This window comes from Lepus europaeus, chromosome 9, assembly GCF_033115175.1.
Source record: "Lepus europaeus isolate LE1 chromosome 9, mLepTim1.pri, whole genome shotgun sequence".
In the NCBI taxonomy this organism is placed as follows: Eukaryota; Metazoa; Chordata; class Mammalia; order Lagomorpha; family Leporidae; genus Lepus; species Lepus europaeus.
This window is the reverse complement of record NC_084835.1, coordinates 72,771,894-72,916,072: the sequence shown is the minus strand read 5'-3', so window position 1 is coordinate 72,916,072 and position 144,179 is coordinate 72,771,894.

Genomic DNA, 144,179 nt, shown 5'->3' with positions numbered 1-144,179 from the left:
TCTCTGACCCAGGAGTCTCATGTCTTCTGCCCATATCTATGAAATTGAAAAAGGCTAATATGTTAGCTTGCATGTGAACAATATCTCAGACACTTCCCAGTTTCCCACAGTATTAAAATATGTTTTTGCAAATGATTTGTTTATTTATTTGGAAGCAGAGTTACAGGGGCCAGCACTGTGGTGCAGCAGGTTAACACCTTGGCATCTCATATGGGCGCCAGTTCAAGACCTGGCTGCTCCACTTCCAATCCAGCTCTCTGCTATGACCTGGGAAAGCAGTAGGAGATGTCCCAAGTCCTTGGGCCCCTGCAACCACGTGGGAGACCCAGAGGAGACTCTTGGTTCCTGGCTTCAGATTGGCACAGTTCCAGCTGTTGCGGCCAACTGGGGAGTGAACCATAGGATGGAAGACCTCTCTTTCTCTCTCTGCTTCTCCTCTCTCTGTGTAACTCTGACTTTCAAATAAATAAATATTTTTTAAAAAAAAAACAGCAGAGTTACAGAGACAAGTAGAGGGAAGAGAGACAGAGGGATCTTCGATCCACTGGTTCACTCCCCAAATGATCACAACTATCAGGGTTGGTCCAAGCTGAAGCCAGGAGCCTAAACTCCATCTGGATCTCCCACATGGATACAGGGGCCCAAGCACTTGGGCCACCTTCTGCTGCTTTCCCAGGCACATTAGCAGTGGGCCAGATCAGAAGTGAAGCAGCTGGGATTCAAACTGTGCCCATATAGGATGCTGGCACTGCAGGCTATGGGTTAATCCACTGTGCCACAGCACCAGCCCTGATAAAAGTACATTTTTGAAAAAACATTTCTCTCTGAAAAAAGTACATATATATATATATATATATATATATATATATATAGAGAGAGAGAGAGAGAGAGAGAGAGGGAGGGAGGAACTCTATTAAAATGTTTCTAAAATATATCTACAAAACCATTTCATCTGCCTTTTCCATTTTTATTAATTAGTTTATCCGTTCTCCAAATATTTGTCCAGCATTACTTAAAAGACCATAAATACAGCAAAATGAAAAACAGATTCCTACTTGTCAGGGCTTGCCTCCTGATGGCAAGGCAGACACCAGGCATGTGGTATTGGGATCATAGGACACATTCTGTGACCAGTGCCATCAAAGAAAGGCACAAGGTTCTAAGAGAAAAAATAAGCGAGTCTTCTTTGGATGAGGTATTCACCGCGGAAGCAGCAGTGAGCTGAGATGTGAAAGGTGCATGGCAGTGAACTGTGTGACAGGACAGAGAAGAGCCAACAGCCTGCGCCAAGGTCCCAGGAGAGGGAGTCATCCCAGTATGATAGAAGGCAAGAGGGCGAGGTACCAGATGATGCTGGGAATTCGGCAGAGGTCAGATAAGGCATGGTCTTGTTTTCTGCCATTTTGAGGTCAGTGGCTTTAATTTACACGCTATGGAGGCCAGTGACATGTAAGTCCCAGGAGGAGACAGAGGAGGGGCTTCATCTCTCATTCATTACCATACCCTCAGCACCTGAAACAGTGCCTGGCACAGAGTAGGTGCTCAAGACAAATTTTTTCAGTTAATTGCTGGAAAAAACATAACTTGTACTGTTGATCACTTTGGCTACTATGTGGAGAATAGATTGAAAGAGATGGAGTCCACACAGAAAGACCAATTTGACAGTGTGGTAGCTTGGACCAGGGTGGTAGCAGGAAAGGCAAAACATGTATCCACCCTCTGTCCCCTCCCCTACACACATTCTTTTCATTTAACTAATCCTTAAGGATCTATTCAACTTGAGAGATTGTGGAAGACCACCAAATTCAATATAAGCTAATAAAGATAGCAAGTTACATGATGGCTGAAGTCTTTGAGGGTAACAATTATTTGTATGTGGTTGCTGGCACCAGCAGCCTGAAAGGAAACTCAGTCCCAAAGACAAATCGAGAGCTAGTAACTGAGAACATATGCAGGAAAAGTTCTGGACTCAGCAGAATAAACCCCCAGAGCAACTCCTTCTCCAGGCTTCATCAAATGCAGTCCCCAGCCTCACTGCCCCTTGCTCCCTGCAGGTCCCAGCGAGTTGGAGCCTATCTTGTGGGGATCTGTTTTGTTCCTATCAGGATGGTAAACATTGAGAGAGAGAGAGAGAGTGAGAGAGAGAGGAGAGAGGGGGAGGAGGGGAAGAGAAGAAAGAGAGGGGGGAGAGGGGGAGGTGGAGAGAGGAAGAGAGAGGAGGGGAGAGGGAGGGAGAGGGAGGACTCAGCCCAGCTGGCATCCTGGTAAGAAAGCGCTTCTTCCATTCTGCTGGGATGATTGAATGCTAAGTGAGAGAGGAGGCAGAGGTCAGAGACTGGGGCGCTGTGGTGAGAGAACAGACAGCATCCCTCTGGGTCACACATGCTCCTGGTACCACATGCCGCACTGTTGGGCACAGCAATTCCTGAAGCAGAAGTCGCAAAAGAACTGGCCAAGGTTATCCTGGTGCCACAGTGGTCTCCGTCTCCCAGCCCAGATGGCCAGGAATGCTAGGAGGCAGAGAACGCTGCTCCCAGTGGAAGGCTGAGCACTTGGCATCACTTAAATCGTGAGCACTCATGCCCACCAGTCTTCGCTTTCAAAGGGCAGGGGTGGGCAGGGGCTCTGGAGAGGAAGTCCTTATTCAGACACGTGGCCTGGCCATTCTGGCTCTTGCTCAGCCCAGTGGGGCACACCCACAGCCTAGGAGGAGAACACCATTCGAAAGCAAACAGGGCAGGGATTTACAGATCTGCGTTAGATGACAGAATAACACTGATGGAAATCAGCCACCAAGGGCTTGTTCATTTTAAGTGATTTTTTTTAAAAAAGGAAGAAAAAGAAACTGTCAACAGTCACATTTAAACAGTCGTCAATAGAAAGAACTTCACTAACATATATTATTCTTCTGATGTTTCCGGGGGTAGACAGCCTTCTGTATGTGCCTGCCTCTGTTCAAGCTTTTGATGGAAAATAATTGCTTTAGCTGACAGATCCACTCCCAATTCGTTCACGGCGAGTGGAGTCCAGGCTTGTTTCCCGAGTGCTTAGATTTGCCTTTGAGCAAAAACTGCTTCCGCCACCTTTAGCGCACAGGCACAGGAACAATGTCCTGCCTGGGAGCCTCAGTAGTTTCAAGGACTGACTGCTCTGCTTTGTTCCATGTCATCTCCCCTGTAACATGAGCACCATCCAAGGAGCGTCAGCCAGTGTGGCTGATGATACGTCCCAAACAGGGGGGCCTCCGGCTTTCACCAGGGTTTCCGCGGACAGCTTCTGGGTGGTACTACACCCCCCACCCAGGCAGAGCTCTCACACCCTATTGACTTTTTATCCAGAGTCCCAGCCAGCAGAGCAGGACAAGCTCTGTATGACCACCCTCACTGTAGGGACCTGAAGATTTTGCAGGTATATGCAGACTTTGAGACCCGTTTAGTTAGTAGCTTATTTGTTACATCAAAAGTGAAGGTGCAAAAAGACTTTGAGACAGAGGCTGACAGTTGTTTTCTCTCTCTGGGACCTATCTGAAATGCCTCCCCTGGCCCTTGCACTTCCCCCTGGAAGCCTGTCCCTTGAGAGCCATTCCTGACTAAGTGAACCTGTCAGGGCTTCAGATAAACGCCATAGAGTTGAGCTGGCCTCTACTGTTCAGAGCTTAAAGGTTACTAGGTGTGTGCAATGGTTAATTTTATGGGTCTACTTGACTGGGCCATAGGGTGCCCAGATATTTGGTTAAATACTACCCTGGATATGACTGTGAGAGTATTTCTGCCTGAGTTTGACATTTGACTTGGTAGGCCTACAGAGTAACATGGATTTTCCTTCTCTTTGTGGGTGAGCCCCAGCTAATCCATTGAAGGCTTGAATAGAATGGAAGACTGTGTAAGAAAGATTTCTTTTTCTCTGTCTGGCTGTCATCGAGCTGGGACATCCATCTCCTGCCTTCAAACTTGGATGGCACTTACACTATCCGTTCTCCTGGGTCTTATCAACCTACGGAAATGCAAAGAAGCTAAAATCGAAGCAAAATCAAGTTTTATCCTCGAACAGTGTTGCAACAGCAGAGCATTGCAACAGGAGAATGTGTGCTGCTGTGAACTGTGAGTGTATTCATGGAGGGTGAGGTGGGGAAAGTTTCTAAAGGCAAAAAATGAGGATTACATAAGATATTTTGAAGCAACATCTTTGGCCGCAATGATTAATAACCAGGGTGGCATCAGTCCAAGGTGGAATAGACGGTTGTTGGGCAGATGTCCCTGCAGAAATCCTTTCTGTATAAGGTTGCAGTGGGCTTTGCTCAGCCTTGCAGTTCTGGAAGAGTCTTTTGTGATAGTTACTATCAGGCAATCAAATGTTAGACTCCTTCCTTCAGAGTCTCCCGGTTTTATTTATTTATTGTTAGGCTTGACACCAGTGACTCCATATTGATTCTGACCTCTTTCTCAGTCTCAGGCCTTCAGACCCAGATTGAAACTAAACCATTGGTTCTCCTGGCTCTGAATTTCTCAAGGTCCATACTCTGATGGACTAATTCCTTGCAATCAATCATTATGATACACATAAATTCATACCATAGAGCAAGTATTTATATGTTCTGTTTTCCTAAGACCTCCAACTAGCGCAATGTGCTACTCAGTCTCAGAAACACACTCAATAGCTTCCTGTAGACAAGTGGTGTAAGCTGCAATGCCTGTAAACAAACTTCAAGGCATGTAGCAGCCAGGGAGAGCGTGCCAAGCCTTCGAGTTCCAGCCAGTCTCCTCTCCAACTGACTTCTGCTGTGTTGGATTGAGGACACCATTATTGCCAGATTCTTCCATGTTCTAAGAGAAATAAAAATTCTGGATATTCTCGTCCATGTTGGCAACTACTTCAGAAATTCTTTAAAACTTCACATGGGCCAGCAAGCCCCATCTCTGGGCCAGAATGGCCCCCTAACTGCCAAAGGGCAGTCTCTGCTTTAGGGGAGTATGGGTGAGAGCTTTTGTGGATTGAAGGAAAAGAGCATAATCAGAAATGTTTGCCTATGTCTAGGCTTGGAGCCACTGCTACAACTACTGCGTGACAACATTAATTCTTCTATTGATTGTTTGTCCCTTGCTTCTATACAAAGCAGCTCCCTGCATGTTTACATTATCCCAGGAGACTCCTGAGAGAAGGAAAAGAGAACAAGCATTCTAATCTTCATTACTCTGTGTGTGTGTGTGTGTGTTTATAGAGTGAAAGATTCTTCACATGGCGTGCCCCATAGAATGGACGGAAAAAGTTGCACCACTTCAACTGAATGTCAGGCCTGCAGCCTCCCCCCAAGTAGGAAGTTCACATTCATCATTCCTGATGTGTGTTGTTTCTTCTGTTCTTTCACAAACACATTGGCATTCGGTTAAATATGCTACCAATGCTGGGTGAGAAACAGACATAAATATTAATTTCAGTCAACACCCCACAAGCAGTGCAAAACATACTTTTCCTATGAACTGCTCCATCAGTTTTTCCTGTTGGCCATTACCCATATAAGTTTTTAAACAATTAGTGCTACTCTTTCAAGATGTCTTCACTGCCCTTCAACCTCCAAAGAGTTTCCTCTCCCATCAAGGAGTTTAAGGTGTGAGGAACACCCAGATGGTCCAGGAGAGGGAGAGGGTAGGGCCCTCCATTGTATTCAAATTAATGGCACCACATTAGCATGGACTGCCCTTTGGTGCCCCTTCATTCTTGTGTTCCATGGGTTAAAGGCGCCACCTGCTCCCCAGATGTGCGGTAGCTCTTCTAAATGAAAGATTAGTGATTTTTTTTTTTTTGCTTCTGCTGCTCTTTCCTCTATTCCCTTTTAAAGCTGCTATTTTCTTTAGAAACTTACTTAGTGTCTGAGTCAGAAGAATCTCCTCTCTGAGGTATATCAATCAATAGCATGTGCAAGAATAGGGACAAAATGGGGAGGAGTGAGACAGGGTCTGGATTAATTTGCTGATGGCCATGGTCTCCCAGTGGCTGGTGTGTGCATCCTATAGTTGCCCTCTACCCGTTGAAATGCGGATCAAATACATGTGATATTTTTCTCAGTCTAGAAACTAAAAATAAGAAATCTTATTTTAGGGGGTGAGAGTATCTTCTGTTAGGGCTAGGATGGGAATAACAACTTCATTTTCAAATCTGGTCTATCTTTCCCCTAAGCAAGAGAAGTAAGTGTCTGAAATATGACTGCACCTAACTCAAAGATGCTACCAACAACATCTTCCCAGGAGAGAAATAAGAAAAGTACCCAGAATGGATTCCAATAAATGAATGCCAGTTTAACATCTACCATGCCCGCCTTTTGTAAACGGAGACACTCCCAGCTTCCTGCTGTGCTGAGAGCCGTTCAAGCATTGAATAAGTAGAGTTCCAATGAGATGAAACCTTCTGCCTCGGCTGGTGTCTAACAAGCTGTTTTCTTGCTACAGCTCAGTCAGGATTGCACTAGCCTTCACAGCAGTACCACTTTCCACATCTTCTCCTAAAACCTCCCCAGGCTTCCTTTGGCCAAAGAAAAGTAGAGAGACAGACTGACTGAAGCTGAAAAGGACAGCCAGATGAATGCCACTAGGCCTGTCCCCAGCTGTTTGACAATGAGAAGCCAGTACCTGACCGCTGTAGATGGAACTATTGGTCCTAAGGGCTGTGGTTTATCTCAGATGGAACCCTTGTTTCTTGAACTTCTGCAAAGTCACATTGAACATGATCCCATCTGAGGCGCAAATTCTATGTAAGAAGACTGGAGACGACAGTGACACCTCTTGCGTTCACAGAAACATAGACCAACCACCAGCATGGGAGTCCTAGCCACGTTCACGTGAAGTGAGGTTCTGAAAGAAGAGATAAAATATTTATGATAAACATGTAAGATTGAAAACGCCACTGATGCCAGGTCAGAATGGATTGCCCTGGCCACTATAGGTGAGGAAAAATCCTTTTCTTCCTATCCTTCCAGTTTCAATGGCTGGGGTCCAAGAATCAAAGTGACACAAGACAGATGAACAAGGGGGAAAGCAGTTTAATTAAGCAAGCAAACACAGGAGTTGCACAGAGAAATGAGATTCAAGGAGGAAGCCAGTTGATTGAAGCTTATGTATCATCCAAAGCTAAAAAAGGAAGAGGGGTTTGGGATAGAAGGCAAATCATGGAAAGGAGAAGGAAGGAAATATATAATAAATAAGGGTGAGCTTGTTGTGCAGCTAAGACTCTTCAGTGATAAGCATGGTTGGGGAGAAGCTCTCATCCTGATGTGGAGACATCTTTACAAATGGAAGTTTCCTTTAGGAAAGGGGAAACTGATGCTGTATTTCCCCCTCACTGCCTAAAAAAATAAAGAGCTTCCCTTGAGTCTTCAGGCTGTCCACTGCCTTTAGCTCAAAAGAAAGCTTATGCCAAAGTGAAGCATTTTGGGTGGCATTTTCTGACATTCTTCTAATGCCACCAGGAGGGGCAAGCTGTTGCCCAAGGGGAGCTTTCTGAGCTTGGTTGGGGGGAGCATGTGGTTTTCTCAGAGGCACACTTACTGCCAGCCAGTGCAAGACAAAAGTGAAGGCAGCAGTAGGCAACCAGGGTGGGGGAGAAACCCCTGAGGGGTAGGGAGTATGAGAGAAAGAACACCAGACCTTGGAGGAGAGATGGGGAACCCCCCTGGGGGACTCGACTTCTCTCTCCCCTACGCAGAGATTCTCTAGAGAAAGCTCATGGCAGGAGGCATTTCCTGCCAGAGCCCAGCTCTATCTGACGTGGTGGTGAAGGCTTGCAGCAAGTGTCTGACAAATCATTCAGCTGCATGACTCAGTGAAGTGGCTCATGGAGATTAAGCGGATGGAGAAAGATTTCAAGAGGACCCAAGAGGAAGTGCTGTGATGGAAACCAGAGAGGAAAAAGCAGTGGTCACAGATAGTCAGGAAGGTCAAAAACAAGCTCCCCACCCCACCTCCATAAAGATCTTAAAAAGAAAATAGCTTCTGATAGTTCACATGAGAACCAAGAGGCACAAACTCACCTTAAAGAAACAGGATCACACTGAGCTAGCAAAAGTGAACAAATATATTAACATAGACACAGTGAGTATGTACAGCAAAAGGAGGTCATTTGGCAAAAGAAGTTTCAAAAGAATTAAGTAAGTTGAGAAAGGAGTCTAAGCATTCACATGAGAACAAATCAGTACAAGAAGATCTACGAGACCCAAACCTAAATTTGCCAGCTACAGTAAGGAGCACGAACTATTTATTTATTTATGAGCAAATTATTTATTCATTTGCAAAATGTGAGAAGGTATAGAATCTGTCCAGACACCCAGGAACCTTCTCTCTGAACGACCTGCTCTGCATTAGGTCAGGAACCCTACTGTTCTTCCCCAAATTGTCATCAAGATGACCCCTACTTGGTACCAACTGCAGTTGGGGCTGCTACTGTCCCAAGGGCTCTCCTTGCCATCCAGGTGGAAAAGCACACACTGACGCCCTGCTTCTCTCTGTTTTCATTAGTGGAGAACATAGAAAAATGATAGTCAGAATTCAGGATTAGCCATTTCAAAGCCCTCTGCTAGGGGATGCTAGATTCCTTAAAGCAGTAGGTAAAACCTTCTGTTCAGTTCTCCACTTGAAAACCAAGCAGGTAACATCATTAGCAACTGACAAGCTTACTTACCTTTTTTCAAGCATTCTAAGCTCACGGAGCACTATCACCTTTGCCATCATAGTAGGAATTTAACCTGGCATTTATCATTTGCTTTGCTAATAAATTGGTATAAATAATCTGATAATAAGAATTTGTATTTTGCTTTTGCTTTGGTCCTAGAATTCTCATTCTCTGGTCTCCCAGTCAGGAAGTAGAGCAGTCCTTGGTTAGACTTCAGGTTTTAGAAGCCAACCTGTTTGAGCTTAAATATGCTAGTGGGTTGATTTCATTCTCCTCTTAGGTGTGGAAAAAAGCAATGGAAGGAGAAGGAGGGGACGAAGTGGTGAAATATCCAATTTGAGCTGGAATTGCAATTGCTCTAGACACAGCAAGCAGATACTCTAAAATGAGTCCATTTAGCTTACACTCCCTACTCCTGCATGGACAACTTTATCCACCAACCAGGCTCCAAAAACTATCACTTTCAGGGGATCACTTCTGTTCCAGGAAGGAATTGCCATAGCTAGATGACCAAATAGAGCACTATTTTCCACCCTCCATGAAGGTGGGAGACCTTTCCCATGGACAGCACCAAAGTTGTCAGGCACGCTGTGCCCCGAATACATGGTGAAGGCTCTATAGAAACAATTGAAGTGCTCAAAAATACAGGTTGCTGATTTCCTAGACAGCACATGCTACTTCTAATACTATGCACATCATAGATAAATGGGTTCTCACACTTGAAGATGAAGATGAAACAGAGCTTATAAAAAGAATAAGAAGGGGTGGTAGGTGTCCCTTCCCTACTGCGTAGCATTAGGGTTCAGAAAATGATACCCCAAAGTATAGCACCCTAGCACGCAGAGGCCTTTGAATGAAAGGAAGTTGGATGGCCTTAGAAGCTGCCTGGAAATCAAGGTATTTCTGACCTTCCCTTGTTTCCCTCCCAAGCACAGGGAGGGGCTCTCTCTGAAGTTCTCTCACCTGAAGGAGGGAAGTCCTTTCAAAGGCAAGGCAATTATCTTGAACCCTCTCTCTAGGAATCTCATCAAACAACCAGGGAAGATTAATCACCAGAGAGGAGATTAAAAGTCATCTTCACCCCAAGACAGGCTACCACCTCTTCTGTTGGCTGCTCCTGTGGCTGCTACCCAACCATCTGAGAGCCTTGATCTGCATAATTAGACTACCTTTGTTCACCAGGCAGTTCGTCCCCAGCTCTTCAATAACCTGTCTCCATCTCCCCCCTAAGTCTCAAGCCCCTATTCCTTTATGCTATAAAACCATTCAGCTCCTCCTTTGAGTCTCAAAATCATGCATGTAATGAAAATGGTTTTTTTCCTCCTGTTAATCTGTCTATTGCCAGTTGTTTTTGTTGTTGTTTTTCCAGAAGATGCAATTACTGAACCTTCAGATCAGGGAGGGTAGGCTCCTTCCATCTTTGGTCTTATGATGAAGTCAGTAATGTAGAAGGTGGAACAGAGAGAGAAAAAGATTAGGATTTAGGATTAGGTTTTCTGTATTAGACCATTGAAGATACCCTACTTATGGACCATGAAATTATAATAGCCAAAAATAATATAGTTTAACCCTGTGGGAATTGGGGTTTCCATCCCTTGGAACCAAGAGTAATCCTACTGACACTCAGGTGACAAGTTAGAACACTACACGAGTGGGTCTGATTTCAGGAGGAAATACTTTCATTCCCTTTACTGTCAGCTCCATCTTTGAAGACAGAAGGAGGCAATGATGGGGGGAATTGAAAGTCTTAAGGTTCACCCACCCATCAGTGCCTCTTCAGCCCCTCTCTTTTATTAAACTGGTAATCATTAAGGTGGGAATGGGCAGGGAGAGAGTGGGAAGTAGGACATGGAGCAGGGTTGCCAACTGAAATGTGCTAGCATCATCCGTGGCTGCCCTGGGACTTTCCATATGCACCTTAACCAATTACATGAAGCTCCAAGGAAATGCATTCACTATTCTGGGCCACATACTTAAAAGTATAAATATTAGCATATAAAACTGGGTTTAATGTGTTTTCATAAATAATTTGAAGTGCAATCAGCTTTGTTATTGACATAATCAGAAACTTCAAGCATTTGTTTCCCAAGAGAAATCTGTGTCGCGCCCATGTCCCATGAACAAACTGGCCCATTTTTATATCGTTGTTTTTGTTTGTTTGTTTGTTTGTTTTTGTCAGGCAGAGTGGACAGTGAGAGAGAGAGAGAGAGACAGAGAGAAAGGTCTTCCTTTTTCCATTGGTTCATCCTCCAATGGCGGCCGCGGCTGGCGCACTGCGGCCAGCGCATTGCACTGATCCGAAAGCAGGAGCCAGGTGCTTCTCCTGGTCTCCCATGTGGGTGCTGGGCCCAAGCACTTGGGCCATCCTCCACTGCACTCCCGGGCCACAGCAGAGAGCTGGACTGGAAGAGGAGCAACCAGGACAGAATCCGGCGCCCCGACCGGTACTAGAACCCGGTGTGCCGGTGCCGCAGGCGGAGGATTAGCCTATTGAGCCGCGGTGCCGGCCCCATTTTTATATCTTCCATGCTCAAATGCAGAGACACATGGAAGGGGCCATGAAACTCACTGCAACTGCTGGCTCATACTTCGTACGATCTGGATAAACAAACCTCCATCCAAGCAAGTGAAAAACTTAGCTCACTCTCTTTCTCTGCTTTCCCAAGTTACTGCAGTCAAGTCTCCAAGCCAAGACGTCTGTTGGATACCTTCTAAGGATTTCAACTCTTGGGCTTTTTCGTAGTGATCGCAAATGTAGTCATTTCACACTGTCTCCAACAGATAGTGTAACATTAGTTCCCCTGTGTTATGATCAACCCCTACATGCATCTATCTTCTAACAAATTAGTTGTGTTTGACAGCCAGGGAGTGGTAAATCCATCTGTCACTTAGCTCAAGCAGAAACTCGAGTGAAACTTATAAAACCGGATGGTCAGGGTACCATGTAGAGAAACTCGGGAGAAGATTGGAAGGCAGATACAGTTTGGAGACAAAGTCAGTCAAGACCATCTGTGTAGGCCAAGAGTCATCCCCAAAACTGGGAGACATGAAGAACAAAAGAGGGAGGAAAAAGAGCAGGAAGAAGAGGAAGAGGAAGAGAAAAGCCTAGAGAAGGCAGTGTGCTTTTAAGGGGAGATGGAGAAATTACCACATTTTTCCACACAAATGGCCCATCAGCTGGAAAGAGATGTGGACAGCTACAAAACATTCCTTTAATGCACTCACTTGAGCCATCTAAGGACTAAATACACAAGGTTTTTGCCCCAGGAGGAATCTTTGTCTTTTTCCCCCACCTTTTTTTTGCTACTACACAAAAAGTCCCAAGGAACCCTTATTGACACCAGAATTAAGTTACGATTTGGGAGAATTTTTAAATGGCCTAGGAGAATACTCAGCGTTGAAAGCCTTACTTTTCACTAATCCGCTGCCTGTGCCTCCTTTGTTGCCGTTTTTTTTTTTTTTTTTTTTTTTGGCTACTCCCACCTCTTCCTTCCCCTTTCTATTTCTTCTTTTTCTGTGTTAACCGAAGATCACTTCTGGATGGCCCTGACATCAAACCCTCCCACGGGAAACCACTTATGCTGAGTTTCAGCGAGAACGTCTCAATGAAGATGCACACACACACACAAGCACACATGTGCGCACGTGCACACACATGCTTCTGGCATCTCTCCTGCCCTCAACCAGAAGCTGCTTCAATAGACAAGGAGAGAAATCTCACTGTTGATGAAGTAGGGTCAGAGAGCCTGCAGCCTTGGCACCAGCTTGTCTACAACAGCAAGGACAGGTGCAGCTCAACGGTGCAAGCCCGGACTGTGCCCCTGGTGGTGGGCAACAGGGTTGCCTTGCCTTGTCCCATGTACCCGGAATTCATCCCATACCCCGAGAAGGGAGTTTTTGCCTTAGTGCCTTCCTGTGGTGGAGGAAAGTGAGACTCTACAAACAGTTAAAGAATCTGTGATGTTGGCATCCCATATCAAGTGCCAGTTCCAGTGCCAGCTGCTCTGAAGATCCAGCTGCCTACTATTGCAGCTTGGAAAGCAGCAGAAGATGGTCTAAGTACTTGGGCCCCTGCTACCCATGCGGGAGACCCAAATGGAGCTCCAGGCTTCTGCCTGGCCCAGCCCCAGCCATTGCAGCAATGTGGAAAGTAAACCAGCAGATGGAAGATCTCTCTCTCTTTTTCTCTCTCTTTTTCTCTCTTTTCCTTTCTCTCTCTCTCTCTCTCTCTGTCTCTCTCTCTCACACACACACACACACACACACATTATGCCTTTCAAATTTAAAAATATATATGTTTTGCATATGGTCACAGAGCTAGTAAGTGTGAGCTGGAAATGGGACCCAGGCCTTGTAGCTCCTGGGCAGGAAGCCTTATCCTCCACGTGGCCTTGCCTTCCTTTATTCCCTGAGCAGTGACCTTGGGGATGCACAGGACAGAGCCAAGGTCGGGGGTGGCTTCCTAACAGAAACAATGATTCTGGACGTCCCCATGAAGAAAGACCAAGCGGAGTCCCACCCCCACCTCCAACACCCATGGAGCACCAGCAGAGGTTCCACAGCCCAGACCTGGAATCCCCAAAGCCCCAGGCCCTGGCAGAGCAGAGCCAAGGGCACCAGAGGTCATGTGACAGCGTCTGGGTAGCTGACCAGCAGGATTGTTTTCTTCCCCAGCCTGCTCCTCCTCGTTCTACGTGATGTCAAAGTGGAGTTCAAGCCAGGCAGGTGTCTTTAAGTACCAGATTGTACTCTGCGTTCATCCACAGGGATGTCTTAGAGGCGAGGTGCATCTCTTTCCAGTCACTAATTTCTCACACTGTTCTCAGGGTTGTTACCGTGGTTCACGCAGCACTCGGATGCTAACAGTTAAATTGATCAAGCATAAAAACAGGGCAGTTTCTGTCCCAAGGATCTCTCCACCCCACCCCCAACGTCAGAGACAGCTGTTGAAAGGGAGCGGGGGGTGGGGGGGGTGGGCAGTGGTGCGGTCCGGTCCTCCTCTTTCTTTTGATCATTGTCCGAGGGAGGAGCCAAGGCCGGCTGGGCTCACCTTCCCCGGCAGACAAAACATCTTCTTTATCTCTAAAGGAGCCACTTAGATCGGCGAGACTGGCCACAGGATGTCACTGTTACTCCATACACACAACAGCAAGGCAGCATCTCCCGCAGGGTTGGATCTGGCAGGGACTTGGGCTCCCCTCAGCCTCCCTGGCACAGAATTGCTGTCCCCTCAGGTGGCAGCCACCAGCCAGGGCGCGCAGGCCCCATCAACGCCGGTGTGGCCTGACCCATTGTCTCAGTATCCGTATTGTTCCCTCTCAAAGGGGAAGGGAAGAGAAAGAGAACTGAAAAGAAAAAAGGGACCAGCGTGGTCTCTCACACCACAGGTTCCCCAAGAGATGGACTTTGAACATTTTATGACCTTGGATAAAACCAGTGTCCTTTTCATATGTTTTATAGTCTTCTCAAAGGATAAGAACATTGGTGGCTTGTCTTTATTTTCTGAAATTTCTGAAAAGGCTATGGAATATTTAAGCAATTCTTAAACTGTCTTACCTCTTCGTAGGGATGCTGCTTTGTATCTGAGCCTGAGACGAGGCCAACACTAGTAATACACCCTTGCTTTACTCCAACAAAGCACCTGGCCCTGCCACCACCACCACCACCACCACCCCCTCTCCGAATGTCACTTAGACTCACAGGCCAAGCCCGTGTCTGCTCCTCTGTGGGCAGGGGGACGTGGCATCAGGGGTGGGGTGGGGGGAAACACAGCAGTAGCCAGTGTGGGAGCAGGGGACTGCCTTCTATTCACAGCTGTCAGCTACGCTGCCTCCCCGTGACAGATCCTCAGAGAGATGGTTTTGACCCATGGCCCCCGCACAGCCCAATGCCCCTGCCATTCTCCACCATTCTCTTCCATGTATATTCTGCACAGTTGCTGGCACAAAATGCTTAAAGCTAAAATCTCAGACTAGCATGGCTGAAGGAAAGGGGTATTTGGGGTGGTCAGAGAGACACTGGGCAACGCAATGTCGAAAGTCATCACAGAACAGGAGCAGGTGCTTAGCTTAGCGTTTAGGATGCCCATGTCCCGTATTAGATACCGGAGTTCAGTGCTGGGCTCAGAATCATGATTCCAGGCCCCTGCTAATTTAGACCCTGGGAGGCAGTGATGATGGAGTCTCTGCCTCTCCAGGATGGCTGGCTCCTGGCTTTGGCCCTGGCCCAGGCCAAGCTGTTGTGGGCATCTGGGGAGTAACCAGCAGATGGGAGATCTCTCCCCAGCCCCTAGCCTCTCAAACAAAACAAAAAGTGGTCATAGAATAAAGTTTTTGAGCTATGAAGGGGTTGGGGAGGCTTTGGCCTTAAAAAAAAGTCACTACTGTATACGTTAGCCTGGAAGTAGCTTTCATTTCAATCCAAGCCGTGGCAGCTGAAACCCCTCTGCCATGGGTCACTGTGCCAGAGCAGCAGCAAGAATGAAATAAAGCAGTCAGTTTTAGCAGAGCAAGTGTTAAAGAGATACAGCTAATTGTTCCAGCACTTGCAAGGATCCGCAGTAGCTAAGAGCTGGGAGTACATAAATACCATGGAAAGAGAAGGAGACACTGACAGTCTTTCAGCACATGAATGTCAGTTGGAGGGAGCAGTTGCCTCTACTTGATCCGATTCACAGCAGTGTGAGACATGGGCCATGATGAGTTACAGGAGAGCATCAGCAGGGCTGAAGGGAACCAGACTACACATAGAGAAGCCAGTCTGGGAGATCTGCCTTACCTACACGTGCCTGTGGACTTGAGCCATCCCCTAACGCCAGAATAAAACCATCTCGGTGTCCTGTTATTATAGTGTGTTTCTCCCAAGTGGGCAACACATCTCTGAGGATGCTGCAAGTTTCAAATTGGGGAATTCGAAAGAGACTTTCCCCTAGGCGACTCGTTTTCAGGCTGGTGCTTTCAGTGAGTTCTGAGTCTTTCTAGTGGATTCTTGAACCTTAGGGATTCTGTGAGACCCCCTAACTTTTAACCCAGTTAGTCTGAAGTGGGTATGTTCTTAGGACCCCTCCCCCCCCCCCCAACAACCTGCAGCTGGTGTCCAAAGCCTTAAGCAGAATTGCAAGTCTGCAAGGCTCCCCCAGCCTGGGAAGTGTGGCCTGACTCTGGGTAGCTGCAAGAAAGCGGACTTGGGTGTGACAGGGACACAAAAGAGGAGCACTTGCTCCAGAGTCGGGGGGAAGGGACGAGAGGAGAGGTCCCAGGGAGCCCTTCCAGCACTGGAGCTCAGAGTAATTCTAGAATAAAGTAGTCCATTCTGTGGTGTATGTTTAGATGTTCAGCAAACCACCATCACTTTTTTTCAAAGCACCAGTTACAGAAACTCCTCTGGCTTTTGCTTATGGTATTTCTCTGATCATGGTGGACCAAGCCAATGACCGAAGCAGGAAGTGTGGCTCTCAGAGAAGACAGAGTGGCCAAGGGGCTGGTCCTACCTCACAACGCACCACACGTGACAGTGGGGTGGGGGGTGTGGTTGGGACGAGCTGTGAGCTACGCACCGGGACCACAGTGCAGATGGGCTCACCTCCTCATTCTCTGCCCTTTCCACTGGTGAAAGGAAGAGATTGAAAACCTTCCTTTGCAGAGAGAGGTTAGTAGGCTCTGAAAATCCGTATGATTAATGTAAAGCAACAAAAGTTTTAGTAAAGGGTTCAGGCTATCAAAATATTACCTGACAGTAGCATTCTCAGCACCCTTTTTTTTTTTTTTTTTTTTTTTTTTTTTTTTTTTTTGACAGGCAGAGTTAGACAGTGAGAGAGACAGAGAGAAAGGCCTTCCTTCCGTTGGTTCACCCCCCAAATGGCCGCTACAGCCAGCGTGCTGCACCAATCCGAAGCCAGGAGCCAGGTGCTTCCTCCTGGTCTCCCATGCGGGTGCCGGGCCCAAGCACTTGGGCCACCTCCACTGCCTTTCCAGGCCACAGCAGAGAGCTGGACTGGAAGAGGAGCAGCCGGGACAGAACCTGGCGCCCCAACCGGGACTAGAACCCGGGGTGCTGGCGCCACATGTGGAGGATTAGCCTAGTGAGCCGCGGCGCCGGCCCAGCAACCTTTTTTGAAGGCTCGTATTTATGTTGTGCTTCCTAAGTAAGTGCATTGAATTTCTCCTTTCAATCCTTGCCAATCCAAAAACTCTATCCCAGAGTCTGGTGAAAAATTCTAAGGTGCAGATGCCTGAAGACACCTAGATTGTTTGCTATAGGTGGCGTGCTTGAGCATGGCACTTACCCCACAAGGAAGTGGTCTATTTCTATGGAGTCACCTTAGTCTTATCAGACAGGAGAACATAGACCACATTTGTACCCTGTGCCCCCAGCACAATGGCAAGACTGGTGCTCAGTAGACATCTATTCAATAAAATGAAGTGAAGTAAGAACTCTAAACCGAAAAATAAGTCTCTGGAAATATAGTTTCTGTTATCAGAATGTGGCACTGTTTTGAGCAGGATACCCCAGTGCACCCTACCTATGCCATGTCCCCTTGCTGGTCCACCTTGCTGTTGGTTCAATGACTGGTTGCCTGCTGAGTGTCCATGATGCTCATGGGAGGGGGGATGCCCGCATCAGCCCTTTCTTCCTCCTCTGCTTCATGCATTCATTCAACAAATATGTATTGAGCACCTGGCTCTAATTGCTGGGGAGATGGCTGGGAACAAAATGGATAGGAATTCCCAACCTAATTTGGCCTTTATATGGAAGAACAGTGTAAATGAGTAGCAGATAGAGATATGTGGCAATAAGTGATAAAGACATAGAACGGAGATGGGGGTGAGGATCTGTGGGTTTGTTGGAGGGGGGATGCTATTTCACAAGAAGAATCAGAGAGGCTCTCCCATGTGAGCAAAGGCCTGCAGGGCATGGGCCCTGAGCCTCATGGCCTCTGGGGAAACAGCCTCCCCAGGTACTGAGGACAGCTTTGGAGGTGAGAATGCACCACAAATGTCAAGCTATGGTGGAGACCCAAGTGACAGGCACAGAAGGAAGTGACAGCAGACAAGAAACAAAGGCCACCAAGAGCTCCAGGTAGCATATTTTCCTCCAAGAGACATACACAGCCATTGGACTATTTAAAAGTACAGTGCCATAAATGGATGCATTTTAGCAAGATCATGGGGGCTGCTGGGCTGAGGATAGATTGGAGGGAACGAGGGTAGGCAGAGAGACCATGTGGGGCTATTGCAAAGTCCAGGCAAAAGACAAAGGCAATTAGAACGCAGAGAATAGCCATGAATGTGGGGGCAACAGTCCAAACTTAGATATGATTTGAAGGTTGAAGAGACTGGCCTTGCTGACAGATGAGACATAGGAGGTGAGAGAAAGACGAGTGAACAATGACTCCAAGTTTTGTCCCAAGATACTGGCAAGAGACCACTTCCTGAGATGGAAAAGTCTGGAAAAGAGCAGATTGACAGCCCTAGCTGGAGACGTGTGAACTCTGAGATACTGGTTGGGCACCCAAGTTCCCTCCTCCTGATGGGGAGACCATGCTTTTACGTATTTGGTGATGAATCTGAAACTTGCAGGAGAGGCCCCAGCTTGCAGAGGCCAGCTCTGGAGTTAGCACTCACAGATGGCACTTAATCCCAGAGGAGGAATGAACTCAACACAGGGAGGAGGAAGACCACAGGACACTTAGCATTTACCAAGTTTCTAGGAGTGTCATCAATACCGAATGCATCCCATTCATCACACTCCACTGCGACTCTTCTTGTTCCTGAAATCTGGGTTAGAGCCAATTCTGACACTTTCCCATGGTAGAGCAAGGTGAACTTGAACTTGGGATGAAGTTGTCATTGCATCTTACAAGGGTGGTGTTGAGGAACCAGGAAATGTTTCAAGGGCTGTGACAACCTAAAATAGCACTAAAATGTCCTAAATCTAAGGTGAGAGGCTGGTGAAGGGCGAGGCTACAGCTGGGCAAGGTCAAGTTGTGTCCGTCTCCCTGCATCCACTCTCGTCTTTTCAGAGCGGAGGCCATAAACGTACTGCCCTTTTAAAAGCCACCCCCAAGTGACTTCATGCTCCACAACTCTCATGGTGTCATTCTTCTCCCTAAAGCCAAAGTAGCAAAAACATATCCAGATGTGATTCCAAGTGAATAACTTTGGAACAAATTCACAGATGAAGAAGAAAATTTGTCAATCCATAGGTCCCAACTTTCAACTCCAGAAAAAAAAAAAAAAAATTCTAACCTGAGCCCATCCCATGCAAGACAACCTGAGAGGGGCCAAAGGTTTGCTCCTCACTGTGGCAGAGGCAAGAGGCGAGGGCAGTGGGAGAGGAGACTCTAAGGCAAATGCTCCATGCACTTGTTGTCTCTGGGGGAAAAAGTAACCGTTTCCAAGACAGGGAGAGTTAAGCAAGTTGCTCACTTCCAGTGACTGCTTCTTCCCACCAAGGTGAGCTTTGCCTTTTCTCAGAATCTGCGTTGGAATCACAAAAGCCAAGATGGGCAAACCAGAGCCTAGGGCAGGTTCCCACTCACAGGAGCAAAGCTTGAGAGACTCCAAGCCCAGTACAAAGCCCTGGGTTTCCATCACCAAGCCAGAGCACGCTGGACCAAGGCCAATTGGTTAAGAACTTAACAATAAAATATCATTTAGGTTTGAATCATCTGGAGTCCAATCCTCTGCTCTGTGTTTGGTAAGGAAATGCCCATTCTCCAAGTGTGAGGAGTTTGAGTTCTCCTAACTCCTGAAGCACTGGATCTCTAGTAAGGAGCACACCAATGTTCTGAAGCAAGAGAGGGGACAGACAAAAGCTCCCTTATTGACTACGTGGATCCTGGCGGTGGTGGCTTGTATCTGTGGCCAGCTGGGGTTTCCTAGCCCTGAGGCTCCAGACTGGACAGACAGGCAGCAGGGACATATACACAAGGGGGAGACAGACCAGAATCCAAGCTCCCTGCAGGCAGCCTTGCTCCCGGGAGGAGAGGGAGTAGGGCCAGGGCTACACAAACTGCATTCTCCTTCCAAAACCACCATCCGATTAAGTCATCCTCTCCCCTTTGATGAGGAGCAAGAGGGTCAGGGAGAGTGGTCAGAAGCCTCATCCACACAGCCACAGCATCAGAAGCCTGGAAGCAGTAGTGGGATAGGTTGGAGGGAGGAGCTCCCCACTCCCAAGCTGGTGCTCCACGTGCAGCCCCGGGCTCCTAACCCGCAGGACAGAATGGTAATATCTCAAATGGCAAATTACGTGCAAAGCGTCTGGCACGGTGCCTGGAACATGGTAGGTGCTCCAAAGTGATAGCTATTACGATGGAGTGGAATGGAAGGGGAGGGAGTGGAAGAGGGGAGAGGGAGGCAGGCGCAGACCTAACACCTGGCCAGAGAGCCTGCCAGTGCGAGATGGCGTGTGTGTGCAGGCGCAGGCGGCGCGGTGGGGACTCATGTGGGACCGGGGAGTCAGGATGCTATGGGGGAACAATATGCATCTGCAGTGTGCTGAAGCCAGACTCGCTGCAACTCAGTGCTGTGCTGAATGAAGTGGAAGAAATGCTATTAAATCCATGACTCCATGAGGTAATAATATTCCCAGCGAGCCCACGCCTACAGAAACACACCCAGCAAGCGGGCCTTCCAGGAGCCCCTCTAAGTTATAACAAGCTGCCTGTCTCCTGCTGCCAGGCTGCAGAGAAAAAATGAAAACCAGTTACCGGCGACATTATCAACGTAGTGACCTGCTTCACCTCCCCCGGTTTGGTGACGAGCTTGGCTGCCTTTTGGGCACGGAGGAAGAAACATAAGGCAGAGATTAAGTTTCCTGGCTTTTGAAGGCATCAAGAGTCAAAAATGCTTTCAGCTGGCATTTCTCTCTGTTATTCAGTCAGCTTTGATGGATTTATTTTCTTTGCCCTACTTCGTGGAAGTTACTGGGGCCAATTACCGCAAAGATGATTGCCAGGAAATTTTCTCTTAAATCTGAGCACGAGGTGGCGCTGTCTCCTCAGCTGTTTCAGTTCTCTTTTAGGGAGTTGAGAACTGGTTTCATTAAAATCCTCCTTGGAGCTTTCTAACGTGCAATAAGAGTGAGGAATTCAATGGTCAGAGAGGCACTCGCTTTCTCCAGTCTGTGGGTCTCAGAGCCCCGGGAGGGCGTTAGAATCCTTTACACACTTCACACTCCCACAATTTTATTTCTCTCTCTAGCAAGTAGAGCAATTAGAATGCAGCACCGCGTTCAGATATTCATAGTCAGCAGTAGGCGTTCTTGTTCATTTTGGACTCATGCATTTCAATTCATTTTACAAGCCTTTCTTTTCTTACGACAAGCTACCAGTGACAGTCCGATCTTTGAAATCCCATTACCTGTGTACCTCTTCTGAGGCCGTCACTATTTCTGCTAGAAGCCCAGGACCTCAGGTTTGGATAGGAGTCCACAGCCATGGCCAGCAAGGGGGAGTCATGTGGCTTGGGCACAGGCTGCGTGTCCTTTTTCTCAGGGATTTGTGGCAATAGCAGCAGAGGTGGGGACGGTGTGCGGTAAAGAGAAGGCACTGCCCACGTGCACTACGGCCCTTTGATAAAATCACACAAGGACACAATGAGACCCCGACCCTGGGCCTCTCTGCCTTGGGACCCCAAGCTTTTTCATTGACACATCACTGTCTCCTATGTCTGAAGATCTCTACATGCCTGGATTGATCTCCACATTCCAGGCATTTGCAAACTTTGGTAGGGCTCTCTGTGATTCTGAATGGAGATGCCTAGAAACCTAGTGGCTCCCAGCAGCACGGGTAGACTCGGGAGAAAAGCGATGCCCTAACTTCTGGCAAAACATCGAATATCAAGAGTATCACCCAGATCATTGTAAAACTTAACAGAGGGAATAGGAGGTGGAGAAAGAAGAGTGGGAGGGTGGGCAGGAGGGAGGGCAGGGTGGGAAGTACCACTATGTTATTAAATCTGTAGATATGAAATTTGTATATCTCAAAATTTTTTATAATAAAATAGACAGCATTATCATCATCAACAACAAAACGAGTATCACTTAGCAGAGCCGACAGTACCAGGATGCCACTGAGGGGCCGGCAAGCTGCCTCACGCCCAGCAGCTACCCTGGCTCCTCCAGGGAGCTGAGTGGCACAGTCCCAGAGTCTGCCCTCAGATCTTTTCTCTGAAGTGCTCCCAATCCCCACCACCACTCCCCCTCTCCCTCCCTATGCCTCCCTCTCCTGAGAGCCCAGCCTCCTGGAGCAGTTTTCACGGCACAGACTTAAGATCGCAACTTCTGTCCATAGCATGTGTAAGCCACGAGTGCAGGAACGAGTGGGAGCTTACATTTAAATCTTTATTTTCCTTGAGATTTACAGATCTCGCTGACTGGGCATGGAGCCCTGGCATTGGAGTTAGTCCGCATTAGATTGCTTTGTGTTTTGCACATTCTTTTGGTCCCAAACACGAAGGATTAAGCTGCTACCCAGGCAGAGGACCACTCTGGTTTACAATCTGACTCTCCCGGAGTCCTCAGGAATCTAGAAGCCTGCATCAGTTCTCTGTCGTAATCGCTGCCTGATGCCTCCATTAGGACTTGTCTTCCATTTAAGTCATCACCGTCTCAGCTCCAGTTACAGGCAAGATGTCTTAATATTTCAGGGGTTTTAAAAAACTCCTTATTCATCAACAAAGTGTGAAAATCTTTACTAATACCACTAGACATCAATTTTAAATCAATTAAAGTCGAAATTTGAGAATTCCCAGGAGGAGAACATCAAGGCACTAAGTTATCTCATTTTTCAAAAGAAATTAAATGATTTGTTCATTGATTCATAGAATATAAATGAATACTCAGTTTATTACTTATAGAACATTTACTCTGTTATGCTTATTTTTATCAGGAACCTTGGGTCATGGAGGAGATGATGAATCAGACCTACTCGATTCATAAACAGTATACAAATAACCGAACACATGAATGAATGGCATTTATAGCATTTCAATTATATTTTAACTGATGCCACTGATACTCTGCCTATGGAAAATCCTTCTTGACCCTGAGCCCAAATGATTTCTACTTGCTCCGAATTCTTTATGATAGATACGTGCAGCTAAACCTGCACTGGTTCCCAGCATGCCCCCCTCTGGGCAGTTGGGCCTTTGAGGAATTCACAGTCCCCAAAGTCATGAATTCAAGCATCTATGTGCTCAAGAGATCATATGGAAAGTGAACCAGGCAGGCAAAGGCCCAAACTAAGGCAAACTGAAGTGCAAAATTCAAGATTCTTCTAAAGAAGGCTCTGGCTGACGGTTGCTTTGGGGGAACTAGACAGTGTTGTGAGACGTTCAAATGAGATCTGGATTGCCATGTGAAATCTCTGATCTGTACATGCTAACAAGGGATTTTGCTAGAACACTATGCAGGCCAAATACAGCGTGTTTGTGGGCTGGATTCAGGCTGTCCATCTGAGACCTCTGATACAGCGTTTTAGATTGAACGCGCCTTTTATAGAGAGTAGTAAACTCAGTCCACTAAAATAGTTCAGAAATATTTGGCTTTCTTCATAGTTAAAAAATGTTAGTCCCTAAGTGGGAAGGTCAGATAATGGAGCACAGCACCATCCTGTTGACACAGTCCCTGCACATCCCTGACGTTTCCAACAAGCTTGTGCAGAAGCCTGAACTAGATGTGAATGAGAACCATTAAGGGAAAGTTACCGACATCATTCTCTTTGCTTATATCTTTTATTTAAATGAAAAAATCAGTCATTTTGACCCTCTTTAAAAGGTTTCTTCTCATGATTATAAAAGTCACATTTTTCTTAGCAGAATCTAATAAAATAAATCAAGACATGTATTATCAAAACAAAGCTGCAAAACAATATTCAGAATGCTGCTCCCCAATTTCTCTGTCTTATAAAGGCAAAGAAAAAATATTCACTCAGCAAACATTTATGGAACTCATAGAATTACCTGGCTTCCTGGAATGGCCTCTTCCTTTCTGAAGGCTTTTCAGCACAGAGTAGCCTTTCAATAAATGGTGCTCAACACATATTTACTAAATGCGGCTCTCTAACAAATTATTATAAAACAGTTTGATCTTCTGGGAATGGCAACATGCATGATTCTCTTTTAGAGAAAACCAGCAGAAAAGTGGACAAATTGTCTTTAGGAGAAAATTGTTGAAGCAGGTAGAAATATAGCAAGAGCAGAAAATAAATGAAAAAGCACTTTCATGAACACAAAACCCAACAAAGCTTTGGGAAAGCATGAGAGAAGTCTGTAGTCTGTTGGCCGGGCTATTCTAAAGCTCTTCTCCTCCTGCTCAGTTGGCAAGAATGATGGCCATACCCAACACAGGCAGGCTGTAATGAAAACGCAACGTTGCTGTCCAAGACAGAAGACTTGTCTGCAGGCATGGAGGAGGGGTAAACATCTATGGCGTCATGGCTAAAAATGACAGATTTGGTTTGGTTTAGATGATAAAAAAACATGCAACTTTTCTGGACGAAGTCTATGCTTCCTAGTTTCAGGAGGGCAATGCACCAGCCAGAAATTTAATGGAGTGATCTTGGAATTTAGAACATCATAAAAAGGGCAAGATAAGTTTGCCACACATGTAGGGGAGATCCAAAAGACCCTCAGGAAATGTGAAAACCAAGGGAGACTTGAGAAGTAGTGCCACATTGTATGCATTTCTCAATCTCTAACAACTGGATTGGCACAGCATGAAAGTCTAATGGGCTCAAGGCATTTGAACCCAAGTGTTAGTTGACAACCAAACTCTACCCACAAAGGAGGGTCTCTAGAAAGCCAAGTTTAAAAAACAAAATGAAAAACAGACATCAGCAGGTACACACTGTGAGGAATGTAAACTTCACAGTGTTATGTGTGTGTGTGTGTGTGTGTAAAAAAAACAGGAAAATATGACTCATACTCAAGGTGAGGACGAAGCAATCTTTAGAGGCAGACGCTGAGTGACCCTAGATGTTGGACTTTGCAGACTAGCCTTCAGACAGCTATGATAAGTAAACTCCAAGTATTAAAATGACATTCAAGGGGTTAAGGAAAAATATGCTAACAACTATTCCACCCATAACAGAGTCCCCATAGAGAAATAAACAATATAAAAGAACAAGATGGAAATCCCAGAGTTTAAACATAAAGCCGAAATGACAAATCCACTAGATAGGATCAACTGCAAGCTTGAAATGGGAAAGAAAGAAGAAACTTGCAGATAGCTCAAGAGAAATGATTTTATCTGGAGAAAAGGGGGAAACAAATGAGTAGGTCCCCAGGGGCTTGCTGAGTAACATCAAGCACCCAGCATGTGTGTCATGGGCTTCCCAGCAGAAGAGCTGGGGAAACGTGATGGATATCTCACAGAACTTGAAGAGAACTTTCACACAACAAACATAAAATAAAAAGAACTGAGAACCACATAGAAATACATTATTTTCAAACTCATAAAAAGAAAATCTTGGAAGCAGCAAGAGAAAATGATTCCTATACAGCAGAATAGTATGATCAGCAGCTGACTGTTCAACAGAAACAACACCATTCCACAGGCAGTGCAATAACTTATTTGAAATGCTGAGAAAGAAAAGTCCACCAGAATCCTATACACTAAAAGTACTGGTCAAAAAGAAAAGTGAAGACAGGTCCAGTTAAACAAAAACCAAGAAAATTCTTGGATAGCAAATCTGCTTTCAGAAATTTTAAATTCGACAATTCAAATTCCTCAAGATGAACAGAAACTGTATCAGTGGTAATTTGTATCCATGGAAAGAATTGTAGACAATTAGAGTAGTAAATATGTGAATAAATATTTAAAATGGATAATAGTACATATATTTTTCTTTTATTAATTTATTTATAAACATAAGATGTTTAAGGAAATATTTATAACACCACATCTTGGGTGTATAACATATATAACAATGACACTAAATGGAACAAGGGAATGGAGCTGTAATAGTTATTTTATCAATATTAACCTGAGATTATGATAATTTAAAGATTACACTAAAATTTTTTTCAAAGATATGATGAAAAAATCATTGTCTCCATGTTAATCTTTAGATTCCACACAATTCCTATCAAAATCCCAGCAGGTATGTTTTGCATAAATTGTCAAGTTGATCTAAAGCTAATCTAAACCAAGATGCAAAGGACAGTAATTAGTCAAAATAATTTTGAAATAAGTGAAGAACAAACTTGCAGGGATTTGTACTGATTCCAAAACTTATTGTAAAATTACAGTAATCAAAACAATGTGGTATTTGTGTAAGGACAGACATACAGATAAATGGAACAGAATAGAGAGTTCAGAAATAAGCCAAAATATATCTGGTCAATTGATTTTCAACCTAGATGCCAAGACAATTCAATGGAGAAAGAATAGACTTTTCCAAAAATTATGCATAACAATTGGAAACTCAAATACAGTAAATATCTAAAAAGATGACTGTTACCTCTCACCATATGGAAAATTTAACTAAAATAACTGCTAGACCTACATCCAAGAGTTAGCTAAAAAAAAAAAAAAAAAAAAAAAAAAAAAAAAAAAAAACTGTGATAAAATTTTATGTCACCTAGGTGAGGCAAATGTAAGATAGGACACCAAAATGCCATTGGAAAAGGACAAACGTGGATGACTTAAGAGGTCCAGGTACAGTGCAGTTGGAGCAGGGAAAGACCTGAGGACATCAGGTTGACAACCTGCACGTATAGTCAGCAGATACAAAATTCATTGATCATCGCAATAATAGAAAATAAGATTCAATATCTTAGCACCTTAAAGATACATGGGGTAAGTAGTTTCTCTGGAATCTCATCAAACTTCATTTTCAGACATTGCTTCACATTTGAAGATGATGTTTGAAGGCATATTCATCATTGGCTACACTTGCATTTTTGTCTGCTATAGCTCCTTGGAACTGATGCTTTGTATCTACATGAGATAAGCAAAGGAAAGCTGGGTACTGAGAAGTTCACCGACTAGCATTGTATGCAGTGTTTTATGCTTTGGTTGTTTCTAAATTTGGATATTTCCAATCCAGCCATATACTGCTCCACTCTCACCTAAAGGAAGGGTTTTACTCTGCTAGATTCTGCTGTTTCAAACAGAGGCAAAAGCAATTGTAACTCTTGTAGCCTTTTGGATGATGTTTGGAACACTCGGTGTTCTATGGCATTGTGCAGTATTTGAAAGGAAACTTGAGAAAACTATACACGAAAATTAACTAAAAAATGAATGGACGCCAACTAAACCAAATGTATTTCTTATGATGAGGATTCAGGCAGTGCTGAAAGAGTTGGAAGTAACTCCAGCCAAAGAATTTGCTTCTGGCCATCTTGCTTGATATATAGGAGATTAATTAATAGCCACTAATTCAGTACTTTTTATAAAAAAGTAGAAGAAAACATTGATAAACTGTACTTCATCATATGTAAGAATTTTGCTCTTCAAAAGACACCATCAGTAAGTCTGTCCTTATACTGTTTCCCTGCGTTGGTGACACTTTAATGACATAGTCTCACCTTTTTGCACTCACAATGAAGAATTTCCACAGCTTAGTTAACATGGTTCCAAGCACACGTAACTCTGTTTTGGAAGTTCTCCACTTGAGCCACACTCAGCCACTCCTGGCTCTCAGACCGGCCTTCTCAAAGACCCGACCTTTAACCCACGTCTTCATGCCTCCCAGGAACACGGAAAATGAGACAGACAAAAAACCAGATCGGGGACTACCTCCCTTTTGAATCCATTTCCTAAAGTAGCCTCTTAGTATCTGCTCTGAGAGAAGAAAATAGAAGGATAAAATCCTAAACCCATTTATCTCTTCAATTTCCACCTTTCCTTCAGCAATTCTGTCCCAGTTCTTTGAGGGGAAATTGCTGACACCCTTAGCCTTTGCTTTTGGTATTGGATTTATTATGTACTAGTAAACATATGCAAATGAGTATGAAGAGTTTCTTTTAGGTGTCTTTATTTTCTAGGGAGAGACACTCAGAGATCTTTCATCTACTGATTCACTCCCCAAATGCCTGCAACAGCCAGGGCTGAGCCAAGCTGAAGCCAGGAGTCTAACTCCATCCCAGTCTCCCAGGCACATTAATTAGCAGTAAGCTGGATAGGAAACACAGGGCTGCTAGGATTCAAACCAGGCACTCCAGTATGGGATGTGGGTGTCCCAAGTTGTGGCTTGACTGCTACCCACAACACCCGTGCTAGGCACATTAACTCACACCATCTGCATTTCTTTATGCTTTCACTATACTTACGCTTATCCTTCAACAATTTTAAGTATTGTGTTGCATGTTTTTGAAGTTTTTGATGTACTTTATGTAACATTCTGGAATTTATTTTTTACAGCAGCATGTTTGCAAAATGCATTCAATGTAAATAAAAAATGCTCTCAATGTAGCTAACATATAGCTGTAGTTTATATACTTTCTTTGTGGTTGTATAATACTCCTTTATCAAAACATGTGACTTTTGGTTATTCCCAAATTTGGCTATTACAAATAATGCTACTATAAAAAACACTTATTCATGTCTCCTTGGGTATAAAAATATTATTCTGAGGCACATATCAAGGAGTGAATTTGTTTAAGATATATATTTATATAGTTATTTTTAATTTTTAAATAATTAAAAGCTTTGTGCAGCTACAAATTTATCTCTTATTTTTACATGAATTTAAAATCTATATTTAGGCATTAGGGGGATGTAGACTGTTCATCTGTGCTTTAGAATGTAAATTAATTCTGACTCCAAAGCTATAAGGCAAAATTTTACGTGTGACTTATGAAATCTACAGCCCTATTTTGGCATTTTTTGATTATTAAACTGGTGATGATGGAGTAACAGGGATAAGACTAAACCTGTCCAGCTAGACCCTGCCAAGGTGAAGTTGTTTTGGTATTGGGTTCATAGACAATCATCTCTGTTCTAATATTGATAGGTCAAGGCCAAACCATTTCAAACCCCATCAGCCTTGTCACATGTGGAATAAACACAGGGGGCAACAATTCCATAGCTTAACCATTTAATCACTTACAAACCATTCCAGAACACAAGATATCTAAATACCTCACATATACCTCACCCCTTCTTCTCTTTAACTTCCCACCTAAACGATGAAGAATAGATTTTGTCCAGACTAGTACAAGCACTCAACTGCTAACAGGGAAATTTATTTTAAGTTTAATTTATAGTTACCAAGCTGGTGAGGATAATGACTGTGCTAATGATGAAAAATGCTTACTTGGAAACCAAAGAATACAAGACAAAATCCAGAAAGCATGTATGCACACACATGTATACACACACACACACACACTGGGGCTATCTTTTATATATGGAAAGCTCAACGTCCCTTCTATAGACATCTCCTTGGATAAAGCTAAACTTGGCTGAGGGCTGGTCATTCATCCTGTGGTGTCTTCATAGGGAGATGGCCCTGGGCTTTGTACCTACGAACTGAAGATGAAGAACCTCCTTCAGCAGTCTTAGCTGTTGGGGTGAAGTGGCTGCCGCTGGGAGTCAGCAACTCTCTCTTGCCACGTTCTACCGCTTGCAAGCTCCATCTCCTTTGGTTTGGAAGTTATACCATCCAAGGTCTAGAAAAGCAGCAGCAGATTTTGAGGAATATTAAAGGACAGTGATGTCAGTAACCACAACATAATTCCCATATGGTATCCATCAGAAACCCACAGCACGTTCATTAGACTCTAAACTCCCGAAGTCAACAAGCGTGGCTTCGTCCCTGCGTAAACCAAGCATGCTCTGCAGAGCAAGCACTCAACAAACATTGGAAATGGATGAGGCTGCTTACAGGGCCTGTTGCTGTCTACAGGCGAGGTGTTGGTCTGGAGTGCTGGCCCTCCCCGAGCATGCAGGGCTTTTTGCTATAAATGAGCTGCCTCCCCCTGCTTGCTGCGTGCCAGGTTTCTGTCCATCTGCTGCCATTGTTTGCCCACGTTTCACAGCTACGTTGTCTTGCACGCGGTTATTCTTTAGAGGGCCATTATGGCATCTGTCTGCCCACCTTGTGCAGGCTCCGTTTCAGTTCACCAGACAGCAGCTGCCTGCACATCCTGCCCCCTCCATCATCTGCCCAAGTCCAGCCCCGTCAAGCCTGGTTGCAGAAATCATCATTTCATTGCTTGGTGTTGGCAGCATTCCAGGATGTTGTTCCTGGGATCCTTGCTTGCCATTTAATATTCCTATGGATAATGTTTTTAAAAACCAGATGTGTTACCCACAAGAAATTTCAGTCTCATGGACGGGTGCAAGGATGCATACAACTATCACTACACAGATCTTTATTTGTAGAGTTTTATATATGAATGATTGTCTTTGGAAGATGTATATTCTGCTACTGACCTATGTGTCTATTTCTTTTTATTTTTATTTGAGAGGCAGACAGATCTCCTATCCACTGATTCATTTCCCAAATGCCCACAGTGGCTGGGATGGTGCCAGGTTCAAAATCAGGAGCCAAAAGCCAGGAGCTCAATCCAGCTCTCCCACATTGGTGGAAGAAACCCAATTATTTGAAACACTACTGCTGCCTCCCAAGGTCTGCACTGTTGGGAGGCTGCGGTCAGGAGTCAGAGCCAGGACTTGAACTTGGGTTCTCTGATGTCAGAAGTGGGTGTTTAACTGCTAGACTAAACAGCACTCTAGCTGCATTCTCAGGTAGGAAGAGATATTAGAAGCCACATGATAATAATGCTGGAAAGCTCTCATTATACAAACACCGGGCATCCAGACACCTTAACCATCACCCGGAACTCATTTTACAAGAAGAGATAACATTGTCGCAAATCCCCCACTTCATTCTGCTCCTAACATAGATGATTCCTGATGATCTGTAGTCATTCACATGAAGCTCAGTTTCAGGCAGTAGCCAGTGAATATTATAATCCAAAAGCCTGCATAGTAAACTGATTGTTTGCAACTTGGGTTTCTGTTTCCAATGGCAGAATTTAAGGCAGTAAAATTTTGGTTGTACCCACACTGATGCAGGCTATCTAAAACCTGATGACCTCCACATAGGAGGAAAGCTCACTACCTCTCTTACAGCTATGTGCCAAACTTTCTCAGCTTCTGTATAAACCGTATGATAAAAAGGGTTGATTTCTATGCCAATCATAAAAGTATGTTTAGCACACCTTGTATGTGTTCATGCATCCAAGTAACATTGGTATCATAGAACCTCACCAATAAGAACCTTGTTACCATGGGAGTTACCACAATTCCTTCCAAGTAAGACAGCACCCTACCTTTATCTGCAGGAGGTCATTCCAACACACCAGTGGATGTCTGAACCCAGATAGTACCAAACCTACATATACTGTTTTTATTTATACATACATACTTATGATAAAGTTGCATTTCTAAATTAGACACAGTAAGGGATTAATAATAATAATAACTAATAATAAAATAGAATAGCTATAACAATATAGTGTAGTAAGTTGCTTAAAATATTTTTAAAATTTTTATTTATTTGAAAGGCAGGAAGACATAGAAGGAGAGACAGAGATGGATAGAAGGATCTTCTTTCTGCTGATTGGCTCCCCAAGTGGGCCTGGCTGAAGCTAGGAGCCAAGAACTCCATCCAGGTCTCCCACGTGGGTGTCAGGGACCCAGGTACTGGAACCATCACTTGCTGCCTCCCAGGGTAGCATTAGCAAGAAGTAAAGCAGAGAAGCTGGACTTGGACTCAGGCACTCTGATGGCATGTGGGCATCCCAAGTGACAACCTAACCACTGTGCCAAAAGCAAACCCCCAGATGTATGAATTATTTGTTTCTGGAATTTTCCATCTAGTATTTTCAGACTGCTATTGACTGCGAGTAACTGAAATAGAAAATGAAAGCATGGATAAGGGTGATTGCTGTATCACAGAAGGAGGCAAGAATAGCCTTCTCTTCCCGCCCCCCCAGAGGTCATCAGAGAAGGTTCAGTGGGAGCAAGAAGAGAAAAGAACACAGGCTGAGCTGCCTCAGCAAAGGAGCAAAGGTGAGGCCGATGTGGAAGGAAGGAGGGAGACAGAATCTCACCATCTCCCGAGAGCCAGTCTGGGGCAGACACTGAGCCAAGCTATTTTGGATCCAGGGTCTCAGTAGTTCCCACCACAAGGGCGCAGTGAGTTTTCCTGTGTGCACCTCAGGTTCTCATTTGCAAAAATGCTACGAGGACAAAATGAAGTAGAATCTGAGGTGGGATCGGAGGGCAGATCCCTTCAGGTTTGCACAGGAGTGGGCACTTCCAGCACTGCTTTCTGGCCCCTGCACCGGAATTAGAGTCAACGCAAAGGACCAGATTCAACTCAGGACAAAACAGGAAATGCAGATCCAGGAGCTCCATCCCATACAACGTGTAGGGAGTGAAACAGCTGCAAGCTTGCGTGAGTACAAAGCAGGGAGGCGGCGGGCAGAGCCGGTACTGGAGTTCTAAACCTCCTTTGACTTCTTTAAATAGGCAGCATAAATTCCCTTCTGAAATCCAACACCGGAACACAAGGTGCGTTCCTATTACGCCCTGTTAAAACTGTTCCAAAGAAGCTTTTTAATTCTACATGTGGTTGCTTCACAAACTATGACAACCGGCCATTGTCTTATGGAATAGAGATATTGTTGCCTTTCTTCACAATTTTCCCAAATTCTCCACACTTTCTACTTCTGCTGCCACCATTCTTGAGACGCATTTCTGCCAAGCCCAGTCCTTTTTTAGCCCTGTAGAGATGACACTATTTCTCGGCTTGGAAGTTGTAGTTTTAGCCCAGGAGGGGGGAAAAAAGTACTCTACAAATAAATCTTTATTACTGTCAGCATTGTTAAAGAATTTCCTAGTTTGGGCAGCTCTTCATTTGAAATCACCACCTTACCAGGGCACAGCGGCTCCTGCTAGGCATTTTAAATTAGGGAAGACAGTTTTATTGTCAAGGCAGGTCAATCAAATTATAATTGGCTCTAATTTGCACTCCCACCAGCTGTTAAATTCTTCACCTACAGCACTCAGAATGGTGTGAAATGCTTGCTGCTTTTGTGAAAGCCTCAAAGAGAATCACTCTCAATCTGATCCCTGAAACCCAAAGTCCTTGTTCCTTTTCTTTAGCCAGGTGGGAAATGCACCTTTGACCCACAGTGGAAAGCAGGGCTTGGCGGTCAGCAGCTCACAGGCACGGTCAGCCACATCCTCCCTGCCCCACCGTCCAGGACAAGCCCTCATCTCTACCACAACCCAGCCAAGGGAGCCTTGGCTACAGCCATGAGTGTAGAGTGTTGAGCTGTTGTTTCTGTCCCATTGCTAACTGAATTCACAGCCCTTAGGGAAATCATAAATGTAGCACTTAAGTGGCGGACAAGGATGGAATGCCAAGATGGGCTGGATACACGCTGGTGACATGGGGAGGGTGCATTAAGCTGGGAGATATTGGTGGGTGCTGCCTCAGTTATCCTGGGGCTCTGGAAAACACCTAGGAGAAACTGCTGTGTAGCAGTGCCCCAAGACACACATACCTATAACACTCCTCCACGCGGCTGCATGTGTACACACACCCACGTGCCCCTCCAGGCAAGCGGAGAAAGTAGTAACCAGGTAGTACCTTGGTAAGCACTGTCTTGCAATTGTCCACAGTCACAGGTTCCTACTCCCATTACAAGTTTGCCAAAGGCAGCTTCAAGCAAAATAAACATGGAGGATCCTGTGATAGCCACCGGAATGGAAGATGATCGAATATATAAACAACATCAGAACCAAAGAATCAGCATAATTTTGGGTCTGCTGCAGCTAAGGCAACTCTGTCAATGAGAGTTTTTTGAATCTTGTTACAAGCAGTAGCTTTAAAATGAGGGCCTTTGGTGATGACTGATGGAGAGAAAATATAATGGAGAACTAAGAGCTCTTTGAAGAAACGGTTGTGGTTTCAGAGTTTAAGGAAATATAGGAAGAGCTTTTTTTAAAAAAAAAAAAAAAGACCTAAATGAAAGATCTCTGTGAGTGAGATCCCAGAGGAAAGAACCAGCCATCAAAGAAGGAGGTACCTTTCTCTGAAGGGAGGAGAGAACTTCCACTTTGACTATGACCTTGTCTAAATAAGATTGGAGTTGGCGAACTCAAAAGGCTTCCATAGCCTTGGCAGCTCATGACAAGAGCCTAGGGAGATTACTGACCCCATAAACAAGAGTGTCAATTTGTTAAGTCAACAACAGGAGTCACTGTGCACTTACTCCCCATGTAGGATCTCTGTCAATGTGTTGTACTATGTGAATTAATGCTATAACTAGTACTCAAAAAGTACTTTACACTTTGTGCTTTCTATGTGGGAGCAAACTGTTGAAATCTTTACTTAATATACACTCAATTGATCTTCTGTATATAAAGATAATTTAAAATGAATCTTGATGTGAATGGAATGGGAAAGGGAGCAGGAGATGGGAGGGTTGCAGGAAGTTATGGGAGGGAAAAAGCCACTGTAATCCAAAAGCTGTACTTTGGAAATTTGTACTTATTAAATAAAAGTTAAAAAATAAAATAAAATGAAATATTGCACTACAAATAGGAGCAGGAACAGCTTATAGGCAAACTTTCTCAGGAAATGAGACCAGAGCACAAATTTATCTGAGGAGAGTCATTATAGCATTACTTAACACAGCAAAGAATTGGACACAACCTCACTTCCAACTATAAAGGGTTGGTTTGATCATATAAGGTACTTCTTTAAAATAGACTAGCATGCAGCATTTAAGTGACTTTATGGAGAATGGTATTATATTGCATGACAAAGTACAAGTGTTAAATGAAAATAGGAGAGAGACTATTCACAGTTTAATCTCTTTGATGGAACTGTATCTATATTATATCTACAAAGTACAAACTCAGAAAAATATTAGATCAAGGTAGCTATTTCCAAGTGGTAAATTTACAGGGAAGTTGGATTTTAGGTTTTTCTCTACTTACCAAATTTCACAAACTGAGTTTTAAAAAAAATTATAGAAACAACAGCAATGCAAAAAAAAAAATCAATAAGAATTTGGGACACAATGTTCAAGTGCAAAAATGTCACATTTTCATCTCTTGAAATGAAATCAAATCCTGCAGTCCAGTGCCACAGGGCCAGAAAAATGCCCAATGGGGTGCCTCTCTGGGGCTCTCTTGTTCTACAATGGAAACAGGTATTGAAATGGAAGCAGAAGGGGCCGGCACTGTGGCATAGCAGGTAAAGCCATCGCCTGCGGTGCCAGCATCCCATATGGGCACCGGTTCATGTCCCAGCTGCTCCTCTTCCAATCTAGCTCTCTGCTATGGTTTGGAAGGCAGTATAGGATGGTCCAAATGTTTGGGGCCCTGCACCCACGTAGGAGACCTGGAGGAAGCTTCTGGCTCCTGGATCCTGGCTCCTGGCTTCCGATCGGCCCTGTTCAGGCTGTTGCAGCCATCTGAGAAGTGAACCAGCAGATAGAAGATCTCTCTCTACCTCTGCCTCTCTGTAATTCTGTCCTTAAAATAAATAAATAAATTTAAGAAGGAAGGCAGATAATCAGGGAAGGATCTATGCCTTGATATCCAGTTTCCCATCTTTCTTTCACCTCCCAAACGTGCAGCTGTAGCAGGTGCCACGCTCCAACACTAGGCCCGGGCCTGACCCTCTCTTTGTCTTCTCCAGAACCTCAGGCTCCTCACCTGCTGGCTGTGGTCCTCCTCTATGCCTCAGGAGCAAACCTGCCCTCCTCTGACTTGTGGCACTGCCTCCCCCACCCCAAAACATGTCTCCTAATCTGCCCCGACTCCAGCAACTGTGCCCCTTCATCCATTCCAACATTCATTGTGATTTTCCCCTAACCACAGACCTGGGCCTTCCAAACAAGTTATGCACTAGTCAGCCTTGTCCCCAAAAGCAATACTCAAGGAGTGATTTATACACATATGTATACACAGGAGGATGCTTTAATAAGTTTGGGGAGAGCTGGCGCTTGTGAACCAGCACTCAAGTCCTGGCTGTTCCACTTCCAATCCAACTCCCTGCTAACATGCCTGGGGAAGTAGTAGAAGATGGCTCAAGTCCTTGGGCCCCTGCTCCAACATGGGAGACCTGGTTGAATCTCCTGGCCTCTGGCTTTGGCCTGGCCCAGCCCTGGCCATTGTGGCCATTTGGAGAGTGAACCAACAGATGGAAGATTCTTTCTCTCTCTTGATCTGTCACCCTGCTTTCAAATAAATAATAAATGTTTAATTTTTTTAAAAGGTTGTGGAAAATGGGATTAAAATACAACGTTTATTGTGGTGTAAAGAGTTTTTGAAAGTCACATGTAGTTTCTTTATAACATGTATATTTCAGGAACTTCTTTGACCACTTGTGCGCGGATTTCCCCTCCCCGAAACTCTGCTGGCTTTTCGGCCTGCCTCAGTCTAGCTCATCCACCCTTCAAGTCCACACTGATGCCCTGACTGGGCCAGCCTCGCCTCACCCCCACCCGCTATGCTACACACGCTATCCCCAGAGGTGGATCCTACATTTGCCACACCCCATTGCCCCTGTTGCTGCCGGTATATGTCCATCCTTTGGCGTTAGCCTATGGGACGTCTTGATCTCCACTTATCTCTCGGGTCCAGTGACACACGGGGCACACCCCACGTGGCTGAACAGTCAGTACACACTGGGTGAACACACAGCATCCTCCCAAACCCTGATGTCAGACTATCATGGAACTTCCCACCTGTCCTGACGCCAGTTCAGGTCCTGCTCTCTCTAGTTCCCCAACAGGATCATGGTGTGTGTGCCTCGTTTTAACTTAATTGCCTCTTTAGAGACCCTATCTCCAAATACAGTCCCAGTGGGTTAGAATGCCAACACAGGAGTTTGGAAGGGTGGGGGCGGACAATTCAGTCTAACCAACATGTAATGTCATTTGGTCTCCCTGAGATGCGGTCTAGTTTCCCTTTAGAGATTCTCAGAAGCACCCATATGACACTCAAAATGGGCTGCTTCCCGGCTCCTGCCTTCACCCTAGTGCAGCCTGGGCCACTGCAGGCACTTGAGAATAGACCAGTGAATAATAGTGCGCTCTCTCTCCCCCCACCCCCCTCTCTAGCCCTCTTCCCCCCTCTCTCTCACCTCCCTCCCTGTCTTCCCCCTCTCTCCCTCCTCTCTCCCCATTTCCCCCTTTTCTCCCCCCTCCCTTTCTCTCTCCCTCTCTCTTCCTCTCTCTCTCCACCTCTCTCTTTCCTTCTCTGTGTGTTTGTCTCAAATAAATAAATATATTTAAAACCTTTTTTCGTAGCAGACATTTGGCACAACGGTTAATTCACCACTGGGGATGCCTGCACCCCACATTGGTGTGCCTGCTTTCAGTCCTGGCTTTTCTGCTTCTGACCCAGCGTCCTGCTAGTGTGTACCTGGCAGGCAGCAGATGATGGCTCCAGTGCCTGGGTACCTGCTTCTCTCATGGGAGACCCAGAATGAGTTCCAGGCTCCTGGCTTCAGCCTGGGCCAACCTTAGCTGTTGTGAGAATTTGGGAGTGAACCAGGAAGTGGAAAATCTCCTTACATCTGTCTCTCCCCCCACCACCTTTCATTAAAACAAGTATATAAAGCACATTTTTGGGGGGCCGGCGCCGTGGCTCACTTGGTTGATCCTCTGCCTGCGGCGCCAGCATCCCATATGGGTGCCGAGTTCTGGTCCCAGTTGCTCCTCTTCTAGTCCAGCTCTCTGCTGTGGCCCAGGAGGGCAGTGGAGGATGGCCCAAGTGCTTGGGCCCTGCCCGTTATAAAATAGGGACCCAGGATATTAGTTTGCAAAGTGAATCAAAGCTGTCCAATATTCGCAGGCATGAAGAGCTTCAAAGTGTGCTCTTCATGAGTTTTTGAAAATGATTTGTGCAGCGTGTCTTGCCCTTTTGTTTTGTCTCATTTTCACCTCCAACCACTTTACTGCAGTTATTTGAAACAGATGTAATAGAACAAACAGGGCTCTAGATAGGAGTTGGTGTGTTTCACGTTAAAAGGAGTCTCCCTGCACCTGCATGGGAGACCAGGAGGAAGCGCCTGGCTCCTGGCATCGGATTGGCGCAGTGCTGGCCGTGGTGGCCATTTGGGAGGTAAACCAGCGGAGGGAGGACCTTTCTCTCTGTCTCTCTATCTGTAACTCTACCTGTCAAAAAAAATTTTTTTTTAATTTTAAAATAAGAGTGCTTTTCAATCCAGGTCTATGGATTCTGGAGACCATCTCACAATCATGATAATACTCCGTTTCTCTGCAAGCTTTATTTTTTTTTTCAATTTTGTGTTTTCATTTGGATGATTATCCAAAAAAAATAAGTCATTTAAATTCTGGATCATTTAAATAAGTAACATAATTACTTATTACAATGAGATTCCGAAATCTCATTGGCATTCATTCTTGATGAATTAATTCTTCTTGAAGAGCTAATGAGAAAAGAACTGTGGTACTCTTGGTAAGTGTGTGTTACCCCAAAACCAACAGACATGCAATGAAGTTTATTCATGAGTTCAGCTAGAGAAAATGATGAGGGGGCAGAGTCCTCATCCAACACTCAGTAGCCAGTGCTTTCCAGATGCAATTCACTATGTCACAGCAGTCAGCACAGTGGCCTTACACAAGAGACTTCCTTCCAGGGGGGAAAAAATCACCAGACTCAATAAGATAAAGATGTATTTTGAAATTCATTTCTGGAAGGATATTCTGAAGAATGCATTATTTAAAGTTTTATAGCCTGTGCCTCTGCAAGGTTATAAGCATAAAATTTATATGAATTTTAACATTTTAAGATCATTTTCTTATGTATTTATGATATATAATTATCTTAAATGTTAAATTATTTTCTGGTAACCTCACATAAAAATTAAATTTAAAATGGGGGTTAGCACATTTCAAAACTTGGCTCTTGGAAATAAAAATGTTTCTAAAATTGATAAAAGTTTTCAAATTTGGTGACATAGAAGAATTGATTGAAGACATTTTGGAATTCTTTTTAACTTATTTAGTTTACAATATATTTGAGAGACAGAGAGAGGGAGGGAGAGACAGACAGATGGTGCCCATGTACTACTCTGGGAGCCAGGATCTCAATCCAGTTCTCCCACTTGGATGGTAGGGACTCAACTGTTTGAGGCACCACTGCTGCTTCCCACAGTCTGCATGAGCAGTAAGTTAAAACGAGGTGAAGCTGGGAATCAAACCCAGGCACTCTGACTTGGGACATGGACATCTTAACCACCAGGCTGAAAGCCTGCACCATGAAATCCTTTTTAAATGAGCAGTCTTTTTGTGTACAAGCCATTGCCAGGTGGTTTTGTCTGCTCCATATTTACACAGTCATATACCAGATTTTCCTTGTGTGGGATACTGACAGTGAAATGAATAAAAAGTTAATAAAGACATAGCCGACCTGCAGTAAAATGCCCATGACATACCGCACAAGTTCACTATATGCGATCAGCCCATGATTATATAAGCACAACTGCAATCCAATACCAAGACAAGCAAGAATGGAGAAGCTGGAGAGTGTTGCCAGGGTAACCGACTCCTGGCCAGGCCCTCTTCCTGATTTTGTCCACAACTCGGAAAAGGGATCTTGTGATTGCCCTGCCTCTGTCATTTTTCTTTTCTTCTCTCCTCTTTTTCTGCCTGTTATAAAATAGGGACCCAGGATATTAGTTTGTAAAGTGAATCAAAGCTGTCCAATATTCACAGGCATGAAGAGCTTCAAAGTGTGCTCTTCATGAGTATTTGAAAATGATTTGTGCAGCGTGTCTTGCCCTTTTGTTTTGTCTCATTTCCATCTCCAAGCACTTTACTGCAGTTATTTGAAACAGATGTAATAGAACAAACAGGGCTCTAGATAGGGGTTGGTGTGTTTCACGTTAAAAGGAGTCGTCTGGGGGCTGGTTCTGTGGCATAGCAGGTGAAACCACTGCCTGCAATGTGGGCATCCCAGATGGGTGCTGGTTCTGGCCTGGCTGCTGCACTCCCTGCTAATGGCCTGGGAAAAGCAGTGGAAGATGGCCCAAGTCCTTGGGCCCCTGCCTCCCATGTGGGAGACCCGGAAGAAGCTCCTGGTTCCTGGCCTTGGCCTGGCCCAGCCTTGGCCACTGCAGCCATCTGGAGAAGTGAACCAGTAGATGAAAGATCTCTCTCTCTTCCCCTCCTCTCTGTAACTCTGACTTTCAAATAAACAAATATTTTTTAAAGGAGTAGTCTTTTTTTTTTTTTTTTGACAGGCAGAGTGGACAGTGTGAGAGAGAGAGACAGAGAGAAAGGTCTTCCTTTTGCTGTTCGTTCACCCTCCAATGGCCACCGCGGCCAGCACACTGCGGCCGCCGCACCGCGCTGTTCCGAAGGCAGGAGCCAGGTGCTTCTCCTGGTCTCCCATGGGGTGCAGGGCCCAAGCACTTGGGCCATCCTCCACTGCACTCCCGGGCCACAGCAGAGAGCTGGCCTGAAAGAGGGGCAACCGGGACAGAATCTGGCACCCCGACCGGGACTAGAACCCGGTGTGCCGGCGCTGCAGGCAGAGGATTAGCCTAGTGAGCAACGGCGCCAGCCAAGGAGTAGTCTTTAAGGTCACCACAAGTCATTTCTTTTTGCCCCAAGATGAGATGCCGGCGGGAACGACATGTCAGCCGTGTTGTTTCAAAGTTGAGTCTGGAGAAAATAATTTTAGAAAGAGAAACTGAATAGGAAAAAATGAGTGAATTAGGATGACTCTCATAATCTAAGAACTTTGAAAGATGCTATTTTGGTTTAATAAAAATTGTCCACACTCTTAGAATTATTCTGTGGACAGGGTCCTCTATATTTTTTGTTTAGAAACACAAAGAGCTGAATTATTGGTGTGAAGTAAATTGGCTACTATGCATTTAGAGTCCTGCTGTAAGTCACACACACATCTGTATTAACAGCTCAATGGAGCTTTACTATAGATTAGTCCAAGGTTGGGATGGCATCTAAGGAGCCATTTAAAGGAACATGTTTGTCACAGAAACATATTTGAAGAAGCAGATGGTGTTACTGGACAGAGGAAAGTATAGTGTGAATCAAAGAAGAAAATGCACCTGTGAGGTCAGGGGTGCCATCCACAATAATGCCCTCACTCCCAAAACCCATGTGCAGCCTTTGGGGTTCCCAACATCACTCTAGGTTTGGATAATTCACTAGGAGAACTCACTGAAAGCTGTAATAACCACAGGTATGAGTGGTTAGAGTGAAAGGACACGGGTTAAAAGCAGCTAAGGGAAGAGACGTGGGGCAGCGTCCAGAGGGCTCCCAAACAGCCATCTTCTCCCCATAGGGTCATGCTGACTTTTCTGTAAGAATGTATGACATCATACCAGGAACACGGCCAGCCCGAGAAGCTCCCCCAAACCCTGGTATTATTCCATGTGCCTCGCTGCACACATGGTTGACCTTTAGTTTCTTTTCTTTTCTTTTCTTTTTTCTTTCTTTTTTTTTTTTTTTTTTTTTTTTTTTTTTTTTGACAGGCAGAGTAGATAGTGAGAGAGAGAGACAGAGAGAAAGGTCTTCCTTCACCATTGGTTCACCCTCCAATGGCCGCTGCGGTAGGCGCGCTGCGGCCGGTGCACCGCGCTGATCCGAAGCCAGGAGCCAGGTGCTTCTCCTGGTCTCCCATGTGGGTGCAGGACCCAAGCACTTGGGCCATCCTCCACTGCACTCCCGGGCCACAGCAGAGAGTTGGCCTGGAAGAGGGGCAACCGGGACAGAATCTGGCGCCCCAACCGGGACTAGAACCCGGTGTGCCGGCACTGCAGGCGGTGGCCTATTGAGCCACGGCGCCGGCCGACCTTTAGTTTCCAGCCCTTCCAGAGGTCACACTGATAACTTTGGCCTCCAGCCCCTTGGAGCCCTGCCAGTGGTAAAGCAGACACCATGTGGCCCTAAACCTGCATCACAAGTCACCCTATGAGACCGCCTGCTGCGGTGCCAAGCCTCACAATATAAATTCTATGGAAGTTTTAACTCGATCTCCCAATATGTTTGATTGTCAATATTGCTGTTATCATAAGACTCATTTACATGATGTATTGAATCTTCCCAACAATGTCCATGTTACACCATACCACAGTATAGACATGATACAATTCTGTTTCATTACAAAACGAATCACTAACAATTACATAGGTATACATTACGTCTTCACAACACAATCAGCATTTGCCCATGTAGCAGACGTTGCTATGGACCCACACCATTACACTTGGGCATGATTTGTTATTTGTAACACTCAACTCAGTGGAGGACTAAGACCAAAGTCCATGGTATGCTGTTATAGAACACAGTCCAACTCTCTCCCACAGGAAGACACTGGGTGGTATTCAGAGTGCTTCCCGTCTCTGATGATGGTACTGCGGTATATGGCTGACTGTGATCTACCCTAGGAGCATGGGCAGTATATTGACATAAATGCTAATTGTCCCTGGAGAACTTTCATAGTTTCAGAAGGCCATTCGAGGAAGAGGAGAGGGGGTGGGAGAGGGGAGTGTTGTGGGTGGGAGGGAAGTTATGGGGGGGGGGGGAGCTATTGTAATCCATAAGCTGTACTTTGGAAATTTATGTTCATTAAATAAAAATTTTAAAAAAAGAAGGCCAATCGACTCCCTTAGGCATGCTTCTTAAGGCTCAGCAGCAGGAACGATGGATTCTTTGGCACCCATCTGTACTTAGAAAGTCAGAGGACCATGTTGGGTCAGGGTACGAGCCTTTTCTCAACCCTGGGTCCTAGCACTACGCTGCATTATCTGTCAAGTCTGCCCCAATCACCTCACTAAAGCCTCGTCACCTTTCCAGGAGGACTCCCGCCCCCTGCCTTCCTCCTAGAAGACAATGACATCTGATCTGTTCATTCTAATTAACAAATCTTTTTCCTGTTCTCATTAAAAGCAAATTCAGCTTGTCCCCACAAGGACTACATCAGAACCTACCTCCCCTAACGCCCTTCTCTGTCGTGTAGGACAAGTTTGTTTATCACACCAAGTATGTTGCTGCCACTGGCTACTAATGGCCTGAGTACAGTTATAATACGTGTGTTGTAGTAAAAATGTTGGGTCTACCATACTAGCATTATATGAACTGGTAGTCACAGCAAGACACAATTCAGTGTGAGTATACCACAAGGCCTCCCACTGACTTTCTCATCTTAGTGGGGAAGAATTCATGATCGAGTACCAGAGGAATTCAGGTACACTATGTGTTGTCTACCGCTCTAAGCCTATCAGGAACTGTGCCTTCCTATTCTCATTAATAGCTTTCCATTCACAAACACAAGGTTGATGTGTATTTTTATATAGCACACTGTGGTATACTGGGCAAGCTACTAACATATTTTATCCATTATAATCAGGAATCCTTCTAAGCACCCAATCATTTAGTTATATATGTATACAGTGATATATCATCCAGGAGTTGTATACCTCATGGTCCATTGGCCCAGTCAGGAACATTTCCCAGAAATTCCTTCCCAAATGAAATTCTCTGCAGTAGATGTAACATGAAAAATAAAAATTGAAATATATTGGCACATTACTAAAGTTCTACTCACTCATTAAACCACCAGTCCGGCTCATCGTCATGTTGCATGAGTGGAATGTCTCCCTGAGGAGTGCTACTCAGGTTTGCAGGTTTCTAGTCAACCTTGTCAGATTTCACACACAGAGCGGCGCTGACAAACACAGTTTCAACTTCTGGACGTCTGGGATAATAGTGCTAAGAGAATATCATTCTCTTGCTGTGAGTCTCTTGCAAGGTGCCAGTGTAATGCAATCACATGCCACTCACTTACAAGGATATGTTCTTAGAAATGGGCCATTAGGCAATTTCATCATTGTAAGAACATCACTGAATGCCCTTACACAAACGTAGATGATACAGCCTACTACACACTGAGGCTATGTTATGCGTGTGTGGGTATATGTGTAATAGCCTATTGTTCTAGGGCCACACTAAACAAAACAATGTGAGATTGAGTCAGGCACAAGAGAAAATGACACAATCAAGAGATACAATATAGGATTATAGGGCTATTGCCAGTAGATCACGACATAATGTTTTACAGTAAATTGTCTTTACACGTAGAAAGAGTACACTGTAAAATAGCAATAAAGGAGATAGTATAGTAAATATATAAAGCAGTCCTATAAGTGTTCACTATCAAGTATTATATATTGTACAGAATTGTTCATGTTATATTTGTATCCTACTGGCATATCAGTAGGCTTGATCCACAAACACCACCATGGTCATGTGAATAAGGTGTCACCTGACAATGTTCCAATGTTACTAGGCAATAGGAATTTGTCAGTTCCACTATAATCTGATGGACCCAACATAGTATGTACACTCCATCACTGACTAAAATGTTACGTAGCACCTGGCTGTCTTGGATTTCCCTTTTGCAGTAACCTATTTATTCCTCTTCCCTCAGCTACTGTTTCCATTTTTTTGTCATTTATTTTTATTTAAGATTTGTGTCATTTATTTTTACCCAAACTTTCCCCCTCTGAAAGGGATATTTCAGAAAAGGAAACATAACCACTTCACATACTATAGTCTATTCAAGCATCTCAATTTTAATCCAAGTCTTCACCTTAATCCATCAAACACTGCATCCCCACATCCTGTCAGTGTAACTGATCCCATTAGGACTTCACCAACAGGTTATGGAATCACAGTGCACTGGAATCCCAGGTCAAGAAGCCCAGAAAATTCTCTTCTCCCTCAACCCCACAGGTGATTTTTCTTACACTCGTGTAGAAGTCCCCAGTTGGAAATTGATCCAGAAGATCCTGGCCCCTCCTGTCAATTTTTGTCTTGATTAATGTACCAGACCATTGCCCCAGGTGATTCAAGGTCAGGTTTCTGATCTTTGCTTAAAAGCTTTTCAAATTCCTTCACAGTGGAGAAGAGAAGATTTGTCTGGGGCGTTTTAATGCTGTGGGAGCAGCAGGGATTCCCACCGGTGCACCTAATCTCTAATAGCAATGCATTAAGACCTCTGTCTCAATCATTTAGTATCCATTTATTCATCCAATGTCTTAATAAGCATTAAAGATTTCCACCCACCTGAGTCTACTTCCTGGAGTCTCCCTTTGTCTTTTCCACTTTTTTGTGAATCTCGCTAAATTTTTAGTATCTATGAAATTCATAATAGACATTAAGACAACAAATAAGGCCTCTCAGATTGCAGTTGATACTGCAATTGTAATGTTATGGGGGTGCCAGTGTAACGGGCCCCCTTATTCAGAGCTTTTATCATGGCTTGGATGAGGGGCCTATTCAGTGGCCTAACCAGATCATCATAAAGCCAACCCAGCGTGGTTTGCTACCAGCTGCCTCATGTGGGGTATTCCACCTGGAGTCCCTAGAAAGAGCTGAGCAGTCCCCATTCTTGGGGTACGCTTCCAGTTACTTTTATGTAGTCCACCAGACTGCCTTCTTGGGAACAAACTGCTGTGTGTCCAGGTCACACACAGCCATGCGTGGTTGTTCAGTAGAAGGGGGGAGTCTTATACCACCCCACACATGCTCTTTCCCCAAAGACTGCTCTCACAACCAAAGACTGCTCTCAGTGTCATTCCCAATCCAGTTTCATAAAGGTTGGTCAGGAGGCTGATGATACCAAGGCACCAAATGACATAGCTCCTTCATTCTTTTCCCCTGGTTTCACCAGTTCCTTGGTTTTGACCTTCCCCAATGTGCTGCCTTCCTGTTGTCCTAGTGTAATTTTCCTTTTGGTAGCAGCCCTGAGACTAGTGGCTATTGCTCAGAGTAGCCAAAATCTGATCCTAGTGCAGATTCAGGATCTGCCCCAACACAGTTTTCTTTACATTTTAGATATTACAAGTGGCAATCACCAAGGTATATATTTAACAGATTTCTTATTTTACATTTCAAGATATATCTAATTAGTTAACTTCACAGGAGCTGGATCCATCCCCAAATTCCACTGGTTAATTTTACCTCTAGTAACCAATGGCCACACACCTATAGTTCCATATGACAGGTGATCAAGTAGTCATTCAGGGGTTAAAGCTTCATCAGCCCCAGAATTCTCATTCTTCTTTCCAAACAACATTTCAGGGAGTCAAAGTCGTGCTAGGAAATCCTACTCTGGCACCAAGTATGAAGTTAGGAGGCACAGTCTATAAGACCACCCTCATTTCTGAAACCAAATACAAACTCATGGGTTCTCAAGACTACCCTCGATTTCAATAAAACACTTATGTTCTTTGAGTAAGTGTAAATTACTATGTACCACTTAAAAGATTTTTTTGGGCTTTGGAGGGGCCAACACCCAGACCCATAACCTCAACCAAACTATAACAGCCGTGGCCAATATCACCATGAACATCAGCATTGTCCTCTACTGCAAACCTTGGGTCTGGCCTATTTGAGAACGGTGCAAATCCAGTGAAAAACCTCAGTGCTCCCAGCACCAGGGAGAAAAAAGTATGGTTGAGGTATTTGCTTTGGGGCCAGCATTGTGACACAGTTGTTTAGGCTGCTGCTTACAACACCAGCGTCCATATATGAGTGCCAGTTTGAGTCCTGGTTGCTCGCTTCCAATGCTGCTTCCTGCTAATGCGCCTGGGCAAGCAGTAGAGGACGGCCCAAGAAACTGGAGCCCTGCCACCCATGTGGGAGACCCAGATGGAGGTCCTGGATCCTGGTTTCAGCCTCGCCCAGACTTGCCTGTTATAGCCATTTGGGGCGTGAACAAGCAAATGGAAGATTCTTTCTTTCTCTCTCTCTCTCTCTCTCTCTCTCTGTCACAGCCTTTCAAATAAATATTTTTTTCCAGAGGGATATTTGCTTTCTTAGAATTTCTCAAAAGTTTGTTTTGCAGAATGGTGATTTCACCTCTGCCATCATAGCACAAAGGACAAGCTCATTCATGGAGAGAAATTCCCTGTGAGAATTATTTTTCAGCCCTGATACCCTTTGCCTGGCAAATACTGAAACAACACAGATGGCTCCCTGTTTTTCACCTGCACTGCTAAGGTAGACTGGTTTAAGCATGTGCTCTTTGTCAAAGTGAAAGACAGCACAAACACTGTGAAGGCTTTGGGCGTACAATGGCAAGATTAGCAAGAAGTTCATGATTTCTAACGGTGGCAGTTCTCATAAATGTGATTTGTACTTTGTCTTAATCAACAAACCATTACTTCTTTCCTGGAGAGAAGCCCCAGCCCAGTTTTGACTTCATACTCTGGATTCTTACTTGTTACAATCATTTGATCTCATATTTCTCTTATCCCTCTCCAAGTATAATGGGATTGAGAGTGAAATTTGTCCGATAAGGTAAAACCAGGTAAAAAAACACCTTACAAGAGTTTTCTGGCCAGTGCCGTGGCTCACTAGGCTAATCCTCCACCTGCGGCACCGGCACCCCAGGTTCTAGTCCCTTTTGGGACACTGGTTCTGTCCTGGTTGCTCCTCTTCCAGTCCAGCTCTCTGCTGTGGCCCAGGAAGACAGTGGAGGATGGCCTAAATGCTTGGGTCCCTGCACCCGCATGGGGTACTGGGAGGAAGCACCTGGCTCCTGGCTTCAGATCGGCGCAGCATGCTGGCCGTAGCGGCCATTTAGGGGATAAAGCAATGGAAGGAAGACCTTTCTCTCTGTCTCTCTCTCTCTCACTGTCTAACTCTGCCTGTCAAAAAAAAAAAAAAAAAAAAGCTTAAAAAAAAGAGTTTTCTAATGCTCTGTAATTATTCCACTGTTTTTCAAAATTTATTTTCACTGATATAAAAAATTGGACATGGGGCAAGCATTGCGTTATAGTGGGTAAAGCCTCCACCTATGATGCTGGCATCCTGTATGGGTGCCAGTTGATGTCCCAGCCATTCCACTTTCAATCCAGCTCCCTGTTAATGGCCTGAGGAAAGCAACAGAAGGTGGCCCAAGTGGTCGGACCCCTGCTACCCATGTGGGAGACCTGGCTGATGCTTTTGGCTCCTGGCTTTGGCCTGGCCATTGTGGCCATTTCAGGAGTGAACCAGTGGATAGATCAGTCTCTCTCCTCTTACTCTGTCAAATAAATATTTTTTAAAATGTACATATTTATATTGTACCATTTGACATTTCTATACATGTACACACTATATGCTCTGGATTTTCTGATCTTCTAATAGAGATAGGATTCACAAAGTAGATTTGGAATGAATGATATCTATACAAACCACATTTTTATTAAAACTAATAAATAAAATATATCTTTGGAGTCTCTAAAAGGGTGTCATGATATCTAAGACATATTTGATAGAAACAAAGAACTGGTATTTCAGAAGATTCCAAAATCAGATGGAGGAATATGAAAAGTAATAATATATTTATATATATAAAATCATTATTTTACACACACACACACACATATATATATATATATATATATACCAATTAGTTCATTTCACAGGATGGTGAATGTGTAGCCCATGGGCCGTATAAGGCCTGTGAAATCCTTTGGTCTTGCTCTGCCCAGGAAACCACAGGTGGTACTTGGAATTTAATACTTCTATAGCAGGATAATTTTTAAGTTGATAATTTTATGTGGCTCACAAATGTCCCTTTGCAGAAAAAAAGTTCCCTACCCCTGCATCAGAATGAATCTTCTGACTTTTGCTGGGGATATTGGAAGGAACGATTCTGCTGGCCACAATCAGTGGTATTTCAGAAGATTCCAAAATCAGATGGGGGAGTATGAAAAGTAATAATATATATTTATATATAAAATCATAATTTTATATATATATATACATACATACATATAAACCAATTAGTTCATTTCACAGGATGGTGAATGTGTAGCCCATGGGCCATATAAGGCCTGCAAAATCCTTTGGTCTGGCTCTGCCCAGGGACCACAGGTGGTACTTGGTGGTACACAATCAGTACACACGTCCCAGAGGGGCAGAAGCCAAGGCAGGTATTAGAACTCCTCCCTCAACTGTAATTCTCTCTTGAGATTAGAGTGGCCCGGTCAGTGGCCAGGGTCTAGGCTGTCTGGCCAGCAACTTTCTATCAGTCTTGACTGACAAAGACTGGATTTTAAAGACAATTTTTCTTCCTTGTGTTTGTATTCATGGAAAACTCCTTAATCTAGGTAATTTATTTAATGAGCAGCTCCAAATATTTGGTTTCCAACTACCAGAAATTTAATGCAAAAATTACAGGCTACCTTAATTGCACTTAACCAAGTAAGCCCTGTGAACAATTTTCTCTCATTATTTCTCACTGAAGCATGCACCCTTGGCACAGTTCTCCCTTTATTAATAAAATCATGGAGCAAGTGGTGAAAATCTTAATGCTCTTGATGTTTTAAAATCCTTATTTTAAAAATTCTGCCAATGAAATAAGGATATAATACTATATAGAATTATTCCAGAGAAAAGATTTCCCCCTGGAAACCTCTCAACTGGTTAGCAAAAATGGTATGAAACACTGAAATACATACCTAGTAAATTACTGTAACTCTCCCTGCAGTTGATACGCACAAATAGTACCTCAACAAATGCTCGTTGCATGAATTACTTTCATTCTCAAGTTACTTTACAGTTTGCATGGCACCTTACTATTTTTTGCTTCATTTAATCCTGTTGATTTATATCTTTGCAATAATCCTGGTAAGTAGGTGTTATTATCTCTATTTTAGAGACATTGAAACTGTAGCTAAGGAAAATTAATGAAACATTGCCCATAATCACAGATTCACTCATGCTGGAAGCAGGATTTAAATCCTGGACCCGTGATCATAATTTCTAGGTCTTTCTATTGCCTTTCACTGAATCTTTCTGCCCAGAAAGGCATTCCATTGGGCTGTGCACACCCACCCACAGCCCATTTCATTAAAACCACTTTATTTGCAAGAATTAGCTTACTATTTACTATTTACTGGAGTCATTTGTGTTCTACTAGGTAAATCTCAGTAGGCCAAATAATCTTCCATCATTTCCATCAGTCTCTCACTCTGTTATTAAGTTTGCTGTTTTCAGTGGACAGAGATGTGTTTGCCTTTAGGAATCTCCATTAAAATGCAAACATGAATTGTTTTTCTCTATTGGGGGGGGGATGCTGAGTATAGAGCTTCAGCTTCTAGCACACAGAAGGCAAGGTGGCACCTTCAACATGCTGCTCTTTGCATCTGTGACCAACCACAGCCATGGCCATGATGTAGGCAATCATGTGTGTGGTAGCAGAAGCCAGATTTGCAGAAAAAACCGGCCTGCTGTTCAGTCACACCTGAGTGCACTTCATGGAGAATATGTCCCCACTCTCTTTGTCTACCACTCTGCCAATGTTATGGTAGACGGAAAACCAGCAGATTTGGACTCATGGTTAAGAAGACCCAGACAGATTACACTGCCTATCCTGTCTGCAGACAGGTGCATTCTTAATTTGCCTTTCCCCTGGGAATCCTACATCATTGGAAAATGTCTGTGGGGTGTTATCCTGTTGTGCAACACCATTGTCCATCCATCTGTCATTGCAGCAGAGATTAGTGTGATTTTAGAGATGATAAAGGCACGATTGGGAAACCAAATGAGTAGAAACTGACTACGATCACCTATCCATAGGATTTCACTACAGCTAAGGAGACTGGTGCCTTAAAAGAATGAACCTAGAAGGCTGGTGCTGTGGCTCAATAGGCTAATCCTCCACCTATGGCGCCGGCACACCAGCTTCTAGTCCCGGTCGGGGCGCTGGATTCTGTCCTGGTTGCTCCTCTTCCTGTCCAGCTCTCTGCTGTGGCCAGGGAGTGCAGTGGGGGATGGCCCAAGTCCTTGGGCCCTGCACCCACATGGGAGACCAGGAGAAGTACCTGGCTCCTGGCTTCAGGTCAGCGCAGTGCGCTGGCTGCAGTGCGCCGGCCACAGCGGCCATTGGCGGGAGAGGAGGGGATGAACCAACGGAAAAGGAAGACCTTTCTCTCTCTCACTGTCCACACTGCCTGTCAAAAAAAAAAAAAAAAATGAATGAACCTAGAATGCCCAGCTCTTACCCAGTGAGGCTTCAATGCAATGTGTGGAAGAATTACTGACTGTCCTCTGCTCACAGTCCACCAGGGAGAAGTGGACGGGCTTCTCTTCGAAATGTCCAAGTTCCTCTTTCCTTGGAACCTTTCTATTCATCACTCAAAAATGGTAGAGTCTTTCTGTGTAATGGGTCTAAGATTCATTATAATTAAACTTCTCCATAAAACCATTGCGAATCAATCACTACTTTCAAGCGTTTTTATTGTTGTTTAAAGTCTAAGAGTTTGAACTTCGGCACTCTTTTCAAACTTAGTCTTAAAATAACAAGGCTCCCTAAGCCTTGCTTTCCTAAAGCCTCTGTTCTTGCTCAGATTAAGCCTTCTCAAAACACCCTCTGAGCTAAGTTGTACTGTCATGCTTTGAACTCTAAGCACGGAACTGTTTTTAAGAAAATCGTAGCAGAATTCTTCCTAACTAGGTTTCAGCAATGTAAAGCAGTACAGACTCTCTATGAAATGCTGCTGTTGGATGCATTCAATAATTGATCACCCCATGGTCATTGCCTTACATTGCACTGAGTATCATAATTAAAGGAGGAGAGCAGTTTAGCTCTTTGGGTCATTATTTTTTATTTCACAGTGAATATTTAAAAATTCGTTTATTTGTTTTTGCCAAGATTTTGAACAGAAACCACATTCACGTGCTCTTCTAATGAAGCATTCTACTCTCTGTCATGGGTGTGCCAGAATGGAGTGTGTGATACAGACCTGTCTCTTCCCAAATCAAGTTTCCATGTTAGTTTGTTAGTATAATAAATAAGCCAAGGGATATGGAGATGATAAGGAGAAAACTGCAGCAAGGTCTGAGATTGAGAAATGAGGTCATCAACAGAAATTTCTGCAATAGAGAGTGTACCAAGGAAGAGATGGAAAAATGCACTGAGAACAGACCTGTAACACCGCTTGCAGAGGTGGCATATGGCATCAGCAGTGCGGTGTCAGAGAGAGGACGCACAGTGCGGCTCGCATCTCACTAACACCCTAACTTAGCAGAATGACGTTAAGTCACAGGCATCATGCTTCTTTTTATTTATTTATTTATTTTTTGACAGGCAGAGTTAGACAGTGAGAGAGAGAAAGAATCAGAGAGAAAGGTCTTCCTTCCGTTGGTTCACCCCCCAAATGGCCTCTACAGCCGGCATACTGCGCCGATCCAAAGCCAGGAGCCAGGTGCTTCCTCCTGCAGGTGCAGGGCCCAAGCACTTGGGCCATCCTCCACTGCCTTCCCAGGCTACAGCAGAGAGCTGGACTGGAAGAGGAGCCACCGGGACAGAACCCGGAGTTCTGGCGCCACAGGCGGAGGATTAGCCTAGTGAGCTGCGGCGCCGGCGGGCACCATGCTTCTAACCCTTTCACTGCCACTGATCATCAATATCAAATGGAGACATGACTAAAATTATTCTAAAGTCCCCATGTTAAGAGAAATTTTTTAGTTTTTAAGGATTTTATTCAGTGAGAGAAATGCACAGGGAAGTAAAGGATTTCTTTAGGGGAGGAGAGGTCTAGAAGCTAAGTCGGATCCATACCAAGCAGAGAGCAGGCCAGGAGCGAGCCACATGGAGCAAGCATGTGGTTATGAGCAGCCACAGGTACTTAGCGTAGCAGCAAGTGAAGGCAGAGAGCAGGCCACGAGCCACGTGCAGCAAGCACGCAGGCAGGAAAGCAGGGAGCCCTTGGGGTGACAAGGGCAGCTAGGGAGGGCCCACTGTGTTCCAGGCCTTTTGTTCACTCCCAAAGGGGAGTGGTTACATAGTGTGATTGGCAGGTGGACCTACAGGTGGGGTCATGTAGGGGCATAAGATCACACAGGGGGCGTGGAGAGAAATTTTTTTTTTAAATGGATACATTTAGACTTGTTAAGCTATGTAGGCATAGTTAAATTTTCAGAGTTATGCTTGACAGAATACGACTAGAGGGTGAGCTTGGTGTTTGAAGGAACGGTGAGGACACCACTTGGGACACGTGCATTCCATACGGGAAAGCCTGAGTTTAAGTCCCAGCTCTGGCTCCGGAGTCCAGCTTCCCGCTAATGCACAGTCTGGGAGGCTCACGTAGCCACATCCCTGCCATCACAGGGGACACTTGGATTGAGTTCCCGTCTCCCAGCTTTAGTCTAAGCCCATGCCCAGCTGCTGTGGGCATCTGGGTCCTGAACCAGTGAGTGGGAGCTCTCCTAGCTGTCTCTCTGCCACATGAATAACTAAATATAAACAAGTATTTTTAACAACAACAACCAAAAAAACTAGAGTATACCCAAATCATTTTCCATGGGAGTGTAGTTTGTTTTTAACTCATTTTAGTTTTTTAAAAAATATTTATTTATTTGAAAGAGAGAGAGAGAGAGAAAGAAGGGGAGAGAGAGATCCTCCATCTGCTGATTCACTCCCCTAATGGCTGCAACATCCAGGGCTGGGCCAGGACAAGCCAGGAGCCAGGACCTGCTTCTTCTGGATCTCCCACGCAGGTGCAGGGGCCCAAGCATTTGGGTCATCTGCTGCTTTCCCAGGCCATTAGCAGGGAGCTGGATTGGAAGCAGAGCAGCCAGAACTTGAACCAGCACCCATATGGGATGCTGGCACTGCAGGCAACAGTTTTACCCACTATGCCAGAGCGCCAGCCCATTTTTTAAGTTTTAAACAGATTCAGTGTAGTCCATTGATACTATACTAAGGATAGAATGATATTGAATCAATTGTTAAAAATCAAGAAAGTAGGAATATCACGAAAATGCAATAAAAATAGAAAGTATAAAGTAGGCTGTAAGTATTTAAATTATCACAATAAATTTATATAGGAAAAACTTGCCAGTTAACACACTAGTATAACCAGTTTGGAAATGTTTAATCTAGATATATACATTTTAGAAGAAACATACATAAAATAGAAGGTACCAAAAAAGTTAAGATACAAGTTACATACAAGGAAAGCAAATGATATGATATAGGCTGGTGTTGCTGTGTAATAGGTTAGGCCACTGCTTGTGACACTAGCATTCCATCAGAGTGCCAGTTTAGTCCCAGTTTTTCTACTTCTAATCCAGCCCCCTGTAAATGAGCCTGAGAAGGCAGTGGAAGATGGGCCAACTACTGAGGCCCCTGCCACCCATGTGGGAGACCAAGATGGAGTTGCTGGCTCCTGGTTTCAGCTGGTCCAGACCTGGCTGTTGTAGCCATTTGGAAAGTGAACAAGCAGATGAAGACTGACTTCTCTCTCTCTCTCTGTCTTCCTCTCTCTGTCACTCTTTGTCATTCTTTCAAATAAGTAAATCCTTTTAAAAATGATAGGCAGGAAAATGCATAGAGCTATATTAAGTTTGAAAATATAGACTGAACATGGAAGAAGTTGGTTGATGTCCACCAAAAGTTTCTACTTTGTGCTGGATAAGTTACTAACCTATATTTCTGTCATCTTGAGAGGCAGTATGCCCTTGTGACTGAGTTCCAACCAATAGAATATGAGCAGAAATGACTCTGCCACTTCAGGCCCAGGGTTTGTTTGCTTTTCTTTGCTTTTCTTTTTTTTTTAAAGATATACTTATTTATTTGAAAGGCAGTTACAGAGAGAGAGAGAGAGTGTGTGTGTCTTCCATCCGCTGGTTCACTCCCTAGATGACCACAACAGCCGGAGCTGCGCTGATCCAGAGCCAGGAGCCAGGAGCTTCTTCAGGGGCTCCCACACAGGTGCAGTAGGCCAAGGACTTGGGCCATCTTCCATTGCTTTCCCAGGCCATAACAGAGAGCTGGATCAGAAGTGGAGCAGCCAGGACTTGAACCGGCACCCATGTGGGATGCTGGCACTGAAGGCAGCAGCTTTACCTGCTATGCCACAGTGCTGGCCCCAAGCCCAGGGTTTAAAAACCAAGTGTGCCTGATTCATTCTCAGCCCCCATCCACCAGGGAGTTGCAAACAGCACCAATGCCCAAGGAATGACAGAAAGATGGAGAAGAGTGAGTCTCTGAAGCTTAGAGAAGCTGCAACAGATCAGAACTACCCCTGCTAGACTCTTAAGTAAGCCAGAATTATTGCATTAAGCAGCTGAAATGACTTCCTTAATGAAGAAAGAATTTACCAAAAACCCAAAAAGTCAAAAGACTAGAAAATTCCAACAAGGAAATAACACTGTGGGAATTAATAGAGAACAAAATTAATGAAGAACAAAACAAAAATGTATACATTAGAACAATACTTAAAAAACAATTAAAGAACAAGTCCAAAAATTTAAGGGGGAGAGCCAAAATAAATAAAATTGAAAGTGTGGTAGTTGATCCACAAAGAAAAGTAGATTTTAAAATGAATGAAATCAAGAGTAAGGAAAGTTGTAACAGAAATATTAATTGCAACCAAATACTACAAACTCTTGGTGAAATGGCTGGTTATCGAGAAAATGCAAGCTGTTAAAATTCCCTTGGGAAGAAGCAGAAAACTTAAAAAGACAAATAATCATGAGAGAACAAAAAGAGGAGGAAAAGGCTGTCAAAAAATTCGCTTCAGGAAGGAGATCAGGCTCATAAGGCATCCCTACAAGCTGTGCGTGTACAGCCAATAAACAGATAATTCCTATGTTTGTACAAAATATTCTGTGACATAAATAAAAATTAAAAATCTCCACAAAGCATTTTACAAAATTAGCATAATCCTCATATGCGAACCCAAGAACAAGTTACAGACTTACCTGCTGAATAAGCAGCAGTCTAGATCTTTCCATCGGAGCTATCCACTGCACTTCCTTCCACACTGGCGAGGAAAACATCACTCATTTTGCACAGTGCTTGGTGCGGAGTAGGTCCTCTGTAAACAGGTGAATGGGTGATTTATCCTCCTAGGTAACCTATTCCATGGGACAGTGAAAGAGCCCAGGTTTTGAAGCTCATTTTCTAGTTTTTAGCACCTCTCCAAAATAAAACAGCCAGAGAAAGCCACCTGCTTGTCAATATTCCTACAGCAAACATTTAAATAAATGTAGCTTACTTAGGACCTCAGATAATTCTTCCTGGATAAACTCAGGTCAAAGGAGACACTTGTCAAGAAGCAATGCTTAAGTTGTTATTGAGAAAATATGTCATTTTAGAATTGCAGCTTTCCCCTACAATCAAAACCTTTCAGAGTGCCCTGGGAGCACTGTTTCTGCTCTGATCTCGGGGCCCAGGGAAAACATCTCTCCAAGGCTGCATTTCCTTGCTTTTGGTAAATATTACACTTTCTAATGGTTGTATCAACAAAAGGAATCTAAATATATCCCCCCTCACATTTTTTAATTATTTGACAGGCAGAGAGAGAGAGAGAGAGAGAGAGAGTTCACTTCCAGAGGCTCACTACAGCCAGTGGGGCCAAAGTCAGGAGCCAGAAACTCAATCCAGTGTCCTATGTGGGTGGCAGGGACCTAGTTACTTGGGTCATCACCCTTGCCTCCCAGCATCTGTTTATGTGGATGCTGGAGCCAGAAGCCAGAGCTGGGTACTGAATCCAGGTCCTCTGATTTAAGATGTGGGTGTCTTACCTGGCCTCTTAATCACTGGCCAAACAACTAGTTGTCCCATACTCCGAATTTGTAAAGCGAGAAGCTATTTCTCAGGTCTCCAAGCAGCCTTCCTGTAAGGTCATGCTATGAGTTATCCATCTATGTTTCCCTCACACACATTATCAGCATTATGTGACCAAAGGGTCCCAGTATACGATGGGACCAGAAAGAAGACCCAAGACCAACCATACATGAACATGGATGTGAACTCCTTTACCCTCAGCACCTCTCACACAACGCCACCTGCTTATCAACACTCATACCACCAAAATTTAAACAAATGCAGCTCACCTTTTATAAAAGGACAAATTTCTAACTCCTTTGCTAGGGAGTAAAGATCCAAAAATCCGTGTTTGCAGACCATGTGCTGCCTTTTCAATGTCATCGGCTCCAATTGTTGCTGTGTCCCAGCCTCACACTTGCAGGCCCCCAAGTTCATCAGACACATTCACTCACCCATTCCACTTGCTGTGGTTTAAATGTGTCCATTAAAGTGCACGTGTTGCAAATAGTGCCCAATACCACAGGCGGACCCTCTCAGAGCCGGTTCAGCCCTCACGGATGGATTCATGTTGTTATCTCAGGAGTGGGCTCATTATCTGGGGAGTATGTGTGTTAGAAAATGAGTTGACCTTCTCCTGTGTGATGCCTTCTGCCATGTTACAGGGGCAGCAGCAAAGCCTGTGTGAGATGGGTCCTTCTACCTTGGACTTTCCAGCCTCTGGAAATGTAAGAAATAAATATATATATTCTTTATAAATTACCCAACCTGAGTAGTCTGTTAGAGTAACATGAAACCAACTAAGACATCACTCTCTTTTAGAACAACTTTGACAAACTCCCTTTCCTGCAAAGTTCCTACTCACTTTCCTAGGCCAAGATCTAATGTCACTCTTCCTGTGATGTCTTCCATCAAGCCAGAAATTATTACTCCTGTGTCTCAGGCAACCATCAAAGTCAAAGACTGACTTATAACCATTTGAATAGGACTTTACTCTCCAAAACAAATTACAAGCTGTGTGAAGGCACAAGAACTTTGTCACATTTGCATGTTTGCACTTGCATCCAAGAACCTAGCACAGTGCATCCTGAAGCAAGGGCTCATAATACTTTTGTTGAGTGGCCTTGTTGAGGCTCAACTTGTGGCCCACTAGCTTGTTATCAATTGTAATTTGATGTGAAACTGAGAGTAATCAAAAGAACTGACAAGAGCATCTTATAACAATGAGGAAATGGTCAGGAAAAGATAGATTGAGGGCAATGCTTTCTCAGCCTGGATAGCCTCAAGGATATTTTCTCTGCCCCAATTCTCTTATTCCTCAGTCCATTTGGTTTCCCAAGTTAGCTTCCCTTCAGGGAAGACAGTGGGTGGTATGAGTCAATTGTTTAGATTGCCTATTGCTTGTAACAAATAACCCCCAATGCATAGAAGCTTTAAAAAAAAAAAAAAACCACTATTTTGAGGGCTGGTGATGTGGCATAGTGGGTAAAGCCACTGCCTACAATGCCTTTGAGTCCTGGCTGCTCCACTTCTGATCCAGCTCCCTGCTAATGCACTTGGGAAAGCAGAAGGTGGCCTAAGTGCCCAGACCTCTGCTGCCCACATGGGAGGCCCAGAAGAAGCTCCTGGCTCCTAGCTTCAGACCCATCCAGTCCTGGCTATTGTGGCTGTTTGGGGAGCGAATCAGCAGATGAAGATCTGTCTCTCCTCCTCTCTCTGTAATTCTGCCTTTCAAATAAATAAAATAAATCTTTTTTAAAAATCACTATTTTCCTTCTTCACAATTCTGTGGGTCAGGAACTCAGACAGGGATGGGCTGAATAGTTGGGTCCACACAGCACTGGTGGGGTTAAGTCACTCAGTTGCATTGAGCTGGTGGTCCAATGGAGCTGGAGGTTGCAAATAGACCCCATATTCCTATCTGGCCCTTGTGTCTGCTAGTGGCCAGTGTCCCCCACACTCCTCCTTACGTAGCTTCCTTGCAGCATGCTAGTCTCAGGGTAATAAACTAACGCTGGTTTCCAGGTGTGATGGCCTAAGAGGTAAGGGTAGATTCTACACATTTCTTGAGGCCTCAGGCTCAGAAGTTGTACAGCATGACTCCTGCCATATTCTATTGCTAAAAATAGGTCGCAGGGCATTTTGGATCTCAACGGGATGGAAGACAAGGAATTTATAATCACCTTTAATCCAACACACTTATTTTTTTCGAGGGCCTAATAAACTTTGGATAAACTAAACATCACTCCTGGCCTCCTGGGATGAGAACGTAAATCTTCCCACTCAGACCGTTGTTTGGGCTGAGTGCATTCCTCATCACTCTAGCGCACACTAAGCATGTTTTATTTGGCATTACCATAACGCATCTTCAAAAAGTTCACAGAAGACATGGATTATGAGAAAATTATGCATGGATTTCAAATTTTTTCACACCAAAAATAGATTTGGCTTTTAAATCCATTTCCCCTTAAACTTTCTGAAGTACCCGTATATCTATCCCTGAAATATGCCTATATTTCAGCATTTCAGAAATTGAGTCACATTTTAAATGCATCAAAGGAGTTGGCTAGTTAAAGGAAATCTCTCTCTCGTTTTTCTTATTTTTGTTGGCTCATTTCTAAGACAGTTCCCGCTCTGCTTATCATTATTTCATTAAAGAATTCAGTAAATTAATATATTCATAATTCTCATGAAATAAGACCCAGGGTTATAAATTGTAAGCATTTCACATAAACAAATTCACTCAAAGGAAAAGACTGTCAGAATCACCAGAGAGATACTAGTATTTTTGCTAAGACCTTACCAAAGTTGGGAATTTTTACAGTTGCATTTGGAAAAATCTGGTAAATCAGGGATGAACAAATGGCCAGGACATCTTTTGACCCAAGGCCTTAAGCATTTTATTCCAATAGAATTTTAGGTGATCATTTTGAAAGAGGTCACTTTGGAAATGATTGATAAGGATTGCCATTTAATCTTTGCTCTCTGGCCACATAACAGCTAAATACTCAATCTCAAACTGCCAAGGTTTGAGAGCTATGTAATACAAAGTTAATTAATCTAGATAGTTTGAGAAAAGGCTAGGGTTTCTAGGTCAAGTTTAATTTTCTCAAAAGGATCAACCCAATTTTTCCTGGTAGCAGTGAGTTCTATTTGTCTTAATAAATTTTTGTGAAGTTAATTAGTGGGTGAATGCATGAATGAATGTAACATTTGCCCCTTTCCTCAATGTATTCTCAAGAAACCCATAGGCACACTTGAAAGTCCATTTAAATGCACAAAGCAATGGCAGCAAGGATGAGAAAGAAGGAACAGGTTTTTAAAAAGTAGATATTTAGGGGACCTAATCAAGACGTGATCCATTGCACATGTAAAGAGGAAGAAAAAGCTCATAGGTCTCAAGTCTGGGAGGCTGGGCAGATGGTATTGGCATCAGGAGAGCTAAGAAGAACACAAAGGGGCCCTGCGTCGCACAGAGGAGGAATAGTTCAGGGGGAGGTTATAGTGTTGGATGGCACCAGAGGGGGAAGTCCAGCAGAAAGTGGGTATATCCACGTCTGACACTCTGGGAGGGTTTAGAGTAACAAGATGCAAGGTCAGGGAATCACCCCCTTTATGTGGTACCAATGTCTTTAAAGTATATGTGATTACCCAGAGAGCATGAAGAGAGAGACTTGGGCAGCGAGTGACCCTGCAGAAATAATATCAGCCCTGCCTCAGCAGGTAGAGGAGATAGTGAGAAAAACAATGAAAATTATACAAGAAATATGCAGAGTGAGGACCCACCGGATTCCAAGGGCCAGGGTCTTCCGAAGGAGAGGCCAGCCACCCCCCTCACACACACACACACACACACACACACGTATTAAATCCCCATGTGAGAGGAGCCTCAAAGGTTTCTCAGCAGTGTAATCCGGAAGAACATGCCAGGACCAAGCAGTTAGAAAGACCTAGATCCAGCCTCTCAGTCTGCCAGTGAAGGAGCTCCAGGCCCAAGGGCAGTTCTGCAGCTTTCCTGAGCCTTAGCTCTCTCTGAAGAACCAGGAGAACGGTCAGGAAGCTCCTTCTACCCACCTCACGGGGTTAAAGGATTTTGATGAGAAGATGCATGTGAAAGCCAGCCTGCTGGAAACTAGAAAGCATGTTTTGGTATAAAGTTCATTTTTACCTTTGATAGATTCATGATGCTTAATATACGCTTAAAACTGGTAGTATTTCAGAGGAGTATAAATAATCATGCATTGATACAGCACTTTAAACTTCAAAGACTGAATAATGCACAGTGCTATTTTTCCTGAGAATTCATGTGTCCTATTTAGCAGTAACAGTACTGAGGGAGGATTCAGGACCCCCCAGCCCAGACCTTGGCCCTGCCTTTTAACGGTTTCCACTTGTCAATGGGCCCTCATGGCTGTCTAATGCTGCCTCCCTTCCACCCTTGGAGCTCCTGGATGGCAGACCATGCCTTATCCATTGTCTTCTGTAGCTCCCAGAACAATACTTACAACATGAGAGGGGCTCCATAAATATTCACTGAAAGGGAGAATAAATTAACAGTGACCTCAGATATTGTTTAACCTTACCCTCATAATACGAGCAATATTAGATTGTACATTTGCTCTAACTCTGATGAGATTATTAGTTTCTTCAGACATACTAAGCAATACCAAGTATTTAGAATAGATAGATCATTATAAACACACATAGAAAGGAAAGCCATATGTTTTTGTAATCACTTTTAATGGGACCAAAACTCAACAAAGTATGTCATTAGAATTATGTGAGCTCAAGTACTTATCACAAGTAGAATGGCTGCTCCACACACAACCAAAGCTGACAGCAGCTTGGGCAGCATGTGAAGCTCCAGACTGGAGAAGACCCAAGACCCTTGCCTTTTTCCCTTCCTCTATCATACAGGTTGTCCTTGAGCCTAGCTGTGCATTACAACCACTACCTCGTCCCACCATGAACTAAAAGATGTGTGTTAGTTCTTACCCTAGCAAAAGCAAGCTATGAAACTTCAGCACAGAAATGAGAGTAGGGGAGGCTCTGACGCCTCAGGATGGCATGTCTATGACCTGGGGCAGCTGTGGCCTACAACTGACCGCTGGGTTGCTGGATATGTTACTGAGCCACAGAAGAACAAGTACTCTCCTCAGCTTTGTCTAATTAGTTGTGTAGCACAAACTACAATTAGTAGCCACAAAGCCCAGTTCTGATTCTCCAATTCACTGAGTCCTGTTCTAGTTCTACAACTCAGTCACAGAGCCTTGATCTGATTCTACAATTCACTGTCACAGAGTCTTGTTCTAATTCTGTAATTAGCAAGCACCGAGACATGTTCTACTTGTTGTGAAATGTGCCTGTACTCAATTTCCATGGCCTTATACTCATTAAGTATCCATATAAAATTTGCTGTTGAGATGTTTTCCCTAAATTCTATATTCCATTCTTGGAAACTTGAAAAGAGATGGCCTAACATTGAAAGTCAAATGTCATTTAAGGAATGAATGAAGTCAGTGAGTAGTAGGCAAGACTTCCAAATAGGCAACTGGATGAGTCATGAGTGTGGTTTAGTGGCCAAATCCTCATGCTCACTTTTTAAAAATTCCTTTCTTGTAAATGAGACATCAGATATATAAGATGGACCACCAGACAACCTCCCAAGAAATGTCCCTTGTCTAGGAAAGGCATCTCAAGAACAGCTGATATAGATCTCAGTGGCCTCAAACCCTTGCCTTCTCTGTGTAGGGGGCTCCCTTCTCCAACCTGCTTTGGCTCCAGAATGAGGGTGTTTCTGGTGTCTTGGAGGTGGAGTCATCCTTCAGTCAAGAGTCACACCCAACATCTCAGGACTTGCATTGTTCTGATCAGCTACCAGCATATGATGTCTGTCATCCCTTCATTACTGATTCTACCCAAGTGTTAATACTGTCACTTTAAACTCTCTGTTCCTAAGTGGTCCTTAAATTAAAAAAAAAACAACAACACAAATTTAATGATTCACTGAAAGCGTCCAATTTTCCTAAAATGGTCCAGCATCACAGAAAATAAAACCAAAAAAAAAAAAAAAAAAAAACCAACTAAAACAATGCATGAATGATGTCAATGCCTGGGAAACAACCATACAGGAAAACCCAAGTCCTCAGAGCAGTTTAAACCAAAAAGAAAGCTGCAGAAAGGATAAAGGACATGCTTGGTTCCTGCATTGCTGCTTGTAACACACTTGGAGTGTTTGTCTGAAAAGGTCTCCCATTTAACATTTAAATGTGCATCACATTTGCAAGCTTCCCAGTCAATCTCAAGACACCAACAAGCAAAAGGACACTAACTCTTCAATAATGTTGCAATTAAATCTTTTTAAAAAAAGATTTGCTTTATTAATAAGAGTGGGAATAAGAGAGAGAGGAGATATACAGTTTAGCGCATACTCCCTAGACTTGCCCCTAAGGGTAAAGCTAAAAACTTGCCATGGGACTCCAAATCCCATTAAGTTGGCAGGTACCAATGCCACCTTACTAGTTAAAATTATCAGTTTGTTTATAACTGATCATAAAGATAGGATTAAGTATCAAAGTGATCACATAAATAAGACCAGTGTCTGCTAATAATAATTTATAGAATTAAAAAGGAGAAGAACAGTCCAATATGGGAAGCAGGATACACAGCAGACTCATAGAATGACAAATGCCCTGAACAGCACTCTGATCTCAGAATCAGCCCTTAAGACATTTGGATCTGGCTAAAAAGCCCATGAGAGTATTTCAAGCAAGGAAAGCCAAGACATTGTGGAAAAAATGACCTAAATGAAAGATCTCTGTGAGTGAGATCCCGGTGGAAAGAAGGGGCCATCAAAGAAGGAGGTACCTTTCTCTGGAGGGAGGAGAGAACTTCTACTTGTCCTAAATAAGATTGGAGTTTATGAACTCAGGAGGCTTCCATAGCCTTGGCAGCTCATGACAAGAGCCTCAGGTGGATTGCCGATACCATAAATAAGAGTGTCAACTGTTAAATCAACAACAGGAGTCACTGTGCACTTGCTCCCCATGTAGACCTTTGTCCTTAATGTGTTGTACTATGAGAATTAATGGACTGTACTCTATTTGTTGTGTGTGTGCATGGGTGCAAATTATTGAAGTCTATGCTTAGCATGGAGTTGGTCCTCTGTATATAAAGTCAAACTAAAAATGAACCATAATGAAGAAGGAGATGGGAGAGGGAGAGGGAGGTGGGATGGGAGTTGGGGGGTTAGGGGAGAAAGAACCACTATATTCCTAAAGTTTTATCTATGAAAAAATGTATTCATTAAATAAAAACTTAAAAGAGAATTAACAGTAAAACTAGTCTTCAAACAGTACTTTATATTTTGTGTGTCTGTGTGGGTGCAAACTGCTGAAATCTTTACTTAGTATAGAGTTGATCTTCTGTATATAAAGATAATTAAAAATGAATCTTAATGAAGAATGGTATGAGAGTGGGAGTAGGAGATGGGATGGTCTGCAGGTGGGAGGGTGGTTATGGGGGGAAGAACCATTATAATCCAAAAGTTGTACTTTCAAAATGTACATTTATTAAATAAAAGTTTTCTATAAAAAAAGATTTGTTTTATTTATATGAAAGGCAGAATTACAGAGAGTGAGAGAGAGAAAGAGAGAGAAAGAGGTCTTCCATCTACTAGTTACCTCCCCACATGGCCTCAATGACCAGGCTGGGCCAGGCCAAAGCCAGGAGCTTCTTCCTGGTCTTCCACATGGGTGCAGGAGCCCAAGCACCTGGGCCATCCTCTGCTGCCTTTCCAAGTGCATCATCAGGGAGCTGGATCAGAAGTCAAGCAGCCAGGACTCCAGCCAGTGTCCATGTGGGATGCAAGTGATGCAGGTCAGGGCTTCGACCTGCTGCACCAAGCACTGGCCCCACCATTAAGTCTTAAACAGGGCTTAAAACACCATCCTCCCAAGAACTTAATCAATGGAACTTCCTAATTCAGAGCACATCACAAAAGTGAAAGTTTCATCTCTGGGAATGGCAATTAGATCCTTGGATTTGCTGAGCTCCTGTGATTCATTTTATTATCTAATAGGTTTCAGGTGACATTTTATCAGCACACAGCTCTTGCTCTCCTTTATGTCTCTTTGAAGGCACACTACCCTGTCACTTGTAGATCACCAGGGAGCATGTTCCTTGACTCATTGCCCTGATTTCCTTGCCAGGAGTTACTGAAGACTATGAACTGTGCACTGTGCTGACTCCTCCCTTGCATGCTTCAACCCTGCTGCTCAAGGGCATCATGAGATTTCAACAAGGTTCATGTTCAAGGTCACACAACAAGTATCAGATTTATATTCAAAGATAAGTCTGGCTGCTGCTGAAACCATTCTTACTCTGAGCATCCCTCCCTAAAGTGAAGCATCATCTTCCCAATGCGAAATGTCTCCCCTTGGGGCCAGCATTGTAGCATAGCAGGTCAAGCTGCTGCCTGCAACATCAGCATCCCATATGGGTGCCACTTCAAGTCCCAGTTGTTTCACTTCCAATCCAGCTCCCTGATAATCAGATTAATTAGTCCTTGAGAAAGCACTAATGTTTGAGACCCTGACACCCACCTGGAAGACCCAGATGGCGTTCCTGGCTTCTGGCTTCATCCTGGCGCAGCCTTAACCAGCAAATAGTAGAGTTCTCTCTGTGTGTCTCTCTCACTCTCTGTAACTCTACCTTTCAAATAAACAAGTCTGAAAGGAAAGAAGATCTCCCCTCCTACCAATCTCCTCTACCAATATTCAAGAAGGAAGTGAGAATCTACTCCCGTATAATTTTTTGGGCCATATTTTAAGTTACCTGCTCCAAGAACTCCATGAAGACTTACAAGGACACTTCAAAAACTTCATAGGAAAATGGAATTTAAAAAATAAATTTATTTGGATTCCAAGAACTTTTGAAATCCATGGATAGTTTTTTCATAATATACTTTCCATGAACTTTTTGAGGGTCCTTTGTTTGCATGGATTTCAAAGTTAAGGTTAGCTTTTAATTCCATCTCCCATGATCTTGAAGTCCTCTTGTAGAAGGTGAAGAGTAATATAACTGAGAAAAAAAGAAAGGAGATCATTATCATCATCCCTTGGGAGTGAGTGGAGAAGCCCAGGGGAGACCCCTCTGGGTTCCAGATCCAGGGGCTCCAGCCCAGTGCCCCCATATCCATGTCTTGCTCCTGTTCACCTCCACACACAGCCTGAGTACTTGCTACAGGGGCAGGATCATGCAACTTTGTGCTCTAGCAAATCTTATGTCCCAACCCAGAAATCCATATAACTTGTTCTCACAATAAAACAGAATGTTTAAAATAGAAACAGGCTTGGAAAATCAAAGTTCCCCTACAATTATATTGCTTTCTGTGATCTGCTTATTATTTGTGGTCAATATATCTTAAATTAAACATGTATTTGATTTTAATCCTTCCTAAATTTCATTTTATTACTAAAATATATTCATATATATAGCTAGAATATATTATTTGTTCACCCTTATTGAAGTTGCCAATGTTAAAGTAAATTAAAGAGGACATTGTCTAAATATCTCATAAAGTATACTCTTGTATTACAACTCTAGGTGAAATGTCTACAAAAAATCCCTACTTATCAATATTAAGCAAAAACCACATTGTCAGCTCCACTTATATGGCACATGACACAATTGCATAGCATGGCTCATAATGATATTTAGGTGAATATTCTGAAAATAAAATGTAAAAACTCAACATCAGCAATTGGAAAAAAATTACAGTTCCCATTGTCAGTTATAATTATTGGTTTGCTTAAGTAGAGAACTCAATCTACAAGGGTACTTCAAAAATTCATGGGAAAAATTGAATTAATGTGTGAGTTTATTTTGACACAAAAGCCGTTTTGAAATCCACGCTTGGGCTCTGGCATAGTAGGCTAAACCTCCACCTGTGGTGCTAGAACCCCATATGGGCACCAGTTCACATCCTGGCTACTCTTTTTCCAATCCAGATCTCTGCATATGGCCTGGGAAAGCAGTGAAAGATGGCCCAAGAGCTTGGGCCCCTGCACCCATGTAGGAGACCCAGAAGAAGCTCCCAACTCTGGACTTCAGCCTGGTCCAGCTTCAGCCACTGTGGCCATTTGGGGAGTGAGCCAGCAGATGGAACATCTCTCTCTGTCTCTCCCTCTCTCTGTCTGTAACTGCCTCTCAAATAAATAAATAAAATGTTTTTTAAAAATCCATGCAAGTTTTTTTATAATATGCATTTTTCATGCATTATGGAAAATTTTTTACACCAAAATAAGCTCATACTTTTAATTCCAATCTCCACAAATGTTTTGAAGCACTCTCATATTTCAGTCTTCACTTTATAAAATAAGAAATACAAGTCTAAAATTTCTAAGTGTGTGTTCTGCAAATATAGATTTCGCTCATACTGCCCAAGGTTTGCTCAGGAGTTTAGTCCCAAAGTTTTTGTGAACTTTTTTTTCCCTGTCTTCATTTCTTCTATAACAGAAAAATCCAAGGATTAGATCATGGCATGTCCAAACTAATTGGGATCTCTAAGAACTTCACATTTTATCTACTTGCCTTAGCAGTTCCTTTTTTCCTGGTTGTGTTGCTTGTTTGAAGACATTTTTTTGTTGGGTACTTTTCCAAACAGCGGCTGCAACAGTCTTGATGCTTTCAACTGCAAGTAACAAAAAACTCTACTGAAAGTGGATTGACAATGAGAAAAAATGTGTTACCTGATGCAGCAGGAAGTCCAGAGGTGGACGGTTCCCAGTAGCTGGGAACTTTTGATTCTGCCCAGCACGTTGACGGAGCCCTCCTTTATGTTTACAACGTGTCTGTAGCAACTGCACGTGGTCAAGCAGCCAGGACATCCAGTGAAGAAGAAACCGTCTCACCCACGTTTCTCTCCCGTCGTTTCAGGGACAACATGTCCTAACGCTTCCCACAGCTGTCTCACAGGAATCAATATTTGCCTCTAGGTTGGGGAGAAGTCTTCGAAGCTCCTGTAAACCCAACTTCGAACAAATTCAGTGCTCCAGGAAAAATGCAGAACGGAACAGTTGCTTTGGGGGAAAAAATTCGTTTCTGCCACAGGGTCCTCCTCCATAGTACATCTTGCCACAGTCACCTAAGTATGGGTGAGAATTTACTCATATCTGCTCAACCCCCTTCACGTTTTCACCCACCCATGCTTCCAGATAACTAGGACGTCTATGAAAATTTTCAACGTACTTCCCTTTTCTGTGCTGAGCCACTTTTCTTTTGGGGATTCTGAATAATAAGTAAAGAAAGAATCCTTATGTTATTTGTAAGCCTGCCTAAAAATATTATACAGTCATACAATTCCAGGAGAAACAGACCTGATTTTGACCCTGAAGCAAGGCAATAACATACCAAGGCCCTCATACACAACCCATCCAGGAAGGATGGGGCATGATCTACTCCAACCTTTCCCAACAACAGTTCTTTTCGGGCACCAGTGCTGGGTGTAGCAGGTAAAGCTACCACCTGTGGTACCAGCATCCCATATGAGAGTTGGCTCCAGTCCCAGTTGCTCTACTTCTGATCCAACTTTCAACTAATGTGTCTGGGAAAGCAGTGGAAGATGATCCAAGTGCTTGGTCTCCTGCACACACATGGGAGACCCAGAAGAAGCTCCTATCTTTTTTTTGACAGGCAGAGTGGATAGTGAGAGAGAGACAGAGAGAAAGGTCTTCCTTTTTGCAGTTGGTTCACCCTCCAAAGGCCACTGCAGCCAGCACATCTCACTGATCCGAAGCCAGGAGCCAGGTGCTTCTCCTGGTCTCCCATGCGGTTGCAGGGCCCAAGGACTTGGGCCATCCTCCACTGCCTTCCCGGGCCATAGCAGAGAGCTGGTCTGGAAGAGGGGCAACCGGGATAGAATCCAGCGCCCCAACTGAGACTAGAACCCGGTGTGCTGGCACCGCAAAGTGGAGGATTAGCCTGTTAAGCCACGGCACTGGCCGAAGCTCCTATCTTCCAAACAGCCCAGCTCCAACTGTTGAGGCCCATCTGGGGAGTGAACCAGTGGATAGAAGATCTCTTTCTCATATATACATATATGAGAATTTATATATGTATTATATATAATACATAATATTACAGCATATACATATACATGTATATATAATATATATGCATAAATATATATACATATATAAATTTTCATATATATGAGAATTTTTATATATACGTGTATATATGATATATATCATATATGTACATATACGTATATATCATATATACGTGTGTGTATATATAAAAATTCTGCCTTTCAAATAAATAACTAAATCTTTAAAAAACCTCTTTTTAGCAAATGCATACTCACCAAGTTACAAACATTAATGTGATTGCTGTTCACCCAATGTCTGTGCTTACAGATTCCCACCAATGAATGAAATCTATAGAAAAATACCTCTATTCTGATTTCTCCTCCAACCAGACTGGCATAGCTGACTCAGCTGTGCCTCATTTGAACGATCACCCTCCTGCCCGACACCTGACTGGTTTCAGTCCTGAGGCACTTGGATGGATTTTTGAACTCTTCTGTAGAATTATTCTCCTAGTCCACATGTGAGCCTGCTCTAGGATTTTCAGCCTTTTTGTTTTTCTTCAGTCTTGGCCACAGGTAGAAACGTAGGATTTGGCCGGTGAGACCATTATCCATAGCCAGGTGGCCATCAAAGGAACAAACTTCATAGCAGGGAGTGTTGTCATAATCTATAATTTATAAAGCCTGTCACTCTGTTAATTACCTTCAGAAATGTATTATTGTCACCACCACTCGCCTTCACTGATGAGACCCAGGTCAGAGCTCTTCCAGCTGCTGGAAGAGGGAAGTGTGTGAGGGGGCGGGGGAGTGTCAAGAGACGCTCCCAGGTGCAGGGGCTTGAACTTCATTAGCCCTGTCCCTTGGTTGTTTACATTTGTGTGTGTGCCAAGACTGCATATGCCTCGGGAAAATTCCACTTAAATCGAGACTGAGACGTCCACAAAGGAACCACAGAGCCGGGTACTAAGATTGCTTCCAGAGTCTCTTCCTGGATGCTCATTCCAAATCGTGTGCCTGCACCCACTTTGTGCCACGTGGAACCCATACTTGGGAGCCCCACAGATCCATGAGAAGAGCATAGCGGTAGTGATGTTTGCAGGTGTCTGTCTTTGCCCAGCTTTTCTATTTGCATATTAGCCACATCCCACACTACGCTAGGGGGCACCCGAATACCATTTTCACTGCAAACCAAGCCAAGGACACAGGTACTAGTGATGCTTCTGGGTGGGGGACAAGGGGTGGCCATGGAGCAGGGTCCATGTATTAGAACGTGTTGTTGATAAACCCATTGGCAGTTATGGATGCTTCTGTGTCAGACTTTGGGAACACAAAACCTTAGTTATACAATATAATTGTTGTTAATGGAACATGTACATTTCAACCCAGCAAGACTGGTGGTGTTTAATGACAGCACGACATATTTCCCCAATCGTTGTCTTTATTTGTATAAATAGGAGAGAAGCAAAAATAGCACCAGCTCTCTGCATAATGAAGAGGGAGGGAAGTGCAGCCTGGGCTATGGTGGCCAGATGCTCTTTTATCTCTTTTCAAATCAACATGCAGAGTTGGTGGTCCTCAAATAGGAAGCAGTTTTCCTCGGGGATGGCAGCGCTGTACATTTGGAATGATAACATTTTATAAATAAATAAAAAAGATTATTAAGAACGCTGTGTAAATCTCCCAAACACCCCTTCAAGCAACCATCATCAGTAATTCAGTTTGGTCCCCTAGCCCCACTGTATACAAACACCCGGCATAAATACAGTATTTAACAAGCACCCGAAAGACGTGAAGCTCTCACAATAGGCTCATCCAGGAGGAACGGACAGGCCTGGTCCCCAGTCTGCTGGCCACTCCCAGGTTTCAGTTTCTGCCTGTGGGAGACTCCACCTCCTGTGAGTGAATCTTAGGCATAGCTGCTTTCAGGAATAAAACCTAAAAATGGGAGCTCGGCACCCACATCCTTCTTGTCCCACCTCGGTGCACCAGAGTTTCCATGAGAGACCGCATCACATTTCCAAACATCCACAGGCGGCCTTAAGTCTGAACACCTCAAAGGGGTTTGGCCAGGTTCCCAGGCCGAGATGAGAGCAGATCCTACGTGGCAATGGTGACTCTCTCCCAGGAGCCTAGCTTTTGATTGTCTTCCTCTCAGTCTTTGTGTTGTTTGCCTGCATCTCCTGCTGGTTCTCTCTGAAGCTCGATATCCCCCTCCACACACACACACACACACACACAATTCTCCCTCAATTCTACCCTGCTGTGTTATGTACTTGTTTGCATCTAGGACCCTGGTGAGCCTGAGCACTGCGCTAGCTCCTGGTGCCTCCAACAGCATGCAGCCAGGAGGCTGGAGGCTGCCAACAAGCGGATGCCCAGTCATTTCCTCAGCCCAGCCACATGCCCAATGACAAGGACTTTTAGATGCTAGTTTTCCCTTTCTCCTTCATACTGAACTGTAGAAGTAAGTCACTCAGATGCCACCAGGAGGCCCCGCCAATTGAAGATCTGCACAGTGAGAGGCTGGCTCACAAGATGTGCACTGCATTCCACTGCTGGGGTGTGCCTGCCTCCAGGCTCACTGGTGCATGAGCGGTCAGAGTGAAGTCCTGAATTCATTTCCATCAGGACAGACCCTCGGTCTCCTTTTCCCCTTTAAGACCATCCACTGCCACGAAGCCCACCCTGCTGGGGGCTTCCAGGCACTCACCTCCCATCCCTGCCAGAATCAGAAAGCAGACATGACGGACTGAAGATAAGACCTGCCAGGGCTCCGGGAAGAGGCTGGGCCTCCAAGTTCCAGCAGGAACACCCCGAGCTCCAGCCAAGGTGACGCCATACGGGACAAGTTTCTCAGGAACAACCTAGAACCTGATTTTGTAACTGTTAGCAAAAGGTGGTGTTTAGAAGTGTCCTGCCAGCGCCTCGGCTCACTAGGCTAATCCTCCACCTTGCGGCGCCGGCACACCGGGTTCTAGTCCCGGTCGGGGCACCAGATTCTGTCACGGTTGCCCCTCTTCCAGGCCAGCTCTCTGCTGTGGCCAGGGAGTGCAGTGGAGGATGGCCCAAGTGCTTGGGCCCTGCACCCCACGGGAGACCAGGAGAAGCACCTGGCTCCTGCCTTCGGATCAGCGCGGTGCGCTGGCCGCAGCGCACTGGCCACGGCGGCCATTGGAGGGTGAACCAACGGCAAAAGGAAGACCTTTCTCTCTGTCTCTCTCTCTCACTGTCCACTCTGCCGGTCAAAAAAAAAAAGTGCCCTATTCTTTGGGGCCATTGCCGTGGCGCACTGGGTTAATCCTCCACCTGCAGCGCCAGCATCCCATGTGGGCACTGGTTCTAGTCCCAGTTGCTCCTCTTCCAGTCCAGCTCTCTGCTATGGCCTGGGAAGGCAGTGGAGGATGGCCCAAGTCCTTGCGCCCTACACCCGCATGAGAGCCCAGGAGGAAGCACCTGGCTCCTGGCTTCGGATCGGCAACACACAGCCACTTGGGGGTGAACCAACGGAAAAAGGAAGACCTTTCTCTCTGTCTCTCTCTCTCACTGTCTATAACTCTACCTGTCAAAAAATTTAAAAAATAAAGAAAGAAGTGTTCTATTCTTACCATCTTCATGCCACATCCAAATTTTAAAGCAAATAAAGCAGAAGAACTCTTTTTGCTTTCTAGGCTGCTATCCCAAAATATCTCACTGGGTGTGGTGAACACGAAACCACAGAGCCTTATTTTCTCCCAGCTCCAGAGGTTGGAAGTCCCGACCAAGGTGTCAGCAGATCTGCTCTCTCCTGGGGCCTCTCCCCTTGGCGTGCTGATGGTCGTCCTCTTGCTAGGTCCTTACGTGGCGACTCTGCCATGTGTGTACCCTTGGGGTCCCTGTTTGGGTCCAAACTGCCTCTTCTCCTAAGGATCCCAGCTCAGCTAAAATGCCAGCCTGCCAGGATGGCCTCATTTCATATTTATTACCTCTCTAAAGCCTGTATCTCCAAAAAGCAGTCACATTCTGAAGAACCAGGGTTAGGGCTTGGCCATAAGAATTGAGGGGGGGTAGGTGCAGAAGGAGCAGACTGAGTGCAGTCCATAATGGGAATTGTCCTGTTTCAGATAGCATCCTGATTCTTGCCATACTTAGCCAGAGATGAAATAGAAGCCTTATTTTTAAATCTCTGTCAAGGGCATTGTTTTTCATAACCTTATAATGACATTTAATGAATATTGCAGTGATTAAAAAAAAAGTTGAGGTGGGCATTTGACCCTGTGTTCAGGATGCCCATGTCCCACATTAGAGAGCCTGCTGCCAGCTCCTGACTCCAGCTTCCTGCGAACGCACCCCCTGGGAGCCAGCAGCCGTGGCTCAAGGAGCTGGGTCCCTGCCACCAACAGGGGAAAACTGAGTTGAGTTCCAGGCTCCCAGCTTCAGCCTCAGTGCAGCCCTGGCCGCCACAGGCATTTGGGAAGTGAACCAGCAGATGGGAGCTCTATCTCTCCGCTTCTCAAATAATTTTTAAACAAAAAATGAATAAGTGAATTGCAGTTATAAGTTAGTTTCTGATAAACCCCTCATGGGTCTTTATATTTAGCATGATTTTCTCCCCTGGTCTAAAAGAGAGGGGGCAGTAGAGGGCATTTTGGAGGCAGAGGTATGGCTATTTTGCTCTTACAGTATCCTCCACACACCTCTGTCTTGACTACTAGATGCTGTGTTTGCAGTGTGTACTCATTGCATTCTTCTAACAAGCACTGCTCCTATCCAGTTCTCCACAGGTCAGCTTGTGTGAACTTGAAAAATGGTACCTGGTAGCTATCTGCTTGCAAGTCCCATCTGGCAGAGAAAGGGGGCAGCTCGCTGGAAGGCTTTCCTGTTTGACAAAGTTTTCCACGAGCACACCCCACGTTTGTTTCTTCCCTCATTTCTCCCTCTTGTAAGTAGGAAGGGGCAGTGTGGAATGAGCGTGAGCCTTGTGGATCAATGGGAAAATTACTGCATCAGACCCCAATTAATTACAGGAAAGGCATCCCAGAAGGCTGTCTCCCAAGCTCCTCTGCCTAATGTTCCAGCAGCTGCTCAAGGGGAGACAGTTCCCCAAGGGCTCCCTGGCCTGCCCCCCCTCGTGCCAGCCCAGAGAAGGCTTCATGGGAGCCACTCCCTGTGAGTGGGGGCCCGAGACATAAAGAAAGCCTTGCTCACCATCAGCTGCATGTGAACCACAGCCTACAGGGTCCTGTGCCTGGCCCCACGTGTGATTCTGAAAGTCACATAGAACAAAGGAATTGTTGCTCAGATACGATAAGTAGAATAAACATGTTTACCTCTTCTATCTAAAACCTGACCAAAATGACAATGAAAGGCATAAGAATCTGTGAATCCACAAGTCCACAGAGCTAGGGAGGTAACAGCAGTGAAGAAGACTGTCCAGGTACTTGGGGGAAAAAGCAGTGGAGAAATAGCCATGACCTCCACAGGCAGCAGTAGCCCATGAACGTTCAAGTTCACCCACAGAGCTCTGGAAAGGGGGGTACTGGGACACCGAGGTTCCTCTGGCATGGGGCTGAAGGTGGCTTCTGGCTATCCTGAGGTTGTGCTGTGCCCGCTGAAGTGTGGATGTGCCTCCTGCCTCATCCTGCCCAGCCCCTACTGCTGGCCTCCACCTGCTCCGCCCTCTCCAGCCCTTCCTAGGAGGACAGGTGTATTCTGAAAGAAACCAGAACCAGAGAGGCCCAGGCTGGAAACAATAGGGTGTGAAGCAGACTACAAGGCACATCCCTGCTCCCATAACCCACCGCCCAGATATGTGCCTCCCAGGCAAGAAGGTGAAGGAAAATCCTCTAGGGAAAATGGCCCAATGGAAAGGAGCTGCATACTCCACTTGAAACGTTCCTACCAAATGAGCCAGCCCCTCTCCTGACCACACTTCCTAGTGACAAGCCACCCACCCCCACAAGTCTCCTCTTAGCTTCCACTGCATCAGATCTTAACTACAAATGACATCTAAGGATCACCAGACATTTGAACAAGACCTGAAATATGAAAATAGAGAGCTAAATAAATAAGCAGTTTTTAAGAGTTAGGAAGACATAAAGGTAAGAGAGGGAACACAGAAACAAAATCAACAAAAAGCCCAACAAAATCATCTCTATGAGCATTATCAGAAAGTTTTGAGAAAATATTCTACTCATGAAACAAGAATAAGGCACAATAAAAAATGACAGAGTCCAAAAAAGTTGGGGAATTAAATACATAATACCCTAAATAAAAAAGAATTAATAGAACATGTGGAAGATAAAGTAGAGTAACTTTCCACAAAAAGTAAGAGAAATGGACAAGAGGTTAGAAAATAAAGATAGAGGGCAAATCCATGTGAAATCCCTCTCTCCTTCTCCCCCCGACCCCCTCCACCCCCTCTGTCTGTGTAACTCTGCCTTTCAAACAAAAGAAAGAAATCTTTAAAACAATATGTTGACAGGGGTGGGGAAAGAGCAATTAGAAGACAGCTTCAAGTAAAAAGGAAAGAAGTCTTAAAAATGTTCATGGGGATTGCATATTTAAAAAACTATGTCTGGGGCCGGTGCTGTGGCGCAGCGGATTAACGCCCTGGCCTGAAGCTCTGGCATCCCATATGGGCGTCGGTTCGAGATCCGGCTGCTCCACTTCCAATCCAGCTCTCTGCTGTGGCCTGGGAAAGCAGTAGAAGATGGCCCACGTCCTTGGGCCCCTGCACTCACATGGGAGACCCGGAGGAGGCTCCTGGCAGCTCCGGCCATTGAGGCCAATTGGGGAGCGGACCATCGGATGGAAGACCTCTCTCTCTGCCTCTCCTCTCTCTGTGTGACTCTGACTTTCAAATAGACAAATAAATTTTTTTTAAAAAAAAAAACTATGCCTAAATTTAAAAATTTTTTGAAACAAAATAAGCTTGTATTTTCATTCTATTTCCATGAGCTTCTCTGAGTATTCTCATAACATCTAAAAAAAGACAAATCAAAAATTGACAATATTAGCCAATTATTTATGTATCTAGAGACAAAAAAGATCTGAAACAACTACAAGTACTTGTCAATGGATGCAGACGAGGGTTGCTTCTGGGTTGATTTTAAGCTTCTCGGTGATAATGAATTTATTTGAACTATGATCACACAGATTATGGTCATCCCCAGGGGTCTTTGGGGCAGGGTTGGTTCCAGCAACCACCACCCCTGTCCCCCCACCCTCACTGCCAGATACTGAAATCTGCAGATGCCCAAGTCCCTAATACAACACGGTGTAGTGTTTGCATAGAACCTATGCACATCCTTCCATATACATCCAGTCATCCTTAGACAGCTTACAATAGATAACGCAATGTCAGTAGTTATATTGCTTAAGGAATATGATGAGAATAAAAGCCTATGAATCTTCAATATGGACCCAATTTTTTTTTCTCCAAAAAAATTCTCCATCCCATGGCTGGCTGAATCCACAGATGGGGAATCTATGAATACAGTGGGCCAACTGTACTAGCAAATACAGAAATAATGCTGGATGGATAAAGGTATGGAAGCAGACCAGAGAGGGAGACAGGCAGAGGGGAGAGTGGATAGGGAGGTGAAGTGTGAGTACGCAGCGAGGAAGCCGTCTGTTGACGCCAGAAACCATGAGGGAAGACTCGGGCTGAACCAGGCACAGGTGCTATTTTACCAGAAATAGAAGATGAGCCTAGGGGAATCAGACAGAAAGCAATTACCTTTTAGATTTTGTAGGAGAGATTCTGGCGTGAACTGAGGGGAAAATAACATTAGAACTGTGGAAAACCTAACTTACTTCTGAGAGAAGCTGGCAAAAAGGAACCTGTGATGGTCACGCGCCAACTCTGCATTGCCCAACTGCAGGGGACTCTACTCATATCAGACTCAAGGTGACTCATGTTCCCCAGGCCTATGCAGGTGCACACACTGGCCCTGTGGGGAGACACAGAGAGCCAGGATCTAAGTTTTATGAAAGGACTTCAAAATGTTTGCTGAAAAATGCAATTAAAAGTTTGCATTTGTACAAAAAATTTGAAATCTTTGCATTTTTTCAAAGTATGCATTTTTCCATGAACTTTGTTTTTCAAGTTTTCTGCTTTCAAAGAGGGAGGGAGATGGAGAGAAACAGGCAGAGAGCGCCTGTCTGCTGGTTCACTCCCCGAAAGCCTATAATAGCCGAGACTGGGCCAGGCAGAAGCCCAGGAGCCAGGAACTCAGTACAGATCTCCCATATGGTTGGCAGGAACCAAATCACTTGAGCCATTGCTGCTGCCTCCCAGAGTCTGCATGGGCTGAAAGCTTAAATTGGAAGCAAGAGCTGGGAATCATACTCAGGCACAATCAAACCAAATATGGGATACAGGTGTCTCAACCACTTAAACACCCAGCCTTCACTGATCTTCTGGAAGGACCTTCGTGCCTCTTAAACTGTACCTCAACTCTTGCAAGCTGCATTCATCCTTGTAACAACCTGTCTGTCAGTCACTGTATCTGGAACTCTCAGACCCTCAGCAGGGAACATATGCTGCCCTCAACATTGGCATTGGTAACTCGGCCTTGACAAGATTCGCCTCGAGGGGAAGTAAGAGCCTGCCAGCCCCCGTGTGCTTCAGTCCTCAAGTAGTAGCAGAAGTGTCAGCAAAGCAAACATCCAAGTGGGGTGCTGGTACGCACAGACACTTCCTGACAAGGGTGAGCCATCTCAGGGGTACTGGGACCCACAGACACTTCCTGACAAGGGTGAGCCATCTCAGGGGTACCAGGACCCACAGGCACTTCCTGACAAGGGTGAGCCATCTCAGGGGTGCTGGTACCCACAGACATTCCTGACAAGGGTGAGCCATCTCAGGGGTGCTGGGACCCACAGACATTCCTGACAAGGGTGAGCCATCTCAGGGGTGCTGGGACCCACAGACACTTCCTGACAAGGGTGAGCCATCTCAGGGGTGCTGGTACCCACAGACATTCCTGACAAGGGTGAGCCATCTCAGGGGTGCCGGGACCCACAGACACTTCCTGACAAGGGTGAGCCATCTCAGGCTGCTCACTTCACCTGAATGATCACCAAGACATTTCGTGAGATGAGAAGTTGGGCCAAATCAACTCCATGGCCCTTTCCAGCCCCAAACTTACTGATGGCTAAAGTACTGTCTTCTGGAGGGGCGGCAGCGGCCTCACGGGCAGAAATGCACCACTCAGTTCTCAGGTGGGTCCCCCACAGGGTTTGGTGCCACCGGACAACATCTCAGGGTCTTTTCAAATGGCTTCCTCTCCACACCACTGAGGCCATTCTACTGAATTTTCAGTGTGAGTCTTCAGTTGGTCCCTAACAGATTTCTTCTCGTCATGCTTGGGGTTCTAGCAAGTCCATTGTGAAGAGTTGACCATTCTTGTACAGATGTTTCTGGGGGAAAGGCTGGCACGTGGCTTCCTTTGAAGGATCCTCCCCTGTTGCTCCACTTGAGTTGGACAAAGGTTTCAAGAGGTTCTATCGAACCACGGCCAATATTTAAGACAGTCTTCCAAATCATTGCTAAAAGCAGTTCTGGGTGGTAGAAACAACACACATAGAGTCCATCAGTTGGTCTTAAACTCGAACTCTTATCCTTTTGACCCACATTGCCCTCACTGAGTTTACGGACATCCACTGTCTTAGTCTGCTTCCTGTTGCTAGCACTGAACACCACAGGCTGGGCAGTTTATGAAGAATAAAGGTGTATTCGTCTCACAGTGCTACAGAATGGGAAGCCCAAGGTCAAGAGGTAACTTCTGGTGAAGCTCTTCTCACTGGTGGGCACTCTGGAGTATCCCAAGGTGGCACAGGGCAGGAAGTGATGGGAGGGACATAGAGCCAAACTGGCTTTTATGATAGACCCACTCTCCAGGTAACTCATAAGCCCTTCATTCATGAAAGAATCACTCCATTCCTGAGGGCAGAACTCTCCATGAGCAAATCACGTCTTTAAGGTCCTACCTGGTCCTACTTTTTTTTTTTTTTTTTTTTTTAACAGGCAGAGTGTACAGTGAGAGAGAGAGACAGAGAGAAAGGTCTTCCTTTGCCGTTGGTTCATCCTCCAGTGGCCGCTGCTGCTGGCCCGCTGCAGCCGGCGTACCGCACTGATCCGAAGGCAAGAGCCAGGTGCTTTTTCTCCTGGTCTTCCGTGGGGTGCAGGGCCCAAGCACTTGGGCCATCCTCCACTGCACTCCTAGGCCACAGCATAGAGCTGGCCTGGAAGAGGGGCAACTGGGACAGAATCCGGCGCCCCGGCCGGGACTAGAACCCGCGGCGCCGGCCCCCTACCTCTTAATCACAACAGAGATCAACTTGCAGCTTGAGTTTTGGTGGGAACATTCAAGCCATAGCACCTAGTTGTGCAAAGCGGCAGCCCACCTGACAAGCAGTGTTGTCATTCCACTTCTCCAAATGAGGGCAGCAAAGAGTTCTGCACTCTGATTACAAGTTTGTTTGCAGCCAGTTCTGCTTCACACACTACACAAATGGCTACTCCCTGAAAAAGATTTATTTCACATCTTCACTGTTTTTCTCAAAATTTAAAATCCTGAATGTTTCCTCTGACTCTATATAAGGGGTCTTTAAAAAACTTATGGGAGACAGTCATTTGACATAGCAATTAAGAAGCCGCTTAAGGTGCCTGTGACCCACAACAGAGTATCTGGACTTGACTCATAGCTCCAGCTCCAGATTCCAGCTTCCTGCCAGGACAGAGCCCAAGAGGCAGCAGGAAGTGGCTCAAGCAAATAAGCCCACGTAGGAGACCTGGGTTGGGTTCCCAGCGTCTAGCTTTGCCCTGCCCCAGTCTCAGCTACTGCAGGCATTTGGGGGAGTGAACCAGTAAATGGAAGTGTGCACTTGCTCGCTCGCTCTCTTTCTCTCTCTGCCTGTCAACTAAAAAAAAAAAAAATCATGGAAAACGTACCTTATCTTTTAATTCCATTAATTTGGTGAAGTGCCCTCCCATTCAGAGTTCTTTGTACCTTTCCAAACCCATCAAGATCCCCAGTTCCACCCCCAGGATACTGTCCCTTATCCTCACTGGCTGGACATTTGAGTCTGCCCACCAAATTTGAAGGCACTTATCTCCTTTAGCATCGCACATCTTACATAACCATTCATAGCTCTTCTTCCAACATCTTGAGTATTAACTCGGTAGTTTCTGTGCCTGCCAACCTCATCAGATTATAAGTGCCTCAGAAGCAGAATATCCATTGTGTACTTCTCGGTCCTTGATACACAGCTTGATAAACACTCCTTTGTAAATTTATTATTGTAAATAAGAAGTGCTTCAACAGGAAACAATGGCCATAAGTCAAGAATGAATATCAAAAAACACCCAAGTTTTTAGCAACTCCAGGATCATCTTTGTTCAAAATAAGCAGCCACCCAGACTAGAGGACCTTCACCACCAAAAGCCTGGAGTTGTGGAATTAGTCTCATCTTGCTAACCCTGGCACGCCATTGGCTACACAGAGAGGCAGTGCAGCATGAGACCCACGAAGCTTGGCGGTCAATGGCATGGAAGGCCTCCACCCTTCCTTTCTAACGATGGAATAATAGTTCCTATTTCACGAAGTTGTTGTGAGGATTAAACAACTTCATTACTGCCAACATTATAAACTCTGAACATTGCCCAGCTCACATTCACATAATATTGGAGATTATTATTATCACCTTGCTTTTAACCCTTGGCCCAACCCTGCATTTTTTGAACAATTAGGTTGCTTAATGCTCTTCTTCCCTCCTCCCTCCACCCCCCAAAAAAAAACAAACTTGTTGAATGCTCATAACCTCTCATAATCTGGTGTATTTTGCAATTCTTCCTTGATGGCAGGGTACCACACCAGTCCCGGACCACAACACAAGAGGAGTGTCCAAGAAGACAATCTCTTGCCTCCCCTCCCACCCCATTTGCAAGCAACACATGAAGGCTTCTGCCTCTTGGGCATAATAAGAACACTTTTCATAATAAACCTGAGCTTTCTACAGAAACATAACTGTAGGGGTGCAATGGTGAAGTGATATGAAGTATTTTTAAGGAAGTGAGTGTTTAAAAAAAATTGAGACTCAGTACTCCATCCTAAAAATTCCAAATCATATACCAGGATTTGTTTCTTAGGATGCTTGTTAACACTGAATCCCAACAGGCAAAGAAAACTTTTCCTTCATTGTATGTGCTGGTTGGCTTTTTCTTCACACCATGGGGGACGGGGAGCAGGCTACTCCTGAGAGAAACCCATCCCTTGACCAGGGGCGGGGTGAGATCAACACAGTGAGACTTCTGTCTGCTGCAGTGAACACGTATAGTATTGTAGGATTCACACCCCTACACGCGGAGCCTGCAGGCTGCCCTGCCCCCTTGGCAGTCAGGGGGAGGGAAGGCTGCTGAGGGCTGTGACCAGTCTGTCTGCCAGCTGGAGCTGTCACCAGGAGCCACTTTTACTAAATTCCATGTCAGCCTAAGACGAGAGACATGACACAGGAAATAGCTATGTACTCAACAATCATAGTATTCATCCGAGAGTCTGAAGGGCCATTTGCTGCCACAATGGCCACCTGGTTATTTGTTCAATTGGCCTGCAGGAACAGTCAGACTCTCTCTTTCCCTCTCCTTTTCTCTCCTCCCTTTCTGCCCTCCTCCCTCCCCTCTCTCTCTCTCTCCCTCTCTCTCTCTTTCTCTTTCTCTCTCTCTCTCTCTCTCTCTCTCTCTCTCTCTCTCTCTCTCACACACACACACACACACACACACACACAAAGACAGGAAAGAGAAAAAAGAAAGAGAGGGAAGACAGAAGAATTTGAAGGACCTGAGAGGCAATGAACCAGAACTCCTGGGAAGCCCCAGAAGCCGTGCGGCAGCCCCAGGGCTGTGGACCTGGCTGTGTGGCAGCTGCGTTCTGCATCTACCTGCGGCAGCCGAGCTCAGACCGTAAGGCGCCCGTGAGGCCACGTTTCAGGAACTGCCTGGGCAATTGATCAGTGGTTGGTTGGGAAGTGGAGACATTCACAGGTTCAGACCTGAAGCCTGGTCCTTAAAATGAATTGGAAGCATCTGGCTGTTTTGCTGTCGGTAGGTAATGATGCAGCCGCGTCACACACCCAGATGTGATTCTACATTCCTGCAGCTGTTCTGGTGGGAGTTTCAACACCCAAAACATCTGCTGCAGGGACTCTGTGGTACAATTCGCACTCCATCTCTCTGAGTTCTTATTCTTTTCCCAGAAAATGTACTTTCTTTCCGCTTGGTATTTTTCTATTTTCCAAAGGTGTTATTCCCAGCCAAGGGATACCCACCAAATTCTGTCACATGGAAGAGAAATTCGCATCATCTTCAAAATTCACAGCCCAATGGAGGGGTGTGACACTAATTAGTTTTATGAGGTTTGATGAGATAGAACATTATAACCAGGCAAAGAATTCATTGTTTATGGCACACTTAGAAGAAATGGCTGTAATGAAGTCGCTTCTGTATGTTAAACACAATGGGCATGGGAGCACCTTTAAATTCGAAAATGTTTATCTCCAAGATATTTGTCAGCATCATCAAGCTGCACACATAAAGTTCTCTCGGCTCTGCATATTTAGTAGCTAAAAATCCTTTTAAAGCATAACTCCACCAACATTTTAGATGATGATATAAACTCACACTATGGCACTGAGGATCCACGGGAAACACGAAGAGTCAAAAATTACATGTGCATTTTGACCTAGCATTGTCTGAGAATTTATCTGAAAGAATCTTCTACATGGAAAAGGCTTATGTATCGAGATGCTTATCATGGGATTAATCACAGTTAAAAAATGGAATTGATCTCTTTTCCCAAAATGTGGAAAATAGTTCAGCTAATATGGTGTTTCTGGTTCTTTAGGCTACATGGAAAAATCAATGTGAGGGACTGAATTGTTCCAGCTGCTCAGACAGCAATTAAAACAATATTTACTGAAGCTAAGAAGAACATGAGGAAATGCTTGTGACAGTAAGTGGGAAAGCAAGATGCAAAATTGTTTGTATATTTTGGTTAGAATCATATCAAAACTCAGCATTTGAAAATGACTCAAAGTAATTGCTACCAAACAAAAATAGATACTGTGTTTGAGTGGTAGGATTATGGGCTATGTTCATTCTTTCTCTACTTTCCGAATTACTTATGAAGTGGTTATATCACTTGAATCAGTAAAAAGACAAAGAAACCTGGGGCTCTAGAGTGTGGCCGAGACATGGAGCCTGCCGGGGCAAGTGGGTTGGCAAGAAAGCCAGGCCCACTGAGTCTGAGCAACATCACCCGACTGAATCTGGAGCTGTCAGACTGGAGACAGGGCTGTTACTCCGGCACCACGCCTGCATGCCGCCTACTTTCCCCAGCATTTGAAGGAATCCAAAGTGAAATCAGCCTAACATTGTGACTTCCACCTGCTCGAGTTGGAAAATACAATGACAGGCTATGAGAGAAGCAGCCTAGCTTCCTAAGAAAGCTTATGAATAAGCACCTCGGGGGGGGGGGGAAACGCAGTCTCTTTTATTTCAATGACTGTAGAAACGTGGAAGCAGGCTCCTGTATTTGGTTCCACCAGCTACGAAGGCCAAGTCCATGAAACTTGGGAAGGTGAGCAGAGCAGCACCTGAGTGCCCTTGCCAACCTTGTATTAAGCAGGAGAGAAAAAACCAGGCTCAGCTGTTTTTTTTTTTAAAAAAAAAAACTCCTCTCAAATTTTAAAATAGAGCAATTGACTTTTTTAATATCCAAAAATAAATGGCCACTCCTTAGCATTTTGGAAGGGGGACAGCTTTAATTTAGGAGCAAAAAGGGAAGATGGAGTGACAGTAAACTGATTGATCTCAGGATTAATCAGAAAATGCTGAGTCAGCAACGTGACCCTCACGCACGCCATTACAATGCTTTGATTTCCTGTCACTGCAGGGAGCTAAAAACCTGAAATTAAATAGGGGACATGGAAAATCAATGAGAGGTGCTGAATTGTTCCAGCTGCTGAGGCTCTGTTAATTACATCATATTTTTATGTGGAGACGTTGAGCTCCGATGGGCCAAGCGCCCGCATCTGGAGGCCGTCTCCTGCCATCCTGTTGGGGGAAGCTCCTCTCCCCAGGCGGCGCGGGGAGCTGCTAGAGGACGGGCGTACCCGCACAGCAGCTTGCAGGCACCGACTCTCCGAGGCCAGGTCCCGGGGCTCGGCGTGTCTGCCGTTACCATAGCGATCAGAGGGCCCAGGAGCTGCAGAGGGGCCGCTCCCCCAGCGGGAAGAGGGTTCCTGGGTGTGCACAGTGTGAACCCAAGCCAAATGAAAGTCTGTTCTGCCTGGATGGCCCGGCCTGGGTGGGCAAGTGGGAGAGCAGAGAGAGGCCGAGGGGAGCGAGCGGAGAGAAGCAATGAGAGCGAAAGCACGGGCTTACAGCTGGGTGAAGTGCCAGGCCAGGGCGGAGCCCCGGGCCGCGGGCCTTGGAGTGCCTGCTGTCCTGCCAGGGCGGTTACAAGCTCGCTGGGCTGGCGCCCACGTCTGGACGTCTTGACCTCGGGCCGGTGCCCGCCATGTCGCCCCTTCCAAGATCTGTTCTGCTTCCCTTCCTCCTCTCCATCCCATTTGCTTTGCTTTTCCTTCTCTGACACCCTTCCAGACGTTTCCAAAGCCCCGTTTTTTATCCATGTTCACGCATGTTAAGACTAGCTTCTTCACCCAGACGTCTCCGTCTCGTCACAGTTCATTCTCCGTCCCCCTCTGCGGCACCTCCTTCTCTCACTTCCTTCGGGCTGCTCGCTCTCGTTGTAGCTTCTCTCTGCATAATCATAACAGGAAAAATCCAGCGGCATCAGCGATGCTTTCAGACAACACTTCACGTCCCGTCCTGCTGCCCGTCTTCCCCGCCGGGGTCTGTCTTCGGCACCAGTCAGCCTGGGACTCGCAAATCCTACCTTCCGTAGAGCGGTACCAAGGGTGTTATTTGTACTCTATTTTAATCTCACTATTTAAATATTTATTTCCAATGTGTGACAGCTATTGCACATTCTCCCTCACCCAAGAAAACCTCACACATTTTGAATGTAAATTATAAGTTCATCCATTTAAATGAGCATGCATGTAACATGTATCTGCATAACTGTATATACATGTACTACTTGAGATGTGCACTGTGCTACATTTTTCATACAAATAATAGGTATAAAAACTTAGAAGATGGGGCCCAGTTAAATCACCACCCGTGATGCCAGCATCCCATATGGAAACTGGTTTGAGTCCCGGCTACTCTGTTTCCAATCCAACTCTTTGCTAATATACCAGAGAGAGCAGTGGAGGATGGCACAAGTCCTCTGGCTCCTGCATCCACGTGGGAGACTCGGATGGAGTTCTTAGCTTCACCCTGGCCCTGTTCTAGCCCCAGCCATTGCAGTCACTTAGGGAGTGAACCAGCAGACAGAAGATCTCTCTTTGTCTCTCCCTCTTTCTCTATAACTCTTTCAAAGAAATAAATATTTTTTTTTAAAAAAAGAAAACCTTAGAGTTTCAAATGCATTGTGAAATGGTGCTAAGGAAAATTGTGTGTAGATTTGGGAATAAAGAGTCTCCCAGTGTCCAGGGACTACTCCCAAGAAGCAGCAAGGCAGGGCTGCCCTGGCCTGTGTCTGCCCGTTCCTGAGATACTGGAAGAAAGCACACAGTGTCAGACACTTCCAGCTCTATCTTAACATTCTGGGTGCTGTTTGAGTGACTTTTCAATGAGAAGAACTTGAACACTTAATAATTATTATTACCAATGACCCAACCATGAAATATGAACATCCTGCTGCTCTTCAAAGTCCAAGTCCATTTGATTAAGAGGGTCTTCCAGCATTGCAAAACCAGCTATCAACAAACTGCTGGCATTTACAACCTTTAAATCTACACCAACCTGCTGATTCCAGAAGCAGATCTAAGGCTGAACCTGTTGCCTGCAGCCGTCTGGTCTGTAAGCTGGGGGTTCGTTCATTCCAATGGCTTCATTTTTGTAATTTACTGACTGTATAAAGATAATTCTTGAGGCTGGTGCTATTGAACAGCAAATTAAGCCACCTCCTGCCATGCCAGCATTCCAAATGAGTGCTGGTCAAGCCCCAGTGGCTGCACTTTCGACCCAGCTCCCTGCTAATATGCCTGGGGAAGCAATGGAAGATGGACCCTGCCACCCATTTGGGAGACCCAAATGGAGCTCCGGGCTCCTGGCTTTGGCGTGGCCCAGTCCCAGCTGTTGGGGCCATTTGGGGAGTGAACCACTGGAAAGAAGATCTCAATCTCTCCATGTAACTGCCTTTCAAATAAACAAATATTTAAATATGTGTGATTGTCATAAATTTTAAATAAAATGTATATATGAATTATCATTGAACTAGCTTTATATGCTGAGATCTCATTTGAAAACATAAACAATAAAAAGAAGCTAGTTGAGAACAACGGCCATCACCCCATCTCCTCCTCCTCTCTGCCCCAGCTTTGGTTTTTAGGCCCAGGGGGAAGCCTGCCCTATGTCCTGCCTTCTCCTGTCTGTTTTTCCAGGCTATTCTCTGCTTCCCATGCCTTCCTTTCAAACTCGATCCCATGACTCTTTCTCTGTTCTACCGTGATAAACAGAGTCACACCAACGTGGTCGCATCCCACACTGAGTGAAGGGCTTGCTTCCGCTCTGGGGGTGCAGTAGCAGCAGATTGACAAGAACCCCTCGTGGCTTCATGAACCAGTGTAAAGAACAGAAACATCCAGTGAAACTGTTGGCACGATGATATTCAGAAGAGCCTGAGCCAGCCCCACACCCTCTCAAAGTGGCCCCCAAACTATCCAGAGAGGCCCACAAGCAGCAGAACGGCTTGCTTGTTAAAAGGGCAGGTTCCTAGAGGGTATTGTCCAATAGCTGGTTAAGGCCAGAGTGCCTGATTAGAGTCCTGCTACGCTGGGCTTCCAATGCGGCTTCCTTCTAAGATCCTGGGAGACAGCAGATGATTGACGTAGGCAGGGCAGGTGGCAAGCAAGAGGAGCTGATGATTGCCAGCACCCGGGCTGCAGCCCTACATGCACCACCCGAGCCCCACCCTGCTCCGTGGAGACCACAGCTGCCAGGATTTTACCTCTTAAGAACTGGTGCCAGCTACAAATATCCAGTACAACTGCAGATCACATACCTAAGATGATCTTTAGTTCATTCTAACATCATCAAATAAGATTACTACGGCTGACACCCTGACTCCCATCATACACCTGATGCAATGGTACTTCTGGGAGTTCCCCAAAACAGCAAGGAAATGGGTGGTACTCAGGCCCCACCCTGAGCCCCACCTTTTTTGAATATTCAATTAAGCCCCGCTCCAGAACCATCTGCTATAGCCCCTAGATCATATAAAAGGAAGCCTCAACGCCTGTTGGCAGCTGTGTCTTCACACTCGAGCCTGTTGTGTGCTTATTCTCCAGCGTGGGCTTTTGCTGTAAATGAACCTTGTGCCTCTGCTCACCTTCCCTTCTCTCTCAAGCTCTTTCTCACATCGAGATAAGAGCTTGTTCCACATCTAGCCTAGCTAGGGGCCCCTCCACAGCAAGATGGCCCGAGTACTCAGGTTCCTGCTGCCCATGTGAGAGGCCCAGAGGAAGTTCCAGGTTTCTGCCCTAAGCCAGACATTTGGGGAGTTGCAGGCATTTGGGGTAGTGAACCAGTGGATGAGAGCTCACACTCCCTCTCTTGCTCAATTTCTCTCGCTCCAAATCTTTAAAAAAAAAAAAAACTGGGGACCTGAACCAAACTCCTTGGAGGCTAAGACCCAAAGCTGCCTTGTGAGCAAGCTCTTCACAATGCTGCACTTTAAAATTCACCAGTCCCTGCCACCAACCTTCTGGGCCCCAGCACAGAGGCCAGGGCAGAGTGGGGACGCTGCAGGAAGAGAAGGGGACAAGATGACAAACACAGGGAGGGTGGAACGCCTAGAAAGCAATCTCAATGGAGGAATCAACTCAAACTCCCTTTCCTCTAGTTCCCAATCAATCCGTAGCCACAAAGCAAGGGCGCCTGAACCGTGGAGGCAGCCCAGCTTCTGCCATGTCTTGGAGGAACCAGAACCAGAAAAGGGAGGGGCCATGCAGGGCAGGACACATGGGAAAAGCTAAGGGTCCTGGCAGAGGCCCCAGGCGCAATGAAGTTTGCTGGGGCAGCTTCTCTCCCCACGCTTGTCCCAGGCAGGTGCAGCAAGCCTGCAAGGCCACAGGCACATAGGGCTTGGTTGGGCAGGCAGGCCAGCTTCCTGCCCGGGCACCTACTCAGCTGTCATTTGAACCCCTACTCTTCCTCCATAAAACCCCCCACACGCTCTGAGAGTAAGTAGGACACTTCGTTTTTATTCCGCATGCGTCTCATTTGTCTTCAGTAGGTTCTTCCATAATCTCATCATTATTGCTACGGCCCTCCGAGGACAGCTGACTCGCATTAATCAGCCAAGCCCCTCATCGCTCACCAGAGTCTCTACACTTTTACTGTGCCCTGGGGCATCCTAACTTAGTTGAAAAATTAATAAACCTCCCCCCTCTTATCTTACCTTATTAATGTCTGTCTTTGTAACCCATTATCCCCGCACAGCACCAGAGATCACTGGAGGGTGCCCTGGTCATCAGCTTGCTCCCCCTGACTGTAGCTTCAAACTGGAACGCCCACCCTCTTCTATGGCCAGAGAGAAAATGGCCATGGTGGGCTGGTGGGGTGCTTGTTTACCAGCTCAGAAGACATGGCCCAAAAGCAGGAGAATTCTTAGACTGAAGGCCATTAAGGCCCATTAAGTCGTTCTCTCCTCCTCCACATCCCTCCCCCTCTCCAATGCACCCTAGTAAATCTGACTCATTAGCTTTGGATGTTTTGAAATACTGGTACATTAATCACTTGTGTTTGCACACTGTTTATGTGGGTTGTTGGTCATGGTTGGTAGTTATACTGGCTGTCTCCCTTGCTTACTTAAAGGTACAATCCAATTGAAAATAAAGATTTTTGCAGGTTTGCTCATTACACACAGTGTCGGCAGCTGGTGAGTGTCTTTTGCAATTCATCAGAGGCCTCCCAGACCACCTGCTCACGGCATCCTGCAAACAGCTGGCCCCGGATAAGTACCAGAAGCTGTTACCTACAACAAATAAAGAAAGAAATGGACGGATGGGCGGACAAATACATAAATAAGTGGAATTGTCAGCCCTGCTCGAAGGGAAGAGCTCGTTTTAAGAAGGGGAAAGAATACATCTAGCCTAAACCTTGGTGGGCCTATTTAAATAAAAAGACAGATAAAACTCCCCGAACTTCTAAGTGGAAAGATTCTTGTCTCTGGAGAAACAAGGCAGCAGGAGAACTCCAGGACAGGCTGGCGACGAGATGGAGAACGTGAGGGGAATGAGAGGCCTGGATTAGTTGCATGCTGGGGTTTTAGTTTTTTTTTTTTTTTCCTTCCTGCAAAAGCCTTAGGAAAGTATTGTGGAACTTGAGCTCAGGCCACTGGATGTTGCACGATTAAAAAGCCAATCTGTTTCCAAGGTCACTGCTTTTAGGTTACTGAGTGGCTCTCGCCCCAATCTTTACCCCTGAGAATGACCCCGGGGTTATGGCCCTGGCTCAGTCTCTGAAGACAGGCCAGAGACGGGGGCAGCAGAAGCAGAAGGCTGGGTATTTGGCCAGGGCTCAGGCGAGGAGGTTCAAGAACGGACGAGTTATTGGTTGGTAGAACTTGGCAATACAAGAACCAAAAAGCAATTGGGGGATGTGATGGGCAGTGCTCAGCAGACTTCTGAAGCTTATCACAGACAGCTGAGAGTCCTAGGGTCTGCTTGGAAACTCCTTATCTTTAGCTGTGTCTTGCAAACTTCCCCGCTGCCCACAGTAGCTACGATCTCCGTCAGAGTGTTTGATACTTGGAGATGGCAAAGCAGACTCCACCCAAGGGAGCTGCCATGATGGAGTTTGTAGTAGGGGACAGAGATCAGGCTCAACTCTGACTACAACTGGAGCAGGTGGCGGGGTGGGGTGGGGGAGTCAGTGGATGGAAAACTACAAAGGGGAAATAGCAAGTGTGATGGGAGTATAGAGTGGAGGGCAGATTTTCTCTACCTAGATCTAACAGGCTGGCAGGTGGAGGAGGAGGACCCAATCTGTTATCAGGGGTAGAGGTTTTTAGATGGACTAAACAGGACTTTTGCTAAAACTGGCCATCACACAGAATGGGACAAAAGCAAATTCCAAATTCGGGGCATGGTTGTATTCAGAAGGACCTGACCAGAGTTTGTCAGCTGGAGAATCTTGCACAGACTGAGGGAACTCGGCTGCATCTTTTTACTTTGTCCTTGAACAGTTGGAATCCTGGGAAAGGACAGCTACCTATCTTGCCTATAGTCTTTATCAGTACAATACTCGAACGTAGCTCTTAGTCCTTTTCATCTTTTTTTTTTTTTTTGACAGGCAGAGTGGATAGTGAGAGAGAGAGACAGAGAGAAAGGTCTTCCTTTTTGCTGTTGGTTCACCCTCCAATGACCGCTGCGGCCGGCGCATCTCGCTGATCCGAAGCCAGGAGCCAGGTGCTTCTCCTGGTCTCCCATGCGGGTGCAGGGCCCAAGGACCTGGGCCATCCTCCACTGCCTTCCGGGGCCACAGCAGAGAGCTGGCCTGGAAGAGGGGCAACCGGGACAGGATCGGTGCCCTGACCGGGACTAGAACCCGGTGTGCCGGCGCTGCAAGGCAGAGGATTAGCCTGTTAAGCCACGGCGCTGGCCAGTCCTTTTCATCTTATAGCTGGTGAAATTCTTTCTACAGGAGTGATTATGGATTGAACTAATGTAGGAAAATATCTTGTTTTTCCCCAAATTGGAAAGTTGGGGAAATGAACATCTGTTCCTAAATGTCAATTCTTTAGGAACCTAGCTACTCTGTGTGGCGAAGCCAGTAGCATCACCATCAGCCAGGGGGTTTGTCAAACACAGCCTCAGCATCAGAATCCACACTCTAACATTTAAGATCCCCAGGCGACTTGTTTGCAAGTTAAAGGTTGACAAGCTCTGCTCTCCTGTATCCTTGGTTCTTTCAGCTGAAAGTCTCTAATGCAGATTGCCACCAGCTGTATCAATACTAAAGTGACCATAAGAATTTGAATAAGAAAACACAAACCCAGCCATCTCCCTACCAGTCCTTTAGAGAAGCAGCACAAGGAGATAGAAAAACTTCCTGACATCAGCTTAGTAGAATCCTACTGGGGGCTAGTTGCTCCTCTGGGGCTTAATCTCTTCATTTGAGAATGGGGCTAGCAGCAGCAACATTACCAACCTTCAGACTGGTTTCAGAAATAAAGGAAACGAAGTGCAATGCAGGGCAAGCTCCAGGAGGTGTTCTACATGTACAACTAGACAATAGTAACCATGGTAGCAAGTGACAGCAAAGATGGCAGCGCCATTACTCAACTGCATGAAAGTGAACACCTTACCCCAGCAGTAGAGGGGTGGGCCTTGGTTGGCTGTAGTGGTGCCAGTGTTAATAGCTTCACTGGGGGCCGGCACTGTAGCATAGAAGGGTAAGCCTCTTCCTGCAGTACAGGCATCTCGTATGGGTGCTAGTTCGAGTCCTGGCTGCTCCACTTCCCAACCAGCTCCCTGCTGGTGCTCCTGGGAAAGCCTGTACTTCAGCCCTTACCACCTTGGGAGACCTAGAAGCTCTTCTGGCTTCGGCCTGGCCCAGCCCTAGCCTTTGCAGCCATTTGGGGAGTAAACCAGCAGAAGATCAATCTCTCCTCTCTGTATCAGTGCCTTTCGAGTCTTTTTTTTTTTTTTTTAACTTTCACTGTGGAAGTGGATGCACCAGATGGTGCAGCATCTCTGGCCCTTCAAGATTATAAAGGACATGTGAAATACAAGGCCTCAGAGCAGGTGTCTGTATTAGTGTTATATGTCTCCATAGCCACCCTCAACCTTGATCCACTGGAAAGATTCACAAAACTTAGCATATAGTCGTACTTGTCATACATGTGGCTTTTTTTCCCCAGCAAAAAGGTACACAGTGAATGAAATGGCTCAAGGAAAAGGTACATGGGGTGAAATCCAAAGGAACCCAGCACAGCTTCCAAGTGTCCTTTCCTAGAGGAGTCGCATGGGACACACCCAACTCTCCCAGCAGCACCCTGTGACCACACAGGACAAGTCGCCAAGTAGGAGGCTCATCAGAAACTCGGTGTTTGGGTCTTATTGCAGATCTTTTGGACAGCCTCTACCCAGCAGGCAGCAAAACTTGACTGGCAAAAGGAAAAAGGGTGTTCGATGTAGACTTTGTCTATACAGAAGTTCAAGCAGTGAGCCACCCCTATCCTCCCACCAGCCAGGTGGTTCAGAACCTTCCTCACCTCCAGGTTGCCAAATACCAGTCAAGGGCCAACCTTACAAGGAAGTGTTTCAAGAACAGCCATCAGGCCTGCTGTGCTAACCTTTATCTGCACCATCAGTTAACTGTTGGTGTTACCAAATCGTCCCGAGAATGGTGGCTTAAAATAACAAGGGCTTACTGACCCACAATTCCTGAGCTAGCATTTGGGGCTGGGCTAAGCTCATGATTGCCCTAGCTCCTGTGTGCTGTTGGTGGGATACTCTCCTGAGCTTGCAAGCAGTAGTCTGGCTGGCATTAGCTGTCCCCACAGGCCTTGCTCCCTCATCTGGCAGGTGACAGGGACCATCACCCAGGACATCTCAGCATTCTTCCACATGGCCTCTGCACATGACAAAGCTTGTGACATCATCATGTTCCATGATGGAGGGGAAAAGTTGTGCAACTTTGTGGCCTTGGCTTTTGAGTCACACAATATCATGCCCAACTCTTCTTTTAATCAGGACAAGTTACACCCTCAGCACAGGTTCAACAGTAGGAAAATGCATGCTCCCTCTTGAGAGTGGATGGTAGACACTTATGGGAAGGATTTGGTGCCACACTTCACAAGTAACCATACTGCTGGTGTGGTCATTAATGTATTTCCAGCTTGGCTCTAGTCTACCCTTCTCTGCTTTGCCTTGGAATTCTGGAACTAAACCTTATAACCGCTCCCTTTTCCAGTACTACAATGCCCTTATTGATAAAGAGTCCTGTTTAGAATGACTGTAAGGCCCTGGCCAGAAGAAAGGGCTTCTCCGATTCCACAGTGCCATTTTTCGTGGGCCTTGTTGCTAGCAGATCAGCATGTAGGAGGTCTGCTCATACTTCATTAGTTCTTGTGAGTCAGTTACAGCCTCCCTGAACCCTCCAGAAATTTCTCCCACTCCATGGGCTGCTTCCTGCAGACCAGCTACATCTATGACTTCTAGCAATTTCCTCTTCAGCACCGTGTTCCCATGGCACCCACACCACCACCCCACCACCACCCCTGAGGTCTGGATCCCCTACCTTAAGAGAAGAAAATAGAGGCAGTCTCTAAGTTCTTAGTCCCTCTCCCTCAACCCTAGAATTAGTAGCTGCTTTCCCTGTGTGCTGAATCCTGTATTCCTTGGAGCCCTCCCCCTTTTTGAGTGAAACACTTTTTACTACTTTGGGTTACATTTCCTCTGGTCAAATTGCTGGTGTGGTTCCACGTCCTGACTGGATCCTGACTGATGCCAGGGCATTGATGGTTGTTTCCCCCACTGCTGTTGCTCACACAGATAAATAGCAAGGTTGAACTTCACATCCTGGCTGGAGAGGTGGTAGGCCAACTAAAACAATGGGAAGTATATATCAAAGGAGCCACAAAATCTGGTTAAGCGTGCAGGCAAGAATTTTGGAATTGTGCATGGGAATAGATACTGAGATGGGCTCATAGGACACAAAGTTGGAGAGTTGACCAGTGTGCAAACACTGTCCCATGATACACACACCTAGGCAGAACCCCAGAGTCAGTCCTAATACAGTGCAAGAATGGCTTTTAGAAACTTGGAAAATATGGTCCATGTGAACAGCCCAATGAATTAGAAATACTAAAAGTGAATGGCAAATGGTCAGGAGAGGGAACTTTGGACTAAAGTGGGATAAATTGGGTAAGTCTGGAAGTCTACCAGCCAGGAGGGCCCAGAGGACACTCTTAAAATAAGAGGAACACACCTTGAGGTGTATAACATTGTCAAGGATCTTAGTAGTGACTGTCCCCTGTAGGTCAAGGCTGAGCATAGGAAACCCCATTACAGATCTGCACTCATTGAAAGCAATGGAAATCTTGGAATAAGTAAGGCCTAGTGGCAGCACCTTGCCATCAAAACAAGATGAGCATTGAAAGGTAAGTTCTGAGTGGCTATCAGGGACCATCAGAGCATGCAGAGCTCATAAATACAACATAGTCTTCCTAGGTGCAAGATTAATAGACAACCACCAAGGCATTGCAGGGAGTAATCAACTAAGAAACTAAGAATGAATCATTAGGAGTCTGTGAGCTGCCACCCAGACAAACGTGGGATCATCTGAGAGGCTTCTGGGCCTGAGCCCCAGTGCTCGGTTCTAGAACTGCTGAAGGAGAAACCAGGTCCCCATGACAAAGGGCCTGGCAAGGCCACAGCAAATGCCTCAGTCATTCTCCCAGCAATTCTCCTCATTGCTTTACAGCCCATTGTCCAGATAAATCTGGACAGGTGGGAGTGCTCAAAACTTAGATGCTGTTTGACCTGGAATCCAAGCTGGCTTTAATTCCCAGGAACCAAAGCACCATCATATTCCCTACAAGAATAAGGAAATATAGGGCTGTTCATAATTTGGGACCCATCCAGGGATCATTTCTTTGTGCCCAAAAGTATGATTTGAATGGCCATGCATGATGAATGCCAGAACTCTTGCATCAGGCTCTCCATCTATGTGAAGAGCTGCTGCAGTGGGGAGAGGCAAGCAGAAGCCTTTGTGATGTCCCTGCCACCCCACACCCAAGGTAGTAAACAGGAAGCCAGCCATATGCCAGGGGAAATGGCAATACTTAGTGCCACCAATATTGTGAAGGTAGCAGTGGTGACGGCTAAGATATCTCCAATTGCATTGCCACTTCAGCCCTACAAAAACATGGTGGCAGTGGACTGCCCCCAGTGGTGTGTGGGAAGGCATTAATAGGCCCCACTGGCGCTCAGGCACTTGCTTTGTAGCATTCACCAGTTTTCACAATGTAACCCTCCTATGGGTTTAAAAACCAGCTCCCTAGATCCTGAAAAGGTTACCCTTTCAGTACGGGCCTTCTTCAGCACACAGACTGCCGTAGAGTTAACCAGATAGACTCAAGTGCTGCTTCTGTGCCCAGAGCAGCACCTTTTACTAGACGGAATCCTTTAAACACTCTGCAGGTTGGGTGTTGGGCCTAGCAGATAAGATGCTGGCTGGGACCCTCACATCCCATATCCAACTCTATGGCTCCTGACTCCAGCTTCACACCAAGGCAAACCCTGGGAGACAGCAGTGGTGGCTTGAATAATTAGGTTCTTGCCATGCATATGGGAGATCCAGACCAATTCCTGGCTCTAGGCTTTGACCTGGTCCAGCCCCAGCTATTGCAACCATTTGAAAAGTGAACCAACAGATGGAAGATCTGTTTCTCTGCCTTTTCAAATAAGTAAAAGGTAACCAAAAGTTTAAGGAAAATGTATTATGAGAAAACTGTGCATGGATCACAAACTTTACAATAGAATGTCTTCTAATTTTTTTCCCACAGACTTCTTGAAGTGCCTTCAAATGTTTTCACATGCTACTGACAGTGGTTTCCAGCATAATCTTAAGAGGTGTTCATCTGAAAGTTAATATCATCATGAGACAAAGCAATCCATTAACTGACTAAACGGTATTGACGCTGGGTAGGAACTAAGTAGTGGCAATACATGTGACATGCATCGGCAGAACTGTTGTAGAAATTGGGAATGGACATGAGCAGAGGAAGATCCTGGGACAGCTTCGGAGCTACTGCAGACCTGGGTGTTCCAGATAGAAGCAGAGACAGGCCAGCAAAGGACACCTAGGTTTGTAGCAAATGCAGAGCAGGCATTTAACCTGCAGGCTGCTGCATTGGGGAAGCAGTGCCTCCTTGATCTGGAGGAAGCACCTGAAAGGTCGCCAAGAATCCAGGCACAACGAGGACGCCAGAGTTCTCCTGACTCCATGGTAACTTTGCGTTCCCAGGATTGGCATGTTGTGGGGCGCACCGATTAGAACACAGGGAGACTCAGATTAGGTAGTTGTAGGCTGGCTAAGAAAGACTCCTATCTCACAGAGCAAGTCCAGAGAAGACAGCCCCGAGATGCGGTTGTGGGGCCTTTGTAAAGGCAGAAACCCCATGTTGGTGGCCTTGGCCATTATCAAGCAAGCAGAAGTACAGGAGCCAGAAGAATGCCGGTTACAGCCAGATGAGCAGACCGATAGCTATAACTCGGTTCTCTCCAAGGAACAGTCCCTGCTCTGAAGCAACCAAGCAAGATCACCTATAACCACAGGTTTTCATACCAGTTTTTATTAACCTCTTTGTCTTTCTCTTTTAGGCAGTTTTGGACTAAGGAATATTCCTGAGTGGTTGGCATAGAAACGGCAAGTCTCCCCCAAGGCCAAGCATAATCCTTCCTGTTCTAGGAATAGGAGGGGTCTAGACCTCTCATTCCTAATTTTGGAGAACTTCAGCCATTGAGTCTAGAAAGATTCTAATTTACGTACAGACTTTCCTAATTCTGAGAGGTTTAAATTAAACTGTTTACTTAAAGTTTTAGTTTTGATGGCTGGTAATTGGGGGTCAACATCCCCACAGCCTTGGAACCAGCTATTCCTAGCCCAACCAGAAGGGGAACTAGTACTGGGGGCTGTTCGCCTCTCTCGGTGGAGGAACCCAAAGTGTTCTCTCCTGCCTTCTGAATAGTACACCTGTTCTGTAGACTTAGAGTTCCACATGAGAGGCAAGGAGTAATTCCCAGAGTGCAAGCAAACCAGGTTCCCTCTAGGGCTACAAGGTAACTTGATCTCCTAGACTAGAGGGGTTCAAGGACATAGATTGACCACATGAATCCCAATAAGGGAGAGCGTTGGACTTGAAACCCTCTAATAGGCAGGTGCCCTTACCTTGGAGATCACCAGGGTGAGTTTTGGTATTTGTTTCCCCATTGGCAAAGGTTTTGTTGGTGGGCTCGACTAGCAGTGTTGTTTTGAATGTCAGAAGAATTAGTGCCCATAGAAACACTAGTTCCTATCCCCACATAGCAGGGGTGAGGTCTGGGTTTACACAGCACCAACAATCCTGGTGGCGTTAGGATGAGCTTAATTTAGGAAGGTAAAGACGGAAGTTAGAACATCCAGTAAAGGGTGGCGTGAGATGTCTGACTGTTTGATCTATCAGCCCCTCAGAACAAATGTTAGAGGCAAAGTAGAAGCAGGAGTCAGAGAGCTCCTAGGTGTAGGTCGGGGAATTTGAGGGGTTCTTGCAGGTAGCAGTTATGGTACTGTCCCCCTCCCTGGACCGATAGGGTCAGGAGGACTTTTTGGAGTGTCTGGTAAACTCAGACATACAGTCTTAATCCCCTGGTGGGTCCTATCTGCCATCCCTCTCCCTGACCATTTTTAACATGTTTGAGGGTGGGGTTGCAGGAAGCTGTGGTGCAGGTCCCTTGTTGGGTGCCCTGGGTAAGGTGGATGAGGTGGTCTCTCTCCTTGTTTGTAACTTGGTTTCACAACCCCAGCTAGCACAGTGGTATTGGGTTGATCCTTCAGTCAGGAGGCCCCTGAGGGCATACATAAGATTCTGTTGAAGCCCTTTTCTCTGGGTATGATGAATCGAAGGCATTTTTCTGCTCCTTGTACGGCCTTTGGGGTGCTCAGGACTGCAGGCAAAGGTCCAGTCCACTGCCCCTCAAGGATTAAAGGGCTGTGTTTCTTTATTCACACCAGATCTCCAGGCTGAATGTCGCGGGCATCAGCATCAGAGGCCAATCGGGGTGATCTGGTCATGCGGCTTTTCCCAAGGCACAGACTTGTTGGCGGACCATCTGAAGAGCCCGTAGGGACTAAAGGAGTCAGTGCTCAAATCTGTCAGCTGCTCCTCCCCAGCTTGGAGTAGGGGTGGTGGCCTTCCAAACACTAACTCATAAGGGGTTAAGCCCTCTGCATAGGCAGTACACCACGCCGGCCTGTAACAGAGTGAAGGGAAGGAGGTTCACCCAGTCTCTACTTTTAACTTCATTAAGTTTTCCTTTATAGTCTTGTTTATTCTTTCCACTTGTCCTGAACTTTGAGATCTATAAGTACAATGTAATTTCCAACCTACTTTTAAAACCTTTGCAAGCAATTGAGTAATCTGAGCGATAAATGCAGGACCATTGTCGGACCCATTTGTTAGAGGGAGGCCAAATCGGGGGACAATCTAAACTAATTTCTTGACCACTAGCGGAGTTATTTCAGTCTTGATGGGAAAAGCCAGAAAGTGTCAAGAAAAAGATGACGATAACCATATTTTTCAGGTAATATCTTACTAAAGTCCACGTCTTGGTGTTCTCTAGGGTCATTTGTCCATAACAGAGTCCCCTGGGTTAACTCGCCACCTCGTCCTGGGTTTACCTGGGCACAGATATGGCATCATACGGAGATTTGGCGAGTCCGCAGTTCCAGGCCTGGAATGTAGAAATGTCGTTGTAACAACTTGGTCAGTTTTGTACTGTGAGATGAGCACTGTGGTGGACTTGTCCTGTTAGTTTCTGGCCAATCATTTCTAGGAGGATCAGTCTTCCATCAGGAAGGCCTATATACCCTCTGTGACCCATTGTAGCCTCTTGGGGTGGCCCTGTAGTTTTCCCCTTTGCAGTAAACATGGGGCCTTCGGTAGAGTTTGGTCAGGCAAGAAGGATCTGCAGGGGCCCCACTAGCTCTAAGGTGGCTTTCCGAGCTGTTCCGAATGCGTTTCCCTTTGCCTCCAGGGACCCGGGTTTGGTGCCCTCTGCAATGGATGATGGCCACTTCGGCAACCACACTGCCTCCAGGAGGGCCAAGACCTTGGACACACTTCTGACCTGTCTTCCCCCAAGTGTTGAGTCCCCGTTCTTGATACAGGGCTCCAGGGATGTGGGCAGTGGTAAAAGCAAATCTGCTGTCCCTGTAGATGTTAATGGACTTATTTTGCTCCACCTTAAAGCCTGGGTTAGTGTTATTAACTCAGATCTCTGGGCAGAGGTTTTGTGTCCCAATGCCTGGGCCCAAATGACTTCTGTGACTGTGACAGCAGCTGTTCCCACATAACTCACTCCTGCGGCGATGCAGCCGCTCCCCTCAGGGCACAAGACAGCATCTGGGTCTTCGAGCCGGGTGTTGGTCAGATCTGCCCTGGGAAGAAACAAAAATGACTTCTACTCACCAGTGAGATACCAGACGACTCCCCTGGTTGAAATTTCAAAGACTCCAAGAAACTGCGGAAGTGCCGGAAGTCAGCCCAGGGCTGAGGAATGTGTCTCGGTGGCGATCCCCTAAGCCGCCTCCTTGGGCTACGCCACAGTGTCAGAGCTAGCCTGCCTGTCCTGGGAGGGATGGGGGAATCTCGCTGGGGCCTCCAAATGCTGCAGGGCAGCAATTAAAACACAGCCAGACTTTGAGACCAAATTAGAAGTCTTCATTAGCCAGCTGACAACTGCCTCTCGCAGAGCAAGTCCGGAGAAGATGGTCCCGAGTTGCGCATGTGGGACGTTTTTAAAGGCAGAAACCCCATCTTGGTGGCCATGGCCATTATCGAGCAAGCAGAAGTACAGAAACAAGAAACATGCCGGTTACAGCCAGATAAGCAGGCTGATATCTATAGCTTGTTTCTCTCAAAGGAACAGTCCCTGCTCTGAAGCAACCAAGCAAGATGACACATAACCACCCCTCTGGCAGTCCCTGGGCACCCCAGGCTCTCAGAGCAGCCGCAAGACCCCATCCCACCCACATGTTTGCTGTTAATCTCAAAGTGGACGCAAAATTCAGGTCCTGGATTCCAACGCCTGTAAAAAGGCTTCTATTAACCAAGGGCCGAGGATATGTTTGTGTCTTTCCAGAGAATATGGGACAGCTTCTTTGGGTACCAGCCAGAAGCATCAAGCCTGCAACTGACAGTCAACCAGAACCAGCTGAACAATATTGAGAGCCCGCCTTGTTAGCAGACGCACCTGCCCTATCATCCTACCCTGAGAAACCTCCCATAGCCACATCCGCTACTGCTTTATACCCCACTAGCTCTGGTCAGCCACTCGAATGGCCCACACCCTGTTTGCGGTCATGCCATTCCTGATTACCATTGTTCCTCATTCCTACCCCTATCTTTTTTTTTTTTTTTTTTTTTTTTGCCAGGCAGAGTTATAGACAGTGAGAGAGAGAGAATGGTCTTCCTTCCATGGTTCACTCCCCTAATGGCCGCTACGGCCTGCACTGTGCGGATCTGAAGCCAGGAGCCAGGTGCTTCCTCCAGGTCTCCCATGTGTGTACAGGGACCCAAGCACTTGGGCCATCCTCTGCTGCCCTCCCAGGCCACAACAGAGAGCTGGACCAGAAGAGGAACAACCAGGACTAGTACACAGCACCCCAACTGGGACTAGAACCTGGAGTGCCAGCGCCGCAGGCAGAGGATTAGCCAAGTGAGCCACGGCGCCCGCCCCATTCCTACCCCTATCTGAGCAAGCACTCCTGTGGTCTCCTGTTTTGAGCACTGGTTAGTCAATGACGGATAAGATCTCCTGGGGGACAACCTAAGACTGGCACAGCCGCATACGGAGACCACATGGAAACAGGGTCAACAATGGTATGGCCAAGAATCATGCCTCCCATTGCTCAAAAATAAACAAAAAGGGGGAAATGTGGAATGAGAAGGCCATGCCAATTGGCCACTGGCAAGCAAGTGTCAGTTACTCAGGAATGACTTTGGAAACTGTGGGGAACCGCAGGCTGGCCACCTGTGAGAACGTCCTCATCTACATAGTTTGCAGCAATCAGTCGACCACAGGGCCTATGAAAACAGCCAGGTGAAACAGATGAAACAGAATGGACCCTGCATAAACAACTAGGAAGAACCAGGTGAAACAGATGAACTCTCGACCTGAGGCTACATGCGCCCTTTCATCTGATTGGACGATATCAGCATAAAGGGACATTGGGATCTGGGCGGGCCGGCGCGGTTGCCACTGCCAGTGGCCGCCGCCCCTCCTCTTCTTTTCTCCTCTCCCCACTTTCATTCTCTCCCCACAAATATAAAGTTCCTTGAGAACCGATGAACAGTGACCGTGTCGTGACTGCGTTGGGTCTGACAAATGGTGCCGTGACTCAGATAGTCAGACCGGTCACTGGAAGCAGGAAAGAAAAAAATTAGAACGTGTGGAAAACACGGGAATCTAGGCGGTAAAGTCTAGGGTTGGTACTGCGGAAAAAAGGAATTCCTCGGCAACCAAGTTGTCTTTTAAAAAAGTAGCGTGGCGTGGGGTTGGAAGACAATTGAGGGCAGCAGAGAAATCGCCTGAAGTCCTTAGGCTATGGCAACTGATCGACCAAGCTAGGAAATAGCAGCCCTCTTAGATGAAGGGGCTGATTTACCAGAGGAGACGCAGAGAGAATCTCAATCTGGGAGCCTGGACGGAGACAGGACCAACATGGGTCGGGACAGAGAGGGAGGATGAGAGACCCCTTCCTTCTGCACCCCCCCTATTCGAACCAAGACACTCCTCCTCCACGAGAGAACCTAGCTAAGGTAGTGCTTGGTGGTGGAGACTTCCTCCTCTAGTCCACGGCTTAGAGAGCTCGCGAGGGCTCAGGCCCATGATAACGCTAGGAACGGTCAGCCAGCCTGGAACGAGGATATGCTAAATGGGGAAGAACAGGCCCAGGCTAGTTGCCCTAATGAGGTTTTGATGCAAGTGAGAAAACTAGCCCAGAGGGCATGGAAGGTCATTCCAAGGAATGGGCTAGGATGAAGATGTTTTAAGTGTGGAAAAGTTCACATGAAAAGGGAATGTACAGAACAGACAATTGGGACACCAATCAGGACTGTGCCCTCGATGCGGTAAAGGCAACTATCGGGCAAATGAGTGCTATTCCAAGCAAGATAAGGCAGGCAATTCGCTTCTATCCAATTAAGTGGCCAGAATAGAACATTCCAAAAAGAGTGGCGGGCCCTCACACCCAGGAGCCCGAAAACTCAATGGGTGAGAGGACAAACCATGGGAGGAGTAGGACCGTCTCAAAAGGACCGGCAAGCGTTTACTGCACAGAGCTGCGAGCCACCAACTATTTAGTATTAGCACCTCCAATGGGAATCCAGGCAATAGACACGGAACCTCGGGAGCCCATGGATGACATCCACGGTTTAGGCGTTACTATAGGAAGGGCTACAAATTCATTAACGGGGCTTAGTCAGTTGCCTTGCTCAAAGCTCAAAGTAATGTTCCAATCTACGAAGGGGATAGTGCAGCTGTTGCCATTACAGCCCGTTGCTCAGCTGTAAAGGATGCTAGAGGTAATCAAGGAAAGCATTTTACAGCCCTCACTATGACTCTTGGCGAGGGCCCACTATGGACCCTTATCAAAAGAAAGGCAATCAAGGGGCTGTTAGACATGGGCGCAGATGTCAGTATTATCTCCAAACAAGACTGGCCTCCTTCATGGCCCCTCCAGGAAGGGGATAACACCTTGGTAGGATTAGGCACCGCTGTTGCCCAATCTCGAAGCAAGCAAGTGCTAGATTGGAAAGATCAAGAAGGCACCACAGGCAAAGTACAACCTTACGTGTGTGCCATCCCTGTAACTTTATGGGAGAAGGATGTCTTAGAGCAACTTCACTTGCAGACCTGTTGGCAGCTGCGAGAGAAAACACCCTAGAAAGAGCGTTTACCATGCTAACCTCATGCTTGCAGACGGCAGGGTTACAAATTGCACCAGAAAAGATTCAAAAGGGCACCGTGGTCCAGTACCTAGGACTAAGGTTAACACCAACTACTGTGGCTCCTTTAGATTTTGTTATATTCACCGCAGGACTTAAAACCTTAAATGACTTCCAAAAATTATGCGGTAACTTAAACTGGATACGGCCTTATTGTAAACTAACCACTGATGAAATGCACCCATTGTTTAACATTTTGGAAGGTGATTCACAGCTCGCCTCACCTCGTACGCTGACCCCAGAAGCAGCTGCAATCTTACAGAAGGTTGAAGAACGCCTTAAAATCGCGCAGATGCATAGACGCCAGAGCAGTCTGCACATGTCGGTGGACACATTCTCTGGAATTGTGTCAACCACGGCTCTAAACAAAGAAGGAAATCAACAGGTTATTCAACACTGTCCACAGTCCTTTGCCGCTTGGGGGTGCCCAAAATTATCAAAACAGATAACAGGCCGGCGTACACTTCAGCCCATTTTGCTACATTCTTAAAAGAATTCGGCATAAAGCACGTTACAGGTGTGCCCTACAATCTCCAAGGGCAGGCAATAATTGAACAGACTCACCTGTGTTTAAAAACTTTAATAAAAAGGGGGAATAGGAGAATATGCGGTAGCTAATTGCGATGCATTGGCTATAGCTCTATATACTATAAGTTTTTTGAACAGGAAGAAGTGGCAAAACTCCTGAGTGCATGGTGTTTAGTGATGTACTTGCAGTATTGTTTGAAGAATTGTTTTGTCTTAAGGAAAAAAAGACGTTGCACGTGACTTGTACTGCAGCAAATCAGCAAAGTGACCTGAACTGGATATATTGAAGGTATTTTGAAAGTTACGTTCAAGGCTAACACCTAAGCTTTGTGTAATGTAAATAAGAATGCTTTTGTACCAGTTTTTTCCTTTGTAAATGGCATTAACATTGTTACTTGAGGTCTTGCTTAATCACTTTTGTTGTCCCGAGGACTTGAATTTCAAATTTCTTACACTTTTCATACAAAAACCATAAATATCTGTAGTGGTCCGACAGGCTATGCTTGCCATGTATCGCTCTGACCCTCAGCAGCAGATATGGCTTAGCATGATGAAGCGGTAGCCAAAGACGGGTAATCACTGGCGAGTGCCCCTAGCAACCTAAGAAGCAAGTGGCGCGTCACTGGGAACCTAAGACAGGCACAACTCTGCGCCATAAATAACAAAAAAGGGGGAGCTGTGGGGAACCGCAGGCTGGCCACCTGTGAGAACCTCCTCATCTACATAGTTTGCAGCAATCTGTCGACCACAAGGCCTACGAAAACAACCAGGTGAAACAGATGAAAACAGAATGGACCCTGCATAAACTAGGAAGAACCAGGTGAAACAGATGAACTTTCAACCTGAGGCTATACGCGCCCTTTCATCTGATTGGACGATATCAGCATAAAGGGACACTGGGATCTGGGCGGGCCGGCGCCGCCCCTCCTCTTTTCCCCTCTCCCCACTTTCCTTCTCTCCCCACAAATATAAAGTTCCTTGAGAACCAATGAACAGTGACCATGTCATGACTGCAAGGGTCCAACAGAAACCCCCTGGGAAACCACCTGGCAACAGAGCCTGCCTGGCAACTGGCTGTGATTGGTTAGGGCATAAACCACCCCTTGACTGGATTGGCTGCCTCGGCTATTTAAGCTGCTGTACCAACTGAAATAAACGAGTCTGTGGGCTGCTCGCCTCTGGCTCGCTTTCACCCGACTCCTGGAGTCTGTGTGGTGACTCTGCGCCTCTTGCCCCCACCACACTCCTCCTCTCAGAACGAATCCACAGCAACACACCCCAGTAGGCTATGTGCTGTGGGAAAAATTTAAACTTCAAACTACCCTGGCACAGGCACTGTGGAGTAGTGGGGATAAAGCTGCTGCCTGCAGTGCTGGCGTCCCATATGGGCGCCAGTTCTAGTCCCGGCTGCTTCACTTCCGATATAGCTCTCTGCTATGGCCTGGGGAACAGTGGAGGATGGCCCAAGTACTTGGACCCCTGTACCCATGTGGGAGACTTGGAGGAATCTTCTGGCCTCAGACCAGCCCAGCTCCAGCTGTTGCAGCCATTTGGGGAGTGAACCAGTGAAGAAGACTTCTCTCTTTCTGCCTCTGCCTCTCTAACTCTGCCTTTCAAATCTTAAAACAACAACAACACTCCTAGGAGCAGGAAGGCCCACAGGAGAAGGTCTAGGAAAGCACATAAAAGAACTACTACTTATGAGCTGAAGGAAACTAGAAGACTGAAAACTTAGGGCCACTCAAATCCAAAGTGACTCTTGCCAAACTTATAAAAGCAAGGAGCAATCCCAAACAAGCAGCGCTTAGTCATGCTCGTGGGGTTTAGTGCATGTGGGTTGGGGAAGTACAGCTTTGGAAATAACTGAGCAAAGGATCTATGTATCTGCCAGAACTACTTTAGAATGAAAAACCCTGTGCCCATCCTAACCCACTGCCCTCAGATCTGTTCCCCCACTCTTCCTAGGGGAGACACTGTTGGGAAATTAAAACAGTTAGGGTAGCTTGTCCCCTTCTGTGTCTTTAGCAGGCATGACTGTTCTCCATGGCTCTGGCTGCCACTAGAGCAGTCTCCCAGGCATCCAGGTTCTGCCAGGTGGCACCAGTAGTAGTGTCCTCCCTCTGGTCCTCCAGTTCAAGGTGGACCCTACTGCTGTTGTCTACTTCTGGGTTGCTCCATTGTCTCCTGGTTGATCATCTTGTTCCTTTCACCATCCATCCAAGTAATCCATTCTAAGCATTAAATTCCCTCTTAAAAATCCTCAAAAGAGGGAGGCAGGCATTGGCCTAGTGATTAAAACATTGCCTGAGATGCCCGTGTCTCCCGGTGGAGTCCCTGGGTTCACGTCCCAGCTCTGGATCCTCAGTCCAATTTCCTGCCAGTGCAGCAGATATTTCAAATAATCAGGTCTCTAGACCTAGCTCAAATTCTTGGCTTTAGCATCACTCCAGCCATTGTGGTCACTTAGAGAATGAACCTGTGGATGGATGGATCTCTTACCTGTCGAAAGAATGGGGAAAGGGGAAGAAGTGGCAACCATGGCAACAGACAACCCCAAGTCTAGATGGCTAACACAACATTCATCTCTTGCTCCTAGGTCTCCAGCTGGGCTGCAGCTCTGCTGTGCTCTGTGCCTCCTTCCACAATAGAAGCTGAAGAAGCAGCCACAACCTGGATTTCTTAAGATTTATTAGAATGGCAGAGCTACGGAGAATGAAAGAGACAGATCTTCCATCTACTGGTTTACTCCCCAAATGGCCACAAAAGCTGGGGCTGGGTTAAGCCAAAGCCAGGAGCTTCATCCAGGTCTCCCACTTGGGTGCAGGGACCCAAGCACTTGTACCATCTTCCACTGCTTCCCCAGGCACATTAGCAGGGAGCTGGATGGGAAGTGGAGCAGCCAGGACTCAAACTGGCACTGCAGATGGTGGCCACAAGACTGTGGCTTTCTCACATCAGGAGACAGAAGGCAAGGGACAAGCCAAATTCATGTTTCTGAAAGACTCTGTTCAAAACTGGCTACTGTCTCTTCTATCCACACTGCATTGGTGAAAGCAATTCCACTGCAAAGCTCAAAGTTATGAGGGTTGGGAAGCAAGCACACCCCACCTACCACAAATTAAAGCTCAGCAAGGCAGTGGATGAGTAACTGGAAACAGTCATGCCATCTACCAGCAGTGCAAACTAGAGAAGAGCAAATACAACCTATATAACCACATAAACAGTGATAAAACCATCAGTGGGGGAAAAACTCATAGTGATTCAAAAAAATTCAATTGAACTGTGTGTAAGATGATTCTAGGAGTAAGTCAAGATGCTTAAAAGAGAAAGACTAACCAATAGGTGGGTGTTTGGCCTGATGGTTATGAAGTTTGCATACCACATTGAACTTCTTGCGTTTGATTATCCACACTACCTCCGATTCCAGCTTCCTTGTAATGCAGACCCTAAGAAGCAGTGATGAGGTCGCTGCCACTCGCATGGGACTCCCAGACTGAGTTTCTGGCTCACAAAAGCTTCAGTCCTCAGACATTTGGGGAGTGAGCCAATAGATAGCAGTTCTGTCTCCATCTCTCTGTTCCCTCCCCCTCAAATAATAAAATACTTAAATCACTTACAGTGCAAGGGAGCGTGTTATCTGAGTATTTGACATCCAAACCTTGTGCAAACCCCTTGTAAACTAAGTAGTTACTGTAAAAGTCAAATCTTCCCCAATAAAGCGAGTTCAAACCTCTAATCACTGTTCAAAAGAGTTCAAACCTGCACTTACCAGTAACAAATCAGATGTGAGAGTTAGAAGATGGAGGACTGTACTACAGAGACTGTATTTTGTCAAAACTTACAAGAATTGAACCGTATTCTTTAGAGGCAATCTCAAAGTCTAACAAGTATTCCTCAGATCACATCTGCTGACCAGAGTGTGGGGGGAAATAAAACTAGACATAACTGACTTTATAGAAAAGAAATGAGGAATGGCGCTCACTCCTGAAGGTTTAGACAATTCTAAGTTTCACTGGTAAAGGAAAAAACTAATTGCACTATATTTTAGAGAAAAATGAGAACACTGCATATATATGCTAAAGCTGGCATTTCTAATTAAAGGGAAAAAGATGTTGGAACAATTACCTAGCCTTCTGGGGAAAAAGTAAATTTAGACCCTTATTGCATAATTCCTTATGCCAGATGGATTAAAAATTAGAATATCCAAACTTTAACCATAGGTTTCTGTTTTTCATGGTTCAGGGGTAGCCAATGTCTGTCTTACATTAAAACAAAGGCAGAAACTGAAAAGATAATATTGGCCTATTCTCTATCAAAGCTTAAAATTAAGAAGAAATGGCCAAAACAACTTAAATCCTGGGGGAGATATGCTAAAACATTTACAACAAAATGTCTGATAGTCCTGATATGCTAAAATGACAAGACATGTGAAAAATCAAAACCCTACCAGGAAAAAGTCCATTTTACGTGAACACTTCAGAAATTTTCAAATGGCCAGTTAGTGTACAGAGATGTTGGGTCTTGTAGCAACCTGTGCCTGTGTACGTGTGACCATATATAAATGCACAAAAAAGTGTAGGGAGGTAAACACTAAAATCATTTATCTCCAGTGGGGTGAGATTTTGGAGTTCTTCTGTCATCCCTAAATGGCCTTAACTTTTAAATCACATCTTCATTTTGAATTGTTCAGTGGGCTAAAACATAAAAACCAAGTTTTTGCAAAATTATTTTCTAAAGACTTTACTTGAAAGGCAGAGTTGGAGAAAGCTTCCTTCTACTGGTTCACTCCCCAAATGCCTGCAAAGGCCAGGACTGGACCAGGCTGGACCCAGCAGCCAGGAATTCCAGCCAGGTCTCCCACATAGGTGGCAGGGGCCCAAATACTCTGGCCATCTTCCGCTGACTTCCTGGGCACAATAACATGGAGCTGGATCAGAAGTGAAGCCGCTGGGACTCAAATTAGTGCTCACATGGGATGCCAGCATTTCGGGGGGTAGGGGTAGGGCAGTTCAACCTGCTTTGCCACTGTGCCGGCTGCAAGAAAATTCTTACCACATTTTTATGTGGTAGAAAAATGCTACTGACAAAGGGAAATGCTCACTTTATGTTAGGTTTTAAAAAAGGTTACAAAGTCTTCTAAGGAGATGTGAAGATAACAGTGAATTTTTCTTCCTCCTGCAGTGATGGTATTGTGGGTCATTACTTTGTTCCAGTTCTCTGCAATAAATATGCAGAGAAAAAGTCAATTCTTAAACAGTAAAAATTACCATATCTACAGGTACCAGTCCCATAATCGGTGCAAAGTGACATCTCCATGTTTCCTCTACAAGAATCAAATGTGAGGTCCCCTAGCGATCTGGGATGCCAAGGGGTCCAAACTGCAGGCTCTACAAGCCAGGCATGCAAAGACAAAGGCTGAATGACCAATTTCTGTGTTGGATCTAAACTTGAACTCGCAGAAGCAGAGGATGGCGGTTATGAGGGACTGGTTGGGGGTGGGGAAGCGGGGGATGAGGACAGGTTGGTCAAAAGGTGCCGAGTTTCCACTAGACACTCCCAGTAGGCTAAGTCTTAGTGATCTATCCCACAGCGTGTCCATGGCAAATAACCATGTGTATTTCAAAATTGCAAAAAATGTTGTCTGTGAATGTTCTTGCTACGAAATTGAGTTGATATATTAGCTTGACTCATGGCATCACGTTGTGACTTGTAAACAGTTATTTGTTAAACTAAAATTTTTAAAATAAAATTTTAAATCTTTTGAAAAGAACAGTGGAATCTCTGCAGCTCCCTTTCCCAGCAAGCACCAGGAGGGATGAAGATAAGACAGAAGTTCTCTCCTCATGGAGCCCACAGTCCAGCAGGCTCAGGGAGTGTACCATCTGAAGTGTGATAACAGCTGTGCAAGCCCAGAAGGGAAGAGTGGAGCGGCCAACCATCCTGGTTTACCTGGGACGGGGGTTTCCTGAATCATGGAACTTTCCAAGTTAAAACAAGGGGACAGCCTCCCAAACCAGGACAAGTTGGTCACCCCAGAGAGGACTGAAGAGCCTTGGAGCCAAGGGTCAGCCTGCAGGGGTTCTGAGAGGGCTTGGCCCTCCGTGAGAGGAAAGAAGCTTGGATCCGTGGTCTCCTCCCTTCTAGGTCTTGGGAGAAGGCCAAGGACTGTGTTGGGAGCAGAGGTGGCTTGGCAGCAGGTCACTTGCTTGGGTTACCAAGGCCCTACCAAAGCTGTGTTCTTTGAAAGGCTTAGAGCCCGAGGCCCCAGATCCCATGGGTGATGAGCCAGGGCCTGTTGTCCCTTGTTCAGTACAGCAGTTAGAGGTGACTGTGCCCTGTGATGGCAGGAAGCACCATTCATAGGGAAGACGCCACCCCGTAGGAGCTGGATAGGGCATCTGGCCCAGCACATGGGCTACCTGGAACTGCCTGTTCATAAAGCCGGGGCTGGTTCCCTAGATGAACCCATAAAGCACTGCGGTTTGACTCCCAATAACCCATTCGCCTCCAGATGCACGCAGGAGGAGTACAGACAAAGCCTGCCAGTCTATTCTGTGAAGAAAAGAGAAAGGCCTGGTACCGGGAGGGATGCAAGGCCGAGCCCAAATCGGGAGAACTTAGTACCTGCAGGGCTCAGTCCTGATCTGAGAGCAGACCAAGGGGACAGTGAGTCACAGGAAGGGGCTCTAGGGGGACAGTGACAGGAGGCCAGCTGAACAAAATGGGATTGAGCCCAGGCTGTGGGGACTCCGGCCTAGTTCTTGAGACCCCGGGGCATCCTCTCATCCATTCAGAACGTCTGTGGGCCCACCGCGTGCATGGTGGCTTGCATCCCCAAAAGCTTGACGAGGCCACCGCTTCTCTGGCTTTCACACAATTGACTCGGGGCTACTGAAGGAGTAAACAGAGTTCCCATCCTTCTATCTCTGAAGGGCAAAGCCACTGATGTTTGCTCAGTCACCTCTTACCCCAGCAACACCTACCATCTGCACGCTTCCATACCTTCCTCTGTGACTCATCCCCTGGGAACAGAGGGGTGAGGGGTGGGGCTGTCACCCTTATGGATACTGGGAAGCAGTAGTCAGACTTCTGGCAGAGCCAAAGTCTCCCTTGGGGTGCATCTCCAAAGCTACAGTAGAACCCTCTCCCCTCTTCCTCAAATCAAGCAAAGATTGGCTTCATGTTAACAAGAATAAAGGTCAAAGTCAAGAGCAGTCTGTACTGGGCCATACTCGGGGCTTATCTCAAATATATTGCAACCATCTGCCAAGCCAGGTGCCCCAGCATGATCCTATTCAGCCTCCTGAACACCTGCTGTCAGCAAAGTGCTGAGTGCACTCCAGCCCCTGAAATACCCTCTGGCCCAGGGCTCTGCCAAATGTGTCCTGTGGAGTACCGACTCCCTGGGAAGCCCCCCGCCAGAAAGGGACTGTGTGGCCCCATAAGCCTGGGCAGATGGTGTGCTGCAGGGAGCCCCCTGCCTCGGAGGACCCCACTCAGCCTCCCTGAGATCGGTGGCAGTCCCTGGCCATCATGAGAAGTAGGCGGAGACAAGAAACTGCTGATGGTTTTATGTGAGGGACTATAAGAACCTATGAACTTTGCTGAAGATAGACTATGCCAGCACCTCCCAGAAAGGCAGTGAGCTGAAGCGGTTCTGGGCCCTGGACACTCGGGAGGGCTGAAGGCATTCACCAGGTAGAGCCAAGTCTTACCCAGGTGGTTCCTGGTGCTGCGTGGTGGAGGAAGAGGAAGACAAAGCTCTTCCAGTTGCGCTCTTGCTGTCATGAAGTTTCATTTCATCACAATAAAGAAATCTGACAGACCAGAGAGCTATCCCTAATGCTGAGAAGTCTTGGAAAGCTGTAATGGATGTTAACACTTCTAGAGTCCTCTAGAAAGAAACCCACTTAAATCTGCTTCACCTGGGATTTCCCACAATTCTGTGCAAGGTGTTCAGAATGCCTAAAAGGAAAATATAGTGAATGGATTTCAAAACTTGGACCGGACTTTCATTTTTTTTCCATAAACTTTTTGAAATACTCAGGCACTAGCCTTCATTAAAGTGGGAACCAACACTAGAACTGGGACTCTGGAGCTACCGAGGCAGGGCTGGATCTGAGCAGCAACAGAGCAAGAACATGTATGTCCTATCCACAAACTGTCGCAAGAGGTTAGAGGCGAGCAAGTTGACAATGAACGAAGTCTATGGGCCCTGTGTGGAATTTGAGCCTTCAGATTACAATCTTCCCCAGCTCAAGGTTCTTGGCAATTCTCTACATTCTAAAGTCTCCTAATCTAGTCGGGTAGCTGTCATGCTTCTCTGCCTCCTGCACCCATAAGCTCCAAGGCCAGAAGTGATGGCAACTCTGGGAGGAAAAGTACATCCAGAAGTGATGGAAACACAGCAGGAAAAAACCTGAACTTATTCTTGCGTGCTAATAGAAAACTAAAAGGAAACCTTATAAAAGCTGTAGCTCAGTTGGGATCTGTGATCTTGAGTCCAGAATCCTCCCAAGATCTCAGAACGGAGTTTAACCCAACACTGTTCCTCTTCCTTAGAACAGAATGATTTAGCTGTTCATTCAAAGTGGGCCTTAAACACTGGTGCTCACACAGTTGATGCTTTGGTAATCCCCTGAACATGCCTATGGAACACAGGATGCATTCACATGGAATACTAATCTCACCTGCCTATTCTGATAATATCTACACTCCTTTACACAGGACCTTAAGGGGCATTGACCTGTGTGTGGCCTCATTGAAGTTGGAGGATGATTTCGGCTGGATGACGGAGGAGCAGCTATCCAAGGGTAGCATCATTGCATTAGCACATCTTCATTTTCCCAAAGCTCTTGTATGTACCAGGCTGTCAGCATCTACCCAGCCATCCTCTAACACAAGCTCAAAAGTGTGGTCCTCTTTGACCACCCGTCTTCCTCACTCAAGTCGTATTAGTTCTGCCTGCACAAGGCTGCTGCCAATGCTTCTCTCCTTACTGTTTTCATAAAGAACATCCCATGAGTTTAGCAGCCCCCATTTTTATTGTTTCTGTGGCACCCCCAAAATGACTCTAACCTGATTCTCGTCCCCCATGCCACTCTGCACAGAGAATAACTCCCAAAGCACAGTAAAGTTCAAGCATGTCTGGGTCAGTCACATTTGTCTGACTCAACTGCCCAAAGCCACCTTGCAAGATCTATTTGCATGGGCTAAGCACTGCCACCCAATGGGCCAGCACAGCTCTCTCAACGCACCGTTACTGTATTCTTGTTTTCTTCCACCACATTATTCTCTGCAAAACGTAACTCTGTTGTTTCCTAGTTATCTCGGTGACATTATCCTATTGCTTCTTCAAAAGTCTAAGACCTCACAAATTCATATCTGCACCTGTCAAACTCTTGCCAACACCACCCTACATCAGCCTCTGTCTCTGCCTCTCAAATGGAATAAATTCTAAAGGGTGGGCATTTGGCTTAGTACTTAAATGTTGGTTAAGATGCCCACCTCACACATCAGAGTACCTGGGTTTGATTCTCACCTCCAGCTCCTCTCATCTTCTACTGACGTAGACTCTGGAAGGCAGTGGTGATGGCTCAAGCCGTTAGGTTTCTGCCACCCGCGTGGAGACCTGCCTTGAGTTCCCCCTGTTGAGTCCAGCCTATCCAGCCCTGGTTATTAGACATTTGAGGAAGAGAAGGAGCACATGGGTGCATGCACATGCTGTCTCTTCCCCTCAAATTTAAAAAAATTAAGAGCAATTAAGTCTTACCAGCATCAACGTCAAATCCCTCTTCAAATGCCATGTACTCTCCAGCACCTCTGCTAATGCATTTTTTTTTGCCAAAAACCATTTCCTTCTCTTGTGACATCTGTAGAAGATTTCTACAGAATCTGTGTTGTGCTAAGATGTGATTGGCATTCATATTTCAACTCCTGTATTTGAACAGAAGCTCCCTGAGGGCAGAAGTGCTGTGCTCATTGTCCTATCCTCCAACCTCTTAGCTAAGTGCCCTGCTCAACCAATGCTTAGTGAGGAGATAAACAGTCTTAGTTAGAACCCACAGCCCTTAGCAAACTGGAAATAAATGGAGAATATGGAATATCAATGGGAGGCATGGCTCCAGCTGCTGCTGCAACACTGTTAATTACACAATACTTTTATTGAGCAATTCTGTGGTAATTCTTGCTGCTCTTCCTCCTTAATAAGATCCATTGTGCACCATAAAATAGTAACTGTTACGCAGTTTGTATTCTGCATGCATCGCATCTCTTTTTAGCAGGTTCTTCCATATCCATAATCTCATCATTATTACTATTACCCTCGGAAGACAGTTGACTTGCATTAATCAGGCCTGCTGCCATTCCCTTGCCAGATTTTCTGCAGTTTTATTGTGCTTTTGGACATTTTAATTAACTTGAAAAATTAATTTTAAAATCTTACCTTATTAATGCTCTGCCCCCTTGGAAATCCCTTCTGCTTGTTTATCATCACTGACCATTGGAAGATGAGGTCATTAGTGATCAAAGCTCCAGAGAATGGCCATGCCATCTTGCCACAAACTCCTTGCTATTTTTAAAATGAGAATAATCCAGACATTTAAGTGGGGGCAGGGGTTCTGTTGCTTGGGGAGTTAGACTTATTTCAATTATGCCATAACATTTGCTTCTGAAGTATCTGTTCTCTACAGCAAGTCTGACGATACTGGTTTATTAATGCCATTTACAAAGGTAAGGCCTGCTTTACCCACTTGTCAGAAAGTCACCCCAAATCTGTAACCCAAACATTTACACATGGAGAAATAGACAATAACTTCTTGATTCTCAGTGTTCTATCTGGATAATTGGACAACATAATTCTTCTAAAAGAAACAGCAACATCTCGCAAACTAAATCCAATCAGTTGGTAGTGGCTTCCTGGTCATTATGAGAGTAGGAGATTGTGTTGGGATATGCCAGAAGGAGTGTTCTTGACAGTACTACCTGCCACATATGAGGTAAGTGAATGAACAGTGTATCTTTCATCTTTTATTATGAAGACCTGATATCTTTTAGTTGTAACTTATAAGGCTCTCAACTTAAGATGCAATACTTTCACATTCTTATGGGAGACAGTATAACATTTCAACACATGTACAAGGGGTCTTCAAAAACTCCTGGAAATGTGTATGAGCATATACTGATAAAATCAAGCAAATAGCATTTTCCTGTTACTGTTTTTGGTGCCTTTGATCTCTTTTGTAGTTCTTCATTAAACGTGTTTTAAAGTGTAATCATGCCCCCTCTCCACCCCTTGTGCAGTGTCTGGTATTGAGAATCAAATTTTTTCTCAGATTGAGGGAAACAGTTCCAACCTGCTGGTTCACACCTCTAGATGCCTGGGACAGGCTGAAGCTGGGGCAGGAACTCGATCCAGACCACTCATGGGCATGGCAGGAACTCAATCATTTGAGCCATCACTACTGCTTCCCAAGCTCTACATTAGCAGGAAACTGGAGTCCGGAGCCACAATTGGGTATTGAACACAGGTTAAAATAGGGACAGATTCTCATAATCCAGTATGTCTGATACAGAAAATGAGAAAAGCTATCTGGATTCGGCAGCTACTTTATAAAAAATCTTTCTCATGGATGCTACCTATCTCTACATCTAGAACTCATGGTCTGTATCTATGCGGGATGTATTTACTCAGACAATGTTTCTCGTACACATGTACTGATGTACTCCTCTCCTTATATTGACTCTGTCACCAGCCCCACCCTGATCTTAGCCGTCCACCTCAAGAAATGAATATTCAAACAACACACTTACATAGACTAACTGGGAACAGCTTCAAGAGTTTTTGATTGCTGTAATTAAAGTTTCTAAATTTTTACAGAATGATAGGAAGATAAAGAACTACTCTAGCTACCTCCAGTTCAAGTTTTAACAAGCTATCTAAGGTGCCTGTGTCCTATTTCAGGAAGGAGGATGTAATTGACAAGATCATAGTCCAGGTGTCCACAGTCAACTCAGCAGGGTCCAAGGATACAGTCATAGATAGCTGCCCATTCTAGAATTTTTAAACAGATGGAGGGGCTGGTGCTGTGGCATAGTAGGTTAAGCCTCCACCTGTACCGGCATTCCATATGGGTTCTGATTCACGTCCAGGCTACTCCACTTCTGATTCAGCTCCCTGCAAATGGCCTGGGAAAGCAGCAGAAAATAGACGAAGTGCTCGGGCCCCTGCCCCAACATGGGAGACCCAGCAGAAGCTCCTGGCTTCAGATTGGCCCAGCTCTAGTCATTGCAGACAGTGAGTCGTTACAGGAGTGAGCCAGCAGATAGAAGACCTCTCTCTCTCTCTCTCCCTTCCTCCCTCGCGCCACCCCCCCCCCCCCCGCTCTTTCTGTAACTTTGCCTCTCAAATCCTGAAGAAGTGGAAATGAGGAAATTGAGCATCTTTTGTTTGTATAGTATAAAAGCCCAAAGGCATGTAGGGCAGTCAAAAGATTAAATGATGGCACCATGGACTCAGTTGTATGCCAGGTGGGTTTTGAAGGCTGGCTAAGGGCTCGACAGGATTTACTTCATGTTTAACTTCATTAGGCTCTACTTAGTGTGCCTTTCCTTATAAGATACTATAATTATAACATAATTCTTAGTTTCTGCTATGTACAAAGCAGTGTAGTAAACACTGCTGGCTATGCAAAGGCATATGAGGCATCTTGGGAACATCCATGGATATGTGTATGATGAAACAACTACACATGGTTTGATGGTTTTTTTGCACCAAAATTTTAATTCCCTATCCCATGAATTTTTGCAGTGCCTTCACATAAGTAGATCCTGCCTTCAGAATCTTTCTATTGGGTAGGGAGAGAAATGAGAAACTGGCAAAGACCAGGGCTCTGTCTGTTCAGAGTGTGGGGAGCAAAGCCTTTCAGACTAGAGCCAAGGTAGAGTGTGGCCTCCCAGGGAAGGTGAGACTTGTGCTAACTGTCCTCCACGTGAGTAGGCAGAGAATGCAGGTGAGTGTGGCAGATGCTCTTCATGGCTTATAGAACCCCATTGCCAGACCTCCTTTCCCCTTCCCACTTCCACCATAGACTGGAAAATCTCGCACTCTCAGCCTCCCTTGGAGCTTAGGGACACAGGATTTTTCCAGTAAGATATGGGTAGGAAGGGATTTGGATTTTGCTGCACTAATAGAGAAGGGGGCATCACTGGAGACTTCATCCTGACCTGAACAAGGAGGTGATGCCTAAGACTAGAATCATTTCCCTGCAGTGGCAAGGACTTTATATGGGAGAAGTAAACTCCTTTAAGCAGTCCTAGGCACCCAAATCTGAGAAGTTTCTCAAACTTTCCTTATAATCCTCTACGAAACTTACACTCAAGTTTCTATGGCTTCTCAAATTGACAGCCTCACCTACCCGTAGGTTCTACATCCATGGTGTCAACCAAGCTTGTCTTGAAAAAATTGCACCTGTATTAAACATGTGCAGACTTTAATTATTTTCTTGTCATTTAGGGTAAAGAAACTACTTACATAGTATCTGTATTAGATATAAGTGATAGAAACAAAGCATAAAGGAATATGTGTGTAGATCATATGCAAATACTACAGACTTCATGTAAAAGACTTGAGTAGCCAAGGATTTTTGTACTTGTGGGGAGTTCTCCAATCCCCTACAAGGGACATCAATATAATCCTTCAAAGATCTCTTGGCATTTAATCCAGGAGATTTACTACAAATAGATTCAGCTCAAAATCTCTCCCACACCAACTCGATGCACCTTGCCTACCTAGGCTTGGTCTCGAGCACTCTTTGGGGATGAGTACTCTGCTCATGACTCATTGCCTCTTTTTCTAAGTATGTGAGATCTATAATGGAGAAATGAGTAGGTGGAAATGCTTAATTAACTTTGAGGAGGAAGAAGAATGTCTAGATTTGGCTCAAAATATAGAAAATCAGTCATGGGTTCAATATTCAATGGTTACCTGAGACACCTTCATCTTCATATTCAATGAACTGAGCAGAGTGAAAATTGTAATAGGAAATGGAAAGTATCCCTACTGCTGGCAGCAACTCTGCTTCTTAAATGTCCCAAGAGTCCATCTTTGTGATGCTGAGGATGTGGGAGGGCTGGGTTGGTGCAAGGGATAAGAAGAGGGGAGAGGATGTTAAACAGACCTCATGTGGAGATTTCCACAGCTTCACCATCTTACTTTCTGGTCAAGGCCATCTCAATATGCCGAATGTTTCTATCTCCCCAAAGTTGATATGCTGGAATCCTAACCCCAATGTGCTATTTGGAGGTAGGGACTTTGGGAGATGATTAGGTCATAAAGGTAGATACCTCATGGATGGTATTAGGGACTCTATGAAAAGACACCAAAGAGCCATTTCTCCTGCCACCTGTGCACTAGGAAAGGGGCCTCACAGGACACCAAGTCTGCTTATGCCTTAGTCTTGGACTTCCCAGGCTCCAAAGCAATAGACCTGCTGTGTATGTCGCCCACCTATGGCATTTTACAGCAGATCAAATAGATATCAATATTTTAAGTACATAATTAGGGCTGGAACCCAGATCCAATGACCCTTTATGCTTAATACAGAGCAAGCAGGAGGAAACAAACAGGCCTAAAGATGTCCTGTCCCATTAGAACCTCACAGGCGCTGGAGGAGGCAACCTGCTGTGGCTGATGGCCGAGACTCAGTAAGGTGGGCCAAGCTACATGTTGCAGGTTCTCTGGCTTGTTTTGGGCAGTGAGTTGGTCCTATCCAAATGTGCAGAATGTAAGAGTTCTAGGGTCAGACACCAGTTCTTCCAAGTTCTAACTATGTGATTGAGTCACATTAGTCTCTGTACAGATAACGGGGTTTCTCTTGTATAATTTGGATGGGGAAATTAATATACCTAAAATGACTAGTACAATGCCTATTGCATAAGAGTACAACAAATGGTGGCTCTAATTTTATCACTACTGTTAACACACAGGTGTGTCAGGAAGGAATCTCCAGTGCCCCAAAGGCATTTGAAAGACATCTGATGGGGGCCAACTCCATGGCACAGTAGGTTAATCTGCCTGCGGCACTGGCATCCCATATGGGTGCCGGTTCTAGTCCCGGCTGCTCCTCTTCCAATCCAGCTCTCTGCTATGGCCTGGGAAAGCAGTAGAAGATGGCCCAAGTCCTTGAGCCCCTACACCCACATGGAAGACCAGGAAGAAGATCCTGGCTCCTGGCTTCAGATCGGTGCAACCAGTGCACTGGTAGCAACTCCGGCTATTGCGGCCATTTGGGGAGTGAACCAGAAGAAGAAAGACCTTTCTGTCTCTCCCTCTCACTGTCTGTAACTCTACCTCTCAAATAAAATCTTTAAAAAAGACAACCGATGGATGGATGAACAAATGGGGAAAATAGAATTGTCACAAACTGGATTCAGTGACTTCTGGAGTAAATATTTTCAGGTTCATCTGTCTTTGAAAATAGGTGTTCATTTCCAAGTCGGCCTCAGTATTACAACTTACTGGCTTTCCTAATCTTGAACAAAATTCTTAGCTATAAACATTAATATTTAATAAATGATTCCTTAGAGGTGGGAAGCAGCGCTTATTAATCCTCACTTTAGAGAGATCTGTTTAAAATCCTACTTGAAAATTAAGGTTTTTTCATTCACCCAGGGAGAATCCCTCTTGTAGATTAGGAATTGGCTACACAATTGCAGAGATCATGTTTTCCTTTTAAATGCCTGTTGATCTACTCAAAGAGAAGCAGAGCCTGGCCACTGCACAGCAGGCCGGATATGGGAGGAGCTAGTGGAATGAGAGGCCACCTAGAACTATCTAGGAACTTAGAGTGAGTAAGTAGACTGGAGAAAGGGCTGTGAACACCAGCATTCTAAGCAGAAATGGAAAGGATCAGACAGTGATAAAAATGACCTGGGCCAACTAACAGAAGAACCATAGATAACCCAATCTTGGCCTGTCAGAGCAAAAATTGTCAGCAGCAAGGAGTTAGCTGCTAGGTTTTGTGTTGGTTTGTTTTGTTTGAGAGATGGAAATAGCCCCATTTGCTTGTTCACTGCCCAAATTCCCACAACAGCTAGAACTGGAACAAGATGAAGCTGGGAACCAGGAGGCGGATCCAGGTCTCCCACATGAAAGGCAGACACCCGATTACTTGAGCCATCACTGCTGTCTCCCTCCCAGAGTCTGCACTGGTAGGAACCTGGAACTGGACTCACTGCAGTGTAGGATGCAGTTGTCTTAACTGCTGTGTCAAATGTCCACTCCCTTCAGCAGTTCTTAAAGCTCATCACCTGTGTTAAATTATGAAGCAAGAAGTTTGTTATTGAAGGAAAAGGCCCTTAATGGGTTTTAATCTGGGGGCTAGATCTCCTTATTCAACTAAACACTTCTGTCTCCTTGTGGAGCTCACCCTAGGGGATAGCTTTTACCTTTCTGACTCAAACCAATTTAGTTTTCCCATTACTTGTCTAACTACACCAAAACCACTTTTACCTAGGGACAGCCACAGAAAAAGGGGCTAAGATATCAGAATGGGTGATTCATGGTCACACTTCAGAGGCTGAGATCCAAGATGGTGTGGGCATTGCTTCAGGCTGAGGGTCTCCACTGCTTCAAATCGAGGTAGAAAGCAGAAGAGAACGGAGAAGGTGTCTTGACGCACTTGCATTCCATGCTGGAATACCTGTGTTCAGCTCCTCTCTCCAGCTCTTGATTGCAGCTTTCTGCTGAAGCAGATCCTGGGAGGCAACAGTGATGACTCAAGCACTTGGATTCCTGCCACCCAGTGCAGGGGACAAGGATTGCTATCCCAGTTCCAGCCTGGCCCAGCCGCAGCTGTTAGAACATTTGGGGAGTGAACCAGTGGATGGCAGCTTTTTCTAGCTGTGTCCAACTGCCTCTCAAATCAGTTTAAAATGGCAAGAAAACGCCAACATAGGGGATAGCTTCACTTTCTAATGGCTACTGGGTAACTAATCCAGACCCTCCAGAATTAACACATTCCCGAGAAAGGCATTAATCCCCTCTAACGACCTCATAAACCTCTTAAAGTTCCTCTCCTCCCTCCCCCTTTCAACACCATTACATTAGAAGTCGCATTTTATCAAGCTTTTGTGGAGATGAGCCATGTTCAATCCATAGCAGCCACCTGCTAGAACATGATGCGCAGCATGTTCAAGAAGTGGCAGGTTTGCCAGGGAGCGCTGAATGGCGTGCTCAGGAAGGTGGGGAGTCGTGGTAGGCCTGGAAAGCTTGGTCCAGCTGCTGGAAGCTCATGGAGCCATTCTAAGGACTTTATCCATGGGTCATGGCACTGGTGATATCTGGTCTCTGTATCAGAGCCGCCTCCTAGAATTCCTGGATCTACTGTGTTTGTATACAACATCACTTAGAGATTGCTTTGTTCTTTTAAATGTAGTACCTGGTCTCAAAAAGCCAAGTTTCATCTTCACTTTGTACTAAATATCTTCTTTTTTAAAAGAAAAGATTTTTATTTGACAGGTAGAGCTACAGACAGTAAGAGAGAAAGGTCTTCCTTCCGTTGGTTCACCCCCAAGATGGCCGCAATGGCCAGAGCTACACCGATTTGAAGCCAGAAGCAAGGTGCTTCCTCCTGGTCTCCCATGCGGGTGCAGGGGCCCAAGCACTTGGGCCATCCTCCACTGCCTTCCGAAGCCACAGCAGAGAGCTGGACTGGAAGAGGAGCAACCGGGACTAGAACCCAGCACCCATATGGGGTGCCGGTGCTGCAGGTGGAGGATTAACCAAGTGAGCCATGGCACTGGCCCCTGTACTAAATATCTTCTAACAATACCATCCTACTCCATATGCTTGCCACCCAAGAAGTCCACATATTTATCCTACTTATACCCTATTTGTTTGGAGCTGATTCTGTATTTTCTTGTATGCTTTCTGTAGTCTCACTGTTCTGTCTCCCCACACAGAATCCTCTGCTTTGTGGCTAACCATATCGTTTGATCACTAAAGCCTGTCTTCATGATACTCCTCCAAAACTTTCCATTCCAGCAATCACCACCACTGAGATAGATTCTTTCCTTCAAGCTATTGAACATGGGACTAATTGGCAGGGTTGGTGCTGTGGGGTAAGCTGTGATACTGGCATTCCCTGTGGGTGCCAGTTCAAGTCTCAGCTGTTCCACTTCTGATCCAGCTCCTTGCTAATGCACCTGGGAAAGCAGCTGAAAGTGGCCCAAGTCATCCCATGTGAGACCTGGGTGGAGTTCCTGGCTCCTGGCTTTGGCTTAACCCAACCCTGGCCATCATAGCCATTTGGGGAATGAACCAGTGAATGGAAGGTCGACTCTCCCCCTCTCTCTCCCCCTCTCTCTCCCCCTCTCTCTCCCCCTCTCTCTCCCCCTCTCTCTCCCCCTCTCTCTCCCCCTCTCTCTCCCCCTCTCTCTCCCCCTCTCTCTCCCCCTCTCTCTCCCCCTCTCTCTCCCCCTCTCTCTCCCCCTCTCTCTCCCCCTCTCTCTCCCCCTCTCTCTCCCCCTCTCTCTCCCCCTCTCTCTCCCCCTCTCTCTCCCCCTCTCTCTCCCCCTCTCTCTCCCCCTCTCTCTCCCCCTTGTGGGGCCGGTTTTGTGAAAGCTAAAGATCTAATAAAGAAAAGGAAGTCCATTAACACAATCTGATTCCAACTGCATTGTTGCTGATTGCTGTTTAATTCTGAATGGTTGTTATTTTTTAGTTAACTGGGAAGAAAAGACATAATACAGAGTAAGTAAGGAGACGGATCATGATTCAAATTTGTCTGATTAAAGTCTCCAGGCCTGAATTTAAAGTGACTACATGGGAAAAGAATAGAGAAAGAAATGCAGCTTTTATATGTAATCAAGCTATGATGGAATTTTCCATGCTATGTTAGATGTAGATGCAATAGCCTCAAATCCCTTGTAAAAAGGCCATTGTCTACCCCAGGATTTATGCTAGTTCCTAGTCCCCTTTCTCTCTCAGTTCTTGCTTTCATTAAGGAGTTTACCCTGTGGATCAACCTACCACCTACCTACCACTTATTTTTGTCTATTCCCTTTCACATTCCCTTCAACTCGGATATGGGCTCTGCCTCTTCCAGTAAACCCAGGACAGCTCAGAAGAAACAGTGAGCTTTGATAGAAGCCCAGTGTAGAGGTGCCATCCTGGCTCCCTACATCTCTAAGGTCAGAATCCTGAGTCTCACCTTCAGTGAAGAGATGTGGAGCTACAGCAGGAGTGATATGGAGGGAGAGGGGTACCTGAGGAACCTGGCAGGTTTGACTGAGCCACCAGACACCAAGAAGGCAACCTTCACTCAAACACTACTGGACAAGGATGGAGATGGTTAGGTCATAATGGTTAATGATCTGCGCCTTATTTCAGTTGGGATGCCTCTGACCCTGGAGTGATTCTCTGCCTGCAAGCAGAGAAGTGGACTCAACACCGAGGAGAAATATAAGAGCAGGAAAAGGAAGATCTACCCAGAGCTGCAGAACCCAACTGTTGGATCCTTCTAGCCCTTGTCGCCAGTCTTGGTGTTTTCAGCATTCATAAAAATTCCTGGTACTTGGAAAAATTTAGGATTCGAGTGTCATGAGAACTTGGCCTGACTTCAGGATTGGGGAGCTAGAGTCGAATTCAAAACACCATGGGCTCAAGGCTCAGAGAAGGGTAACAGTGTTCAGCATGCAAACACAGATCCATGGGCACTACTTGTACTGTATTTTTGGTCATACTGGCATCTGTGGCCAGCCTACGTCCTAAGCAACATTTAGGAATATGTTTCTATAAGAAAACAGTGTCTCGAAATGAAACTGCCCCCTCCCTCGTGCACATGCACACCATGGGTTGATTAGTTGTTTTGTCCTCATGGGATAAAACTGAAATTGCATGCTTGGTTGGGCTCAACATGGGTGTTTTGCATATGGCATCATTCCACACTGAGTGATCCAAACTTGCAGGAATTCACATCAGGTTAATGTATAGCTGTTCTGCTAGTGCCATGCAATAAGACAGGATCCCTGTGCTCAGGCCTGAGCGGAATGAGTACATTTTAGGGAGAAGACTACCTGGGGTTAAAAGACATAGGCAAACTGGTCAGTAACCTTACACAGTAAAGAAGGAAACACTTATTTCTCTGAACATGAGATCCATTTATCTACTATCTCCTAAGTGATACATAAATTAGAATTTCGGATAAACAGTTGTTTGTTTTTTTGACAGGCAGAGTTAGACAGAGAAAGGTCTTCTTTCTGTTGGTTCACCCACCAAATGGCTGCTATGGCTAGCATGCTGCTCTGATCCAAAGCCAGGAGCCAGGTGCTTCCTCCTGGTCTCCCATGCGGGTGCAGGACCCAAGCACTTGGGCCATCCTCCACTGCCTTCCCAGGCCACAGCAGAGAGCTGGACTGGAAGAGGAGCAACCGGGACAGAATCCGGCGCCCTGACCGGGGCTAGAACCCGAGGTGCCGGTGCTGCAGGCAGAGGATTAGCCTAGCGAGCCACGGCGCTGGCCAGATAAACGGTTTCTAAGAGGGCAATCTGCACAGGGGTTTGTCCCTGACCTGTGGTCAATTGTTGGCCAAAAATATTAAGAGCACAACTCTAGAAACAATTCATAAGTCTTAATTTCATTATAGCATTTTATTTTTTCTACTTTGTTAATCTCTTACTGTGCCTAACTTATAAACTTAAACTATCATAGGGGCATATGGATAGGGAAAAACACAGTATGCTTATACATAGGGCCCAGCACGCTGCACAGTTTCAGGCATCTGTGGAATGTCTAGAATTTATTCCCCATAGGTTGGTCATGGTGCAGTGGCTTAAGACACCACTTGTAAGGCCAGCATCCCATACTGGAATACTGGCTTGAGTCCTGGCTGTTCCACTTCTAGCACTTCTAGCCCTGCTAACATGCTTGCAAAGGCAGAAGATGGCCCAAATACTTGGGCCCCTGCTACCCATGTGGGAGTCTAGGGATGGGTTCCTGGCTCTTGGCTTCAGTTTGGCACAACCTTGACATTTGTGGCAATTTGGGGAGCAAGCCAATGAATAGAAAATCAATCTTGAGGGCGGCACTGTGGGGTAGTGGGTAAAGCTGCTGCCTGCAGTGCCACCACCTCATATGAGCACCGGTTTGAGTCTCGACTGCTCCACTTCCAATCCAGCTCTCTGCTGTGGCCTGGGGAAGCAGTAAAAGATAGCCCGAGTCCTTGGCCCCCTGCACCCATATGGGAGACCCAGAAGAAGCTCCTGGCTCCTGATTCCTGATCGGCACAGCTCCCGTTGTTGCAACCATTTGGGGTGTGAACCAGCAGGTGGAAGAGCTCTCTGCCTCTCCGCTCTGTGTGACTGACTTTCAAATCTTTCAAAAAAATTGATCTCTCTGCCCCTCAAATCTCTTAAATACTCTCTGTATAATGGGCCTATCATATCTGCTAAAGCTGGTGACCCGGGTCCCACCCAGGGTCCACAGCAGCAGAAGAGCAGAATGGAAGACCGGGCCATCGTGTCTGTTTCAAGCTGACATGGATGGAGGCTCCAAATGTCCCTGCACACTCCTAGGGCAGGGCACACACACTGGCCAGCACGCGGAGCCACAAGGCGATGCCAGAGCGGAGCCTGTGGAGCAGGAAGCCAGGGCTGGCTCCTGGGTGAGCTTCCACTAAGACTCAGAGGATCCATAGTGTGTGATGAGCCTGAGATGGGGTGAGAAATGGACACAGCCCAAAGCAACACCCCTGGAGGTACACCCACTCCAACCCCAGAATAAATTTCAATGGTGCAACAGGAAAGATGACAGCTTAAAGAAACCAAAAGAACCTCTATGGAGTGCAGAAGGTCTGCTCCCGAGGACTTGGGTGCCTCACTGTGGGAGAGGAAGAGGGATGGAGCTGAGGAGAAACCCTGGTAAGAAATGTGAAGCTACATGTTCATATATCCCCCAAACGGTGTCTCAGGCCAAGTGTGTTCTATCCGCCATCAGTGTGATGCAAACAGCAGAGCAAAATGCATACCAATAAAGGCAATGAGGGTCACTACCCACCTCTTCCCCCACCTCCCCATTTTTGGCATTAATGCATACATGTGAATATGTAAGAAGGTGGAAAAGTGTCCTGTGATTTCTTAAGTTTGCCTTACAAGGCAGAATGACAGAGGAAGTGAGAAACAGATCTTCATCTGTTGGTTCACTCCCCAAGTGCCTGTGACAGCGAGGGCTGGGCCAGGCCAAAAACAAGAGCCTCATTAGTGAGAGGAGCCCAAGTACCTGAGCCATTGTCTGCTGCCTCCCAGGCACATGAAGCAGGCAGCTGGATCCTCAGCCAAGGTAGGACTTGATCCCAGGCCCTCAGATATGGGCTGCAAGCATCCCAAGTGGCAGTTTAACCCACTGCACCACAACAGCCGCCCCTAGAAAAGCCTTTTAAGGAGAAGGAAAAATAAGTTTAAAAAAAATTTACTTGAAAGGCACAGTGAGAGCGATCGTCCCTCTGCTGGCTTATTCCCCCACATGGCTGCAACAGTCAAGATGAGGCCAGGAGCCAGGAATTCCAGCCAGTCTCCCACATGGGTGCAGGGGCCCAAACACTTGGGCCATCTCCACTGTCTTCCCAGATGCATTTAGCAAGGAGATGGAATGGAAGCTGAGCAGCCAGGACCCGCAGGAGCTCTGATACAGGATGTGGGTGTTGCTCGCAGAAGCTTAACCCACTGTTCACAACACCAGCCCCAGAGTTGTATTTTAAGATAACACTTCTTTGGGCTTTGCTTTGTGGATGAAAAGTGAGGTCCTCTGGACATAGTTCTTCTCTTCATGCTATCTTTTCAGAGTAAGACATTCCAAACAACAAAGTAACCAGACTTCTAGAACCTTCTCATAGCTGAGAAGAGGCCTGTGAATAGGAACAAGCCTCAGGAATATGCAAAGTTTAGGTCCAAGGAGAAACTGCCTGTGAGAAGTATTCCCTTGCTCGAGACGGCTGAGGGCTATTAAGCACAGTGGTATCAGATCTTCAGTTGTAACTTGTTTTCTTGCCTAGGTGGGGCTATGTTCTAAGCTCTTAACAACTAACTGCAGGCCTTCAGGAACACCCAGTGAACACAAAAGCTTTGGATCACTAGAGCCTCAGAGGCTCAACGGTTTCTGCAGTACACAACCTGTGCACCCATACCTGGCGACCCTAACCTGCCCAAGGCTGCCCATGAAGAAACATCAGAGCAAGATGACACTCGGAAAGGAAGGCTCAATTGTCATCACCTGGACTTGAGGAAAAATGCATCAGGATGCGAGTAGTAATCATGTCTAGGTGCTATAATGTGATTTTTTTTTTTTTCCACTTTGGTGCTACTATGCAAGGAGTTCGTATTTGTCTTGCTGCTAGGGAAAATGACTAAGAATTGAATAATCTCGGAAGGCACAGAGTAGCAGCTATGGTGCGGCTGACACTGCTCAGCCTCTTATCCCTGGGTGCCAGCTGGGGGCTGGTGCTCTCCTTACCAAGTGCCCGAGTCAGGAATTGGAGTCCCAGCCTGCACGTGAAAGATGCCCAGGGCCCATTCCCAGGAGAGTGTTGGTGGGAGCAGGAGGGTAGGACTGTGCCCATGGAGAACAGAATTGACTGCAGAACCAAGGAATAGAACCTTGCATTTGGGGGCTATGCCAAGACGCGGGTATTTCACCATCATGGAGCCTAATTTCTTGACCTTCTGCATAAGATTTAGAGATGGGTTTAAGCATGAGGGTCCCCATCACCTACATGGGAGACTTGGACTGAATTCTTTGCTCCTGGTTTCAGCCTGGCCCAGGCCCAGCTATTGCAGATATTTAAGCAGAAACTCAGCAAATAGGAGATCTCTATCTCCCTTTCAAATAAATTTAAAAATTGTTTTAAAACTTATTTTTCACAAAGCTTAGTCCGCTTCATCATGTCACCCTCCAACTTGAAACAACTTCATTCTGGCATCTTAACATCTTGAAGATAAGCTGGAATGAGTGAAATGTCATATTAAGCAATCATATTCACTTATACACTTTCAATGATTTTCTTCATAACAACCTTGGGCACCTGTCAAGCCAAGATGGAAACAATATAACCGAGACAGACTGAAGCCAAGCCTCCCAGCTCTGAGCCCAACACCGCATCCCACCTGAACTGTAAAATAACATTAGAGGTATTTGTGAAGCTGTTTAAGAGGAGTGGGTACTAGATGCAGAATATCATGAAACGAAACAGTTGAGGACACGCACCAGATAGAAGCTCAAATCAAGCTCCTCAGACATTCGGCCCTCATTAAATCTGAATGCTGGAAGTGAGGCCTCGTTAGCAAATGGGTGCACTGATGTCCATGTTTTCCACTTCTCTTATACTTCAGTGTCGGCACTTTTAGTTTTGCCGCCTCCAACCTCTTTTTCATCATTAAAGGAAAAATGTAAACTTTGAACCTAGCACTTCATTGAAGGCCATATCGGAGGAAGAAAGGTTCCCACTGCTATTGCTCCCATCTACTGGAAGGATATTTTATTATTAAAGAATGAAACTACAAGTCGTTCAGCTTTCCCCCCACACTTCGTTACCATTGCAAACCATGGATCTCCATTTCTGCCTCACCGTTTTTCAGGACTTGGGTAGTTTGATCCCTTTGAAAGCCCCAAATGTATCGGGAAATATTTGGAAAGTACAGCTTCGGGCTAGAGTCTAAACGGTTGTAAGAATGTACAAGCAAGTGTGCTGCATTCATCGCATGGATGTTGCTAAGACGGACCAAGAGCTGCAAAGTAAGTCATGTGACAGCAATGCAACCTTGGAAATGATCAAAATTGTGAGACCTGGGGACACATCAACCCATCCTGCCCCTAGGACAGTGAGCTTGGGTAAACAATACATGCCCAGCTTAGGCTGCCATTTAAAAAAAAAAATCTACACACCTGGGGGCTTAAACAACACACATTTCTATGCTTAAGGTCCTGCCTTGAGGCTGGCAGTTCAAGGTCGAGAAGCCTGCAGGGTTGCTTCCATTGCACCCCCTTACACATGGCCCTACCTCACTGTCCTCGCATGGTCTTTTCCACTGTACACTTGCAGAGAGAAAGTGCTGGTAGCTCTTGGGCTTCTCGTATTGGGACGCTGGCTTTATCACCCCAGGGCCCCACCTCAGGGTCTTGAGCAACGATTGCCTCCTTACACGCCCTGTCTCCAGCCACATTAGGGGCAAAGCTTCAACTCATGAACTCGGAAGGGGACCCGATTCAGTCCACAATAGGAAACATTAACCCACCGAAGACGTGTTTTTGTGCTGTTGAAACTTCATGTGGCAGTGTTGTTGTTGTTGTTGTTCCTACCTCTTCTCCCTTGTTCCACAGAAGTCTTGTTTGTGATGTTAAAATACCGTTTTCAGTTACTTTTTCTATTTTGGGTGATTAAATGTTGGAGATCCTTTCTTAATGAAAAGAGAATGATTCACAGTGAATACAAAACAATCGGAAACCTATCTTTCAAAATAGTCCCAATAAATTCACCTTTGCTTTCACCAGTATCACCTCCACTTGGGTTTCCGTTGCCCTGTTAAGACCTCAGGGAATTAACGTCTTACATGTATTTAACTCTTGCAAGTCCAGTTACATTTCCTGGGAAGGTAGGGAGACATACCCTCCACACGGCATTATAGCTAAGCATGGACCATGCAGTGAATGTGGTTTCCAAGCAAAAACAGCCCAATTAATGACAGGAGAAAACTTCAAACTTCCTAATGGACAGCAGAAGATAAAGGAATTCATCTAATGGGGAACTAGAATTTCCAAGAGTACTTTCAATTCTATGTAATTATTGTCCAATGGCCTACATTAAAAAACCTGACTCCAAGGGCCAACATCGTGGTGCAGCAGGTTAAGCTGCTTACCTACACATGCATCCCCTATATACACTGATTCAAGTCCCAGCTGCTCCAATCCAGGTCCCTGCTAATGTGCCTGGGGAAGTAGCAGAAGATGATCCAAGTACTCGGGCCCCTGCCACCCCTGTGGGAGACCCAGATGGAGCTATGGGTACCTGGCTTCAGCCTGCCCCACTCTCCTCTTTTTTTTTTTTTTTTTAAATCTATTTAAAACTACTAGCTCAGACTAGAATCATTGCTAAGTGAAATTAGCTGGACATAGACAAATAATCAAATAATGAGTATTCTCTTATATGGAAGCTTGAAAAATGGCTGATCTGAACCTAGGATAACAATGATTAGAGGCTGGAAGGGAAGGGTGGGAGAAGAGGATATAGACAGGTTGGAAAATGGGTACCAAAACACAATCGGAAGTAACAAGTTGTAGTGTCCCACAGTACAGTGGGATTCTGGTTCACAATAATGGATTATAGACCATATGAAGAACTGGAAGATGAGCGTAACGAGCTCCAGATGCACAGAAAAGGTAAGGAAAGGGAAAGCCTGGTTACCTAGCACGACCAGTCTACATTGTGAGTATGCATTGTATTGTACTATGCCCCATGAATGTGTACAGGTGTTATGTGTTAATTTGAATAACTCATTTATTTTAAAATGGATCATGACAAGGCTTAAAGAAAGTGAGAGTTGAACCAGCTAGCCAAAAAAGACTGGAAAAAAATGCACCGAAGAGGGAAGCAGGGATGGCATTCCAGAGGGAGGAAATGGCACAGGGGAGAACGCAGCACCTGGACAGGGCTCCGCCCACCACCCCAGGCTGGGACACCAAGGATTCTGCTGGTGAGCAAGTTCCCCGGGTAGTGGCAGTGCTGCTGTGTGGAAAGCTCACTTTGATTACAAAGCACCTAGAAGGAGATAAAGGAGATGAACTGAAAAGATGTTTGCAAGGAGGTAGAAAGGAAAAGGCAGGCTCCTTGGTTGGGGTCAGGTTAAATATGGTCTTGAAAACCAGACTTGGGAGCTGTACTTGTGATAAGTTAATTACTCCTGAAATGATCAGGCAGTGGAGCAGCACAGAGTGTTAGCAAGAAAGTGTTAGGGATATTGTCTGGCACAGCTATGCAGGGACCAAGCTGGGGGAAAGAACATTTTGAGTTAATTAATACAGGAGGTTGGAAGAATTTGCATCTCAAGGAGAAAAATTCTACTACAGAGGGCAAATATTTAGAGAGGTTAGAACAAAAACAGCCCACTTAATGAGATTTCATTGTGACTTTGGGTTCAAAAGCTCTAAAATAGGCAATAAAGTATGTCTTAAATGTCTCTGAACATTTATAATAATCTCCTAAGTTTGGAAAAACATCACATTTGTACATTAGAAATATTGCATTGCTACCCCAGAAAGCGCTTCAAAGGAACACCATCGCGGGCAAATATTTATCCACCAGTATAATATTAAAACCTCAAATCTCTCCTAAGGAAAAGACAACGGTTACAAAATTAACCACAACAGCCAAGAAAATTACTGCCAGAGCAAGACACTTCGTCCTATGCTGTCCGGTGAGAACACCCTGAGTAGGAAGAAAAAGTGCAGGACTGAAATGCAGATTTTTTTGTCATGATTTTGCTACCAATTGCTGGGCTGAACTTTTTTTCTCTTTTTCAAAAAGCTGATGGGCACTCCAAGGGGCATTGTTTGGACCTAGCTCTAGATAAAGACAAACATGCAGGCTTCCAGGGACTAGAATCACAAGAGTGATGAGCAAAGTTCATAGGCACTGAAAGACCCCGGTGCCAATTAAAAACCATACATCCCATCACAGCAAGGAGGGAAGCTATTGAATAATTGAATAATCTCAAGCCATTCCAAAGGAGAATAAACAGATGATGGCCCGATCCCGGGGAGACTGGCTGGAGCTGTGTGCATTAGAGTGCTCTGTATTTTCTGCATCCTTTGATTAATTATCCAGCTGTGCAACTGTCATTAACAAGGATATCTCTGAATCATGTGGCTCCAACAGTAACCAAATCTGGCTGTTCCTTTCATTTTTTTTTCCACATGGGTAAGCACCTTGCTGTTCGCAAGAGAGTCGCCTAGTATGTCACTTAAAACGAGCCAATGCTCCATTCACTGCAGACAACAATGGGTCACTCTGTAGATTGTCTTGCACAGTACTGCTGATAGGCTTGTCAGAGGTACACCTGCTAGATGAGAGAAATGTGCCTTTCTGTAAGTTGATCTTCCCGTGGAAAAGGTTGGGAAACACCAGGCTTGAAATGAGAGGAACATTTTTGAATGTTAGTTGCTTGCTTGCTTATTCTTTAAAAAAAAAAAAAAAACTCCCCTCTCTTCATTCCAAAAGACAGTTGAACTTGTGGTTCAAGCTGGATATGGTATTTCTCTAAAAATTGTCTTAATTTTTAAATCATCCAGGGCATAAGCCAAAGAAAACCACTTAATCATAGAATTTCCATCTTTTTCCACTGATCACAAGAGGAAATAAAGATGTGGGGAGAAGAGCCGCCTGAAATAACAAACAATGCCGTGCCGATGGCTGCCTGTTCTACCTGCTCTTGGTAGCTATGACCAAGGTGACCCTGGAATCTTGAGTGACCCACTGATCCCTTCTGGACCAAATTCTGATTAAATCTTGGTAATAGTCCATGTTTTCCTGACTTCCAGGGAGGGAACACAACAGTAGGGGAGTGAAAGCATGTTCACTAACATTCCATCTGTTCCCTAGACTTCCCAGACCTCTTGTAGTTAACCAGGACCACATGACCAATTCTGGCCAATGAAAATTGAGCAGAGTTATGAGGCCCTTCTGGACAGTGGTAAATAATCTCCAAGGCATCTTGTTCTCTCCTGCTGGCCCCAAGGGGAGCAACTACAAGGCAGGGATGCTTCAGCCTGGGTCCCTGAGTCCACGTGTGGCATCAAGACCCCTTGCTGGTCTCTTCTGGAGGTAAATCATGAGAGCTAAGCCCCTGCTAGGTTGGGACTTCCTTCTCTTGACCAGGGGAAAGTTGTATCCATCCTTGAAAGCCAAACAAAGACTTCTTCCTACAGTTGAATCTCCCTGAGTGAATACCCCTAGCACTTGAACCTCTCTCTTCACTGCATTCTGCCCAATACACATATTACTGAAGTCTGTAAAGCCGGGCTCAGGCTCTGCGGGCAAGTGTACTGGGATTCAAGTCTCAACCCCACCATGTCCAGACTCATTTAGTCTCAGCACCTCCCTGAGCACCTGACTTTCCACCTATAAAATGGGTTAATGAGAGGTGTCATGGGGTTAAAGTGACATAGCACACAACAAGCTCACATGCACTGAGGACTCATTCCTGTGAACTGGTCCTACAGCCTTAGAATACTCGAAGGTCCTCATATGCTCAGATACTTCCTGTCTTCTACAGTACCTGGAATAAGATCCCATGTGTAGGAAGTACATAGTAAATGAGGAATGAACAAACTTCAACAAATCACTGAAATGACTTCGAAAAAATGGCAAGTGAGTGTTCTAGAGTCAAGATGCCTGTGTCCTATGTGGGAGTGCCTAGGTTCAATTCCTGGCTCCAGCTCCTGACTCTCTTAGCTTCCTGCTAATGCAGACTTGGGAAGGCACCAGTGGTGGCTCAAGTAATTGGGCTCCTGCCACCCACATAGGACACCTATATTGTTCCTGGTTCCTGGCTGGGTCTTCCAGCCAGCCTCAGCCATTGCAGGAATTTGGAGAGTGTACAAGTAGATGAGAGCACTCTTTTTCTTACTGCCTTTCAAACAAACTAAACTGTAAAAGGCTCAGATAAAGAAGTAAAAAGTAATAAAAGTGAGATGTTTAAAAAAAGTTGGACAATGGACAAACTTTAAGGTACCTTTTGAGTACTGTAGACAGAATTTCTGTTTGGGAGAGGGCATTTTCTTTGAAAGGCAGAAAGCTGACAGATCTCCCCCATCTGCTGGCTTATTCCAACAAATGCCTGGGAACAGTAGACACTTAGGCAAAGCCAGGAGTCCAAAACTCAATCCAGGTCTCCCATGTGGGTAGCAAGGACCCCAAGCACTTGCGCCATCAACAGCTGCCTCCCAGGGTGCACATTAGCTGGAAGCTAGAATTGGGAACAGAGCCAGGGCTCAAACCCAGGTCCTCTGAAGCTGATACAGCCCTCCCAAGTGGTGTCTAACCTGTACCAAATGCCCATCCCATTGTTGGGGGCCATTTTTGGAGAGTTGGAGGTGCAGGAAGATGAGGAAATCCTAATCCGGTTCTCAACACACGTCACCTTCCTTCTGTATCTTTGTGTATTTCACAGTGTTTCACTGGACCATTTACGTTTTTTAAAACTTTGTAGATCTAGACAATATTAGATATAATGTCACTCCAAATTTGGGTAAGGCCAAGACAGGTGTGATACTGTTGAGAAATGTAAAAGTTACAAATGGAAACGGTGGCCTTGAGGTTTAGATCAGCCATGGTTACATTCAGAAATCCCTTCCAAGTGTATAGAAGTGTTCCTGGAATAAACCCTCTCCCACCTTCCTGAACTTCCCTGATAAACTGGTCTTCACAAAAGATGGGGTTTCTGGCCTCTACATTTTTGAGCAACAGCGACATCATGTGGTCACTCTGGTAGCTAACTGGTCTTCTCTCCCAACTAGGAACTTCTCAGGTGGCACTCTGTAAATGCATAACTCCTTTCTTTTAAAACAAAATAACAACCCATGGGCCAAGTGTAGGTTTCTTGCTTGCAACAGGTGACAGAATCTATACATCTATACAATTCTACTTAAAAGGTCGCCCCATGACCACGAAGCTCTTAAATGACCACAGTTCACAGGCAGACTAAACTCATCACACGACAAACAAATCAACTTTGTGTTCAAGAGAACGTTATTCTGACCTTACCCAGGAAAGTATGTACCCCACAAGCATGATTTGCTGGAGTCCATACACAGTACCTAAAGGAAGCCACCTAGACCACGTAAAGAACCCTTGGTCCCGGTCATGTGACCCCATGCAATGCCCTTCGTGGAACCTGCCACATTTATTACCAATGTTGGGTGCCTTCTCCACTAAGCTAGGGGTTCCATGAGGGCACGCCACTGAGGGTTTTTTTACTCCCATTTTTTCTGCAGTATATGCCTCTCATTCATAGATACTAGCCTATTTATTCAACAGATATTTATTGAGCATCTACTGTGTACCAGGTGCTATTGTAAGAACTGGAGATCTTGCAGTGAACGAAACAAAGCCCTTTCTCCCATGGAGTTTAGGTTCTAGTTGGAGTTGGGTAATAAACATGCATAAGAGGAAACAGTAAGTGCTATGGCACTTAAAGAGAGATGCTACCTTATACTGGGTGCTGGGGGGAAATGCCTAAAGAAAGGGAGGGAGCCAGTGACGTTGTGGACAAGATCTCTAGAAAAGCATGTGGAACTTAAGGGAAGGAGGAAGAATCTGTATGCCGTTGGATACTAGAATGAGTTAGCCAGAGAACCCTGAGCCACTACCAAGCTTACAAACTCCAGCTCTCCTCTCCCTCTCCATCTAAATTCTACAGGCTGAGGTTACAAGTGAAGAATTTAGATCATTGCTAAAGTCCTGTGGAACTCTAAAACGCTCTATCATGAAAATCTGGATAGCATTGATGGCATTTTTGTGTGTGGGTGATTAATTTCTCAAAGAAATTCCAGACACTTGTGCTTCAAAAGTGATTACACAAAAGAACACAATTTATTTCAAAGAAATTGATCTGGAGTTGGTAGCTTTAGAGATGGATTGGTCTCACACTAAGATGTGCATTCATGGAGAATTCTCATTATGTCTCAAACACAATAGTTGACAAAGGATCATATACAGCAGTGTGACCATAATGACCATCCAGGTGGGGACAAAGCGAGCAGTTAGCTACAAGATGTTATCCATGACTTAAAATGTCATAAATTCCCTAATTTGTTGGTTTTAGCAGTCATGAGGTTTGTGTCTAAGGGTCTCCAGCATTGTGATACATACCTACTTTCATATAACATACATTAACAGAAGGAGTACAGAGCTGGTTATATAGGCTCCAGTTTTAAATGGCTCTTTAGAGTGACATGTTTCTCCAACGGTCATCCACCTTCTTGCATGTGAAGCCAACCACAGTAGACAGAATGGGTCAGATATTGGACCAGCATCAATGGACTCGAGATTTCAGGAAATCAGTAGGCGTCCATTCGCCTGGAAACAGCTTCTTCACTGCACCATCCTGGTAAATGTCACCAGCAGAGAGTCACTCTTTGAGCTAAGATATTCTAGAAAATTCCTACTAAAGCGCAAAGATGTTCTCAGTAAGAGCTACCCATGTCACTTCTAGTAATCATAGATGCCTTAGGAAAGTAAACTCTAAGTCAGGGAAGAACACCGAAAATCATGCCTTGTACAGAGCTGCTGTCAGGGAAAGGCTGGCCAAGGTCATGAAGGCATGCAGTGTGGGTCTCACTCAGTGAGTTCTGTGTATACCACACTCTATAGCTACAGTCTACATTCCATGCATGGCAGACCCTAATGATGTCATTTTTTTTTTATACAGATGAAGAATGTGAAGTTTGAATTCTGGTTTCAGAGTTGGTTCTATTGGAAATCCACAAGCCCTTGTGTTAGCCAGCTTTCCTGTTCCAGTGGCACTGGGCACCTCCAAAAGAAAATACTGAAGAGGGTAAGAAAAGCCATGACAAAATGAACAGCAACCAACTTTGCATTTCTGTCCAGAACTGGCCCTGCTGCTTGTCCAGGCCTGAGCAGGAGAGGGTTAGAGGTACTGGGAGCAGCAGGTGCCTCTGTGGCAGTCACGGGTGGTGTGGAACAGGTTGCTTGTTGTGGCATCTCCTGGCACAGTGCTGTCAAGGGTGCTCAACCTCCAAGTGAGGCTGAACCATACTGGAAACAGGATGGGTTCACATATCAGCCTGCGAAAACTTGGGCAAGTCGTTAGCCTATCAAAGTGTCCATTTCTTTCTCTGAACTAGGGATAAAAATACCCATCCAGACAGGCTTTGTGATGAGGTTACATTGAGTTCAGTACCTGCTACACGACTCTCATCAGCATTCGGGATCCCATCTTTTGTTCCCAGAGAAGTACTGGTAAGCTAGGGAAGAAAAACTCATGCCAAAGCCACTTCTACTCCCTCTGCCCCATAAGCTGTACCTGAACCCCACTCCCAGTTTCCAGGGGCAGATCTGCTGGCCATCTCATTTCCCAAAGCTGTTACTCCAAGACTGGCACTTGTTCAGCTGGGCCTGGCTGGAGACCTGTATGGACCGGGAGCTCCTCCTGAATCATGGCTTATATGCCACCCCCAGAGAGTACCAGAAGACCTCTTGGGCACATACATCAAGATACTTGTTGAGTCTATACCATGTTGAGGATGGCGTGGGGTTGTAATTAAACTGTGGATCTAGGAAGATGATAATGACAAATCATCTCTAATCAGTTATGATACCTGAGACAAGGTCATCACTCATTATCTCACTAAGGGTCAAGGATGCTTTAACCTGGGGGGAGGAATTCAACTAGAGAACAGCTCTGCTCCTGGCTCCTACCCATCCTCCCCCATCTCCTTTTGGGTCTGTTTATTGAGTACCTAGTACCAAGTAGGCATACAACAAATACTTTAGTAATTCATGAGTTCTAGATAATACCTATCCATCCAATATTTGACTTTAAGATTTACTTATTTGAAAGGCAGAGTTGCACAGAGGCAGGCAGAAGCAGAAAGATCTTCCATCCACTGGTTCACTCTCCAAATGGTCACAAGGGCCGGATCTGAGCTGATATGAAGCTAGGAGCTTCTTCTGGGTCTCCTATGCAGGAGCAGAGGCCCAAACACTTGGGCCAACTTCTGCCTTCCCAGGCTATAGCAGAAAGCTAGATCAGAAGTGGAGCAGCTGGGTCTCAAACTGGAGCCCATATGGGATGCTGGCAGTGCAGGCAGTGGCTTTACCCGCTACACCACAGTGCCGCCCCCCGCCTCCCCCCCCCCCCCCCAGGGATGGATCTTAATCTGCATAGCTACTCCTACCAACTTTGAAACAGATTGGGTTTTTTGTTTTGTTTTTCAACTGCATATGCTAACAGCCTGACTTGTCACAGGGCTATGCCTTTGTTTTGCTAATATTTGGTCTACCAGTGGGAATAATTAACACCCAGGTTAATTATTCTCATACCTTAATATCCTCTGAGCTTCATAGCTCGACTGAATAACACAGCTATGTCAAAAGACGGTATTCCAAAGAGAAATAAGTCCCGCTAGTGTTAAATGGCTTTCTCCTCTGAAGGATGTTGTATTCCCTCTTGAAACTAGAGGTAGACAAACAGAATTGGTTGCTTTGTTGCTCTCTACATTTAATATATAATTTGTATATGTATAGGAATGTATTTTCAGAAAACATCTTTTTTAATGACAGGAAGGTGAGGAGAGGGTTAACAACTGCCTTGAGCTGCTGTAGAAAAGAATAAATCTTTCACCTATGGCCTCAAGCCTTCGCTGTGGTGGGCAGCGCCTTGGATGGCAGGCACGCAGTGTGGGGCCCAGACGAGCAAGTAGACAATGAAAGAAAGCAAGCCTGTGATCTTTCCATCCTTGGATGGTCTTGAATTCCACGCAGCTGCTTCCGGACAAAGGGACGTCCTGGAACTGGAGTCTTCTCCCTCAGGATTGATCCTCATGTCCTTTATTCCCCGAGAGTGGCAGGCCTTTGGCGCCAATGATGAAAGCCAGCTCAAGGCTGCGGAGCACATTAAAGCTTTTTGTGATTTCCAAGTATGTGGGGAGGCAGGCAGGAGCAGGTACCCGCCACTCGGGCAATCCCACTCGGATCTCAGGGCCACTGCAGAGCCCAGCTCCTTCCTGCTGACCTCAGAAGGCCCCGACAAGCCACTTCAAGGAGGTCGCCTCCTTTGTGCCTTGCAGCATTTCCTGGGCCTCCACGAGGTGGCTGTCTGGACATCACACACACTGGCCGATCATCTTAACGGAAAGCAGAATAGAAACAGCCCGATCAAATCCCCACCTGCGGGAACCCACTGTGGCGGCTTTCAGAGGCCCAGGGCCCCCTGTAAAAGAATGCAGGTTGGCAGGGGCGTCCAGTGGTGGGGAGAGATGGTCAAATTGATGCACAGTCCCACCACGAAGGCAACCGCCCCCACCCCCACCCCGTGGCCTGTCTGTCCTTGCTTTGTGGACTGCAATATTCTACCTAAAATTACTATAAAATGAATGCACAAACATCAGGTGGAGATCTAAGTCTAGGCTGACAATGGTTATTTTTGTATATTTGCAGTGAACAGTCCCGCCAATGATCTCGGCAGGACACGCTATCAGTTATCCATCCTGCATTCCAAAGCTGAGCCTCCATCATATTCAAACACATCATGAAGTTCCCCCCAAATAAGGTCTTTCTCCATCACGCCCCTCTTCGCTGGCACACATACACTTCTCGGAATGGGGTACATGTATTTGCCGGGCTGCTGTAACAAAGCACCATAACCCATGTGTGGCTTAAATAAGAGAAGCTCCTTGTTTCGCAGTGCTAGGGGCTAGATGGTCACCATCCAGGTGCCAGCAGGGTTGATTGCCCCTGAGGACCAGGAGGGGAGGATGTGTTCAGGCCCCCTCGTCAGCTTGCAGGTGGTCCATCTTCTCTCTGTCCCTTCGATGCTTGTCCCTGTCCATTTACTCCTCTTATAAGGATACCAGTCATTGCATTAAGACTCAAACTTGGGGCAGACATTTGGCACAGCACTGAAAGTGCCACATGAGACATCCACATCTTAGAGTTTCTGGTGTCAAGTCTTGGCTCCACTTCCAATTCTCGCTTCCTACTAATGAGCACCTTGGAAGGAAGCAGGTGATGGCTCAAAAATTCGAGTCCCTGCCACCCATGTGGGTGCCCAGGACTGAGTTCTAGGCTCACAGCTTTGACTTGGCCCAGCCCCAGCTATTGCAGATATTTGAAAGTGAACCCAGTGGATGGAAGATCAATCTTTCTCTTTCCACCTCTCAAATAAAATGAAAAATTACAGGTTCTAAACCTAATACTAATGAGAAGACCCAACCTAATGACTTCATTTTAAGTCCGTACCTCTGTGAAGACCATCTCCAAGTAAGGTCCCATTCTGAGGCACTGGGGGTTAAAACTTTAACATAGGAATTTGAGGGGCAGGAACACAATCTATAATGTAGGGTTTTGCTAAAATCCCTTTTCTACTTGATGACCTGTGTCATTAGGGCACAAAACCTTCAAGAAGTGAGCACTGTGGTGCAGTAGGTTAGGCTACCGCTAGGGGGAGCCCCTGTATTGGCGTGCCTGGGATCGAAGCCCACCTCCACTTCCTATCCAGCTTCTTGCTAAGAAGCATCCTGGAGGAGAGCAGACAATGGCTCAAGGGACTGGGTCCCTTTCACCCACATGGGAGACTCGGGTGCTCCTGGATTCAGCCTGGCCCCGCTACAGCCCATTTATGGTCACTTAGGGGGAGGACCCAGATGAAAGACAGCTTTCCCTTCCCTCTCCCTCTCACTTTCAAATAAACTTACAAAACTGACACTGCTTCTAGCCTGGATACTGAGTAAATACAGAGAGGCCTGCACACAGAGCAGTCACATGTTCAAACACATGTGTTGTATGCAGCATCCAGGAAATGCAGCTTTGGTTGAAACACAAAAGAAACGGAAGAAGGTCTTCCCAGCACGTAAGACAAACTTGTTTTCTATTGACTATCAAGCCACAGGGTTTCGTGTATCTGTATGTCAGCAAACCCATTTCCTTACTGTATTTCCTTAAAGTACATCTTTTTATCTTTTTGTATTTATTCATAAATCCACACCTAATGAGACCTGTATGTAATCCCCACCACGATTATGTAGTAGTGAAAATGGCATATCCTATACACCTGAGATATTCAGAGACTAAATGGTTATTGACTTCCTATGATGCTACCATCGGGGGTGGGGGGAGACTGGGGAATGCCAGCACTTTGGGTGCTCTCTCAGTCCATCTGGCTTTTCTGTGTCTCTTCAAGTGACATTGTGAATGTCTGACTAACAGAGAAGCAAGTCCTAGCTGACCCTGCTGCCAACTTTACCAAACCGGGGCTGCAGGCCAGCAGCTCACAGACCCGATGCAGCCCTGCCTCCCATCAGGTCCACACAGCATCGTGAACAAGAGGCTGCCCACACTTCCAGGTAAGCGTCCAAGTCAGAACTTTGCCCACCCTGGAAGTACTAAGACAAAGCGAGTGGGCTTGCCTGCCTTTTGGGAGAGTTCTTCTGGCTTTGGACTTCTTGCCACCTAAGAAATGTCAGAGTTCATCTGCCAAGGGATAACTAGGCTAGTTGTAACTGAATACCATGTCATATAAGGAGTTGAAGGAACTTGCCTGGAGACAAGAAGTTGCTGAATAGTATTCTACAAGTAATACACAGCCCAAAGGTCAGAATGAGGTCACTGTTATGAACTTGAGCTGTCTGTACCCTGCCCTAAGAGCGATGAGCTAGTTAACAGTGTCATGTGTGGAAAGAACCCCACAGCACTCACACATAGCCTCGTTCCTAGGAGCGTAGGTTTTTGGAACTTGAATCCTGGCTCGCTTCTTTCTAATCATGAGATCGTAGATAAATTCCTTATCCTCTCTGAACCACAGTTCCCTCAGGTATACAACAGCAGCCATGCCTAGTGCATGGCAGATCCCTAATAAATATTAATACCCCACCTGCCCGGCCACATGTTTCCCGTTCCATGGCTCCTTTCCTTAGGGAAAGGTACGAGCCACTCTCACCTTCTATTCCATTGAACAGAGAAACCAACTTCTCAGCAGTGGTATTGGAACAAAATGTACCCTAAAATTCCTTGGGCAGCTAAATAATAATTACAGCATGAGTTTTACCATTGCAGGTCCTCCCTTCCTACTTAAAGGATCCATGGATTAAGCACCAGTTATCCCATAAAACACTCAACTGCCTCTTGCTGGTAGTTTTAATGTTTAAATATTTTATAGACAGCATTTTTCTTTGAGACTCTTGTCTTTTTTTTTAAATGGAGTGACCTGAATTAATATGGAAAGACCAGAATAAAGAATAGACGAAATTCATAGAGGGTCAGCTCTAGTTCTAAAAGAGTTGAACAATAGTCAGGATCCTTTTTGTTTGCCCGTTTCTAACATACGTATGTACACACACACACACACACAGAAATTCTCCAAATAAAATTTTCCAGCACTTCAGAGCGATCACTGACTGTCTTGAGTCAATACAGGGAGTGGTTAGCCTAGCAGTTATGACACTCATGTCCCACATCATAGTACCCAAGTTTTATTCCCGGTGTTGGTTCCTGACTCAAGCTTCCTACTAACACAGACTCTGGGAGGCAGCAGTGATAGTTCAAGTCACTGGGTTCCTGCCACCCACGTGGGAGACCAAGATTGTGTCCCTGGATCCCAGCTTTGGCCCCAGCCCAGCCCTGGCCAGTGAGGGCATTTGGGAGCAAACCAGCAGATGGGAATGCATTCTTGTGCGCCCGCCCTCCCTCCCTCCCTCCTTTAAAACATTAAAGAAGCAGGATATACTTATACCTGCTATGGTTTAGGTGTGGCTTGCCATCCCCCATCTCCCATCTCCAGAGGCTTATATACTAGAAGCTTGGTCCCCAGTGTGGTGGTGTTGTGGTAGAACCTTTAGTAGATAGGGCCTAGCAGAAGGTAATTAGGCCCTGAGGGTTCCACTCACATGAATGGGTTAACACTGTCCTGCGAAGGAGTCGGGTCTGGTAGGAGTGCGTTGGCTCACATAAGAGAACTTGGCCCCTCCCTGCTCTTGCTTCCTCTCTTGCTATGTGATCTCTTATATGCATCCCCACCATTGTGATGCCCTCTGCCACAGGGCCCTCACCAGAGCTGATGCTGGCATGGGCTCTTGAACCTCCAGAACTGTGGGCTAAATAAACCTCTTCATATAGTACCTAACTTAGGGTGTTTTTGTTATAACAATGGAAAATGCACTAACCAACATACCACAACTTACCCCCTAAAATCAATCAAAAACAAAACTACTTACCCCCTGCCTTTCCCCTGGGCTAGGGTAGACTTCCCCACCCCTGCACTTGGAGTTCAGTTATATGTTGGGCTTTATTCAGTGAAATGTGGGCAGACATGACAAGGGTACCAGTCCCAAGCCTGGCTGTCCTCATGTGCACCTCTGGCATTCTTCTGAGCTGCCTCTTCTCCTGGGGCCCTAAAATGAATACTCATGACACACATGTGAGCTCAACTCGCAGCAAGGCTACAACGTGGCCTAGAACCACCCAATGGAACACTTGCCCCACCCCACCAGTCAACCTGTGGGTATAAGAGTAAAAGAGGTGTGCTTCCTCCCCACTTGCTCAAGTCTCATGCCTTATGCACATGAACTGGATTTGACTACATAATAATGTAGTGCAGGTTATTACTGCTGATCAGTGTATGCTGCATGCAAATGTGTATACATACACATCATGTTTACAAATGTAATGAAGAGGGACCGGCACCGTGGCTCACTTGGCTAATCCTCCGTCTGCAGCACCAGCATCCCATATGGGTGCCGGATTCTAATCCCAGCTGCTCCTCTTCCAGTCCAGCTCTCTGCTGTGGCCAGGGAGGGCAGTGGAGGATGGCCCAAGTACTTGGGCCCCTGCACCCGCATGGGAGACCAGGAGGAAGCACCTGGCTCCTGGCTCCGGATCGGCACAGTGTCAGCCATAGTGGCCATTTGGGGGTGGGGAGGGAACCAAAGGAAGGAAGACCTTTCTCTCTGTCTCTCTCACTATATAGCTTTACCTGTTAAATAAAAAAAAAAAATTCTTTTTAAAGATGTAATGAAGAAAGCATGAGGAGGGGCTACTATAACCTAGAGTGAGAACCACAGCAGGCAGTCAGTTTCCCAGGTTGCAGGTGGGAGCTGCTGCTCCCCAACACATTGGAACAAGTAGTCTGGCCCAGTCTCGCTTCTCCTAAAAACAGTGAGATGTGGCTGTGAGAACTCAAAATAGCCTTTGAATCAACCAATTCTTAAAATTGTTTCTTTTCACGCACACACTGTGTGTGTGTGTGTGTGTGTGAGAGAGAGAGAGAGAGAGAGAGAGAGAGAGAGAGAGAGAGAGAGAAAGTGCTAAGTGCTTAATGTTCCTATTGACTGGATCACTTGTGTGTTCATCTCAGCTTTAGTGGTTCATGCTCCCTAGGATCCACAGCTCATGAGATCTAAATCCTAGATGTGTCATCGTTATCAATTAACCTGGATTGAATGTCCACCTGGGGTTGGCATAGAAATTAAAATCTGATTCCTAGGATCACCATGAGAAGTGGCTTAACCCCTGGACCTCAGGGCCTTGGAGCCCCAACACTAGCAAGTACGTTGCTTTCGTGTCACCTTCATGCTGCCAGGCCGGTGAACTTCTCCCACTCGCCAATGGCTGGGAAGGAAACCAAAGCACTGTTGGTCTGCAGCTGCTGCTGGTGAATGTGCAGGTTCAAGCGATGTCTGGGGAGGGGCTCTAGGGGACCTATTGCCTGGAAACACATGGGATCCCCGGGTGGAATAGAAAACGGTTCATACCTGAGAGGGGACGGGACAGTGCTCTGCCATGGTGGTGAGGTGGTACTCACGGAACAGGTGCTTTCTTGTGAACAGGGATGACTTCAGATCCAGGATGAAGGAGCTGGAATGAGAAGCAATGCGAGGCTTGGAAACGTAGCAAGGCATTGAGAAGATGGCAAGACAGGGAGCTTCAAAATGTGCTACTGAGTGCCTACATTTGGCCCTTGTTGTTTATAATAGAGTAATAAATCTCCGTAGCTTGCAAAACCAAATAGAAAAAAAAAAAAACCTTTTAGTCCTATGTCTACAATATCAGGGCCCAATACCACTGCTTTGAAGAGAGGGGAGGGAGAAAAGGAACACCCACAACTGTTTTCTCAGCCACAAAACACAAGGAACTGCCCTAAAGTTGCTGTCCCCTAATCTGTTTCATAAGGAAGAAAGTAATTCAATAGTAATAAGTACATCCAGGGGAAACTGACACTTGCAGAACATGTTCACTTTCTTTTGCTGCAAAACAAGTTGCCACAGGCCTAGTGGTTCAAAGCCACTTGCTCATTAGCTTCACCTGTAGGTCAGGAGTACGGTATGGTGTGGCTGGGTTCTCACACAGGATCCCACAAGGCAAGAGTCGAGGTCTGTGAGGACTCATCTGGAGGCTCCAGGGAAAAACCCACTCCCCAAAGTCTTCCTTGTTGGCAGAACTCATTTCCTTGTGGTTGGAGGACTTGAGGTCCCTTTTCTTGGCCAAGCATGGGCTCTCAGCTCTAGGGACAGTCCACATTGCTTACCTCCTGGCCCCCTCCGTCATCCAGCCAGCTATGGTGCCTCGAATGTTCTCATGCTCTGTATCTGACTTCTTCAACTCTGACCTCCAGCCCCAGATGTGAAGGGCCCACCAAA